Source organism: Mus caroli, unplaced genomic scaffold (assembly GCF_978045245.1).
Source record: "Mus caroli unplaced genomic scaffold, Mus_caroli_1 scaffold_14, whole genome shotgun sequence".
NCBI classification, from domain to species: domain Eukaryota; kingdom Metazoa; phylum Chordata; class Mammalia; order Rodentia; family Muridae; genus Mus; species Mus caroli.
Window position 1 is genome coordinate 107179042 of NW_028227269.1, and position 144179 is coordinate 107323220.

The window sequence follows — 144179 nt, forward strand, 5'->3', positions numbered from 1 at the left end:
TACCTTACACCAATAAGAATGGCTGAGATCAAAATCTCAAGTGATAGCATATGCTGGCAAGGATTTGGAGAAAGGGGAACACTCCTTCATTGCTGGTAACAATAACTCTGGAAATCAACCTGGCAGCTCCTCAGAACAATTATTGGAAATAATTGTACCTGAAGACCCAACTATACTGCTCCTGGGCATATACCCAAAAGATGCTCCACCATACCACAAGGGCATGTGCTCCACTATGTTCATAGCAGCCTTATTTATAACAGCCAGAAACTGGAAGCATCCCAGATGTCTGTCAACTGAAGAATGGATATAGGAAATGTGGTTCATTTGCATAGTGCAATACTATTCAACTATTAAAAATAGGACATCATTCATTTTACAGGCAGATGAATGGAACTGGAAAATATCATCCTGAGTGAGATAACCCAGATCCAAAAGGTCATGCTTGGTCTGTACTCACTGGTAAGTGGATATTAGCCAAAAAGTACAAAATACTCATGATATACCCCATATACCCTAAGAGGTTAAACAAGAAGGAAGGCCCAAGTGAGGATGCCTAAATTCTATATTGAAGGGGGAACAAGAACAAAATGTTCATGGGAGGCAGAGGGAGGAGAAATGGGGGTGGTGGTGCAGGATCAGAGCAGAGACAGAAGAGAGGCCCAGAGGGCCAGGAGTGAATGGAAATATGCAGCTGCCAGGGGTGAGGGTGAGAGAACCTCTAGAAAGTCCCAGAGACCTGGGATGGGGGAGGCTCCCAGGACTCAGTGTTGAAGACTTTAGCTGAAAAGCCCAACAGTGGGGATATGGAACCTGAAAAGACCACCTCCAGTAGACAGGACCCCAGTGGAGGAATCCCACCCACAAAACTCTTGACCCAAAATTGTTCCAGTTGAAAAGAAATACAGGGACAAAAATGGAACAGAGACTGAAGAAATGGCCAACCAGTGACCAGCCCAACTTGGGATCCATTGCATGGGTGGGCATTCCTGACACTATTACTGATACTTTGTTGTGTTTGCAGACAGGAGCCTAGCATAGCTGTCCTCTGAGAGACTCTACCAGCAGCTGACTGAGACTGAGGTAGCTATTCATAACTAAGTATTAGACAGAGGTCATGAACCCCTATGGAGTTAGGTGAAGGATGTAATAGAGGGCTGGCATGCCTGGTCTTAGTGGGAGGCGATGTGCCTAATCCTGTAGAGACTACATGCCCCAGAGTGGGGGAATACCTGTGGAGGGGCACCTTCGCAGAGGTGAAGAGGAGGGGAAGAACTGTGCAAGGGGGAATCTTTGAGGAGAGGCAACATTTGGAATGTAAATAAATAAAATTTAAAAATCATACTTTCTTTTCAGCAGCTCATAGAACGTTCTCCAAAGTTACCCTGTACTCAGACACAAAGCAAGTCTCAACAGATATGAAAAAAGTGGAATAACATTCTGCATCCTATCTGAACACACTGTGAATTAAAACTGGATAGCAACAACAGGGGCAACAGAAAGTTTATAAACTCATGGAAACTCAACAATCTATTACTAAATGAAAAGTGCAATTAGCTGGAGAGTGCAGGGGTAGCAGAAGCAACATAGCTTCTGAGACAGGGTCCCTTTCGGGCCTTCATCTTCAGCCAGGAGGCAGAGCTGAGCTCCAGTCCTCTGCACACTTGCCTGCAGAGAGTACTCTGACCACTGAAACTAAGGAGAGAGTTGGACTCCCAGGAGTGCTGACAGAGGCTAACAGAATCACAGGAGGAACAAGCTCCAGCCAGGGACAGCTATAACAATTAATGCCAGAGATTACCAGATGGCAAAAGACAAACGTAACAATCTTACTAACAGAAACCAAGACCACTCAGCATCATCAGAACCCAGCACTCCCACCACAGTGAGTCCTGGATACCCCAATACATCTGAAGAGCAAGATTCAGATTTAAAATCATATCTCATGATGCTGGTAGAGGATTTTAAGAAGGACATTAATAACTCACTTAAAGAAATACAGGAGAACAGCGCTAGACAGGTAGAAGGCCTTAAAGAGGAAGCACAAAAATCCCTCAAAGAATTACAGGAAAATACAACCAAACAGGTGATGGAATTGAACAAAACCATCCAAGATCTAAAAACAGAAGTAAAAACAATAAAGAAAACCCAAAAGGGAGACAACTCTGCGTATAGAAACCCTAGGAAAGAAATCAGTAACCATAGAGGCAAGCATCAGCAACAGAATACAAGAGATGGAAGAGAGAATCTCAGATGCAGAAGATGCCATAGAGAACATGGACACAACAATTAAAGAAATTGCAAAATGCAAAAAGATCCTAACTCAAAAGACCCAGGAAATCCAGGACACAATGAGAAGACCAAACCTACGGATAATAGGAGTAGATGAGAATGAAGATTTTCAACTTAAAGAGCCAGTAAATATCTTCAACAAAATTATAAAAGAAGAATTCCCTAACCTAAAGAAAGAGATGCCCATGAATATACAAGAAGCCTACAGAACTCCAAATAGACTGGACCAGAAAAGAAATTCCTTAAGACACATAATAATCAGAACAACAAATACACCAAATAAAGATAGAATATTAAAAGCAGTAAGGGAAAAAGGTCAAGTGACATATAAAGGCAGACCTATTAGAATTACACCAAACTTCTCACCAGAGACTATGAAAGCCAGAAGATCCTGGAAAGATGTTCTACAGACACTAAGAGAACACAAACGCCAGCTCAGGCTATTATACCCAGCAAGACTCTCAATTACCATTGAGGGAGAAACCAAAGTATTCCATGACAAAGCCAAATTCACACAGTATCTTTCCACGAATCCAGCCCTTCAAAGGATAATAAAGGGAAAACACCAACACACGGATGGAAATTACACCCTAGAAAAAGCAAGAAAGTAATCCTTCAACAAACCCGAAAGAAGAAAGCCGCAAAAACAGAATCCCAACTCTAACAACAAAAATAACAGGAAGCAACAATTACTTTTCTTTAATTTCTCTTTAACATCAATGAACTCAATTCCTCAACAAAAAGACATAGACTAATAGACTGGCTACACAAACAGGACCCAACATTTTGCTGCTTACAGGAAACCCACCTCAGGGAAAAAGACAGACACTACCTCAGAGTGAAAGGCTGGAAAACAATTTTCCAAGCAAATAGTCTGAAGAAACAAGCTGGAGTAACCATTCTAATATCGAATAAAATTGACTTCCAACCCAAAGTTATCAAAAAAGACAAGGAGGGGCACTTCATACTCATCACAGGTAAAATCTTCCAAGATGAACTCTCAATTCTGAATATCTATGCTCCAAATGCAAGGGCAGCCACATTCATTAAAGAAACTTTAGTAAAGCTCAAAGCACACACATTGTACCTCACACAATAATAGTGGGAGAATTCAACATCCCACTCTCATCAATGGACAGATCCTGGAAACAGAAAATAAACAGAGACACATGGACACTAACAGAAGTTATGAAACAAATGGATTTAATAGATATCTACAGAACATTTTATCCTAAAACAAAAGGATATACCTTCTTCTCAGCACCTCATGGTACCTTCTCCAAAACTGACTATATAATTGGTCACAAAACAGGCCTCAACAGATACAAAAATATTGAAATTAACCCATGCATCCTATCAGATCACCACAGACTGAGGCTAATCTTCAATAATAACATAAATAATAGAAAGCCAACATTCACATGGAACTTGAATAAACCCTCTACTCAATGATACCTTGGTCAAGGAAGAAATAACAAAAGAAATTAAAGACTCTTTAGAGTTTAATGAAAATGAAGCCACAACATACCCAAACTTTTGGAACACAATGAAAGCAGTCCTAAGAAGAAAACTCATAGCTCTGATTACCTCCAAAAAGAAACTAGAGAGAGCATACACTAGCAGCTTGACAGCACACCTAAAAGCTCTAGAACAAAACGAAGCAAATGCACCCAAGAGGAGAAGAGGACAGGAAGTAATCAAACTCAGGGCTGAAATCAACCAAGTGAAAACAAAAAGAACTATTCAAAGAATCAACCAAACCAGGAGCTGGTTCTTTGAGAAAATCAACAAGATAGATAAACCCTTAGCCAGACTAACTAGAGGGCACAGGGACAGTATCCTGGAGCTGTGATGAAAGGATGGACCATCTAGAGACTGCCATATCCAGGGATCCATCCCATAATCAGCTTCCAAACGCTGACACCATTGCATACACTAGCAAGATTTTGCTGAAAGGACCCAAATATAGCTGTCTCTTGTGAGACTATGCTGGGGCCTAGCAAACACAGAAGTAGATGCTCACAGTCAGCTATTGGATGTATCATAGGGCTCCCAATGGAGAAGCTAGAGAAAGTACCCAAGGAGCTAAAGGGATCTGCAACCCTATAGTTGGAACAACATGATGAACTAACCAGTACCCCAGAGCTCTTGTCTCTAGCTGCATATGTATCGAAAGATGGCCTAGTCGGCCATCACTGGAAAGAGAGGCCCATTGGACTTGCAAACTTTATATGCCCCAATATAGGGGAATGCCAGGGCCAAAAGAATGGGAATGGGTGGGTAGGGAAGTGGGGGGGGGCTATGGGGGACTTTTGGGATTGCATTGGAAATGTAATTGAGGAAAATATGTAATAAAAAATATTAAAAATTTAAAAAAAGGAAAAAAAAACAAAAATGAAAAAGGAGACATAACAACAGAACCTGAAGAAATCTAAAACATCATCAGATCCTACTACAAAAGGCTATACTCAACAAAACTGGAAAAACTGGATGAAATGGAAAACTTCCTAGACAGATACCAGGTACCAAAGTTAAATCAGGATCAGATTAACGATCCAAACAGTCCCATTTCCCCTAAAGAAATAGAAGCAGTCATCCAGTCTCCCAACCAAAAAAAGCCCAGGACCAGATGGGTTTAGTGCAGAGTTCTATCAGACCTTCAAAGAAAACCTAATTCCAACTCTTCCCAAACTATTCCACAAAATAGAAACAGAAGGTACTCTACCCAATTCATTCTATGAAGTCACAATTATGTTCATACCTAAACCACAAAAAGACCCAACAAAGAAAGAGTACTTCAGACCAATTTCCCTTATGAATATCGATGCAAAAATACTCAATAAAATTCTCGCTAACCGAATCCAAGAACACATCAAAACGATCATCCATCATGATCAAGTAGGCTTCATCCCAGGGATGCAGAGATGGCTTAATATATGGAAATCCATCAACGTAACCCACTATATAAAAAAACTCAAAGACAAAAATCACACGATCATCTCATTAGATGTTAAAAAAGCATTTTACAAAATCCAACACCCATTCATGATAAAAGTCTTGGAAAGATCAGAAATTCAAGGCCCATACCTAAACATAATAAAAGCAATATACAGCAAACCAGTAGCCAACATCAAACTAAATGGAGAGAAACTTGAAGCAATCCCACTAAAATCAGGGACTAGACAAGGCTGCCCACTTTCTCCCTCCCTATTCAATATAGTACTTGAAGTCCTAGCCAGAGCAATTAGACAACAAAAGGAGATTAAGGGAACGCAAATTGGAAGGGAAGAAGTCAAAATTTGCAGATGATATGATAATATATATAAGTGCCCCTAAAAGTTCCACCAGGGAACTCTTAAACCTGATAAACAGCTTCACTGTATTAGCTGGATATAAAATTAACTCAAACAAATCCATGGCCTTTCTTTACACAAAGGATAAACAGGCTGAGAAAGAATTTAGGGAAACAACCCCTTTCACAATAGTCACAAATAATATAAAATACCTTGGTGTGACTCTAACTAAGGAAGTGAAAGATCTGTATTACAAGGACTTCAAGTCTCCAAAGAAAGAAATTGAAGAAGATCCCAGAAGATGGAAAGATCTCCCATGCTCATGGATTAGCAGGATTAACATAGTCAAAATGGCTATCTTGCTGAAAGCAGTACACAGATTCAATGCAATCCCTATCAAAATTTCAACTCAATTCTTCACTGAGTCAGAAAGGGCAATTTGCAAATTCATCTGGAATAACAAAAAACCTAGGATAGTAAAAACTATTTTCAACAATAAAAGAACCTCTGGGGGGGGGGGATCACCATGCCTGACCTTAAGCTGTACTACAGAGCAATTGTGATAAAAACTGCATGTACTGGTACAGAGACAGACAGGTAGATCAATGGAATAGAATTGAAGGCCCAGAAATGAACCCACACGCCTATGGTCACTTGATCTTTGACAAAGGAGCTAAAACCACCCAGTGGAAAAAAGAGAGCATTTTCAACAAATGGTGCTGACACAACTGGCCGTTATCATGTAGAAGAATTTGAATTGATCCATTTTTATCTCCTTGTACAAATCTAAAGTCTAAGTGGATCAAGGAACTCCACCTAAAACCAGACACACTGAAACTTATAGAGGAGAAAGTGGGGAAAAGCCTCGAAGATCTGGGCACAAGGGAAAAATTCCTGAACAGAACAGCAATGGCTTGTGCTGTGAGATCAAGAATCAACAAATGGGACCTCATAAAACTGCAAAGCTTCTGTAAGGCAAAAGACACTGTCAATAAGACAAAAAGGCCACCAACAGATAGGGAGAGGATCTTTACCAATCCTAAATCAGATAGGGGACTAATTTCCAATATATATAATATATATATAAAGAACTCAAGAAGATGGACTTCAGAAAATCAAATAACCCTATTAAGAAATGGGGTACAGAGCCAAACAAAAAATTCTCAACCAAGGAATACTGAATGGCCGAGAAACACCTGAAAAAATGTTCAACACCCTTAGTCATCAGGGAAATGCAAATCAAAACAACCGTGAGATTCCACCTCACACCAGTCAGAATGGCTAAGATCAAAAATTCAGGTGACAGCAGATGCTGGCAAGGATGTGGAGAAAGAGGAACACTCCTCCATTGTTGGTCGGATTGCATGCTGGTACAACCACTCTGGAAATCAGTCTGGTGGTTCCTCAGAAAATTGGACATAGTACTACCAGAAGATCCAGCAATACTTCTCCTGAGCATATATCCAGAAGATGTTCCAACTGGTAAGATAGACACATGCTCCACTATGTTCATAGCAGCCTTATTTGTAATAGTCAGAAGCTGGAAAGAACCCAGATGTCCTTTGACAGAGGAATGGGTACAGAAAATGTGGTACATTTACACAATGGAGTACTACTCAGCAATTAAAAACAATGAATTTATGAAATTCTTAGGCAAATGGATGGATCTGGATGACATCATCCTGAGTGAGGTAACCCAATCACAAAAGAACACACATGATATGTACTTATTGATAAGTGGATATTAACCCAGAAACTTAGACTACCCAAGATTCAATTTGCAAAACACATGAAACTCAAGAAGAAGGAAGACCAAAGTGTGGATACTTTGTTCCTTCTTAGAATGGGGAACAAAATACCCATGGAAGGATTTACAGAGACAAGGTTTGGAGGTGAGATGGAAGAAAAGACCATCCAGAGACTGCCCCACCTGGGGATCCATCCCATATACAACCACCAAATCCAGACACTATTGCATAAGCCAGCAAGATTTTGCTGACAGGACCCTGATATAGCTATCTCTTGTGAGGCTATGCCCGTGCCTGGCAAATACAGAAGTAGATGTTCACAGTCATCTATTGGATGGAGCATAGGGCCCCTAAAGAAGGAGCTAAAGGGCTTGGCAACCCTATAGGAGGAACAGCATTATGAACTAACCAGTACCCCTCAGAACTCTGTCTCTAGTTGCATATGTAGCAGAGGATGGCCTAGTCGGCCATCAGTGGGAGGAGTGGCCCTTGGTCTTGAGAAGATTATATGCCCCAGTACAGGGGAATGCCAGGACCAGGAAGCGGGAGTGGGTAGATTGGGGAGCATGGTGGGGGGAGGGAATAGGGAACTTTCAGGATAGCATTTGAAATGTAAATGAAGAAAATATCTAAGAAAAATGCAATTAGCAAGGACATTTTTTAAAAGATTTAGAATTTGATGCAAATGTAAACACAACATACCCAAATTTATGGGACTCACAGAAGGAGATTCACAGAGAAGATTCATAGCACTAAGCCAGCAGTTCTCAACCTGTGAGACTGATCTATTTGGGGGGGGGGGAGAGGTTGTCAAATGACCCTAACACAGCTGTCTACAAAGACCATCAGAAAATACAGAAATAGCAAGGAAAATAACTTTCTGGTTGGGGATCACCACAACATGAGCTCTGTATTAAAGGGTCACAGCCTTAGGAAGGCTGAGAACTACTGCACTAAGTGCTACACGAAAACCATCAGAGATATCTCATATTGGAAACTTATGGTACATCTGAAATCTCTAGAAGAAAAAATAATAACACCCTGTGGAATCCCATAGGAATTGGTAGTAATTAGGAGGTGTGGCCTTGTTGGAGAAAGTGTGTCACTGTGGGTTTGAGGATTCCCATGCTTAAGTTCCACCCAGTGCTGAAGAGAGCCTCCTCCTGTCTGCCTGTAGATGTCTGCCTTCAGATCAAGATGTAGAATTCTCAGCTTCTCCTCCAGCACCATGTCTGCCTGTGTACTGTCATGGTCCCCACCATGATGATAAGGGACAAGACCTCTGAAACTGTAAGCCAGCCTCAATTAAATGTTTGCTTTTATAAGAGTGGCCTTGGCCATGGTGTCTCTTCAAAGCAATAGAACTCAGACTAAAGAAGTAGATGGTGAGAAATAATCAAACTCATGACTGAAATCAATAAAATAGAAACAAAATAATACAAAGAGTCGGTGAAACAAAGAGTTGGATTTTTTGGTTTTAAAGAAAATTAGTAAGAATGACAAACCCTGAGTCAAATTAAAGATAGAGAGAAAGGTCTGCAACAGTAAAATTGAATTCCAAATGAGGACCATAACAACAGAAACCAAGGAGAGCCAGAGAAGTTTAAGGACACACTTTAAAATCTGTGCTCCACAAAACTGGAAAATATATGAATTTCTTGATATGTATGACCTGCCAATGTTAAATCAAGACCAGAAAAGCAATATAAATAGACCTGTAACTCCTAGTAAAATAGAAACATTATATTAAAAGTCTCCCTGTTACTTAAATAACACTCATAGTCCTAACAAAGAAAGAAAATTACAGGCTAATTTTCCTCATTGTAAATGTTGCTTTTACAAAACATCTAGGAAATCTGGGACACTATGAAAAGACCAAACCCAAGAATAATAGGAATAGCAGGAGGAGAAGATTCACAGTTCAAAGGTCCAGAAATATTTTCCACAAAACCATAGAGGGAAATTTTCCTAACTTCAAGAAACAGATCCCTATAAACATACAAGAAGCTGCTTATAGAACACCAAATAGATTTGATCAGAAAAGAAAATCCTCCCACCACATAATAATCAAACTGCAAATGCACAGAACAAAGAATGAACTTTAAAAGCTGCAAGGGAAAAGGCCAAGTAACATGGAAAGGCAGACCTATCAGAATTACACTTGACTTCTCAACAGAGACTCTAAAAGCCAGAAGGGCCTGGGCAGATGTCTTGCAGTCTCTAAGAGACTACAGATGTCAGCCCAGACTACTATACTCAGCAAAACTTTCAATCACCATGAGTGGAGAAGGCAAGATATTCCATAACAAGGCCAAACTTAAACAATATCTATCCACAAACCAAGTCCTACAGAAGATACTAGAAGGAAAACTCGGACCCAAGGAGATTAACTGCACCCAGAAAAACACAGAAAATAAATAATTCCACACCAGTAAAACCACACACACACACACACACAGACACAGAGGAATTAACAATCATTGGTCATTAATGTCTCTCAATGAACTCAATCCCCAATAAAATTACACAGGGTAACAGAAAGGATGTATAAACACAACCCATCATTCTGCTGTATACAAGAAGCACATCTCAGAAGCAAAGATATACATTACCTCAGAGTAAAAGGCTGCAAAAGATTTCCCAAGCAAACATGACCAAGAAGCAAGGTGGAGTAGCCATTCTAATACCTATCAAACTAGACTTTCAACAAAAATTAATCAAAAGAGATGGGGAAGAACCCTTCATACTCAAAGGAAAAAATCCATCAAGTTGATATCTCAATTCTGAACATGAATGCCCCCAATGCAAGGGCACCTGCATTTGTAAAAGAAAACACTAAAGAAAGCTTAAATCACATATTTAATCCCACACATTAACTGCGAGACACTTCAACACCCTACTCTCACCAAATGGACAGGACATTGAGACAGAAACTAAACAGAGAAATAACGAATTTAGCAGTTGTTATCAATCAAATGACCCGAACAGATAACTATAGAACATTTCACCTAAATATGAAAGAATATACTTTCTTCTCAGCACCGCATGGAACCTTTTCCAAAACTGACCATATACTTGGACACAAAGCAAGTCTCAACAGATACAGAAAAATTGAAATAACACTCCGTAAATTATCAGACCACCATGGATTAAAGCTGGACTTTAACAACAACAGAAACAACAGAAAGCTTATAAACTCATGGTAACTGAACAAATCCCTACTTAATGACTCCTGGATCAAGGAAGAAATAAATAAATCAAAGACTTTCTAGAATTCAATGAAAATGAAGGAATATATTCAATCTTATGGGACACAATGAAAGCAGTGTTAAGAGGAAAATTCATAGCAGTAGGTGCTTTTATAAAGAAATTAGTGAGATCTCATACTAGTAACTTAACAGCACTCCTGAAAGAGCTAGAACAAAAAGAAGCAAACACACCCAAGAGAAGCAGATGGCAGGAAATAATCCAACTCAGGGCTGAAATCAATAAAATAGAAACAAAGAGAACAACACAAAGAATCAACAAAATCAAGAGCTGGTTCTTTAAGAAAATCAACAAATAGACAAACCCTTAAGCAAATTAACTAAAAGGCAGCGAGATAGTATCCAAGTCAACAAAATCACAGAGTTAATACCAATACTCCTCAAATTATTCCACAAAATATAAACAGAAGGAACACTGCCAAATTCATTTTATGAAGCCACAGGTGACCTTGCCACTCTAATGAATGCCTAAACCACAGAAAGACTCAACCAATAGAGAATCTCAGATGAATTTCCCTTATGAACATTGATGCAAAATACTCAATAAAATATTCACAAACTGAATTCAAGAACACATCAAAAATGCCATCCACCATAATCAAGTAGGCTTCATACTGGAAATTCAGGGATGGTTCAATATATGAAAATCCACCAATGTAATCCACCAAAAAACAAACTGAAAGAAAAAAAGCCCACATGATCATCTCATTAGATGCTGAAAAACCCTGTCTTAGTCAGGATTTCTATTCCTGCACAAACATCATGACCAAGAAGCAAGTTGGGGAGGAAAGGGTTTATTCAGCTTACACTTCCATACTGCTGTTCATCACCAAAGGAAGTCAGGACTGGAACTCAAGCAGGTCAGAAAGCAGGAGCTGAAGCAGAGCCCATGGAGGGATGTTCTTTACTGGCTTGCCTCCCCTGGCTTGCTCAGCCTGCTCTCTTATAGAACCAAGACTACCAGCCCAGAGATGGTCCCACCCACAAGGGGCCTTTCCCCCTTGATCACTAATTGAGAAAATGCCTTACAGTTGGATCTCATGGAGGCATTTCCTCAACTGAAGCTCCTTTCTCTGTGATAACTCCAGCTGTGTCAAGTTGACACACAAAACCAGCCAGTACAAACCCTTTGATAAAATCTAACACTTTATGACAAACGTCTTGGAGAAATCAGCAATAAAGGCAAATTTCAGCAATCTGATAGCCAACATCACATTAAAGGGAGGGAAACTTAATTTTCAACTGTCAAAAGCTTATTACAGAATGGGAAAAGATCTTCACCAACCTATATCCTACAGAGGGCTGATATCCAAAATATATAAAGAACTCACAAAACTAGACACCAACACACCAAATAATCTAAATCTAACTTAAAAATGGAATACTGATCTAAACGGAGAATTCTGAACAGAAGAATCTCTAATGTCTGAGAAACATAAAAAGAAATGTTCAACATCCTTAGTCATCAGGGAAATGCAAATCAAAACAACCCTGAGATTCTCCCTTACACCCATCGGAATGGCTAAGATAAAAAACTAAAGGTACAGTACATGCTGGCAAGGATTTAGAGCAAGGGCAACACTCCTCCGTTGCTGGTGTGAGTGCAAACTTGTATAACCACATTGGAAATCAATTTGGCAGTTTCTCAGAAAATTGGGAATAGTTGTACCCCAAGACCTTGCTATAACACTCCTGAGCATATATTCAAAAGACACTTCATCACACTACCAGGACACTTGTTCAACTATGTTCATAGCAACTTTTCATGTTTTTATTTAATAACCAGAAAGCAGAAACAACCCAGATGTTTCTTAACTGAAAAATGGATAAGGAAAATATGGTTCATTACACAACAGAATACTACTCAGCTATTAAAAACAACAACGTCATGAAACTTGCAAGCACATGGATGGAACGAGAAAAGATCACCCTGAGTGAGGTAACCCAGACCCAGAAGGACAAACATGGTATGTCTGCACTTCTAAGTGAATACTAGTCATAAAGTATAGGATAACCTAGCTACAATCCACAGACCCAAAGAATCTAAATAACAAAGAGGGCACAGTGGAGGTTGCTTGAATCATAGTGGGCAGGGGAGGTAGAATCGATATCTGTGGCAGATGGAGGAAGTTAGCTTGGTCTGGAAGAGGATGGAGAGAGGAGCAGGAGGGATCAAATAGGGAAGCTTAGATGGAGAGAGAACTAGAATCAGTGGCATATCTGGGATGAGCTAGAAACCTAGAACAATGAAAACTCCTAGGAACCTGTGTGGGTGATGCTAGCTAAGATTCCTATCAGTGGAGAAAATGGAGCCTGAGTTGGCCATCTTCTGCAACCAGAAGACTTCCAGTGGAGGGACTGAGACACCAACACACCTTAGACTCACAATTTATCCTACCTATACGATCTGCAGGGGTAATGATGGAGCAGAAATTGAGGGACTAGCCAACCAATGACTGACCCAGCTTGAGATTCATGCTGCAAGTGAGAGAGAGCCCACCCCTGACACTATTAATGATAGTCTGCTATACTTGTAGACTGGAGCCTAGCATAACTGCCAACTTCACCCAGAAACTGATGGAAACAGATGTAGAGACCCACAGCCAAATGTTGGGTTGAGCTTGGGGAATCCTATCTCATAGAGGGGAAGGAAGGATTAAAGGAGCCAGAGAGGTCAAGGATACCACAAGAAAACATACAAAATCAACATTCTTGCTAGCTTTGGCCCCTAGGGGCCCACAGCAACTGAACCACCAAACAGAGCTTTCATGAGATGAACCTAGGACCTTGACACATATATAACAGTTCTGAGGTTCCATCTTCATGTGGGACTCCTAATAGTAGGACAAGAGTTTGTATCTGACTCTGTTGCTTGCCTTTAGACCATTTCCCCTAACTGGACTGCCTTGCCTAGCCACAGTAGGAAAAGATGCACCTAGTCCTACTGCAACTTGATATGCCAAAGCTGCTTGATATCCACGGGAAGCCTCCCCTTTACTGAGGAGAAAGGAAGGATGGCAGGATGGGGGTGGGGTGAGGAGATGAGAGGGAGGGACTGGGACAAGAGGAGGGAGGGGAATACAATCTGGATGTAAAGTGAATTTGAAAGTTTGAATAAAAATAAAGTGGAATCATGAAATAAAAGGGAAAGTTGGACCAGAGAGTCATTTGCAGAGGAAATGACAAAACTATAAATGCAGGAACGAAGAGTATGTAAGCAGTGTATGAGCACAGTCACAGATGACAAAGATCAAGGCATTAATGAATAGAGCTGGACCTTGCCTGAGGGCCAGCCTGCAGCATGGAGCTACCATTGCTGCTCACCCTGCTGTGCAGGAAGGAGAGGGCAGGGCCACCCGCACACAGGCTATAAGCACAAAGGTTGTGCCTGGTGAGCCTTGGAGTGGAATGGGGGAGGATGGTTATTAAAAAAGGGAGATGTGTGGTAGTCTGGAGCTAAAAGGGATCTAGCCCCAGATGCCCTGCCTAGCTACAAGATCACCCTGACTTGGTCATAGCAGAGTATCTGAGATGAATCTCAGTGATGGTCCAGGGTTTTTGGTGCTTCAGAAATCAGAAACCTTGAACCAGACCAATGACTTGTTATAATGAGTATTTTTGCATGTAAAGCTGTTTGAGATAGTGTGTATAGTGTGTGTGTGTGGGGTGTGGGGAGAGAGAGAGAGAGAGACAGAGAGAGAGAGAGAGAGAGAGAGAGAGAGAGAACTTGAGACACTATGATGACAGGTATTTGTATCAAGAATCTCTTATAAGCAACACTGTCAATAAGAAAGTCAATGGCCTTGGGTACTTTCTCTAGCTCCTCCATTGGGGGCCCTGTGTTCCATCCTATAGATGACTGTCTGCAACCCTATAGGTAGAACAACAATATGAACTAACCAGTACCCCCAGAGCTCGTGTCTCTAGCTGTATATGTAGCAGAAAATGGCCTAGTCGGCCATCATTGGGAAGAGGCCCAAACTTTATATGTCTTGCAAAGTCTTGCAAACTTTATATGCCCCAGTACAGGGGAATGCCAGGGCCAAGAAGTGGTAGTGGGTGGGTAGGTGAGCAGGGCAGGGAGGGGGGGGGATATAGGGAACATTTGGGATAGCATTTGAAATGTAAATAAAGAAAATATCTAATTAAAAAATACAAAAAAGAAAGAAAGAAAGAAGGAAAGAAAGGAAGAAAGAAAGAAAGAAAGAAAGAAAGAAAGAAAGAAAGCCAATGGCCAATGAGCTGATGCAGAAAATAGGAGGTGGGACACTGACAGGAAGTGAGAGGATTCTGGGACATAGTAAGAGAATAAAAGGGACACTGAGAGAGACCCTAAGAGATATAAAAGGGACACTGAGAGAGACCCTAAGAGATGCTGGGGGAGATGCTGAGAGAGATGCTGAAGAAAATGCAAAAGAAGTGGGTCAGGACTAAAGGAGCAGTAAATAGCCATGTAGAGGACATACAATAGTTTAAATGGGTTAAGTAAGTTATAACCTAGTTGGGGAATGAGCCAAAGCTTATGGTCTAGATATTTATAGATAAGAGAACTTCAGACCAATTTCCCTTATGAATATTGATGCAAAAATCCTCAATAAAGTTCTCGCTAACTGAATCCAAGAACACATCAAAACTATCATCCATCCTGACCAAGTAGGTTTCATCCCAGGGATGCAGGGATGGTTCAATATATGGAAATCCATCAACGTAATCCAGTATATAAACAAACTCAAAGACAAAAACCACACGATCATCTCGTTAGATGCAGAGAAAGCATTTGACAAAATCTAACACCCATTCATGATAAAAGTTTTGGAAAGATCAGGAATTCAAGACCCATACCTAACCATGATAAAAGCAATCTACAGCAAACCAGTAGCCAACATCAAAGTAAATGGTGAGAAGCTGGAAGAAATCCCTCTAAAATCAGGGACTAGACAAGGCTGTCCACTCTCTCCCTACCTATTCAACATTGTACTTGAAGTCCTAGCCAGAGCAATTAGACAACAAAAGGACATCAAGGGGATACAAATAGGAAAGGAAGAAGTCAAAATATCACTTTTTGCAGATGATATGATAGTATATATAAGTGACCCTAAAAATTCCACCAGAGAACTCCTAAACCTGATAAACAGCTTCAATGAAGTAGCTGGATATAAAATTAACTCAAACAAGTCAATGGCCTTTCTCTACACAAAGGATAAACAGGCTGAGAAAGAAATTAAGGAAACAACACCCTTCTCAATAGTCACAAATAATATAAAATACCTTGGCGTGACTCTAACTAAGGAAGTGAAGATCTGTATCATAAGAACTTCAAGTCTCTGAAGAAAGAAATTAAAGAAGATCTCAGAAGATGGAAGGATCTCCCATGCTCATGGATTGGCAGGATCAATATAGTAAAAATGGCTATCTTGCCAAAAGTAATCTACAGATTCAATGCAATCCCCATCAAAATTCCAACTCAATTCTTCAACAAATTAGAAAGGGAAATCAGCAGATTCATCTGGAATAACAAAAAACCTAGGATAGCAAAAACTCTTCTCAAGGATAAAAGAACTTCTGGTGGAATCACCATGCCCGACCTAAAGCTGTACTACAGAGCAATTGTGATAAAAACTGCATGGTACTGGTATAGTGACAGACAAGAAGACCAATAGAACAGAATTGAAGACCCAGAGATGAACCCACACACCTATGGTCACTTGATCTTCGACAAGGGAGCTAAAACCATCCAGTGGAAGAAAGACAGCATTTTCAACAAATGGTGCTGGCACAACTGGCAGTTATCATGTAGAAGATTGCAAATTGATCTATTTCTATCTCCTTGTACTAAGGTCAAATCTAAGTGGATTAAGGAACTCCACATAAAACCAGAGACACTGAAACTTATAGAGGAGAAAGTAGGGAAAAGCTTCGAAGATATGGGTACAGGGGAAAAATTCCTAAATAGAACAGCAATGGCTTGTGCTGTAAGATTGAGAATCAATAAATGGGACCTCATAAAGTTGCAAAGCTTCTGCAAGGCAAAAGACACCATTAATAAGACAAAAAGGCCACCAACAGATTGGGAACGGATCTTTACCTATCCCAAATTGGTCACTTGATCTTTGACAAGGGAGCTAAAACCATCCAGTGGAAAAAAGACAGCATTTTCAACAAATGGTGCTGGCACAACTGGTGGTTATCATGTAGAAGAATGCGAATTGATCCATTCTTATCTCCTTGTACTAAGGCCAAATCTAAGTGGATTAAGGAACTCCACATAAAACCAGAGACACTGAAACTTATAGAGGAGAAAGTAGGGAAAAGCCTCAAAGATATGGGTACAGGGGGAAAGTTCCTTAATAGAACAGCAATGGCTTGTGCTGTAAGATCGAGAATCAATAAATGGGACCTGATAAAGTTGCAAAGCTTCTGCAAGGCAAAAGACACCGCCAACAAGACAAAAAGACCACCAACAGATTGGGAAAGGATCTTTACCTATCCTAAATCAGATAGGGGACTAATATCCAATATATATAAAGAACTCAAGAAGGTGGACTCCAGAAAATCAAATAACCCCATTAAAAAATGGGGCTCAGAACTGAACAAAGAATTCTCACCTGAGGAATACCAAATGGCTGAGAAGCACCTGAAAAATGTTCAACATCCTTAATCATCAGGGAAATGCAACTCAAAACAACCCTGAGATTCCACCTCACCTCATTCTTAGTCAGAATGGCTAAGATGAAAAATTCAGGTGACAGCAGATGCTGGCAAGGTTGTGGAGAAAGAGGAACACTCCTCCATTGTTGGTGGGATTGCAAGCTTGTACAACCACTCTGGAAATCAGTCTGGTGGTTCCTCAGAAAACTGAACATAGTACTACCTGAGGACCCAGCAATACCTCTCCTGGACATATACCCAAAAGATGCTCCAACAACTAACAAGGACACATGCTCCACTATGTTCATAGCAGCCTTAATTGTAATAGCCAGAAGCTGGAAAGAACCCAGATGCCCCTCAACAGAGGAATGGATACAGAAAATGTGGTACATTTTCACAATGGAATACTACTCAGCTATTAAAAAGAATGAATTTATGAAATTCCTAGGCAAATGGATGGACCTGAAGGGCATCATCCTGAGTGAGGTAACCCAATCACAAAGGAACTCACACAATATTTACTCACTGTCTTAGTCAGGGTTTCTATTCCTGCACAAACATCATGACCAAGAAGCAAGTTGGGGAGGAAAGGGTTTATTCGGCTTACACTTCCATACTGCTGTTCATCACCAAAGGAAGTCAGGACTGGAACTCAAGCAGGTCAGAAAGCAGGAGCTGATGCAGAGGCCATGGAGGAATGTTCTTTACTGGCTTGCCTCCCCTGGCTTGCTCAGCCTACTCTCTTATAGAACCCAAGACTACCAGCCCAGGGATGGTCCCACCCACAAGGGGCCTTTCCCCCTTGATCACTAATTGAGAAAATGCCTTACAGTTGGATCTCATGGAGGCATTTCCTCAACTGAAGCTCCTTTCTCTGTGATAACTCCAGCTGTGTCAAGTTGACACAAAAATAGCCAGTACAATTGACCCCTTGTCAACTTGACACACAAACACATCACTAGTAAGCCTCAACCCTTACATTCTTATTCATCCCCAAGATCTAAATAACTTTAAAAGTCCCACAGTCTTTACATATTCTTAAAATTTCAATCTCTTTAAAATATCCATCTCTTTTAAAATCCAAAGTCTTTTTACAATTAAAAGTCTCTTAACTGTGGGCTCCACTAAAACAGTTTCTTCCTTCAAGAGGGAAAATATCAGGGCACAGTCACAATCAAAGCAAAAATCAATCTCCAACCGTCCAACGTCTGGGATCCAACTCACGATCTTCTGGGCTCCTCCAAGGGCTTGGGTCACTTCTCCAGCCACGCCCTTTGTAGCACACACGTCGTCCTCTGGGCTCCAGATGCCTGTACTCCACTGCTGCTGCTGCTCTTGGTGGTCATCTTGTGGTACTGGCATCTCCAAAACACTGCATGACCCCTTCAGTCCTGGGCCTTCAATTACAACTGAGGCTGCACCTTCACCAATGGCCTTCCATGGCCTCTTACAGTGCCAAGCCTCAGCTGCTCTGCATGACCCCTTCATGCCTTTAAAACCAGTACCACCTGGGTGACCCTTACACATTACCAAGTCCCGCTGCAGAAGGAGTACAACCTTGCCTATCTCTGGAACACAGCCTCTTTGTGCTTTCAGAAAACACTTCCCAGAAGATGTCACCTTAACGATGCTGGTCTCTTCTTAATCACCGCTAATTTCTTAGCTCCAGCTAACCAGCATCAATAGTCCCAGTAATGCAAAGTTTTTGCTTTAGTAGTTCTGGTATCTTGTTAATCACAGCTGATTCTTCAGCCCCAGCTAACCAGAACCACAGAATCTTCACAACCAAAGTAACAATGGCCCTGAAAAGAGTCTTTAATTTTCCCTCTGAAATTTCACAAACCAGGCCTCCATCTTCTGCACTGTTCTCAACATAATCTTCCAAGCTCCTACACAAATTCTGACAGAGCTCTTAACAACAAATGGATCTTCAAGCCCAAAGTTCCAAAGTCCTTCCACAGTCCTCCCCAAAACATGGTCAGGTTGTCACAGGAATACCCCACTCTGCTGGTACCAATTTGTCTTAGTCAGGGTTTCTATTCCTGCACAAACATCATGACCAAGAAGCAAGTTGGGGAGGAAAGGGTTTATTCGGCTTACACTTCCATACTGCTGTTCATCACCAAAGGAAGTCAGGACTGGAACTCAAGCAGGTCAGAAAGCAGGAGCTGATGCAGAGGCCATGGAGGAATGTTCTTTACTGGCTTGCCTCCCCTGGCTTGCTCAGCCTACTCTCTTATAGAACCCAAGACTACCAGCCCAGGGATGGTCCCACCCACAAGGGGCCTTTCCCCCTTGATCACTAATTGAGAAAATGCCTTACAGTTGGATCTCATGGAGGCATTTCCTCAACTGAAGCTCCTTTCTCTGTGATAACTCCAGCTGTGTCAAGTTGACACAAAAATAGCCAGTACACTCACTGATAAGTGGATATTAGCCCAGAAACTTAGGATACCCAAGATATAAGATACAATTTGCTAAACGCATGAAACTCAAGAAGAATGAAGACCAAAGTGTGGACACTTTGCCCCTTCTTAGAATTGGAAACAAAACACTCCTGGAAGGAGTTATAGAGACAAAGTTTGGAGCTGTGACGAAAGGATGGACTATCTAGAGACTGCCATATCCGGGGATCCATCCCATAATCAGCTTCCAAATGCTGACATCATTGCATACACTAGCAAGATTTTGCTGAAAGAACCCAGATATAGCTGTCTCTTGTGAGACTATGCCGGGCCTAGCAAACACAGAAGTGGATCTCACAGTCAGCTATTGGATGGATCACAGGGCCCCCAATGGAGGAGCTAGAGAAAGTACCCAAGGACCTAAAGGGATCTGCAACCCTATAGGTGGAACAACATGATGAACTAACCAGTACCCCGGAGCTCTTGACTCTAGCTGCATATGTGTCAAAAGATGGCCTAGTCGGCCATCACTGGAAAGAGAGGCCCATTGGACTTGCAAACTTTATATGCCCCAGTACAGGGGAACGCCAGGGCCAAAAAGTGGGAGTGGGTGGGTAGGGGAGTGGTGGGGAGGGTATGGGGGACTTTTGGTATAGCATTGGAAATGTAAATGAGGAAAATACCTAATAAAAATATTTTTAAAAAACCAAATAATTAGCCTCAAAGTCATCCTTTTGGGAGTTGGGGCCCAGAGGAAAATGGACTCTTTAACAGGTGTTTGAGAGGGATGAGACGAATGGTTGAAGAAGCTGATGCTGAGTAGGGCCAGGAGGAGGGTGTGCAGCAACCTGGGGCTAGCACAGGCTCTACCACTTAACACTTCTCCCAGTTGTAAGTTTGCCCTGGCTCAGAATAGCTACAGAATGTCCAAGATGGAGAACTGTCCATTTTCTGAGTTGGGCCTCCTTGGAAACCCTCCATGGTCCATGATGCTCCTGCAGTTCATGTTGATATCTGTGATCCAAACTATACCTGGGAGACATGCTAACCATCCATGGTTCTTACTGCTGCCTCAGTCTTTGCTGATGCTCAAGGTCCATATGGATGTCTATGCCCTGTGCCATCTCTGAGGTCCATGTTGGCATCCCTAGTCCTGCTGTGGCTGGAGGACATGAGGATGGTCAAGGCCCACATTGCCACCAAAGGGTATGGGGATGTCCATCTGTGATCTGTGCTGCCACCTGAAGCCATGTTGATATTCATGATCTGTACTGTGGGCAGAGGTGGTGTCTATTGTCTGGGCTCCAACTAGAGACCATGTTGAATTCTGTGGCTCATGCTACCACTGAAGGCCATGGGGATGCCTGTGGCTCTTGCTGCCACCTAAATTCATGTTACTATCCATGGGCCAGGATGTCTGTGGCCTGAGCTATGGCCGAGAGTCATGATGGTGTCTGTGGTCTGTGTTACCATCAAAGGCCATGGGGATTCCCAGGGTTTGTGAAGCTGCCTGAGACCATGTTGGTGTCTGTGGCCCATTCTGTAGGTAGAAACCATGTGGAAGCCCACGATTCATGCTACTGCTGACTACAAAGGACAATGAAGATTCTTTTGCAGTGGTATGAATGAATGTAGACTTTCAGCTGAGAACGAAAAGACATAGAAAGCTTCTGCAGCAGTCTTTCTTTCCTGACCTCCACCTCCCTTGAAAAAACAAACAGTTGAGACAGGAAGCCATCAAAGAGAACACTTAACATTTTTGATCCCCCAGCAAGTCAGGAGCCTTTCAGTCTGCTTGTCCCCTCTGTGTTCTATCTTCTAGTCCATACTTCCATTCACCAGAGGCCTGCAGGCATCAGTGAGACCCCTACCCCAATTCTCTGCCTCGTGCCCCTCTGGGCAACACAGTGGCAGTCAGTTCTACCCTGTCCTCTCTATACTCCATTTTGGGGCCATAGCTTCACCTGTACCCCGGGAGTCCTAGTGCCACCTGGGACAACCAGTGAGATCTCCAAATTCCAAGCCCCTGTGGCAAGTCCAGCAGCTCAGATGTCTGCCCTGTCCCCACTGTGCTTCATATTCTGGTCCACACCTCTACCTGCAATCTGAGATGGTTGTAGCCATCAGGGACCACCAGCTGTGCCTGTATCTCTGGAAACTTGCTGCTACCCAAGACAACCAGAGGCCTGCTGCTTTCAGAGGTTACCAAGAATGCCATCAGGAATGACTAGTTGGCTAAAGGCCAGTGTAAGAACACAATCAACAAAAACCAGGGCAATGTGGAACCACCAGAACCCAGCAAGTCCTGGATACCCTAACACACATGAAACACAAGAAAATGACCTTAAATCTAATCTTATGAAGATGATAGAGACCTTTAAAGAGGAGATGAATAAATCCCTTAAAGAAATATAGGAAAATACGATCAAATGGGTAGAGACCCTTAAAGAGGGAATGAATAAATATAAAGAAATACAGGAAAATACAATCAACCAGGGGAAGGAAATGAATAAAACTGTTCAATACCTGAAAACAGAAATAGAAGCAATAAAGAAAACACAAACTGAGGTAATCATGGTGATGGAAAACCTAGGAAAGAGAACAGAAACTACAGATGTAAGTAAGCATCACCAACAATACATGAGATGGAAGAGAGAATCTCAGGCATAGAAGATGATAGAAGAAATTGGTACATTAGTTAAAGAAAATATAAATATAAAATTTTCTAACACAAAACAACCAGGAAATCTGGGATATTATGAAAAGATCAAATGTAAGAATCATAAGAATGGAAGAGGAGAAGATTCCCAACTCAAAGGCTCAGAAAATATCTTCAACAAAATCATAGAAGAAAATGTCCCTAACCTAAAGAAAGAGATGGCTATAAACATACCAAAAGCTTTCAGATTATTAAATATATTGGACTTAAAAATAAGGAAAATCTTCTCACCACATAAGAATCAAAACAAAGAATAAACAAAACAAATAATCGGAACAAAGAAAGAATATTAAAAGCTGCAAGGAAAAAAAGGCCAAATAACATATAAAGAAAGACCTATTAGAAGTACACCAGACTTGCTGAGGTAGAAATATGATTGTTGATTCACTTTGTATCAAATGAATCAACATTTTGAGCCATCTTGATGATATCAGCTACTGAAAATAAAATGTATATTAAGTGGAAATAATAAATAATGTTTTCTAATTTTGATTATAGTCCCCTTTCACCTGTACTCTATGAGAAATGACTTAACTAAAAGGTAAAAAATGGGCACAACTTTTTAAAAATATAAACCATGATGTTAGTCTTTTAGACAGTTAATTCACTGTGTATTCAAGGTAAATAAGCCTGTGTCATTAAAAGAAGAGCTCCTTGACCCTAAGAAGACTGGAAGAATCTATTTTTACACTTCCTTTGCCTGTAACAGCATCACCTGTTTGCACTCATAAACAAATGCAACCATATCTATTATGGTAGCATAGGGGCTAGAGATATAGATCAGTAGTAGATTGCTTAACTCACCTTTGTTTCAATTCAGAAGTTGACTTAATAATTAACTGAACTGAGGGAACTTGCCTAAAATAAGTGGATGCAAATATGACTACCAGAAAAGGTCAATTTAAGTTAATGAAAGTAGAATTTTATTTTATTTTATTTTTTTCAAACTTTGACATTTTATTCATAAGTTTTTTTTTTAAAGTCCAAAAGAATAATATTGAATTTAAAAGGCATGTTCAAAAAAAAAGAGAGGGAAATAGTAAACAAAGTAATTATTGGGATCTATGTTCTTTACAATGCAAAATTCACAAATTTCTGTTGCTTTAAAATATATGTACTTGCAACAGATTTAGGTCTTTTTTTTTTTAGTGGCTTTTTTAAAAATATTTTTTATTACGTATTTTCCTCAATTACATTTCCAATGCTATCCCAAAAGTCCCCCATACCCCCCCCCACTTCCCTACCCACCCATTCCCATTCTTTTGGCCCTGGCATTCCCCTGTATTGGGGCATATAAAGTTTGCAAGTCCAATGGGCCTCTCTTTCCAGTGATGGCTGACTAGGCCATGAAAGTAGAATTTTAATTTCCGTTAAAAATGCCCTGTAAACTCAAAAAAAAAAAAAAAAGGAAAAGAAAAAGAAAAAAGAAAAAAGAAAAAAGAAAAAGAAAAAGAAAAAGAAAGAAAGGAGGGAAGGAAGGAAGGAAGGAAGAAAGAAAGAAAGAAAGAAAGAGAGAGAGAGAGAAAGAGAGAGAGAGAGAAAAAAGGAAGGAAGGAAGGAAGGAAGGAAGGAAGGAAGGAAGGAAGGAAGGAAGACATCAGACATTTTAACAGAGACTTTAAAAGCCAAAGGCCCTGGACAGATGTCTTATAGTCTCTAAGAGATCATAGATGCCGGCCTAGACTACTGTATTAAGAAAAACTTTCTATCCATAGATGGAGAAACCAAGATATTTCATGACAAAACCAAATTTAAATGATACCTTTCTACTAATCCAGTCATACAGAGGATACAAGAAAAAAAAAAAACTCCAACACAAGGAGGTTAACCACACCCAAGAAAACACAAGAAAAAATAATTCCATAACAGAAAACCAAAAGAAGAGAAGCACACACACACACACCACCACCACCACCACCACCATAAAAATAACAGAAAAAAACAATCTTTGGTTATTAATATCTCTCAAAATCAATGAACTCAATTCCCTACTAAAAAGACACAGGCTAACAGAGTAGACACAAAACTGGGATCCATCATTCTGCAGTATAAAAGAAACACACCTCAGTAACAAAAAAATAGACATTGCCTCAGAGTAAAAGACTCAATAAGGTTTTCCAAGCAAACAGACCCAAGAAACAAGCTGGAATAGCCATTGTAACATCTAATAAAATAGACTTTCAGCCAAAATTAATCCAAAGAGATGGGAAAGGACAATTCATACTCACCAAAGGAAAAATCCACCAATATGACTTCTCTATACCCCAAATGCAAAGGCATGCACATTCATAAAAGAAACATTATTAAAGCTCAAACTCCACACAGTAATAGTGGGAGACGTCAACATCACATTCTCACCAATGGATAGGCCATCAAGACAAAACCTAAACAGATAAATAATGAAACTAACAGTTGTTATGAATCAAATGGACCTAACATATCTACAAAACATTTTACCCAAACACAAAAGAATGTATCTTTTTCTCAGCACTTCATAGAACTGTCTCCAAAGTTGTTCATATAATCAGACTCAAAGCAAGCCTTAAGAGAAACGAGAAACTGAAACAACTCCTTGTATCCTATCAGACCACCACAGATTAAAGCTGGACTTCAACAACAACAGAAATATCAGAAAGTCTACAAACTTATGGAAACTGAACAACTCTCTACTCAATTGTCACTGGGTTAGGGAAGAAATAAAGAAATTAAAGACTCTCTAGAATTCAGTGAAAGTTAAGGAAAACATACCCAAACTTATGGGCACAATGAAAAGCCCTGCTAGAAGGAAATTTCATTAAGCACCTTCATAAAGCAATTGTAGAGTTCTCACACTAACAATTTAAAAGTATACCTGAAGGCTATAGAACAAAAAGAAGCAAACACACCCAAGAGGAATAGACGGCAGGAAATAATCAAACTCAGGACTGAAATCAACCAAGTAGAAACAAAGAAAACCATACAAAAAAAATCAACGAAACCAAGAGCTGGTTCTTTCAGAAAATCAACAAGATAGACAAAGCCTTAGCCAAACTAACTAAAAGGCTTAGAGACAGTATCTAAATTACCAACATCAGAACTGAAAAGGGAGATGTGACAACAGACACTGACAAAAGACTGTACTCCATGAAAATAGAAAATTTAAACTATATGGATGATTTTAAAGACAGATATCATTTGCCAAAGTTAAATTAAGATCAGGTCTTTTAACCCATAAGGAAACAGAAATGCTTAAAAATTCTCCCAACCAAAAAAAAAAAAAAAAAAAAAAAAGCTTAGGGGCAGATGGTTTTAGTGCAGATTTCTACCAGACTTTCAAAGAAGAGCTAATACCAAAACTCCTGAAACTATTCACAAATTAGAAATAAGAGGGATATTCAAACTCATTCTATGAGGCTACAGTCATCCTGATACCTACACCACACAAAGACTCAATAAAAGAATAGAAATTCAGATCGATTTCCCTTATAAATATTGATGCAAAAATACTCAATAAAACACTTGAAAACCAAATCCAAGAACACATCAATGACATCAGTGACCATGATCAAGTTAGCTACACCCCAGGGATGCGGGGATGGATATGAAAATCCATCAATGTAATCCACCATATTAATAAACTTAAAGGAAAACCACCACATGACCATCCCATTAGATCCTGAAAAATCCTTTGGCAAGATCCAAAACCCCTTAGTATAAATATATAGGGACATAAAGGATACAAGATATCTAAACACAATAAAGACAGTGTATACCAGTCCAATAGAAAACATCCAATTAAATGGAGAGAAACTTAAAGCACTTCCACTAAAAGCAGGGATGAGACAAAGCTGCCTACCTTCTTAATATCCAATATAGCACTTGAAGTCATACCTAGAACAATAAGACAACTAAAGGAGATCAAGGGAATACAAACTGAAAGGCAGAAGAGTTAAAGTATCACCATATGTAGATATGATAATATAGATAAGTGACCCCAAAAATTCTACCAGAGAACTCCTATAGCTGAAAAACATCTTCAGCAAAGCTGCTAGATACAATTTTTAAAATTATCCTTTATACAACGATAATTGGGCTGAGAAGAAATTAGGAAACCAATACCCTTTGCAATAGCCACAAATAATATAAAATATCTTCTTCTAGCTGTAAAAGACCTGTATGACAAGAACTTCAATCTTTGAAGAAAGGAATTTTAGAGGATAGCAGAAGATGGAAAGATCTCCTACACTCATGGATCTGTAGGATTAACATGGTAAAAATGGCCATCTTACCAAAGCAATCTACATATTCAACAAAATTCCCATAGAAATTCCAACACAATGCCTTACAGACCTTGAAAGAAAAATTCTCAACTTCATATAAAAAAAAAAAAACCCAGGATAGCTAAAATAATCCTGTATTAAAAAAATTCTAAAGATATCATCATCCCTGACTTCAAGATATACTACAGAGCAATAGTAATAAAAACTGCAAGGTATTGGTATAGAAACAGACAGGTCGATCAATGGAATCAAACTGAAGACCCAGAAATAAACCCACATACCTATGGACACTTGATTTTTGACAAAGAATTCAGTCATACAATGGAAAAAAGGAAGCATCTTCATCAAATAGTGCTAGTCTAACTGGATGTTTACATGTACAAGATGAAAATAGATCCATATCTATCACCCTGCACAAAGCTCAAGTTCAAATGGATCAAGAACCTCAACAAAAAACCAGATACACTAAATCTCATAGAAGAGAAATTGGGGAATAGCCTTGAATTCATTGATACAGGAGACAACTTCCTGAACAGAATACCAGTGGCTCAGGCTCCAAGATCAACAATTGACAAATGGGACCTCATGAAACAGAAACGCTTCTGTAAGGCAAAGGACACCATCAGTAGTGTAAAATACCAGCCTACAGCATTGGAAAAGATCTTTACCGACCCTACATCTGAAGAGGGCTAATATTTAAAACATATAAGGAACTCAAGGAGTTAGACACCAACAAACCAAATAATCCAATTAAAAATGGGATATAGAGCTAAACAAAATTCTCAAAAAAGGAATCTCTAAAAGAATTTCTAAGAGAAACACTTAAAGAAATGTTCAACGTCCTTAGTCATCAGGATAATGCAAATCAAAACAACTCTGAGATTCCACCTTACACCCATCAGAATGGCTAAGATAAAAAACTCAAATGACATCAAGTGTTGACAAGGATGTGGAGCAAGGGGAACACTTCTCCATTGCTGGTGGAAGTGCAAATTTGTACAATCACACTGGAAATCAATTTGGCAGTTTCTCAGAAAGTTGTGAATATACCCAGAAGATGCTCCACCATACTACAAGGACACTTGCTCAACTATGTTCACAGCAGCTTTTTTGTAGTAAACAGAAATTGGGAAGAACTGAGATATTCCTCAACTGAAGAACGGACAAGGAAAATGTGATTCATTTACGCAATGGAGTACCACTCAGCTACTAAAAACAGTGACATCATGAAATTTGGAGGTAAATGGATGGAACTAGAAAATATCCTGAATGTGGTAACCCAGACCCTAAAGAACATGCATGGTATGTACTCACTTATTAGTAGATATTAGCCATAAAGTACAGTATCACCATGCTACAATCCACAGACACAAAGAATCTAAATAATAAGGAGGGCCCAAAGGATGCTTGAATCTCACTCAGAAGGGGAAATAAAATAGTCATCTGAGGTAGATGAAGGGAGGGAACTGAGTGTAAGAGCAGATGGTGAGGGAAATGAGGCAGGGGTGGAATCATGTGTAGGGTGAATGATGGAGTGAACAGAAATTGGAGGTGGGGGATCTCTAGGAAGTTCCAGGGAGTCTTTGGGAATAACTCTAGCTGACACTCTTAGCACTGGGAGGTATAGAGCCTGAAGTGGTCACCTCCTGTAGCCAGGCTAGACTCTAGTGGAGTGATAGGGATACCCCCTGTGATGGTTTGTATATTCCTGGACCAGGGAGTGGCACCATTTAGAGGTGTGGCCTTTTTGCAATAGGTGTGACCTGGTTGGAGTAGGTGTGTCACTGTGGGTGTAGGCTTAATACTCTCACCCTAAGTGCCTGGAAGTCAGTCTTCCACTAGCTACCTTTGGATGAAGACATAGAACTCTCAGCTCTGCCTACATCATGCCTGCCTGGATGCTGCCATGCTCCCACCTTGATGATAATAGACTGAACCTCTGAACCTGTAAGCCAGCCCCAATTAAATGTTGTTTTGACTTGCTTTGGTCATGGTGTCTATTCACAGCAGTAAAACCCTGACTAATACAAAACTTGGTACCAGGAGTGGGCTTTTGCTGTGATAGGCCTGACTATGCTTTTATTTGAAAGAATGTGGATTTGGGGACTTTGGATTTGGAAAGCAGTGGAATGCTTTAAATGGGGCTTAATGGGTCATTCTAGTAGGAATATGGAAGACTTTGTTGCTGGGAGTAATTTGAACTGTGTTGACCTGGCCCAAGATATTTCAAAGGAGAAGAATTTCAGAATGTGGCATAAAGACTGGTTTTGTGGTATTTTGGTGAAGAATGTGACTACTTTTTGCCCTTGTCTGAAAAGTCTGCCTGAGGCTAAGGTGAAGAGACTCAGATTAATTGCATTGTCAAAGGAAGTTTCAAAAAAGCCCAGCAGAGACTTTGTTCTCTGGTTAAGTCTTATGAAGAGAAGTTTGAACAAGCATAGCAAGCTTAGAAAGGAAGAATATAAAATATATAGTTCGAGTATTAAAGGGGTACCAGGAAGTGAAATGAAGCAAAATCCTGTGTTCTAAGAGATAACAGATTAAGGGAGTGGGACCTTCGGGCAAGATCTTACCCAGCTAAATTTAGATCCAGGCATGGTGGTACATACCTTTAATCTCAGGAGACAGGCATGGTGATCTCTGTATTCAAGGTCAATCTATAGAGCAAGATCCAGGCTAGCCAATCTTAGGCAGTGAAGGATTTGGAAAACATGAAGCCAGTAATAATGTAATAGGACAAGGGGGTCATATTCTAGTTCCTGCAAGCAGCAGAACTTGGCAGCTTCAGCCATGTGGCTCTGGCTCTAGAGTTAAGAATGGAAGGAACTACTGGGAAAATTGATGCTGGTTAGCTGGAGCTAAGAAATTAGCAATGATTAAGAAGAGATCAGCATCACTGAAGTGAAATCTTCTAGGAATTGTTTTCTGAGTGCACAAAGAAGCGGTGCTACAGAGATAGCCAAGATTGTACCTTGGGCTTCGGCTGGACTTGGTGTAAGAGTCACCCAGGTGGTACTGGTTTTGAAGGCATGAAGGTGTCATGAAGAACAGCTGAGGCTTGGTACTGTTAGAGGTCATGGAAAGCCATTGGAGAAGGTGTAACCTCAGCTGTAGTTGATTGCCCAGGACTGAAGAGGTCATGCAAAGGAGTTGAGGCTTGGCACCATGAAGAGAGCCTATGAAAGGCTATTGGTGAAGCCTAGTTGGAGTGGAACAACCCAGTGTATTGGAGATGTCAGTACCATGGGATGATCACCAAGAACAGCAGCTGTAGTGGAGTGGATCAACCTGAGCTTAGAGTGCTACAGAGGGCAGAGCTGGAGAACTGATGCCAGCCCTTAGGAGGAGCCCAAAAGATCAAGTGGAATCCCAGACACTGAAACAAGAAGCATAACATTGAAATTGCCGTGAAGACTCAAAGATGTTAAAGATGCCAGAGCCATGGGATACATGCTGAGGAAAGCTGCTAACAGGGAGTGGAACCAGCCCAGGAGAAAGCAGTTTGTTGCAGTCAACAAAGATGAAAAAGGAGTGGAGATTTGAAGACCGCTTTGACATCAGCCATGGAGATGCAGGGTTTGGAGTTTGTCCAGCTGGTTTCCTGTCTTTCTTTGGGGATTACAGTTAAGTGATTGAATGAATCTCAGAAGAGACCTTGAACTTGTGACTTTTAACATTGTTGAGACTGCTATAGACTATGAGGACTTTGAAAATTGGACTAAATGCATTTTGCATTATGCTATGTTTAATATGGCCCCCCATAGACCCATGTGTTTGAGTAAGTCTATTGGGGCCAAGGAGTGGAATGTGACAGTTTGTATATTCTTGGACCAGGGAGTGGCACCATTTGGAGGTGTGGCCTTTTTGCAATAGGTGTGATCTGGTTGGAGTAGGTGTGTCACTGTGGGTGTAGGCTTAATACTCTCACCCTAAGTGCCTAGAAGACAGTCTTCCACTAGCCACCTTTGGATGAAGACATAGAACTCTCAGCTCTGCCTACATCATGCCTACCTGGATGCTGCCATGCTCCCACCTTGATGATAATGGACTGAACCTCTGAACCTGTAAGCCAGTCCCAATTAAATATTGTTTTTTTTAAGACTTGCCTTGGTCATGGTGTCTGTTCACAGCAGTAAAACTCTGACTAATACCCCCCCCCCCCCCCACGCACACACACAGATCTTTCAATCCAAAATATATACTACCTACAAAATATTCAGGGACAAAGATGGAGCAGAGACTGAGAGGATGCCCAGCCAATGACTGGCCCAACTTAAGACCCATCCCATGGGCAAGAGTTAATCCCTGACACTATTAATGATACTCTGTTATGCTTCTAGACAGGAGCCTAGCATAACTGTCCTCTGAGAGGCCTCACCCAACAATGGTTGATGGAAACAGATGTAGAGACCCATGGCCAAACATTTTAAAGCAGAGTTCAGAGAGATTTGTGGAAGTGTTGGAGGAAGGATTGAGAGACCAGAACAGGATAGGGACTCTACAGGAAGATCAAAAGAGTCAACTAACCTGGACCCTTTGAGGCTCCCAGAGACTGAACCACCAACCAAAGAGCAAGCATAGACGGGAACTAGGCCCTGAGTAGATATGTAGCAGATGATTAGCTTCTTCATTATGTGTATACCCCAACAACTGGAAAGGGGTCTGCCCTTGACTCTGTTGCCTGCTTCTGGATTCTGTCCCCCCAACTGGGTCACTTGTCCGGCCTCAGTGGAAGAGGATGCACCAATTCTGCAGTGACTTGATGTGTCAGGGTGGGTTGATACCCAGTGGAGGCCTTCTCCTTCTCAGAAAAGAAAGGGAGGGGTAAGAAGGAAAGGAGTGGGGGGGGGTGTGAGCAGGGGGGCCTGAGATTGATTAGGATATAAAAGGAATATATAAAAGTTGTGACAAAGATGCTGAAATGTAGATTTTCATAGTTGACGTTTCTGGTGGGGCTGGGGTGGGGAAGGTCTCAGTTTTCGTTAACAGGCTGGCCACTGGGACTTGGACCATGATCATGCTGAGTATATGAGCAATACAAAGTAGACTGGGTATTTTCCTTCCTCCTTTCTTTTTTTTTTTCCTTTTTCTTTTGTTTTGGAGGAGGCTATAAGGATAGGGGGTAAACCTGGGAAGACTGGGAAGTGGATGTGATCGTGGTCCATTATGTAAAATTTTCAAATAATCAATAAAATGTTATGTTGGCTTTTTATACTAAAAATAGACCTACATCAACATAATAAAGCTTATTTACTGCAAACCCACAGACAATATCAACCTAAATGTAGAGAAACTCAAGAGTATTTCCACTAAAACCAGGAAGACGTCAAGGTTGTCCATTGTCTCCGTTTTGTTTTGTTTTGTTTCAATATAGCACATGAAGTCTGAGTTAGCATGATAAGACAGCTGAAGGCGGAAACAGAGGAGAGGAAGAAGTCAGAGGATCTTTGCTTACAGATAATATGCTTATGTATGCACATGAACCTAAAATCTCTACCAGGCAACTTCTCTAGCCTATAAACTCTTCTAGCAAAGGAGAGGCTATAAAACTAACAACATTCAGTAGCTTCTGTATACCAATGACGAATGGACTGAGAAAAACATCAGAGAAACAAAACCTTTTACAATAGTCAAAAAAAAAAAAAGTGGGGGTAACTCTAAGCAAGCAAATGAGAGAATTGTATGAAAACCTCTAAGACACTGAAGAAAGATTTCAGAAGATGTGAGGCTCTCCTGTGCTCATAGGTCGGTAATATAGTAAAAATGGCTGTCCTACCAAAAGCAAAAGCAACCTACAGATTTGATGCAATCTCCATTAAAATTCCAACACAACTCTTTGCAGAAATTGCAAGGATAATATCCAGCTTTATAGGGAAACACACACACACACACACAGAGAGAGAGAGAGAGAGAGAGAGAGAGAGAGAGAGAGAGAGAGAGAGAACCAAAAAATAAAACCAAAGCAGGGTAGCTAAAACACCCCTACATAATAATAAAAGAACTGCTGGAAGGACCCACCATCCCAATCTCAGATTGTATTACAGAACAATTGTACTACAATACAATTAGGGCTATAGTAATACAAACAGTATGGTACTGATACAAAAGCAGAAACAATCAATGGATTCTAATTAAAGACCCATATATAAGTCCATACACCTATGGATGCCTGATTTGTTGTGACAAAGAAGCCAGAGACACACACTGGAAAACTGTAGGCATACTTTTTAGACTACTTTATTGGTTTCTTATATCTACCTCCCTTCCAACCCTTATTCTAGCCTAATCCCTTCCAAACCTCCAACACAAGGTGGGAGAGAAAGGTTATTTGAGAAAGGGAAGGTAGACCTCTGCAGACTACTTCCTGCTGATTAGGGGCATCGTGTTCTTTGGACCAGTCACTCAGCAACCTGAAATCCAGTAATAGCAAAAGCACAAACATACCAGCGGGAACCAGTGGCATCAGGGGCAGTATCATGGGGAGCAGCAGCCACTACAGGCCCTCTCAGGGCTCTCAGCTTTATACCTTCTCAAGAGTCCCCAGAATTCCAAACATGGACTATCTGCAGCTCAGGAGTGGTATAGCTGGGTCTTAAGGTAGAACTATTTCCAGCTTTCTGAGAAAATGCCAAATTGATTTACAAAGTGGTTGTACAAGTTTGCACTCCCGCCGGCAATGGAGGAGTGTTCCCCTTGCTCCACATCCTTGCCAGCATGTGCTATCTCTTGAATATTTTTTTATCTTAACCATTCTGATGGGTGTAAAATGGAACCTCAGAGTTGTTTTGATTTGCATTTCTCTGATAACTAATGACTTTGAACATTTAAGTACTTCTTGACCATTCAAGATTCTCTGTTGAGAATTTTCTGTTTAGCTCTGTGTCACATTTTTAATTGGATTATTTGGGTTGTTGGTGTCTAACTTCTTGAGTTCTTTGTAAATTTTGGATATTAGCCCTATGTCAGATGTAGGGTTGGTGAAGATCCTTTCCCAATCTATGGGGTGCCACTTTGTCCTATTGACAGTGTCCCTGGCCTTTCAGAGCTTTTCAGTTTCATGAGGTCCCATTTATCAATTGTTGATCTTGGAGCCTGAGCCATTGTGTTCTGTTCAGGAATGTGTCTCCTGTACCAAGTAATTCAAGGGCATATCCAACTTTCTCTTCTATGAGATTTAGTGTATCTGCTTTTATGTGGAGGTCTTTGGTCCACTTTGGACTTGAGGGTGATAACTATGGATCTATTTGGATTCTTTTACATGCAGATATCTGATTAGTCCAGCACCATTTTTTGAAGATGCTTTCATTTTTCCATTGTGTAGTTTTGGCATCATTAAAAAAATCCATTGTCCATAGGTATATGGGTATATTTCTGAGTCTTTGATTTGATTCCACTGATGAATGTTTCTCTTTCTGTACCAATACCATGACATTTTTATCAGTATTGCTCTGTAATGCAGTTTAAGTTCACTTATAAGTGGATATTAGCCATTAAAGACAGGCACCAGTCCACAGACCTAAAGAAGCTAAACAAGAAAAAAGGCCCACATGAGGAAACTTGAATCTCAGTTAGAAGCAGGAATAAATAGCCATAAGAGGCAGATAGAGGAGAGAACTAGAAGGGAGGGAGATAGGGAGGGAATAGGGGATTCAGGATCACGTGTGAGGAAGGACAGGAGAGATGGTTAGATGGCCATGAAAATGAATGTAAATCTGCAACTGATGGGAGTAAGGAGGTGGGGGCATCTCCAAGACAAGGCATGGACTGGGGCAAAGGAGGTGCCCAAGATTCAAGGTGGGTGACCTGAGCTGTGACTCACTACATTGGAGATATGGGACCTAAAGAGGCCACCTCCTGTATCTAGATAGAAACCCCAGTGGAGTGATCGAGATACCAACCTAACTTCAAAACTTTCAACCCCAAATTTATCCTGTCTACAAGTAATGCAGGCACAGAGGGTATAGTAGAAACTGAGGGAATGGCCAAGTAATCACCAGCCCAACTTGAGACCCATTCCATGGGCAAGCACCAATCCCTAACACTATTAATGATACTCTGTTATGCTTGCAGACAAGAGCATGTTGTCCTCTGAGATGATACACCCAGTCCTGACCCAGACAGATACAGACACCCACAGACAAACAGTGGCTGGAGCTTGGAGATTCTTAAGGAAGGGTAAGAGGAAGGATCGTGGGTCCCAAAGGGGTAGGAACTCCATGGCAAGACCAACAGAGTCAGCTAACTTGAACCCTTGGGGCTCTCAGAGTCTGAACCACCAACCAAAGAATATACATGGGATGGACCTAGGCTTCCTCACTCATATGTAGCTGATGTGCAGCTTGGTCTTCATGTGAGTCTTGAACAACTGGAACAGGGGCTATCCCAAAAGCTATTGCCTGGACCTGAGATATGTTCTACTAGCTGGGGTGCTTTGTCTGGCCTGAGTGGGAGAGTTGCAGAGACTTGAAGTGCCAGGGTGGAAGGGATACCTGGAGGGTCCCTATCCACCCAGAGGAAAAAGGGAGGGGAAGGAGGGAGGACTCTGAGAAGGGGTAACGGGGGGGGCAATGAGTGGGATGTAAAGTGAATAATTAAAGAACTAAATTATTTGAGTTAATTTTATATCCAGCCACTGGAATAAAAAAAATATCTGCTGAAGTTGTAGAAGTTCTCTGGTAGCCTTCCTTTATACAAATGATAAACAGGCTGAGAAAGAAATTAGGGAAACGACTCCCTTCATAATAGCCACAAATAATATAAAATATTTTGGGGTAACTCTAACCAAACAAGTGAAAGATCTGTATGACAATAACTTGCAAATATCTTAAGAGAGAAATCTAAGAAGATCTCAGAAAATGGAGAGATCTCTCATGTTCATGGATTGGCAGAATTAACACAGTAAAAATGGCTATCCAACCAAAGGCAATTTTCAGATTCAACACAATCCTCATCAAAATTCTAACACAATTCTTCAAAGACATGGAAAGAGCAATTCTCAAATTCATCTGGAAAAGCAAAAAACCCAGAATAGCAAAAACAATTCTTAACAATAAAAGAACTTCTGGGGGAATCACCATCCTTACAGAGCAATTGTGATAAAAACTGCATGGTATTGGTACAGAGACACTTTGATCAATGGAATAGAATTGAAGACCCAGAAATAAAACCACATACTTTCGAATTCTTTGACAAAAAAAAGAAAAAAAAACCCAAAAAACCAAAAACCAAAAAACAACAAAACAAAACAAAACAAGACAAAAAAACAATGGAAAATAGAAAGCATCTTTAATAAATGGTGCTTGTCTAACTAGCAGTCTGTATGTAGAAAAATGAAAATAGATCTATATTTGTCACCTTGTACAAAGCTCAAGTCCAAGTGGATCAAGGACCTCAACATAAAACCAGAGACACTGAAATCTAATAGAAGAGAAAGTGGGAAAGAGCCTTGAACTCATTGACACAGGGGGAAATTTCCTAAACAGAACTCCAATGGCTCATGCTCTAAGATCAAGAATTGATAAATGGGACCTCATGAAACTGGAAAGTTTCCGTAAGGCAAAGGTCATAGTCTATAGGACAAATTTGCAACCTATGGATTGGGAAAAAAATCTTCACTAACCCCACATCTGATAGAGGGCTAATATCCAAAATATATAAAGAACTCAAGAAGCTAACCACCAAGAAACCAAACAACCCAATCAAAAACTGAGGTATAGAACTAAACAGAGGATTCACAACAGAAGAATCTTGAAAAGTGCCACACCCACTCCAGTGAAAACTGCTTAACAGGCCCAAAAGCTTGGATGCAGTTCTGAGGCAAAAAATTTCACGGGAACTTAGTCTCCAGGAGTCTTGGCATCCTGTAGCACGAATTGTCCATACTTGTCCCTATGTCAGTTGGTGAACGAATCTGTGTGCTTTCCTTCAATATTGTTTTATTATAAGTGCCTCCAATGAACATATAGCTAAGTTAGATTAGCCTCTACCAGTGTTCCAATATCCTAGGAAATCATTGAGTCAACCTTAGGCTTTGTAAGAATGCTACTCATTCAGATGAAAAGCCTCCAGTGTTGAACGAGAGATAGTGAAAGAAATCAGGCATTACATTTTACTGGGAAAGAGCTAGAAATCTCAGGGCTAGTTTTACAAAGGAAACTTAGAATAACAGCAAAGTCACTCTCATGTGCAGGAACTTATAATGTCCTAGGAAGAAGGAAGGTTGTGGTCTAAGAAGGAACTTGAGTAAATACTTAGAATAACAGCCGAGTCACTCACATACACAGGAATTTACAATGGCCTAGGGGGTAGGTGGATTATACAATGGACTAGAATTGGAACTATGATAAGGGCATAAAGCTCTTGCCCCTGGCTTCTAAGAATAAGCTGACCTTAGGTGGGGCTGCTTTTGATCCCAGTTGCAAACACTGATTTTTATTCCAATTGTTAACACTGCCTGGCTCCTGTCAGCTTTTATGTAATACTGTTCTGTTTTGTGTAAAGAGTCATTTTGCATTGGGTAACCTCAGTGAACCTTGGATGACCTTATTGTATCACTTAACTTCCTTGTTTTCTTCTGTAATATAAGTCTGATGCTCGCTTTGAGAAATTACATTTAGATCAACACTCCCTTGTGTTCGTGTCTGTTTGTCACCCTGCTGACACCTTGCCCACCTGAATACTGAGACCCTGATTCTCCTGCGGGTTGATGAGCCAACTGAGTCAAGTCTGCAGCAGAAAGGCTGAAAGGCACTTAAAGTAATTTTCAAAGTCATTAGTGATCAGGGAAATGCAAATCAAAATGACCCTGAGATTCCACCTTACACCAATCAGAATGGCTAAGAAAACCTCAGGTGACAGCACATGTTGGCAAGGATGTGGAGAAAGAGGAACACTCCTCCATTGCTGGTGGGATTGCAAACTGGTACAACCACTATGGAAATCAGTCTGGAGATTCCTCAGAAAACTGGAAATAGATCTACCTAAAGATCCAGCTATACCACACTTGAGCATATATGCAAGAGATGCCTCACCATGCCACAGGGCACATGTTCCACTATGTTCATAGGGGCCTTGTTTGTGATATCCAGAAGCTGGAAACAACCCAGATGTACCACAAGAGATGAATGAATACAGAAAATGTGGTCCATTTCCCCATTAGCATACTACTCAGCTGTTAAGAAAGAGGACATCTTGAGTTTTGCAGGCAAATAGATGGAACTAGAAAATTATCATCTTGAGTGAGGTAACTCAGACCCAAAAGGACATGCATGGTATGTACTCACTAATAAGTATATATTGGCCCAAAAAGTTCAGAATACCCAGGATAAAATCCACAGAACTCAAAAAAGTTAACAATCCGGAGAGCCCAAGTAAGGATGCCTCAATCCCACTTGGGAGGGAGAAGAAAGCAATCACAGGAGGGGGAGAGAGGGAGGGAAGTGGGTGGAAAGGGTACAGGGAAAGGAACAGGGAAACAAGATCAGGTATTGGGGGTGGGGGGACAGGACTGAAGCCCTGAGGGCCAGCAGAAAGAATGGAAACAGGCAACCTTGGGAGGTAGGAAGTTGGAGGGACCCTCCAGAATGTACCAGAGACCTGGGAGATGGAAGACTCCTTAGATGAAGTGCCCTACAGTGGGGAGAGGGAACTTGTAGAGCCCACCTCCAGCAGAAAGACAGGGCATCAAGTGAGGGATGGAGTTGCCATACCACAGTCAAAAACTCTGACCCGTAATTGTTCTTGTCTGAAAGAACTGCAGGGACAAAAATGGAGAAGAGCCTGAGGAAAAGGAGTTCCAGAGACAGGCCCAAAGTGGAATCCAGCTCAGGGGGAGGCCACAAGGCCTGACACTGTTACTGAGGCTATGGTGTGCTCACAAAAAGGGACCTATTATGACTGCCCTCCAAAAGACCCAATAAGCAGCTGAGTTAGGAGCAGATATTTACACTCAGCCAATGGACAGAAGCTGCTGTCCCCTGTGGTTGAATTAGGGAAAAGCTGGAAGAAGCTGAGGAGGAGGGAGATCCTTTAGGAGGACCAACAGTCTCAATTAACCTGAACCCAAGAGATCTCTCAGATACTGGATCACCAACCAGGCAGCATACATCAGCTGATATGAGGCCCCCAACATATATACAGCAGAGAGCTTCCTGGTCTGGACTCAGTCAGAAAAGATACACCTACCCTCAAGAGAGTGGTAACCCCAGAGAGTGGGGAGGTCTGGTGGGCTGGGGTGTGGGGGCGGTGGGGACATCCTTGTGGAGACGGAGGGAGGAGGTATGAGATGTGGAACAGTAAGAGGGTGGACTGGGAGGGGGATAAAATCTGGGCTGTAAAAAAAGATTAAATAAAATAAAACATATATTAAAAATAAAGAAATATCTGTAGCTAGCAAAAATCATACCCATCCTAGAGCACAAGAAAAATCATAATTGTTGCGGCTGTGGAAAATCTGAAGTAGCCCTATATCCCACACCTGGGATTAAAACAAAACAAAAAAAAAAAATCACAGAACATAACTGGGTTTTACAGAAACCAAAATTCTCACTATATTTCCCCCTTTTAGTCCATCAAATCTCTTTTTCTCTTAATGTCCATCACCTATATACAATAAGGGTGATTATGAAAACTATAAGGTAAAAATTATATTTGCAATATTCAGTCCATTTGCATTTGGGAACCTGGAGAAAGTACTCCGCTATCTGTCCCATCTTGGCAAGTCCAAAGTTCCCTAACCAAATAACTTTCCTATCATAACTTGCATTTATCAACCTAAAAACACCTTTTTAGACCCTAAAACATTTTTTTTACATCCTAAACAACTTAAGCTTTTATGTCTTTAGTCTTTAGTAAGGAAAACTGTAAGACTATAACTATCTAGTCTTCAACCTCATCAGAGACCTGAGAAGGACAACTATTACCACAGTAAACAGGAAGCGCAGACTGGCCTACTTTGTCTTGGCAAAGTTGGTCATCAACTTCCCAGTGTACCGTATGTTCATGGTTTGGACAGCCTGCTGTCAGCAGTCAAAGTCAGGGACAGGTTTTTGTTTGTTTATTTTGTCTTTTGTTTTCTAGTTATTTTATTTTGTTGTGCCACAAACAAAGCAAGCTCATTGCAGAAGCTCTTCAATGAATGCCCACCATGTTTTTTGAAGTAGGTTGGAGTGCTGCCAGGAGCTGATGTGTTTCTCTGTCAGCAAAGTAATTTATTATTAAAACATTAAATGCCATATTCTGCAGATCTCCAGTGTGCTTGAGAGCCATCTATCTATCCAAAGTATATCTGAGTGCACAAACGTTGCTTGTCTCCAGCTTAATTTATTTTCTACTTAATTTTGAAAACATACACAAGAGACTAAATAAAGCTTATTTCTGTAATTAAATAAACTAGTACCTAACAAGACTACAACTTTGATTATTTATAGGTGGTTAACTAGTAACTTGTATCTGTTTTTCTTTAAATAATAAATTTTTTATTATTTAAATGTATTTATTCATCAAACATATTAATAATACTGAGTATTTTGAGAAACAAATAATACATAAAACATTTGTTCAACTTTTATATTCATATCCTTTCATACTCTAAAATATCATTAATGAATATTTAATACTATCCATAGCTGAGGATTCTAATCTAATGTTGAATACTAAATTGTTTCAAAACATACAAAAAAAGCCCTTATATGATACCACCTGACATAGTGAGAGAATATTTAAAACACATTATATATTTGTGTACATTGTCTAACAATCAGTTTACTTAAAAAAGATTATCAGTGTTTCTAGGAGAGAAATTATTTTATCAATAAGCATATTTAAAATTTTCAAAATAGCAAAAACTCAAGCACAGAGAGAAAAATTATCAATAATATTTCCATGATGTTTGTAGAACATGATTTTAATATTTTCAACTGTTAATCTTCAACAAACAGAATAACTATTTTAAGATATATTCTGTTTTCATTTCTGATTTTATTAATTTGGATACTGTCTCTGTGCCTTCTGGCTAGTCTGGCTAAGGGTTTATCTGTCTTGTTGATTTTTTTCAAGGAACCAACTTGTAGTTTTGTTGATTTTTTTTTCATATAGTTCTTTTTGTTTCTATTCAGTTGATTTCAACCCTGAGTTCCTGTCTACTCCTCTTGGGTGTATCTGCTTCTTTTTGTTCTAGAGCTTTCAGGTGTGCTGTCAAGCTGCTAGTGTAAGCTCTCTCCAGTTTCTTTTTGAAGGCACTTAGAGCTGTGGGTTTTCCTCTCAGCACTGCTTTCATTGTGTCCCATAAGTTTTGGTATGATGTGTCTTCACTTTCATTAAATTCTAAAAAGCCTTTAATTTCTTTCTTTATTTCTTCTTTGACCAAGTTATCACTGAGTAGAGCATTGTTCAGTTTCCGTGTGTATGTGTGGTTTCCGTTGTTTTCTTGGTATTTAAGACCAGCCTTAGTCTGTGGTGATCTGACAGGGTGCATGGGATTATTTCAATCTTGTATCTGTTGAGGCCTGTTTTGTGGCCCATTATATGGTCAGTTTAACAGAAGGTACCATGAGGTGCTGCGAAGTATATTCTTTTGCTTTAGGATGAAATATTCTATAAATATCTGTTAGATCCATTTGGTTCATAAATTCTGGTAGTTTCACTGTGTCTCTGTTTACTTTTTGTTTCAATGACCTGCCCATTGCTGAGAGTGGGATGTTGAAGTCTCCCACTATTATTGTGTGAGCTGCAATGTGTGCTTTGAGCTTTAGTAAAGTTCGTTTTATTAATGTGGGTGCCCTTGCATTTGGGGCATAGATGTTCAGAATTGAGAGTTCATCTTGGTAGATTTTTTCCCTTGGACCAGTATGAAGTGTCCTTCCTTATTATTTTTTTGATGACTTTTGGTTGAAAGTTGATTTTTATTGGATATTAGAATGGCTACCCCAGCTTGTTTCTTGGAACCATTTGCTTGGAGAATTGTTTTCCAGCCTTTTACTCTGAGGTAGTGTCTGTCTTTGTCACTGAGGTGCGTTTCCTGTATGTAGCAAACTGTTGGGTCCTGTTTACATATCCAGTCTATTAGTCTATGTCTTCTTATTAGGGAATTGAGTTCATTGATGTTCAGAGATATTGAGGAAAAGTAATTGTTTCTTCCTGTTATTTTTGTTGTTAGAGGTGGAATTATGTTTGTGTGGCTATCTTCTTTTGGGTTTGTTGAAAGATTACTTTCTTGTTTTTTCTAGGGTGTAGTTTCCCTCTTTGTATTGGTATTTTCCATGTATTATCCTTTGAAGGGCTGGATTTGTGAAAAGATATTGTGTACATTGGTTTTGTCATAGAATATCTTGGTTTTTCCATCTATGGTAATTGAAAGTTTTTCTGAGTATAGTAGCCTGAACTGGCATTTGTGTTCTCTTAGGGTCCGTATGACATCTGCCCAGAATCTTCTAGCTTTCACTGTCTTTGGGAAGAAGTCTGGTGTAATTCTGATAGGTCTACCTTTATATGTTACTTGACTGCTTTTAATATTCTTCCTGTGTTTTGATTATTATGTGATGGGAGGATTTTCTTTTCTGGTGCAGTCTACTTGGAGTTCTGTAGGTTTTTTGTATGTTCATGGGTATCTCTTTCTTTAGGTTAGGGAAGTTTTTTCTATAGTTTTGTTGAAGATATTTACTGACCCTTTACGTTGGGAATTGTCTCTCTCTTCTATACCTATTATTCTTAGGTTTCATCTTCTCACTGTGTCCTGGCTTCCTGGATGTTTTGGGTCAGGAGCTTTTTGCTTTTTGCGTTTTCTTTGACTGTTGTGCCAATGTTTCCTATGGTATCTTCTGCACCTGAGAGTCTCTCTTCTACCTCTCGTATTCTGTTGGTGATGCTTGTTGGTGGCTCCTGATTTCTTTCCTAGATTTTCTAACTCCAGGGTTGTCTCCCTTTGTGATTGCTTTATTGTTTCTATTTCAACTTTTAGATCTTGGATAATTTTGTTCGTTTTCTTTTTCTGCAATTCTTTAAGGGATTTTTATGTTTCATCTTTAAGGGCTTCTACCTGTTTACCTGTGTTCTCCTGTATTTCTATAAGGGTGTTATTTATGTCCTTCTTAAAGTCCTGTATCATAATCATGAGAAGAGATTTTAGATCCAAATTTTACTTTTCCAGTGTGATGGTCTATCCAGGACTTATTATAGTGGGAGAATTGCGTTCTGATGATGCCAAGTAACCTTGGTTTTTGTTGCTGATGTTCTTATGCTTGCCTCCCACCACCTGATTATCTCTAGTGCTACCTGCCCTCCATATATCTGACTACAGCCTATCCTTCCTGTGATCCTGGTTGTGTCAGAACTCCTCAGAGTTCATCTGTCTCTGTGATCCTGTGATTCTAGGATCCTAGGATCCTAGGATCCTGGGCTTGTTAGAGCAACTGTGAGTGGAGCTTCCTCAGTGTTGTGGGACTGGGTGCGGAGTTCATGCCTAAAGTCTGCTCGTGGTACCAGCCCAGACTAGAAGGAAACCATGCCACTAGTTGGGCGGACTTCCTGGGTGCCTGGGTCCCACTGGTCCTGGTTACTCCTGGTGTTGGGGCAGATGTTGTGTCCCCCTCACCTCTGATCCTATGATCCTGGATGTGCTCTAATTTGTATTTCTTAATTATCCTAAACTGTTTACACAGTAGCTTTCAAGGACTTGAACTTTATATCAAGACTTTAAAGGAGTTGCATATGTACAGTATTTTAAACATAAGTTGAAACATGTACTCAGTATTTTGTAGTAAATGTAACCTTAAGTTTCAATCAATATACAATAATCCATAGCCATATAAACTATCTGAGACTTGTTGATGCTCTTTTAGTCTAAAAGGAGATACTATAATCCATTCTTTTATCTTTTTATTCCTAAATTCTTCCCCTTTTCCTTTTACCCCCTTTCTCCTCCTTTCCCATTTCACTGGATAGGAGAGAAAGAAGGATAGAGGGAAGAAAATGAAAGAGAGAAAGAGATCCCTGCTTCTAACCTCTTTTTTTCATTTCCTCCATGACCATAACCATTAACAACTTGTAACCAAACACCCTAAATGACAACAAACATCCATAACCCATGAAATGACCAAAAACCACCTACCACATCTCTTGAGAACGGGGGTGTCATATTCTTTAGATTGCTCCCTGCTATCTGGGGACAAAGGCATCTTTTGGGATTCTAAAAAAAAATTATCATTTTGGTCAAGTCCTGGGAGAGATAGCTGTATCATTTGCTGTCCAGTCTCTGTGGGATATGAAAGTGCAGGGCTTAACTGAGGTCCTGGCTGAAGCAGTCTGTGAGGCTGGACCATTTGAGCTAGCCGCTTTAAGCTTGTCCTGGATGCGAATTTTTGAGGAAACAGCAACTGAAGTAGTCTGTGAGGCTGGATCACCTGAGCAACTTAGTTTGTCCTAATTGGTGTCTGGTCCTTTTGCTCTGCAAACACTAACTTTTAAAGGTGATATTGTAGATACTTTTCTACATTAACATATGTATGGAATGTACAGTGTGCACAAGTTAGTTAAGCAGTTAGTTAATGATGATTCTCTGTTTGAAGGAGTGAAAGACATCTGTTAACTTCACAAGTCCGTTTGGACTGCATAACCAAACCTAATATAAGTCTCCATTTGTGCTATATGAAAGGAAGGCATATAATAATATATCATGAGGACCAGGAAGTTAACAAGATTCATTGGCTTATTCATGTCTCAGTTAGCAGGTAGTCTTCCCCGGTCAAATCTAATCTTTGTAAATTTTAATCACAAACATATCTTTTTCTTCCATGTACAAACAAACAAAACTGTGTCCCCAATGCAAAACTGTTGTAGGCTTCCATTCTGATGTTAGCATATCTTTATAGTATACAGGCTGATTAAATGCCAGTTTTTTTTCTATAACCCAGTGTGTTTCTGCTGTTATTCCTTTTTCATTAACATTAAGAAAATTTAAGGTTAACAGGGCATTATTTAGTCTGTGCCTGGGGGTCTTTACTCTTCCTTTTTTATTTATAAGAATTTCCTTTAAAGTACAATTAGATCTTTCTATAACTGCTTGTCCTGTAGTATTGTGTGGTATACCACAATGTGCTTTACATTATCATATGCAGAGAATTGCTTCACCTTACTGAAGACATGCATGGCATTTTCAGTCTTAATTTGTGAAGGTATCCCCATAATTCTCATTATTTCCAATAAATGTGTAATTACAGAATTAACTTATTCAGAACTCAAAGCAGTTGCCATTTGGAACCCCAAATATGTTTCAATGGTATGGTATACAAACTTTAATTTCCCAAGTTTCTCAAAATGAAAGACATCCATTTGCCAGACTTCATTTCTTTTGGTACCCCTAGAGTTAATTCTGACAAATGGAATTTGTTGAGGTTTGGTCTGTTGCTATGTATTGTAATGCTAAATTCTATACTAGAAGGTCTAGGCCTATGAGTGAATTCTCAGGTTTACAAGATTTTGTTGTGAAAACTTTGTGCATTAATTTAAAACTATTGGTTAAATAATATTGGCAATTTTATTTAACAACCAATTACTAGAGAGATTAGAGGTAGGTGGGCTTTGAGTTACTTTGTTTGGGGTGGAGAAGAGAGAGGAAAATGAAGAGATTAGGGAGAGAAGGAAGAGATTGAGAGGAGAGGAGAGCTGCCATGAGGGGGGATTGACCATGAGCACACGGCCAGGAGAAACATCAATTATTTGGGGTACACTGCTGGGGAGGTAGCCAGACCAGCAGTTAGAAAAGTAGATTAGGGGTAACTCCACAGCAATTGTCAAAGCCAAATAAAATAACCTTAATCTGAGTCTCATTTATTTGGAAGCTAGTTGGGGATAAGTTTCAATTGGTTGTCTATAGGAGTTTGGTTATACAAAGAATAAGTAGGTCATTTTATATATATATATATATATATATATATATATATATATAAAATTGCCTTAGCTTGTTGCCAAGTGATAGAAATATTTTTCTTTAAATTTCTACTGTTAACATAATGTTTTTCATGAATGTTTGAGGCTTCTAACATATTTTCCAATAATAATTTCATGATTTTCTTGTGCCAGTGTACCTGGCAAACCTGTATGAGACTGAATATGAGTAACATATAATGGACAGTTTCTATTTCTGATTTTCTGTTGCAATTGCATAAATAACAAGGTTACTTCTGAACCATCAGGAACAAATTCAGCAGTTTCTATACAAACTAGGTCTTTGTGCATATCAAGAGTGAGTAATTATATTAAGAGATTCAGGAAAATCTAGTAATACCATAAGGATTGTATGCAACTTTGATTTTTGAACTGAAGAACACTGGCTTTGTATTACTTTGTTTATTTTGTCTGACTTTTAGCCTACCATTCCAATTCCCAATTAATTTTATCAGTATAGAATGTAGGTGCTTCAAAACTTAGCATTTTTTTCACAGTATGTGGGAGAATCCAATTAGTTCTTTGTATAAACTACAGATGCTTGTTTTTAGAATATTTGTTATTAATTTCTCCTAGATAGTTGCTACAAGCTCTTTGCCAATCTTAACCAGTTACCCACAGTGACATAATCTGAGCATTAGCAAAAAGGCACTACAATTTTGTAACGGTCTGTTCCTGACAATTGTTGTAGTTTTATTCCATCTTTTATGATTAATTCAGACACTGTTTCTATGTGAGTCTTTAACTTTGTATTTGTTTACATGCTAAGATGATATATTCCATAATACCATCTTCTCTTTGAATAATGAGCCCAGTAGGAGAATGAGCTGAAGGCAAAATAACCAAAATATAATCTGTGGATAAATTCTATCCACATATGCATCTTGAAGTCTCTGTTCTACCAGAGTTTACTCTCTCTGCTTTAGCTGTTGACCATCTTGGATTGGTTAGGTCTAAATATCCTTGTAACTTTTTGAAACAAATTACTTAACTCATGGGTAGTTAATCAAATTATTAGCTGTAGCCAATTAATATCTTCATTAATTTTTGAAAGTGATTAAGAGTTCACAACTGATCTCTATAGATCTGTACCTTGTGGTCAAAATTTTTTGTAGACTTATTTTATGACCCAAATAATTAATAGGATCTCCTCTCTGCACTTTTTTTCAGGAGCAATCTGTATCCCACAGCATGGCAGAATTCTTCATGTTTCCTTACACGTTTTCTCTAAAGTATCTGTTTAGAATCAGCCAGCAAAATATCATCCAGGTAATAATAAGTAGTAAATTGAGGAAATTGCCTACAAATTATTCCTTGTGGTTCTTGCACAAAATATCGACATAAAGTTGATCTATTTAACATTCCCTGAGAAAGAACTTTTCAATGATATCTCTATTGGACCAGTGTTACTTTATGTCTGTACTCAGAAAGCAAACCTTTCCCTATCATGCTCATGCAAAGGGATTGTGAAAAAGAAAATCTTTGAGTCAATTCCTATCATAGGCCATGACTTAGATAATAAAGAAGGTAAAGGAATTCTAGGTTATAAAGGACCCATTACTCTAGTTCATGACTCTTAAATCTGTTAATACTCTCAAATTTCCCGATTTCTTTTTATAACAAACACAGGAGAATTCTATGGGTCGTTAAGCTGTTCTGTATGTTGAGCCTCCAGCACCTGCAATTTTTCCTTAGTTAAGGGCCACTGATCTACCCACATGGGCATGTCAGTCAGCCATTTTAAGGGTAGACTCATTAATATTTCAGTAATGTCCCCTCTTATAAATTTGAAAGCTAAATTCCTGTGATATCCTGTGTTTGGACAATTGGCACAGCCCATGATTGTTTTTGATGACACATGTCAATACCTTCCCCAGAAGTATCTACCATTCCCTAATGGTAATGGCTAATTTCATCATGAGCTCTTTCTGGGATTGTTTCTACAATATTAATTTGTGTACCCCATTGTTGTAAAAGATATCTTTCCTATAAGTTTATGGGTCTGTCAGGTGCAAAAGATCTCAACTTCCCTTTTGTTCTTCTGATTCCACACATTTAACCCTTTGTACACTTTGCTTTATTTGAGAAAATTTATCAATTCTAACAAACTGTGTATGAACCTTCTGAACTGACCATTTTGCATTCCAGGATTTTGGGGAAATGATAGTCACATCAGCTTCTGTATCCACCAAACCTATCTCAAAATCATTCATTTGCAACTTTAATTTTGGTTTCTGATTGATAACCACTGTTGGCCAGAACACACATTTTCAGTACTCCCAAATCCTCCTTTTCTTCTACTGGAGCAGCCTTGCCCTTAATGTAGGGAAGTAGTATCAGTTTGAGCAATTCTTCCCCCTGCATTTATTTGCATCCTTATTTTTTACATATGCCATAATTTTAATTTCTTCTTTGAAATGCCTATCTATAATACCTGTATCACAATGAATCCTTGGGAAGTTAATCCACTTGTCCCCAAGATCATCCCACTGTCTCTGAAGGCAAAGGACCGAACATCAGTGGTTATTTTGTAACTTGGAATTTTGCCTTCAGTGGCATGAATGAGATAAGTAGTACTTAGTTGTGTTTTTCTGCCTGCTTGTTGTCTCATGGCTGACCAGAAGGAAAAGTCTTGTATTTTTTGCTGTGAGGCCTCGAGCTGGCAAGCTCCTCAATTTCATTTACTGATGACAAGAGATTGTGTATATCTCTCCTAGACTTGCACTCATTAGTTCTAAGGCATCCCTTGCCACAGCTCCTACACACCATGGAAAGCTTAGGCATTCTTTTTGGTTTATATATTGAGAACCCATTGTCACCAAAACCAGTTAATTTCCTTCTCTGCCAGAAAGTACTGTATTTCTCACAGTTAATGGCATCAGTCATTTTGTGCTCCGAGACAGACATTTAGCAGCTTGCTGACAGTTTCTTTGTAAATGACCGAATTCACTGCAATTAAAGCACTGCAATTACTTTGTTATCTGAGACTTCTAGCTATAGCTTGTCCTATGATATTGGTTTGATGCACCTGAGAGGCATCATCAGTCATGTCCCTTATCCACTCATCCATTGGTGTTGCGTGTGCCTTAAACAGTCTAATAGCTCTTTTATATTTGGCATTAACATTCTCAAATGCCAACGTCTCTATCAACACCTGCCTCACATCTGGGTCTGATAAGGCTTTGTTTACAGCTGAAACCAATCTTTGCAAGAAATCTGTGAAGGTTTCCAAGATCCTTCTACAATTTTAGTGAATGAGGTGGAACTATTCCCAGCATCCTCAAGCTTTTACCAAGCTCTTAAAGCTGCCAAGTGACATTAATCTATATAATGGCATCATCAAATCAAATTTGTTCTTGTAGGTCATAATACGACCCTTCACCAAGCAATTGATCTTAAACAACATTCATTCCCTTTACTCTACATTGTTGTTCAATATTCATGGCTTCCACACTCTGCCACATTAATCACTGTGACTGCTGACCAGCCTCCAGCATGGCTATTACCAAACCTTTCCAGTCATGGGGAATAACTCTATTTTTTGCTAGGACAATTACTTAATATTCATTTAACATAAGGGGAATGTATTCCATAGGAAATAATAACCTCTCTAAAATGCCTCAGATCTCTCATTTCTATAGGATGCCACATTATCTCATCAAAATCATGATTAACACCATTAGCAGGCATGTGCTACACAATTACTGGTAAAAACCAGTGGTGATTTTATAATTCCAGGCCATCCTTCTGGTGGCACACTTGGCTGAAGATTAACCCTTTCTCTTCAAATGAGCTGTTTTTCTTTAACCCTGTGACCCAGCATGGCCTCCTGCTCCTCCTGCCTTGCCAAAGGCCTTCAGGAACTTGAAACTGAGAGTGTGCTATGCAGGGTAGGCCCACTATCTGCCTTCTAGCTCAGTTTGCTTCCCTCTTTCATCCTGGAAAGAACACCCACTGTCATCAGGTCTGAAACTTTTTGTTTCCCCTTTTCCAGCACTATTCACTTCCCAAGTGCTTCCAACACTACCAGGAATCTCCCCCGGTACACAGCTAATTTTGTAACACTTTTAAAAAGAATGAGAGAACAGAATGCCCCTTCTGGGTTTCCTGTTTTATCCATTTTTTTTTTTTTTTTTGCTTTGTAGACCCTTTCATATTCACTTGCAACTTTTCAATCATTCAGTCATTCTCTCACTCTTTTTTGAAACAGAATACAGAAGAAGGAGGAGGAGGAGGAAGAAGGAGAAGGAGGAGGAGGTGAAGGTGAAGAAGGGGAAGCAGGAAGGGAAGGGGAAGGAGAAGGAGAAGAAAAAATAGAAAATCCCCACTGGGAGCATAGCTGGGGAAAACCTAGTGGTAGCAGCCCCAATAAACTTTTTGCTTGTGACCTGAAACAGAATATCCATCCTTTCCTTTCTTGCTGCTTCCTCTATGGCATTAGAAACCAAGTTTTCCATTATGCCTAGCCTCACATCTGGACACTACTCATAGGCATATGCTTTTGGGCTACTTTATTGGGTTCTATTATCTACCACGCTTACATGCCTTATTCTACCCCAACCCCTTCCAAGTCTCCAACCCTAGGTAGAAGAGAAAGAAAGTTAGAGGAAAAGTGGGTGTAGATCTCTTTAGACTACTTCCTGACGGCGAGGGGTATCAAGGTCCTTGGAGGCAGTCATCAGAGTATTTGTAACCAGCAATCTACAATCCATCAAGAAACTATCCAGCAATCCAGTAATCCAGCAATCCAGTAATCCAGCAATCCAGTGATACAGCAATCCAGCAATAGCAAAATCAGCAAATGCAACAGCAGGAACTACCAGCAGCAGGGATCAGCAACAGGGGCAGGAGCCACCTCAGCCCCTTTCTTGGCTCTCAGATTTATATACCCTCTCAAGAGTCCTCAGAATTCCAAACATAAACTATCTTCAGCTGATAAAATTATACCCCTACTAGAACATAAGAAAAATCATTGTTAATGGCTATAAACAAACTGAAGCATATTCCATACCTGGAATTAAAACAAAAACATAAGCATATAACATAACTGGATTTTTAAAGAAACCAGAAATTTAACTACAGAATAGTTTTCACTATCCTAGGTTTTTGTTATTCCAAATGAATTTGCAAACTACTCTTTCTAACTCTATGAAAAATTGAGTTGGAATTTTGATGGGGATTGCAATAAATCTGTAGATTGCTTTCAGAAAGATGGTCAATTTTTACTATATCAGTCCTGCTAATCCATAAGCATGGGAGATTTTCCATCTTCTGAGATCTTCTTCGATTTCTTTCTTCAGAGCCTTGAAGTTCTTGTCATAGAGATATTTCACTTGCTTGGTTAGAGTCACTTTAAGGTTCGTTACTATTGTAAATGGTGCCACTACCCTCATTTCTTTCTCAGCCTGTTTATCATTTGTGTAGAGGAAGGCCACTGATTTGTTAGAGTTAAATTTCTATCTAGCCACTTTGCTGAAGTTGTTTATCAGATATAGAAGTTCTCTGGTGAAACTTTTGGGGTCACATAAGTATACTATCATATCATCAGCAAATAGTGATATTTTGACTTCTTCCTTTCCAATTTGTATTCCTTTGACCTAATATTGTTGACTAGTTGCTCTAGCTAGGACTTTGAGTACTATATTGAATAGGTAGGGAGAATGAGCAACCTTGTCTAGTTCCTGATTTTAGTGGGATTTCTTCAAATTTCTCCATTTATATATATATACTTTTAAAGATTTATTTATTTATTATATGTAAGTACACTGTAGCTGTCTTCAGACACTCCAGAAGAGGGCGCCAGATCTCATTACGGATGGTTGTGAGCCACCATGTGGTTGCTGGGATTTGAACTCTGGACCTTCGGAAGAGCAGTCGGGTGCTCTTACCCACTGAGCCATCTCACCAGCCCCTCCATTTATATTTTTATATTTTATACTTTGATATTGGTTTCTGGTTTGTTGTATATTGCTTTTACTATGTTTATAAATGGACCTTGAATTCCTGATCTTTCCAATACTTTTACCATGAAGGGGTAAAGAACTTTGTCAAATGATTTCTCAGCATCTAATGAAATGACCTGTTTTTTTTTCCTTTGAGTTTGTCTATAGAGTAGATTATGTTGATGGGTTGTCTTACATTGAACCATGTCTGAATCCCTAGGATGAAGCCTACTTGATCATAATGGATGATTGTTTTGATGTGTTCTTGGATTCGGTTGGAGAGAATTTTATTGAGTATTTTTGCATCGATATTCATAAGGGAAACTGGTCTGAAGTACTCTTTCTTTGTTGGGTCTTTGTGTGGTTTAGGTATGAACATAATTGTGACTTCATAGAATGAATTGGGTAGTGTTCCTTCTTTTTCTATTTTGTGGAATAGTTTGAAGAGCATTGGTATTAGGTCTTCTTTGAAAGTCTGATAGAATTCTGCACTAAACCCATTTGGGCCTGGGCTTTTATGGTTGGGTGACTTTTAATAACTGCTTCTATTCCCTTAGGGGTTATGAGACAGTTTAGATGGTTTATCTGATCCTAATTTAAATTGGTACTTGGCATCTGTGTAGAAAATTGTACATTTCATCTAGATTTTCAAGTTTTATTGAGTATAGGCTTTTGTAGTGGGATCTGATGATTTTTTGGATTTCCTCAGTTTCTGTTGTTATGTCTCCCTTTTCATTTCTGATTTTGCTAATTTGGATACTGTCTCTGTGCCCTCTGGTTAGTCTGGCTAAGGGTTTATCTATCATGTTGATTTTCTCAAAGAACCAGCACCTGGTTTTGTTGATTCTTTGTATAGTTCTTTTTGTTTCTATTGTGTTGATTTCAATCCTGAATTTGATTATCTCCTCCTCTTGGGTGTATTCGTTTCTTTTTATCCTAGAGCTCTCAGGTGTGCTGTCAAGCTGGTAGCATATGCTCTCTCTAGTTTCTTTGTGGAGGCACCCAGAGCTATGAGTTTTCCTCTTAGCACTGCTTTCATTGCATCACATAAGTTTGGATATGTTGTGCCTTAATTTTCATCAAATTCTAAAAGTCTTTATTTATTTCTTCCTTGACCAAGTTATCACTGAGTAGAGCATTGTTCAGCTTCCATGTGTATGTAGGCTTTCTTTTGTTTTTGTTGTTATTGAAGACCAGCTTTAGTCCATGGTGACCTGATAGGATGCATGGGATTATTTCAATCTTAATGTATGTGTTGGTGCCTGTTTTGTGACTGATTATATGGTTTTGGGGAAGGTACTGTGAGGTGCTGTGAAGAAGGTATATTCTTTTGTTTTAGGGTGAAATGTTCTATAGATATATGTTAAATCCACTTGGTTCATAACTTCTATGAGTTTCACTGTGTCTCTGTTTACTTATGTTGGGTATATAAATCATGATCTGTCCATCGATGAGAGTGGGTTGTTGAAGTCTCCCACTATTACTCTGTGAGATTCAATGTGTGCTTTGAGCTTTGGTAAAGTTTCTTTTATGAATGTGGGTGCCCTTGTATTTGGAACATAGATGTTTAAAATTGAGAGTTCATCTTGGTAGATTTTTCCTTTGATAAGTATGAAGTGTCCTTCTATTTCTTTTTTGATAACTTTTGGTTGAAAGTCTATTTTATTGGACATTTGAATGGCTACTCCAGCTTGAATTTGAGACCATTTTCTTGGAAAAAAATTTTCAGCCTATTACTCTGAGGTAGTGTCTGTCTTAGTCACAGAGGTGCATTTCTTGTATGCAGCAAAATACTAGGTTCTATTTACGTATCCAGTCTGTTAGTCTATGTCTTTTTTTTTTTCTTTCTTGGAGAATTGAGTCCATTGATGTTAAGAAATATTAAGGAAAAGTGACTTTTGCTTCCTGTTATTTTTGTTGTTAGAGATGGAATTATGTTTGTGTGGTTATCTTCATTTGGGTTTGTTGAAAGATTACTTTCTTGCTTTTTCTAGGGTGTAGTTCCCCTCCTTGTGTTGTAGTTTTCCATCTATTATCCTCTGTAGGGATGTATTTGTGGTAAGATATTGTGTAAATTTGTTTTTGTCATGGAATATCTTGATTTCTCCATCTAAGGTAATTGAGAATATTGTTGGGTATAGTAGGCTAGGCTGGCATCTATATTCTCTTAGGGTCTATATAACTTCTGCCCAGGATCTTCAGGCTTTAATAGTCTGTGGTGAGATGTCTCATATAATAGTGATAAGTATGATTTTACTTCAGGGAGAATTACCATCCCTCTCATCAAGCTGTATTACAGAGCAATAGTGATAAAAACTAAATGACAATAGCAAAGAGACAGGCAGGTACATCAATGGAACAGAATTGAAGTCCCAGAAATGAACCCACATATTTATGGTCACTTGATCTTTGACAGAGGAGGTGAAATCATCCAGTGGAAAAAAGATAACATTTTCAACAAATGATGCTGGTTCAACTGGAGGTTAGCATGTATAAGAATACAAATTGATCCATTCTTATATCCTTGTACAAAGCTCAAGTCCAAGTGGATCAAGGAACTCCACATAAAACCAGATACACTGGAAATAATAGAAGAGAAAACAGGGAAGAACCTTGAATACATGGGCACAGGGTAAAATTTCCCGAACAGAACACCAATGGCTTATGCTCTAAGATCAAGAATCGACAAATGGGACCTCATAAAATTGCAAAGCTTCTGTAAGGCAAAGGACATGGTCAATAGGACAAATGGCAACCCACAGACTGGGAAAAAAAATCTTTACCCACCCTACATCTGATAGAGGGCTAATATCTAATATATACAAAGAACTCAAGAAGTTAGACTCCAGAGAACCAAATAACCCTATTTAAAAAACAGGGTACAGAGGTAAACAAAGAATTCTCAACTGAGGAATACTGAATGGCTGAGAAACACCTAAAGAAATGGTCAACATCCTTAGTCATCAGGGAAATGCAAATCAAAACAAACCTGAGATTCACTTCACACCAGTCAGAATTACTAAGATCAAAAACTCAGGTGACAGAAGATGCTGGCAAGGATGTAGAGAAAGAGGAACACTCCTCCATTGTTGGTGGGAATGCAAGCTTTTATAACCACTTTGAAAATCTGTCTGGTGGTTCCTGACAAAATTGGACACAGTACTACCTGAGGACCCAGCTATACCATTCCTGAGCTCCAACATATAACAAAGACACATGCTCCCCTATGTTTATAGCAGCATTATTCATAATAGCCAGAAGCTGGAAACAACCCAGGTGTACCCCAACAGAAGATTGGAAAAAGAAAATGTGTTACATTTACACAATGGAGAACTATTCAGCCATTAAAAATAATGACTTAATGAAATTTGCAGGCAAATGGATGGCACTACAAAAATATCATTCTGAGTGAGGTAACCCACTCACAAATGAACATATATGGTATGCAGTCACTGATAAGTAGATATTAGCCCAAAATCTCAGAATACCCAAGATATAATTCATAGCTATATGAAGCTCAAGAAGAAGGAAGACAAAAGTGTGGATGCTTTAGTCCTTTGAAGGCAGAACAAATACTCAAGGGAGGAAATTTGGAGATAAAAGTGTGGAGCAGAAACTGTAGAAAAGGCTATCCAGAGTGTCTTAGTCAGGGTTTCTATTCCTGCACAAAGATCATGACCAAGAAGCAAGTTGGGGAGAAAAGGGTTTATTTGGCTTACATTTTCATGCTGCTCTTCATCACCAAAGAAGTCAGGACTGGAACTCAAGCAGGTCAGGAAGCAGGAGCTGATGCAGAGGCCATGGAGGGATGTTCTTTATTGGCTTTCCTCCCCTGGCTTGCTCAGCCTGCTCTCTTATAGAACCCAAGACTACCAGCCCAGAGATGGCACCACCCACAAGGGGCCTCCCCCCTTGATCACTAATTAAGAAAATGCCTTACAGTTGTATCTCATGGAGGCATTTCCTCAACTGAAGCTCCTTTCTCTGTGATAACTCCAGCTGTATCAAGTTGACACAAAATTAGCCAGTACACAGAGGCTGCCCCACCTGTGGATCCATCCCATAAACAGACACCAAACCCAGACACTATTGTGGATGCCAAGAAATGCTTGCTTACAGGAGCCTGATATAGCTGTCTCCTGAAAGTCTCTGCCAGAGTCTAACAAATACAGATGCAGATGCTCACAATCAACCATTGGGCTGAGCACAGGGTCCCCAATGGAGAAGTTAGAGAAAGGACTGAAGGAGCTGAAGGGGTTTGCAACTCCATAGGAAAAAGAGCAATATCAACCAACCAGATCCCCCAGAGCTCCCAGGGACTAACCCACAAAACAAAGAGTACACATGGAGGGACCCATGACACTAGCCACATATGTAGCAGAGGATGGTCTTTTCGGAAATCAGTGTGAGGAGAGACCATTGATCTTGGGAAGGCTTGATGCCCCAGTGTAGGGGAATGCCATGGTAGGGAGGTGGGATTGGGTCGGTGGGTGAGTGGTGGAGCACCCTCACAGAATCAGGGAGAGGGAGGATATGATAAGGGTTTTCCTGAGGGGAAACTGGGAAGGCAGATAACATTTGAAATGTAAATAAATAAAATATCCAATTAAAAAAATCACTACAGAAAATAGAGAGCATCTTAAAAAAAATGGCACTTGTCAAAATGGATGGCTGCATGCAGAAAAGGGCAAATTTTCTATATTTATTACTTTGTATAAAACTCAGCTCAAAATGGATCAAGGACCTCAACATAAGCCCAGACAGTCTTAATCTGGTAAAAGAGTAAATGGAAATAGTCTTGAATGCATTGGCACAGGAAATGACTTCTGAACAGGATACCAGTAGAACAGGCACTAATAACAACAATTAGTAAATGAGACCTTATGAAACTTAATCGCTTCTGAATGGCAAAGAACAGTCATTCAGACAAATCAGCAGGCTACAGAGAGGAAAACAGATCTTTAGCAACTACTTATCCAAAAGAGGGCTAATATCTAAAACATACAAAGAACTAAAAAACAAACTGGACATCAAGAAAACAAACAGCCCAAATTAAAAAAAAATGGGGTACAGATCTAAATAGAGTTTTCAAAAAAAATGAAACAGGAATGGTTGAAAGACACTTTCAAAATATTGTGCATCTTTAGTCATCAGGTAAACGCAAGTAAAAAGTACTTTGTGATTTCATCTTACTTGTAAAAATGCCCAGGATTGATGAAGCAAATGACAGCTGATGTTGTCAAAGAAGTGGAGTAGTGAGATGCTCCTCTGTTGCTAATGGGCACACAAACTTGTCAAGCTATTATGGGCAGTTCCTCAGGAGGCTAGGAGAAGATCTACCTCAAAACCTAGTTTTACCACTCTTGGGAATACATCCAAAGAATGCAACATCAGGGACACTTGATCAACTGTGGTCATTGCTGTTCTCCTCATAATTGGAAATTGGAAATAACCTCGATGTTCATCAATAGGTAAATGAAAAATAAAAATGCTATACAGAGAAACCCTGGGGGGGGGAGGAGGAAACACGAAACACATACCTATCTATCTATCTATCTATCTATCTATCTATCTATCTATCTATCTCATGAGACAGGGTTTCTCTGTGTAGCCCTGGCTGTCCTGGAACTCACTTTGTAGACCAGGCTGGCCTCGAACTCAGAAATCTGCCTGCCTCTGCCTCCCGAGTGCTGAGATTAAAGGTGTGTGCCACCACGCCGGATACATACATCTCTTAAAGAAATACAGAACAACATAATAAAACAGGTGAAGGAATTGAACAAAACCATCCAGGACCTAAAAATGGAAACAGAAACATTAAAGAAATAACAAAGGGAGACAATCCTGGAGATGGAAAACCTAGGAAACAGAGCAGGAGTCACAGATGCAAGCAAGCATCAACAACAGTATACAAGACATAGAAGATACCGCAGAAGACATTGACATAACAGTCAATGAACATACAAAAAGCAAAAAACTCCTAACTCAAAATATTCAAGAATCCAGGATACAGGAAAAGACCAAACCTAAGAATAATAGGTATAGATGAGAGTGAAGATTCCCAGCTTAAAGGGCCAGCAAATATCTTCAACAAAATTATAGAAGAAAGCTTCCCTAACCTAAACAAAGATATGCCCATAAAAATACAAGAAACCTAAAGAACACCAAACAAATGGGACCAGAAAAGAAATTCCTCCTGTCACATAATAATTAAAATACCAAATGCATAGAAAAAAGAAAGAATATTGAAAGCAATAAGGGAAAAGGTGTTGAAGTTGGTGTCCTGAGCAGACCTTGGGTTGGAACTCTGCAGCCAGTCTCAAAACACCCAGAAGAAACTCCACTCCCAGTTGCTACAACATGCCCAGGATCCCTGGACCTCAGGATCCCAGGATCTTGGTCATACCAGGATCTCAGGGTCTCAGAGGCAGCTTGACTTCCAGGAACTCTGACACACCCAGGATTTCAGGACCCCAGGATCCCAGAGGCAGCTGAACTCTGAGGAATTCTAACTCAACCAGGATCACAGGAAGGACAGGCTCCAGTCAGATATAGCAAGGGCAGGTAGCGCTAGAGATAATCAGATGGTGGGAGGCAAGCATAAGAACAGAAACAACAGAAACCAAGGTTACCTGACATCATTAGAACCCAATTCTCCCACCATAGTAAGTCCTGGATATACCATAACACTGGAGTTGCAAGATTTGGATCTAAAATCACCTCTCATGATGATGATAGGGGACTTTAAGAAGGACATAAATAACTCCCTTAAGGAAATACAGGAGAACACAAGTAAACAGGTGGAAGCCCTTAAAGAGGAAACACAAAAATCCCTTAAAGAAGTACAGGAAAACACAATCAAACAGGAGAAGGAAATAAACAAAACCATCCAAGATCTAAAAAAATGGAAATATAAACAACAAAGAAATCACAAAGGGAGACAACCCTGGAATTAGAAAATCTAGGAAAGAAATTAAAGTAATAGATGCAAGCATCACCAACAAAATACAAGAGATAGAAGAGAGACTCTCAGGTGCAGAAGATACTATAGAAAACATTGACAAAACAGTCAAAGAAAATGAAAAAAGCAAAAAGCTCTTGACCCCAAATATCTAGGAATCCAGGACACAATGAGAAGACCAAACCTAAGGATACTAGGTATAGAAGAGGAGAAGATTTCCAACTTAAAGGGCCAGTAAATATCTTCAACAAAATTATAGAAGAAAACTTCCCTAACCTAAAGAAAGAGATGCCCATGAACATACAAGAAGCCTACAGAACTCCCAAGTAGCCTCCACCAGAAAAGAAATTCCTCCCATCACAAAATAATCAAAACACCAAATGCACTAAACAAAGAAAGAATATTAAAAGTAGTAAGGGAAAAGTGTCAATTTACATATAAAGGTAGACCTATCAGAATTACACCAGATTTCTCACCAGATAATATGAAAGCCAAAAGGTCCTGGGCAGATCTCATACAGACCCTAAGAGAATACAAATGGCAGCCTAGGCTACTATACCCAGCAAAACTCTCAATTACCATAGATGGAGAAACCAAGATATTCTATGACAAAACCAAATGTACACAATATCTCTCTACAAATCCAGCCCTACCAGTGCAAGGAGGGAAAACACCAGTGCAAGAGGGAAACTACACACTTGAAAAAACAAGAAAGTAATCTTTTAACAAACCCAAAAGAAAATAGCCACACAAACATATTTCTACCTCTAACAACAAAAATAACAGGAAGTAACAATCACTTTTCCTTAAGATTTCCTAACATCAATGGACTTCATTCCCCAATAAAAAGACATAGACCAACAGACTAGATTCGTAAACAGGACTCAACATTTTGCTACATACGGGAAATGCACCTCAGTGACAAAGACAGACACTACCTCAAAGTAAAAGGCTAGAAGAAAATTTCCAAGCAAGTACTCCCAAGAAACAAGCTGGGGTAGCCATTCTAATATCCAATAAAATAGACTTTCAACCAAATATCAAAAATGGAGAAGGATACTACATTCTCATCAAAGGAAAAACCCACCAAGATGAACTCTCAATTCTGAATATCTGTGCCCCAAATGCAACAGTACCCACATTTGAAAAACAAAAACAAAACAAAACAAAAACAAGAAAAAACAAAACAAATAAGCAAAACAAAACAAAACAAAAACCCTGAAGGTCAAAACACACATTGAACTTCACACAATAATAGTAGGAGACTTCAACACCCCACTCTAACCAATGGACAGCTCGTGGGAACAAACTACACAGAGATACAATGAAACTAATTGAAGTTATGAACCATATGGTCTTATAAGATATCTATAGAACATTTCACTCTAAAACAAAAGAATATACATTCCTTTCAGCACCTCATGGTACTGTCTCAAAAATTGACCATATAATTGAACACAAAACAAACCTCAACAGATACAAGCACATTGAATTAATCCCATCATTGAATTCTATCATACCAGGGACTAAGGCTGGCCTTTAATAACAACAACAACAACAAAAAACAACAGAAAACACATATACCCATAGAAGCTGAACAACTATCTATTCAATGATAACTTGGTCAGGGAAGAAATTAAGAAAGAAAGTAAAGACATTTCGAATTTAATGAAAATGAATGCACAACATAGCCAAACTTATTGGACACAATGAAAGCAGTCCGAAGAGGAAAACCCATAGCCCTGAGTGCCTCCATAAAGAAATTGGAGAGATCATATACTAGTAGCTTAACAGCACATCTGAAATCTCTAGAACAAAAAGAAGCAAATATACCCAAGAGGAGTAGATAGCAGGAAATAATCAAATTCAGGGCTGAAATCAACCAAGTAGAAACAAAGAGAACTATATGAAAAATCAACAAAACCAGGAGCTGGTTCTCTGAGAAAATTAACAAGATAGATAATCCCTTAGCTAACAAAGTAACAAGAGGGTACAGAGACAATTAACAAAATCAGAAATGATAAGGGGGAGATAACAACAGAAGCTGAGGAAATTAAAAAATAATCAGGTGCTACTACAAAAATCTACATTTAACAAAACTGAAAAATCTAGATGAAATGGATAATTTTCTTGACAGATACTAGGTGCCAAAGTTAAATCAGGATCAGATAAACCATCTAAAGCATCCCATAAGCCCTAAGAGAATAGAAGCAGTTATTAAAAGTCTCCTAACCAAAAAATGCTCAGGGCCAGATGGTATTAGTACAGAATTCTGTCAGACCTTTAAAGAAGACGTAATACTAATAATCTTCAAACTTTCCACAAAATAGAAAAAGAAGAAACACTACCTAATTCATTTTATGAAGGAACAGTTAGGCTGATACCTAAACCATACAAAGACCTAACAAAGAAAGAGAACTGCAGACAAATTTCCTTATGAATATCGATGCAAAAATACTCAACCAAATCCAAGAACAGATCAAAATGATCATTCATCATGATCAAGTAGGGTTCATCCCAGGGATGCAGAGATGGTTCAATATATGGAAATACATCAATGTAGTCCACTATTTAAACAAACCGAAAGAAAAAAAAAATCCCCACATGATTATCTCATTAGATGCTTAAAAAGCCTTTGACAAAACACAACACTCCTTCATGTTAAAAGTATTGGAAAGATCAACAATTCAAGGTCCATACATTAATATAATAAAAGCAATGCACAGCAAACCAATAGCCAACAGCAAACTAAAATGAGAGAAACTCAAAACAATATCATTAAAATCAGTGACAAGACAAGGCTGCCCACTCTCTCCCTACCTATTCAATATATACTCAAAATTCTAGGCAGAATAATTAGTCTACAGAAGGAGATAAAAGGGATACAAATTGGGAAGGAGGAAGTTAAGATATCATAACTTGCAGATGATATGATAGTGTACTGGCTAGTTTTGTGTCAACTTGACACAGCTGGAGTTATCACAGAGAAAGGAGCTTCAGTTGGGGAAATGCCTCCAAGAGATCCCATTGTAAGGCATTTTCTCAATTAGTGATCAAGTGAGGAGGTCCCCTTATGGGTGGTGCCATCTCTGGGCTGGTAGTCTTGGTTCTATAAGAGACCAAGCTGAGCAAGCCAGGGGAAGCAAGCCATTAAGAAACATCCCTCCATGGCCTCTGCATCAGCTCTGCTCCCTGACCTGCTTGAGTTCCAGTCCTGACTTCTTTCAGTGATGAACAGTAATGTGGAAATGTAAGCCAAATAAACCCTTTCCTTCCCAACTTGCTTCTTGGTCATGATGTTTGTGCAGGAATAGAAACTTTGACTAAGACAGTGATCAAGTGGAGAGGGTTCCTTGTGGGTGGTACCATCTCTGGTCTGGTAGTGTTGGGTTCTATAAGAGAGCAGGCTGAGCAAGCCAGTGGAGGCAAGCCAGTAAAGAACATCCCTCCATGGCCTCTGTATCAGCTCCTGCTTTTTGACCTACTCGAGTTCCAGTCCCGACTTCCTTTAGTGATGAACAGCAATGTGAAAATGTAAGCTGAATAACCCCCCCAACTGCTTCTTGGTCATGATGTTTGTGCAGGAATAGAAACCCTGACTAAGACAGATAGTACAAAACAACCCCAAAAATTCCACCAGAGAGCTCCTACAGCTGATAAACAACTTCAGCAAAGTGACTGGATATAAAATTAGCTCTAACAAATCTGTAGTCTTCATCTACTAAAAGGATAAATGGGCCGAAAAACAAATTAGGGAAATAACACCCTTATCAGTAGTCACAAATGATATAAAATATCTTGATGTTACTCTAACCAAGGAAGTGAAAGACAAGAACTTCAAGCCCTTGAAGAAAGAAATCTAAGAAGACCTCAGAATATGGAAAGATCTCCCATGCTCGTGGATTGGCAGGATTGCTTTTGGCCATCTTGCCAAAAGCAATCTACAGAGTCAATGCAATCCCCATCAAAATTCCAACTCTATTCTTCATAGCAATTATCAAATTCATTTGGAATAACAAAAAACCCAGGTTAGTGAAAACTATTCTCAACAATAAAGAACTTCTGGGGAAATCACCATCCCTGACTTTAAGCTGTACTATAGAGCAATAGTGATAAAACAGCATTGTAATGGTGGTACAAAGATAGGCAGGTAGATCAATGGATAGAACTGAAGACCCAGAAATGAACCCACACACCTATGGTCACTTGATCTTTGACAAAGGAGCTAAAATCTTCTGGTGGAAAAAAGACAGCATTTTCAACAAATGGTACTAGTTCAACTGGAGGTTAGAATGTATAAGAATACAAATTGATCCATTCTTATATCCTTGTACAAAGCTCAAGTCTAACTGCATCAAGGACCTCCACATAAAACCAGATACACTGAAAGTAATAGAAAAGAAAATGGGGAAGAACCTTGAATACATGGGCACAGGGTAAAATTTCCTGAACAGAACACCAATGGCTTATGCTCTAAGATCAAGAATCGACAAATGGGATCTCATAAAATTGCAAAACTTCTGTAAGGGAAAGGACACTGTCAATAGAACAAATGGCAACCCACAGATTGGAAAAAGATCTTTATCCACCCTACATCTGACAGAAGGCTAATATCCAATATATACAAAGAACTCAAGAAGTTAGACTCCAGAGAACCAAATAACCCTATTAGAAAAACAGGGTACAGAGGTAAACAAAGAATTCTCAACTGAGGAATACTGAATGGCTCAGAAACACCTAAAGAAATGTTCAACATCCTTAGTCATCAGGGAAATGTAAATCAAAATAACCCTGAGATTCCACCTCACAATAGTCAGAATGACTAAGATCAAAACCACAGGTGACATCATATGCTGGGGAGGAGGTGGAGAAACAAGAACACACCTCCATTGCTGGTGGGACTGCAAGCTGGTAAAAGACTTTGGAAAACAATCTGGTGGTTCCTGAGAAAATTGGTAATAGTTCTTCCTGAAGCTATACTACTCCTGGTCATATATCAAAAGATGCTCCAACATATAATAAGGACACATGCTCATCTATGTTCATCACAGCCTTATTTATAATAGCCAGAAGTTGGAAACAACCCAGATGTCCCTTAACAGAAGAATAGATATGAAAAATGTGATCCTTCATATGTATAAATATATATATATATATGTGTGTGTATGTATATGTGTGTGTGTATATATATGTATATATGTATATGTGTGTGTATATATGTATATGTATATACACACACACATACACACACACATACACACACACACATACACACACACACGGGGGAAACAAAGCCCCAACTAGGTGAAACCTTCAGTGCTAGAAATGGATTACATGTAGTTTAGCAGTTGGCTAATGGAGTCACATGGAAACTCCTTAGACAACTCAGGCTATTGTCAAGGCTGTTGCCTGCTCTCTGCAAACGGATGGTTAGGCCCTATTGCTGAGGACAACAACTACATATCTCACGGACCATGAAGTAGTTGAGCTGGTGTACAAGTAGAGCTTTCACCACTAATGACTTGTGTCCATGGTACTGGAAGATACCCTGCACACCTCCTGAGGAGATGGGTAGCCACCCCCACAACTACAAATCCCTCAGGCTACAGTGTTGAACTGCCTATGTAATATGCTGCTCCAACTATGTTGCAAAGGTTGTAGAAGGAACCAGCTGCTCTCTGATTGGAATTGAGGTTTATTCACTCCATGAGATGAAATCAATGCGTGATACTGTTTGGGTGGCCAAGAACTTGAGACTAGATAGAAGGCCATAGACCCAGTGGAAAACAAAATACTACTGTTCTGCTAAGGGAATGTAGCAATAAAATGACTTTTAACAGCATTCTGCTGTACTGTAGATCAGTGTTGCCTCGATCAGCATCAGAGAAAATTCCTCTTGCAGGAGATAAGGGCAAGTGCAGAGACCCACAACTAGAAGATGTGCAGAGAATGAGAGACCTTGGCATACTCAGTCCTAAGTTGGATGTCTTCACCAATCCCTCCCCTCTAGGCTCAAGGAATTCTGCGAAAGAGGAGTGGAAAGATTGTAAGATCCGGTGGGGATGAAAACACCAAGGAATTTGTGCCTTCCAGACACAAAAGAACAGATGCTCACATGAACTCGCAGAGACTCAGGGAGCACACACAGGACCTGCACAGATCTAAGCCAGATGGGGTCCCAGTGCTGATAGGGGAATAGACACTAGCCCCCATCTCTGTCCCAGAAGCTATCTCCAAATGTCAACCACTTGCGACGTAGAAGTTTTATCTCATGGAATCTTACTGGGTATAACAAACAAAGTATTGTTGGAGATGGTTTGTCTCATAATGCGTTGTTTGGAGATTTTTTTCCCCCTTAGTTGTTTTTTGTTTATCTATAATGGTTTCTGATTTTGTGGCTTTGTGGATGTGCGTTTATGTCTTTCTTGTAAGTTTTCTGTTTTTTGTTTGTTTATTTTTTTCTTTTCTCTGTATATCTGTTTGCTTTGTTTTATTTTGGTTTGTTTTTTTTTTAATTGGCCTGCTTGTTTGAGAGAGAGGAGAAAGAGAGAGAGAGAGAGAGAGAGAGAGAGAGAGAGAGGAATTAAATTAGGTGGGGAGAGAAATGGGGAGAAGGAATGGGGAGAATCTGGAAATAGGTAAGGAAGGGACAACGTGATCAAATATATGAAAAAATTTATTTTTAATTTTAAAAAGTTAACAGAAATAGTAGAAGTAAACAACATCATAGATCAAACCTAACAGATACCTATGAACATTCCATCTAAACACTAGAGAGTACATATTCTTCTCAGCAGCCCCTAAAATGCTGGCTAGTACATGTTGGTGCAATTTTTTAAAGCTATTTTACTGGGTTCTTATATCTACTACCCTTCCAACCCTTATCCCGCCCCAATTTCTTCCAACTCCCTAACACTAGGTAGGAGAAAAAGAAAGGGGGTATAGATCTCTTTAGACGACTTCCTGCTGGTTAGGAATGTTGGTTTCCTTGGGACAAGTCCAGTTTTTTCTTCTATCCAGTTTCTTCTTCTCATCTCTTTGCACATGACCACTTGACAAGCTGCAACAAAAGCAAGCAGGAGCAGCAACAGGGACAACAGTGGGGACAGGATAGCAGTGGGAATAGCAGCGGGGACATCAGTAGCCTTCACAGGCCTTCTTGGGACTCTTCCATTTATACCTCCAGAGTCCTCAGAATTAAACTATCCACAGCTGGCAATATCACACCCTGGCTAACGCCCGAGGCAAATCATAATCACCTGCTTTGAAGCAGTTTCTTATCTCACACCTGGGATTAAAACAAAAACATATTCACACAACATAACTGGGTTTTTACAGAAACCAAAATTCCCACTACATTTCCCCTTTTAATCCAATAAATAGCCTTTTCTCTATCAATAATAAGCTTTATATAATAAGAACAATTATGAGAACAACCAAGTGCAAGTTATATTTACAGTATTCAGCCCATATGTATTTGACAACTTCAGAGAAAGTACTCCACTATCTATCTTATCCAAAGTTTTGTACCTAAATCAGTTTCATATCATAACTTGCATTTATCAACCTAAAAACATCTTTTTAGACCCTAAAACATTTTTTACATCCTAAACAACTTAAGCTTTTATGTCTTTAGTCTTTAGTAAGGAAAACTGTAAGACTATAACTATCTAGTCTTCAACCTCATCAGAGACCTGAGAAGGACAAATATTACCACAGTAAACAGGAAGCGCAGAGCAAGCAGCTTCTAAAACTGTAGAAATGACAGACTGTTGGCTGCCTGGACAGTCACCCGAGGCTCCTCTGTATCACTGGGGCAGCCAATCTTTGGCCAACAGGCCCATAAAATCTGACAGATTTTTCTGTGAAGCAGAAAATATGATGGGCTAGCCAACCTCATCTCTGCAAATTGGACAGTCGACTTTCCAGTGTCCTGCTTGTCTACAGTTTGGACAGCTTGCTGTCAGCAGTTGGGGTAAGGGCAGGGTTTTGCCCAGTAGCTACATGTGGAGGTTCTTCGATGCCTATCATCTTCTTTGAAGTAGATTGGGGTGCTGCCAGGAGCTGATGTGTCTCTCTGTCAGAAAAGTATCTCATTATTAAAACATCTTAAATGCCATATTCATCCTTTAGATCTCTGAAGTGTTTGAAGACTATCTTTCTATCAATAGTTTATCTGAGTAGACAAACATTTCTAGCTATTTATTATCTGCTTAACTTTGAAAACATATTCAAGAAACTAAATAAAGCTTATTTGTGTAATTAACTAAGGTAGTACCTAACGAGACTACAAGTAAAATTATTTATAGGTGACTATTAAGGCGCATATCTTAATTATCCAAACAGTTTGCAATAGTAGCTTCTCTCTCTCTCTCTCTCTCTCTTTATTTCTTTCTTTTTCTTTAGATATTTTCTTTATATACATTTCAAATGCTTGAGATTCCACTTCACACCAGTCAGAATGGCTAAGATCAAAAATTCAGGTGACAGCAGATGCTGGCGAGGATGTGGAGAAAGAGGAACACTTCTCCACTGCTGGTGGGATTGCAAACTTGTACAACCACTCTGGAAGTCAGTTTGGAGGTTCCTCGGAAAACTGGACATAATACTACCCAAAGATCCAGCAATACCTCTCCTGGGCATATACCCAGAAGAAGTTCCAACTGGTAATAGTAGCTTTTCATAAGACTAGAAGTTTATATTAAATTTTAAAATGAGTTACATATACATAAAACATTAATCAAGAATTGAACATAAGAAGCCTGGTGTGGTGACTCACACCTTTAATCCTAGCACTCGGGATGCAGAAGCAGGCAGATTTCTGAGTTCGAGGCCAGCCTGGTCTACAAAGTAAGTTCCAGGACAAGGGCTATACAGAGAAACCCTGTCTTGAAAAAAAAAAAAAAAAAAAAGAATTGAAAAAAGAATCTTAAATTTCTATATATACATTAATCCATGCCAATGTAAAATATTCAAGACTTGTTGCTTTCTTAGTCTAAAAGCAGATTATCATTGTACCCAACACTTTCAGATCAGTGTTTTTTATCATTCATTTTTTGTTGTTTTAATAACTTAATAATTCTTGGGTGCTCTTGTTTGAAATGGTTAGTCCCTCACGCTAGGGCCCCAAACTGTTTCCTGACAGCAAGGGATTGTCTTCTGTGTCCCTCCTTGGCCTGCACTGGACTGTCCAATGATGCCCCTCACCACAAAGTCTGCAACCCCGGGAAGCAGGCTTTGGGCTTTCTTTAGGGGAACCCATCGCTACCAGAAGTGCTTATTTTGGGCTAGTGTCCACATATCAGTGAGTGCATACCATGTGTGTTCCTTTGCGACTGGGTTACCTCATTCAGGATGATATTTTCTAGTTCTATCCATTTGTCTTAGAATTTTACAAATTCATCATTTTTAATAGCCGAGTAGTACTCCATTGTGTAAATGTACCACATTTTCTGTACCCATTCCTCTGTCAAAGGACATCTGGGTTCTTTCCAGCTCCTGGCCTTAAAAATAGGGATGCTATGAACATAGGGGAGCCTGTGTCCTTATTACACGTTGAAGCATCTTTTGGGTATATTCCCAGGAGTGGTATAGCTGGGTCCTCAGGTAATACTATGTCTAATTTTCTGAGAAACCACCAAACTGATTTCCAGAGTGGTTGTACCAGCTTACATTCCCACCACCAGTAGAGGAGTGTTCCTCTTTCTCCACATCCTTGCCAGCATCTGCTGTCACCTGAGTTTTTGATGTTAGACATTCTGAATGGTGTGAGGTGGAATCTCAGGGTTGTTTTGATTTGCATTTCCCTGATGATTAAAAATGTTGAACATTTCTTTAAGTGCTTCTCAGCCATTTGATATTCCTCACTTGAAAATTCTTTGTTTATCTCTGTACCCCATTTTTAATAGGGTTATATGGTTTTCTAGAGTCTACCTTCTTGATTTATTTGTATATATTGTATATTAGCCCTCTATCAGATATAAAACTGGTAAAGATCTCTTCCCAATCTGTTGGTTGCCTTTTTGTCTTCTTGATAGTGTCCTTTGCTTTAGAGAAGTTTTGCAATTTTATGAGGTCCCATTTGTTGATTCTTGATCTTACAGCACAAGCCATTGAGGTTCTGTTCAGGAAGTTTTCCCCCGTGCTCATATGTTTGAGGCTCTTCCCCACTTTTTCCTCTATAAGTTTCAGTGTATCTGGTTTTATGTGGAGTTCCTTGATCCACTTGGACTTGAGCTTTGTACAAGGAGATAAGAATGGGTCAATTTGCATTCTTCTACATGCTGACTCCAGTTTAGCCAGCACCATTTGTTTAAAAATGATGTCTTCAATTTCTTTCTTCAGAGACTTGAAGTTCTTGTCATATAGATCTTTCACTTGCTTGGTTAGAGTCACACCAAGGTATGTAATATTGTTAGTGGCTATGGTGAAGGGTGTTATTTCTCTAATTTCTTTCTCAGCCAGTTTATTCTTTAAGTAGAGGAAGGCTACAGATTTGTTAGAGTTAATTTTATATCCAGTCACATTGCTGAAGTTATTTATCAGCTTTAGTAGTTCTCTGGTAGAATTTTGGGGGTCACCTAAGTATACGATCATATTATCTGCAAATAGTGATATTTTGACTTCTTCTTTTCCAAATTTTATTCCCTTAACTTCCTTTTGTTGTCTAATTGCCCTAGCTAGAACTTCAAGTACTATGTTAAATAGACAGGGAGAGAGTGGGCAGCCTTGTCTAGTCCCTGATTTTAGAGGAATTGCTTCAAGTTTTTCTTATTTACCTTGATGTTGGTTACTGGTTTAGTGTATATTGCTTTTACTATGTTTAGGTATGGGCCTTGAATTCCTGATCTTTACAAGACTTTCAACATGAAGGGATGCTGGATTTTGTCAAATCTTTTTCAGCATTTAATGTTTTTTTTTTTCTTTGAGTTTGTTTATGTAGTGGATTACGTTGATGGATTTCCGTATATTGAACCATCCCTGCATCCCTGGGATGAAGCCTACTTGATCATCGTGAATGATTGTTTTGATGTGTTCTTGGATTTGGTTGGCAAGCATTTTATTGAGTATTTTGGCATCCATGTTCTTATATAAGGGAGATTGGTCCGACATTCTTATTTCGTTTGGCCTTTGTGTGGTTTAAGTATAAGCGTAATTTTGGCTTCACAGAATGAATTGGGTAGTGCACCTTCTGTTTCTATTTTGTGGAATAGTTTGAAGAGCATTGGTATTAGGTCTTCTTTAAAGGTCTGATAGAATTCTACACTAAATCCTTCTGGTGCTGGGCTTTTTTTTTTTTTTTTGGTTGGGAGACTATCAATGACTGTTTCTATTTCTCTAGGGGTTATGGGACTATTTAGATGGTTTTTCTGAACCTGATTAAACTTTGGCAACTTGTGTCTAAAAAATTGTCCATTTCATCTAGATTTTCCAATTTAGTTGAGTATAAACTTTTGTAGAAATATCTGATGATTTTTTTAATTTCCACAGTTTCCATTGTTATGTTTCCATTTTCATTTCTGATGTTATTAATGTGCATAATGTCTCTGTGTCCTCTGATTAGTCTGGCTAAGGGAAGCTTTGCAATTTTATGATGTCCCATTTGTTGATTCTTGATCTTATAGCACAAGCCATTGGTGTTCTGTTCAGGACACAATCTATCTTGATGATTTTTCTCAAAGAACCAGCTCCTGGTTTTGTTGATTCTTTTTATAGTTCATTTTGTTTCTGCTTGGTTGATTTCAACCCTGAGTTTGATTATTTCCTGCCATCTACTCCTCTTGACTGTCTTTGCTTCTTCTTGTTCTAGAGCTTTCAGGTGTGCTGTCAAGCTGCTAGTGTAAGCTCTTTGCAGTTTCTTTTTGGAGGCACTTAGAGCTATGAGATTTCCTGTTAGCATTGCTTTCATTGTGTCCCATAAGTTTTGGTATGATGTGTCTTCATTTCATTAAATTCTAAAACGCCTTTAATTTCTTTCTTTCTTTTTCTCTTCCTTCCTTCCTTCCTTCCTTCCTTCCTTCCTTCCTTCCTTCCTTCCTTCCTTCCTTGACCAAATTATTATTGGGTAGAGTCTGCATGTCTCCATGTGTATGTGTGTTTTCTATTGTTTTTGTTGGTATTTACGACCAGCTTTATTCTGTGGTGATCTGATAGGGTGCATGGGATTATTTCAATCTTCTGGTATTTGTTGAAGCCTGTTGGTGGCCAATTATATGGTCAATTTTGGATAAAGTACCATGAGGTTCTGAGAAGAAAGTATATTCTTTTGCTTTAGGATGAAATGTTCTATAAACATCTATTAGTTACATTTGGTTCATAACTTCTGTTAGTTTCACTGTGTCTCTGTGCCCTTTCATTTGAAGCATAAATGTTCACAATTGAGAGTTCATCTTGGTAGTTTTTCCTTTGACCACTATGCAGTCTCCTTCCTCATCCTTTTTGATAACTTTTGATTGAAAGTCAATTTTATTTGATATTAGAATGGCTACTTCATTTGCTTGAAAAATTGTTTTCCAACCTTTTATTCTGAGGTACTGTATGTCTTTGTCACTGAAGTGAGTTTCCTGTATGCAGCAAAATGCTGGGTCCTGTTTACATATCCAGTCTGTTAGTCTATGTCTTTTTATCAGGAAATTGATTCCATTGATGATAAGAGATATTAAGGAAAAGGGATTGTTACTTCCTGTTATTTTTGTTATTAGAGGTGGAATTATGTTTGTGTGGCTATCTTTTTTTGGTTTTGTTGAAAGACTACTTTCTTGCTGTTTCTAGGATGTAGTTTCCCTCCTTGTGTTGGTGTTTTCCATCCATTATCCTTTGTAGGGCTGGATTTATAGAAAGGCATTGTATAAATTTGGTTTTGTCGTGGAATATCTTGTTTTCTCCATCTATGATAATTGAGAGTTTTGTTGGGTATAGTACTCTGAGCTGGCATTTATGTTTTCTTATGATCTGTATGACATCTGCCCAGGATCTTCTGGCTTTTGTAGTCTCTGGTGAGAAGTCTGGTGTAATTCTGAAAAGCCTGACTTCATATGTTCCTTGACATTTTTCCCTTACTACTTTTAATATTTTTTATTTAATGCATTTGGTGTTTTTGATTATGATGTGATGGGAGGAATTTCTTTTCTGGTCCAGTCTATTTGGAGTTCTGTAGCCTTCTTGTGTGTTCATGGGCATTTCTTTCCTTAAGTTAGGGAAGTTTTCTTCTATAATTTTGTTGAAGATATTATTTACTGGCCCTTTAAGTTGGGAATCTTCGTTCTCTTCTATACCTATTATCCTTAGGTTTGGTCTTCTCATTGTGTCCTGAATTTCCTGGATGTTTTGGTTTAGGAGCTTTTTGCATTTTGCACTTTCTTTGACTGTTGTGTCAATATTTTCTAAGGTATCTTCTGCCCCTGAGATTCTCTCTTCTATCTCTTGTATTCTGTTGGTGATGCTTGCATTTATGACTTTTAATTTCTTTCGTAGGTTTCCTAACTCCAGAGCTGTTTCCCTTTGTGACTTCTTTATTGTTTCCATTTCCATTTTTAGATCTTGGATGGATTTGTTCATTTCCTTCACCTGTTTGATTGTGTTTTTCTGTAATTTTTTAAGGGATTTTTGTGTTTCCTCTTTAAGAGCTTCTACCTGTTTACCTGTATTCTCCTGTATTTCTTTAAGAGAGTTTTTTATGTCTTTCTTAAAGTCCTCCATCATCATCATCATGAGAAGTGACTTTTGATCTGAATCTTGGTTTTCCGCTGTGATGGTGTATCTAGGACTTGCTATGGTGGTAGAATTGGGTTCTGATGATGCCAAGTAATCTTGGTTTCTGTTGCCTCCTGCCATTGATTATCTCTAGTTCTCCCTGTCTTTGCTATATCTGATTGGAGCCTGTCCTTCAGTCCTGGTTGAGTCAGAACTCCTCAGAGTTCAGCTGTCTTTGTGATCCTGTGATTCCAGGATACTGTGATACTGAGATTCTGGGTGTGTCAGAGTTCTTGGGAGTCAAGCAGCCTCTGAGACCCTGAGATCTTAGTGTGACTAAGCTCCTGGGATCCTGGGATCCTAGGATCCTGGACATGCTAGAGAGCCTGGGAGTGGAGCCTCCTCTGTGGCCTGTGGGACTGGCCACCAAGTTGGTGCCCAAGGTAGACCACTACCTACCAGAAGGAACTCAAGCCACTGGTTGGGCAGGGTTCCTGGGTTCCTGGATCCTGCTGGTCCCAGTTACTCCACTTGGTGTTCAAACAGAGGTTGTGTTCTCCTCACTCTTGATCCTAAGATCCCAGGTGTGCTAGAGCACATGGGAGTGCAGCCTTCTCTGGGGGCTGTGAGACTGGCCTCTGAGTTCATACCCAAGGTAGACCAGCACAGACAAGACACCCAAACCCAGTAAATTCATTCTTAAACTATTTCACAAACTAAAAAGAAAAGGATGCTTTAAGTCATTTTATTACATTGATACTAAAACCAGATAAAGACAAAACAGAGAGTTACAGATCAACTCACATATGGATCTAGTTACAAAAGTTTGTTATGAAGTATTTATAGTCTGAATTCGTGAACTCATAAAAAATTGCCCATCATTATCAAGTCAGTTTTATCTTGGAGATGACACAATAGTTCAACGTATAAATCAACAAATGAAATCAACTACACAAGTAGACTCAAGGGTAAAAACCACATGGTCATCTCATTAAATGCAGAAAAGGCCTTTGTGAAAATACAAAATGCCAGCAGGACAAATGTCCAAAGGAGACTAGGGATACATGAGACATATTTCAACATAAGAAGGGTAACATACAACCTGAAGGCAACATCATGCTAAATGAAGAGAAAGGAGAAGCAATTCTACTAGATGAACAAGACATGGTGCTCACTCTCTCTACACCTGTTCAATATAGCACTTGTATCTTTTCCTAGAGCAGTAAGTCAAGAGGAGATAAAGGAGAATATCCCCTGGAAAGGGAATGGTCAAAGCATCTTATTTGTAGATGGTAAGATTCCATACATTAAAATCTCTTAAGACCATACCAGAAAAACTTCAACAGCTGATAAATACTTTCACAAGAGTAGCAGGATAAGATCTTCCTTCTGAGCCCAGCAGAGGCTGCTAAGGGCTCCAGAGTGCTCACCACGCTGCAGGACCTTGGGATCACCTTAGGAACATGGATGAGTGCAACACAACATCAGCTTCAAAGAATCTCAGAGGGTCTTGTGCCTGCAGAAACAGGGACAAAGGAACCAGAGCCTGGGATCCATTCAGGTCGGGGCCAGCCCTGCCATCTTCTGTGTGAACCCAGCTGAGGGCATCTAGGGCACCAGAGGACTCTCCTTGCAACAGGACCCCTAGCACATCCAAAACCTCCTGATCACCTGAGAGCGAGTGGGTGATAGAAGCAACAGAGCTTCTTGGTCAGGGTCCCTTCAGGCCTTCATCCTCAGCCAGGAGGCGGAGCTGAGACCCAGACCCCTGGACACATTCCTTGCCAGAGGAAAGTCAGCCTACAGTGAGGGTTCTGACCACAGAACTCAGGAGGTGGATCAGAGCTCCAGACTGCTGGACACCTGCCCTGCAAGAGGAGAGATTGCCTGCAGAGAGTGCTCTGACCACTGGAACTCAGGTGAGAGTTGGATTTCAAGGAGTGCTGACAGAGGCTAACAGAATCACAGGAGGATCAGGCTCCAACCAGAGACAGCTTGATCATTAACACCAGAGAGTTCCAGATGGCGAAAGGCAAACGTAAGAATCTTACTAACAGAAACCAAGAACAGTGGGGATCATCAAAACCCAGTACGCCCACCACAATGAGTCCTGGATACCCCAGCACACCCGAAAAGCAAGACGCGGATTTAAAATCACATCTCATGATGGTGGTAGAAGATTTAAAGAGGGGCATTAATAACTCACTTAAAGAAATACAGGAGAACAGTGCTAAAGGGGTAGAAGCCCTTAAAGGGGAAGCACAAAAATCCCTCAAGGAATTACAGGAGAACACTGCTAAACAGGTAGAAGTCCTTAAAGAACTACAGGCAAACACTGCTAAACAGGTAGAAGAAACATAAAATCCCTTAAAGAATTACAGGAAAACACAACCAAACAGGCGATGGAATTGAACAAAACCATCCAAGATCTAAAAATGAAAGTGGAAACAATGAAGAAAACCCAAAGGGAGACAACTCTGGAGATAGAGACCCTAGGAGAGAAATCAGGAACCATAGATGTGAGCGTCAGAAACAGAATGCAAGAGATGAAGAGAGAATCTCAGGTGCATAAGATTCTATAGGGAACATGGACACATGTATCAAAGAAAATGCAAAATGCAAAAAGATCCTAACTCAAAACATCCAGGAAATTCAGGACACAATGAGAAGACCAAATCTACAGATAATGGGAGTAGATGAGAATGAAGATATTCAACTTAAAGGCCCAGCAAATATCTTCAACAAAATTATAGAAGAAAACTTCCCATACCTAAAGAAAGAGATGCCCATGAACATACAAGAAGCCTACAGAACTCCAAATGGACTGGACCAGAAAAGAAATTCCTCCTGACACATAATAATCAGAACAACAAATGCACTAAATAAAGATAGAATATTAAAAGCAGTAAGGGAAAACAGTCAGGTAACATATAAAGGCAGGCCTATTAGAATTACTCCAGACTTCTCACCAGAGACTATGAAAGCTAGAAGATCCTGGACAGATGTTATACAGACACTAAGAGAACACAAATGCCAGCCCAACCTACTATACCCAGTAAAACTGTCAATTACCATAGATGGAGAAACCAAAGTATTCCATGAAAAACCAAATTCACACAATATCTTTCCACGAATCCAGCCCTTCAAAGGATAATAAAGGGAAAACACCAACACAAAGATGGAAACTACACCCTAGAAAAAGCAAGAAAGTAATCCTTTGACAAAACTAAAAGAAGACAACCACAAGAACAGATTCCCAACTTTAACAACAAAAATGACAGGAAGCAACAATTACTTTTCTCTGATTTCTTTTAACATCAATGGACTCAATTCCCCCAATAAAAAGACACAGACTAACAGACTGGCTATAAAAACAGGACCTAACATTCTGCTGCTTACAGGAAACCCACCTCAGGAATAAAGACAGACACTACCTCAGAGTAAAAGGTTAGAAAAAATTTTTCCAAGCAAATGGTCTGAAGAAACAAGCTAGAGTAGCCATTCTAATATCGAATAAAATCGACTTCCAACCCAAAGTTATCAAAAAAGACGAGGGGCACTTTATACTCATCACAGGTAAAAGCTTCCAAGATGAACTCTCAATTCTAAATATCTATGCTCCAAATGCAAGGGCAGCCACATTAAAGAAACTTTAGTAAAGCTCAAAGCACACATTGCACCTCACAAAATAATAGTGGGAGACTTCAACACCCCACTCTCACCAATGGACAGATCCTGGAAACAGAAAATAAACAGAGACACATGGACACTAACAGAAGTTATGGAACAAATGGATTTAACAGATGTCTAGAGAACATTTCATCCTAAAACAAAAGTATATACCTTCTTCTCAGCACCTCATGGTACCTCCTCCAAAATTGACGATATAATTGGTCACAAACCAGGCCTCAACAGATACAAAAATATTGAAATTGTCCCATGCATCCTATCAGATTGCCATGGACTAAGGCTGATCTTCAATAACAACATAAATAATAGAAAGCCAACATTCACGTGGAAACTGAACAACCCTCTACTCAATGATACCTTGGTCAAGGAAGCAATAAAGAAAGAAATTAAAGACCTTTTAGAGTTTAATGAAAATTAAGCCACAATATACTCAAACTTATAGGACACAATGAAGGCAGTCCTAAGAGGAAAACTCATAGCCCTGAGTGCCTCCAAAAAGAAACTAGAGAGAATATACACTAACAGTCTGACAGCACACGTAGAAGCTCTAGAACAAAAGAAAGCAAATTTACACAAGAGGAATGGACAGCAGGAAATAATCAAACTAGGGCAGAAATCAACCAAGTGGTAACAAAAAGAACTATACAAAGAATCAACCAAACCAAGAGCTTGTTCTTTGAGAAAATCAACAAGATAGATAAACCCTTAGCTAGACTGACTAGAGGGCACAGGGACAGTATCCTAATTAACAAAATCAGAAATGAAAAAGGAGACATAACAAGAGATCCTGAGGAAATCCAAAACATCACCAGATCCTACTACAAAAGGCTATACTAAACAAAACTGGAAAACTTGGATAAAATGGACAACTTCCTAGACAGATACCAGGCACCAAAATTAAATCAGGATCAGATTAATGATCTAAACAGTCCCATTTTCCCTATAGAAATAGAAGCAGTCATTAATAGTCTCCCAACCAAAAAAAAGCCCAGGACCAGATGGGTTTAGTGCAGAGTTCTATCAGACCGTCAAAGAAGACCTAATTCCAACTCTCCTCAAACTATTCTACAAAATAGACAGAAGGTACTCTATCCAATTCATTCTATGAAGCCACAATTACTCTGATACCTAAACCACACAAAGATCCAATGAAGAAAGAGAACTTTAGACCAATTTCCTTTATGAATATGCATGCAAAAATACTCAATAAAATCCTCCCAAACCAAATCCAAGAACACATCAAAATGATCATCCATCATGACCAAGTAGGCTTCATCCCAGGGATGCAGGGATGGTTTAATATATGGAAATCCAGCAACATAGTCCACTATATAAACAAACTCAAAGACAAAAACCACATGATCATCTTGTTAGATGCTGAGAAAGCATTTGTCAAAATCCAACACCCCTTCATGATAAAAGTCTTGGGAAGATCAGGAATTCAAGGCCCATACCTAAACATAATAAAAGCAATCTACAGCAAACCAATAGCCAACATCAAAGTAAATGGTGAGAAACTGGAAGCAATCCCACTAAAATCAGGGACTAGACAAGGCTGCCCACTTCCTCCCTACCTATTCAATATAGTACTTGAAGTCCTAGCCAGAGCAATTTGGACAACAAAGGGAGATCAAGGTGATACAAATTGGAAAGGAAGAAGTCAAAATATCACTTTTTGCAGATGATATGATAGTATATATAAGTGACCCTAAAAATTCCATCATTGAACTCCTAAACCTGATAAACAGCTTCAGTGTAGTAGCTGGATATAAAATTAACTCAAACAAATCAGTGGCCTTTCTGTACACAAAGGATAAACAGGCTGAGAAAGAAATTAGGGAACCAACACCCTTCACAATGGTCACAAATAATATAAAATACCTTGGTGTGACTTTAACTAAGAAAGTGAAAGATCTGTATGACAAGAACTTCAAGTCTCTGAAGAAAGAAATTGAAGAAGATCTCAGAAGATGGAAAGATCTCCCATGCTCATGGATTGGCAGGATTAATATAGTAAAAATGGCTATCTTACCAAAAGCAATCTATGGATTCAATGCAATCCCCATCAAAATTCCAACTCAATTCTACACTGAGTTAGAAAGGGCAATTTGCAAATTCATCTGGAATAACAAAAAACCTAGGATAGCAAATAGTATTCTCAACAATAAAAGAACCTCTGGGGGAATCAGCATGCCTGACCTCAAGGTGTACTACAGAGCAATTGTGATAAAAACTGCATGGTACTGGTACAGCAATAGATAGGTAGATCAATGGAATAGAATTGAAGACCGAGAACCCACACACTTATGGTCAACTGATATTTGACAAGGGAACTAAAACCATCCAGTGAAAAAAAAGACAGCATTTTCAACAAATGATGCTGGCACACTGGCAGTTATCATGTAGAAGAAAGCGAATTTATCCACTCTTATCTCCTTGTACAAAGCTCAAGTCTAAGTGGATCAAAGACCTCCACATAAAACCAGAGACACTTAAACTTATAGAGGAGAAAGTGGGGAAAACTGTCGAAGATATGGGCACAGGGGAAAATTTTTTAAACAGAACAGCAATGGCCTGTGCTATAAGATCAAGAATTGACAAATGGAACCTCATAAAATTGCAAAGCTTTTGTAGGGCAAAAGATACTGTCAATAAGACAAAAATCCCACCAACAGATTGGGAAAGAATTTTTACCAATCCTAAATCTGATAGGGGACTAATATCAAATATATACAAAGGGCTCAAGAAGCTGAACTCCAGAAATTCAAATAACTCCATTAAAAATGGGTACAGAGCTAAACAAAGAATTCTCAACTGAGGAATACCGAAGGGCTGAGAAGCACTTGAAAAAAATGTTCAACATCCTTAATCATCAGGGAAATGAAAATCAAAACAACCCCGAGGTTTCACCTCACACCAGTCAGAATGGATAGGATCAAAAATTCAGGTGACAACAGATGCTGGCGAGGATGTGGAGAAAGAGGAACACTCCTCCACTGCTGGTGGGACTGCATGCTTGTACAACCACTCTGGGAATCAGTCTGGTGGTTCTTCTGAGAACTGGACATAGTACTACCTGTAGATCCAGCAATACCTCTCCTGGGCATATACCCAGACAATGTTCCAACTGGTAATAAGGAAACATGCTCCACTATGTTCATAGCAGCCCTATTTATAATAGCCAGAAGCTGGAAAGAACCAAGATGTCCCCCAACAGAGGAATGGATACAGAAATTGTGGTAAATTTACACATTAGAGTACTACTCAGCTATTAAAAACAATGAATTTATGAAATATTTGGGCAAATGGATGTATCTGGAAGATATCATCCTGAGTGAGGTAACCCAATCACAAAAGAAGTCACTTGATATGCACTCACTGATGAATGGATATTAGCCCATAAACCTAGAATACCCAAGATACAACTTCCAAAACACAAGAAAATCAAGAAGGAAGACCAACTTGTGGATACTTCATTCCTCCCTAGAATAGGGAATAAAATATCTATGGAAGGAGTTGCAGAGACAAAGTTTAGAGCTAAGACAAAAGGATGGACCATCCAGAGACTGCCCCACCTGGGGGTCCATCCCATAATCAGCCACCAAACGCAGACACTATTGCATATGCCAGCAAGATTTTGTTGAAAGGACCCTAATACAGTTGTCTCCTGTGAGGTTTTGCCAGTACCTGGCAAATACAGAAGTGGATGCTCACAGTCATCTATAGGATGGAACACAGGGCCCCCAATGTAGGAGCTAGAGAAAGTACCCAAGAGCTGAAGGGGTCTGCAACCCTATAGGTGGAACAACAATATGAACTAATCAATACCCCCCAGAACTTGTGTCTCTAGCTGCATATGAAGCAGAAGATGACATAGTTGGCCATCATTGGGAAGAGAGGACCCTTGGTCTAGCAAACTTTATATGCCCTAGTAGAGGGGAAAGCCAGGGCCAAGAAGTGGGAGTGAGTAGGGTGGGGGGCAGTATAGGGGACTTTTGGGATAGCATTTGAAGTGTAAATGAAGAAAATATGTAATAAAAAAGCAAAAAAAAAAAAAAAGAGTAGCAGGATAAAAATTAACACACGGACACTCGCCAACTGCCCACAACACCCGCCACAGGATCTTAAGACTTCTGGTGAGGGGAGCACAGCTTCTGCTCCAATCCAATTGCGCGGGACCTGAGACTGCATTAGTTAGGGAAGCAGAAACCGGCCTGAGTAGGACCACAGGCCTCATCCGGCTGGATCAGCGCCGGGGTAGCGGGAGCGCAGGGTTACCTGACACCCGCCAGCTACCCACGACCCCCGCCGCAGGATTTTGGGACTGCTGGTGAGTGGAACACAGCTTCTGCTCCAATCCAATTGCGCGGGACCTGAGACTGCATTAGTTAGGGAAGCAGAAACCGGCCTGAGTAGGGCCACAGGCCTCACCCGGCCGGATCAGCGCCAGGGTAGCGGGAGCGCAGGGTTGCCTGACACCCGCCAGCTACCCACGACCCCCGCCGCAGGATTTTGGGACTGCTGGTGAGTGGAACACAGCTTCTGCTCCAGTCCAATCACGCGGGACCTGAGACTGCTCTGGTTGGGGAGAGAGAAATCCGGCCCACACAGGGCCACAACCCTCTTCCGGTCAGAAAAGCACCTGAGCAGCTGGGGCGCAGGGTCTGCTGACACTCGCCAACTGCCCACAACACCCGCCACAGGATCTTAAGACTTCTGGTGAGGGGAGCACAGCTTCTGCTCCAATCCAATTGCGCGGGACCTGAGACTGCATTAGTTAGGGAAGCAGAAACCAGCCTGAGTAGGGCCACAGGCCTCACCCGGCCGGATCAGCGCCAGGGTAGCGGGAGTGCAGGGTTGCCTGACACCCGCCAGCTACCCACGACCCCCGCCGCAGGATTTTGGGACTGCTGGTGAGTGGAACACAGCTTCTGCTCCAATCTTTAAATAGTGACAACGATAACAACTAACCCCAGAGATTACCAGATGGCGAAAGGTAAACGTAATAATCTTACTAACAGAAACCAAGACCACTCACCATCATCAGAACCCAGCACCCCCACTTCATCCAGTCCAGGGCACCCCAACACACCGGAAAAGCTAGACACGGATTTAAAAGCATATCTCCTGATGATGATAGAGGACTTCAAGAAGGACGTTAATAACACACTTAAAGAAATGCAGGAGAACACTGCTAAAAAGGAAGAAGACAATAAAGAGGAAGCACAAAAATCCCTTAAAGAATTGCAGGAGAACACTGCTAAAGAGTTACAAATCCTTAAAGAAAAACATGATAACATAATCAAACAGGTAGAAGTCCTTACAGAAAAACAGGAAAACACATCCAAACAGATGATGGAAATGAACAAAACCATACTAGACCTAAAAAGGGAAGTAGACACAATAAAGAAAACCCAAAATGAGGCAACACTGGAGATAGAAACCCTAGGAAAGAAATCTGGAACCATAGATGCAAGCATCAGCAACAGAATACAAGAGATGGAAGAGAGAATCTCAGGTGCAGAAGATTCCATAGAGAACATCGGCACAACAATCAAGGAAAATGGAAAATGCAAAAAGATCCTAACTCAAAACATCCAAGAAATACAGGACATAATGAGAAGACCAAACCTACGGATAATAGGAGTGGATGAGAATGAAGATTTTCAACTCAAAGGACCAGCAAACATCTTCAACAAAATTATAGAAGAAAACTTCCCAAATCTAAAGAAAGAGATGCCCATGAACATACAAGAAGCCTACAGAACTCCAAATAGACTGGATCAGAAAAGAAATACCTCCCGACACATAATAATCAGAGCAACAAATGCTCTAAATAAAGATAGAATACTAAAAGCAGTAAGAGAAAAAGGCCAAGTAACATATAAAGGCAAGCCTATCAGAATTACACCAGACTTTTCACCAGAGACTATGAAAGCCAGAAGATCCTGGACAGATGTTATACAGACACTAAAAGAACACAAATTCCAGCCCAGGCTACTATACCCAGCCAAACTCTCAATTAACATAGATGGAGAAACCAAAGTATTCCACGACAAAAACAAATTCACACATTATCTCTCCACGAATCCAGCCCTTCAAAGGATAATAACAGAAAAAAACCAATACAAGGACAGGAACCACGCCCTAGAAACAACAAGAAGGTAATCCCTCAACAAACCTAAAAGAAGACAGCCACAAGAACAAAATGCCAACTTTAAGAACAAAAATAACAGGAAACACCAATTTCTTTTCCTTAATATCTCTTAATATCAATGGACTCAACTCCCCGATAAAAAGACATAGACTAACAAACTGGCTACACAAACAAGACCCAACATTTTGCTGCTTACAGGAAACTCATCTCAGAGAAAAGGATAGACACTACCTCAGAATGAAAGGCTGGAAAACAATTCTCCAAGCAAATGGCATGAAGAAACAAGCTGGAGTAGCCATTCTAATATCTGATAAGATTGACTTCCAACCCAAAGTCATTAAAAAAGACAGGGAGGGACACTTCATACTCATCAAAGGTAAAATCCTCCAAGAGGAACTATCAATCCTGAATATCTATGCTCCAAATACAAAGGCAGCCACATTCATTAAAGAAACTTTAGTAAATCTCAAAGCACACATTGCACCTCATACAATAATAGTGGGAGACTTCAACACACCACTTTCACCAATGGACAGATCATGGAAACAGAAACTAAACAGGGACACAGTGAAACTAAGAGAAATTATGAATCAAATGGATCTGGCAGATATCTACAGAACATTCTATCCTAAAACAAAAGGATATACCTTCTTCTCAGCACCTCATGGTACCTTCTCCAAAATTGACCACATAATTGGTCACAAAACAGGCATCAACAGATATAAAAATATTGAAATTGTCCCATGCATCCTATCAGATCACCATGGACTAAGGCTGATCTTCAATAACAAAATAAACAATAGAAAGCCAACCTTCACGTGGAAACTGAACAACACTCTTCTCAATGATACCTTGGTCAAGGAAGGAATAAAGAAAGAAATTAAGGACTTTTTAGAGTTCAATGAAAATGAAGCCACAACATACCCAAACTTATGGGACGCAATGAAAGCATTTTTAAGAGGAAAACTCATAGCTCTGAGTGCCTCCAAAAGGAAACTAGAGAGAGCACACATTAGCAGCTTGACAACACACCTAAAAGCATTAGAACAAAAGGAAGCAAATTCACCCAAGAGGAGTAGACGGCAGGAAATAATCAAACTCAGGGGTGAAATCAACCAAGTGGAAACAAGAAAAACTATTCAAAGAATCAACCAATCAAGGAGCTGGTTCTTTGAGAAAATCAACAAGATAGATAAACCCTTAGCCAGACTCACTAGAGGGCACAGGGAAAGCATCCTAATTAACAAAATCAGAAATGAAAAAGGAGACATAACAACAGATCCTGAAGACATCCAAAACACCATCAGATCCTTCTACCAAAGGCTATACTCAACAAAACTGGAGAACCTGGATGAAATGGACAAGTTCCTAGACAGATACCAGGTACCAAAGTTGAATCAAGATCAGGTTAATGATCTAAACAGCCCTATATCCCCCAAAGAAATAGAAGCAGTCATTAATAGTCTCCCAACTAAAAAAAGCCCAGGACCAGATGGGTTTAGTGCAGAGTTCTATCAGACCTTCAAAGAAGATCTAATCCCAGTTCTTCACAAACTATTCCACAAAATAGAAACAGAAGGTACTCTACCCAACTCATTCTATGAAGCCACAATTACTCTGATACCTAAACCACAAAAAGACCCAACAAAGATAGAAAACTTCAGACCAATATCCCTTATGAATATTGATGCAAAAATCCTCAATAAAGTTCTTGCTAACCGAATCCAAGAACACATCAAAACAATCATCCATCCTGACCAAGTAGGTTTCATCCCAGGGATGCAGGGATGGTTCAATATACGGAAATCCATCAACGTAATCCAGTATATAAACAAACTCAAAGATAAAAACCACATGGTCATCTCCTTAGATGCGGAAAAAGCATTTGACAAGATCCAACACCCATTCATGATAAAAGTCTTGGAAAGATCAGGAATTCAAGGCCCATACCTAAACATGATAAAAGCAATCTACAGCAAACCAGTAGCCAACATCAAAGTAAATGGTGAGAAGCTTGAAGCAATCCCTCTAAAATCAGGGACTAGACAAGGCTGTCCACTTTCTCCATACCTATTCAACATTGTACTTGAAGTCCTAGCCAGAGCAATTCGACAACAAAAGGAGATCAAAGGGATACAAATTGGAAAAGAGGAAGTCAAAATATCACTTTTTGCAGATGATATGATAGTATATATAAGTGACCCTAAAAATTCCACCAGAGAACTCCTAAGCCTGATAAACAGCTTCGGTGAAGTAGCTGGATATAAAATTAACTCAAACAAATCAATGGCCTTTCTCTACACAAAGAATAAACAGGCTGAGAAAGAAATTAGGGAAACAACACCCTTCTCAATAGTCACAAATAATATAAAATATCTTGGCGTGACTCTAACTAAGGAAGTGAAAGATCTGTATAATAAAAACTTCAAGTCTCTGAAGAAAGAAATTATAGAAGATCTCAGAAGATGGAAAGATCTCCCATGCTCATGGATTGGCAGGATCAACATTGTAAAAATGGCTATCTTGCCAAAAGCAATCTACAGATTCAATGCAATCCCCATCAAAATTCCAAATCAATTCTTCAACGAATTAGAAAGTGCAATCTGCAAATTCATCTGGAATAACAAAAAACCTAGGATAGCAAAAACTCTTCTCAAGGATAAAAGAACCTCTGGTGGAATCACCATGCCGGACCTAAAGCTCTACTACAGAGCAATTGTGATAAAAACTGCATGGTACTGGTATAGTGACAGACAAATAGACCAATGGAATAGAATTGAAGACCCAGAAATGAACCCACACACCTATGGTCACTTGATCTTCGACAAGGGAGCTAAAAACATCCAGTGGAAGAAAGACAGCATTTTCAACAAATGGTGCTGGCACAACTGGTTGTTAACATGTAGAAGAATGCGAATCGATCCATTCCTATCTCCTTGTACTAAGGTCAAGTCTAAGTGGATCAAGGATCTTCACATAAAACCAGAGACACTGAAACTTATAGAGGAGAAAGTGGGGAAAAGCCTTGAAGATATGGGCACAGGGGAAAAATTCCTGAATAGAACAGTAATGGCTTGTGCTGTAAGATCGAGAATTGACAAGTGGGACCTCATGAAACTACAAAGCTTCTGCAAGGCTAAAGACACCATCAATAAGACAAAAAAACCACCAACAGATTGGGAAAGGATCTTCACCTATCCTAAATCAGATAAGGGACTAATATCCAATATATATAAAGAACTCAAGAAGGTGGACTCCAGAAAGTCAAATAACCCCATTAAAAAATGGGGCTCAGAACTGAACAAAGAATTCTCACCTGAGGAATACCGAATGGCAGAGAAGCACCTGAAAAAATGTTCAACATCCTTAATCATCAGGGAAATGCAAATCAAAACAACCCTGAGATTCCACCTCACACCAGTCAGAATGGCTAAGATCAAAAATTCAGGTGACAGCAGATGCTGGCGAGGATGTGGAGAAAGAGGAACACTCCTCCATTGTTGGTGGGATTGCAAGCTTGTACAACCACTCTGGAAATCAGTCTGGCGGTTCCTCAGAAAATTGGACATAGTACTACCGGAGGATCCAGCAATACCTCTCCTGGGCATATATTCAGAAGATGTCCCAACCGGTAAAAAGGACACATGCTCCACTATGTTCATAGCAGCCCTATTTATAATAGCCAGAAGCTGGAAAGAACCCAGATGTCCCTCAACAGAGGAATGGATACAGAAATTATGGTACATTTACACAATGGAGTACTACTCAGCTATTAAAAAGAATGAATTTATGAAATTCCTAGCCAAATGGATGGACCTGGAGGGCATCATCTTGAGTGAAGTAACACAATCACAAAAGAACTCACACAATATGTATTCATTGATAAGTGGATATTAGCCCAAAACTTAGGATACCCAAGATATAAGATACAATTTGCTAAACGCATGAAACTCAAGAAGAATGAAGACCAAAGTGTGGACACTGTGCACCTTCTTAGAATTGGGAACAAAACACCCAGGGAAGGAGCTACAGAGACAAAGTTCGTAGCTGTGATGAAAGGATGGACCATATAGAGACTGCTGTATCCAGGGATCCGTCCCATAATCAGCTTCTAAACGCTGACACCATTGCATACACTAGCAAGATCTTGCTGAAAGGACCCAAATATAGCTGTCTCTTGTGAGACGATGCCGGGGCCTAGCAAACACAGGAGTGGATGTTCACAGTCAGCTATTGGATGTATCACAGGGCTCCCAATGGAGAAGCTAGAGAAAGTACCCAAGGAGCTAAAGGGATCTGCAACCCTATTGTTGGAACAACATGATGTTCTAACCGGAACCCTGGAGCTCTTGTCTCTAGCTGCATATGTATCGAAAGATGGCCTAGTCGGCCATCAATGGAAAGAGAGGCCCATTGGACTTGCAAACTTTATATGCCCCAATATAGGGGAATGCCAGGGCCAAAAGAATGGGAATGGGTGGGTAGGGAAGTGGGGGGCGCTATGGGGGACTTTTGGGATAGTATTTGAAATGTAATTGAGGAAATTATGTAATAAAAATATTAAAAAAAAAAAAATTAACACACACACACACACACACGCATCATTAGCCTTCCTATACACCAAATTCATATTGAAAAAGAAATCAGGGAAACAACTCTATTCCCGGTAAAACAAAACAAAACAAAAGAAATAAAACTGACTTCAAACTGTACTATAGAACAATAGTAATAAAAATAAATAAATAAAACCTCATGGTATTGGTACAGAGACAGACAGGTTAATCAATTGAATAGAACCAAGATCTAGAAATAATCCCACACACCTATGGACACTTGATTTTTGACAATGAATCCAAAACCACACAGTGAAAAAAAGAAAGATTTTCAAAAATGATGGTGGTTTAACTGGAGATCTGTCTGCTATTAGAAGAGTACAAGTTAATCCATATTTATCATCCTACACAAACTCAAGTCCAAGTGGATCAAGGACCTCAACATAAAACCAGGTACACGGAATCTAATAGAAGGAAAGGTGAGAACTATCGAATACATTGGGACAGAAGAAACTTTCCTGAACAGAACATCAATGGCTTGGGTTCTAAGATCAACAGTTGATAAATGGGACCTTATGAAACTGAAAAACTTCTGTAAGGCAAAGGACATTGTCAGTAGGGCAACATGGCGACCTACAGATTGGAAAAAGATTGTCATGAACCCTACATCTGATAGAGGGCTAATATCCAAAATATACAAAGAACTCAAGAAGGTAGACCTCAGAAAACCAAATATCCCAATTAAAAAATGAAGTACAGAGCTAAACAGAGTTCTCAGCAGAGGAAACTCAAATGGCCAAGAAGCACTTAAAGAAGTGCTCAACATCCTTAGTCATCAGGGAAATGTAAGTCAAAAAGACCTTGAGATTCTACCTTATACTAAGGAAAATGGCAAAGATAAAAATTTCAAGTGATAGCACATGCTGGAGAGGATGTGGAGAAAAGGGAACACTCCTTCACTGCTGGGGAGATTGCAAACTTATGCAATGACTCTGGAAACCAATCTGGCAGTTCCTCAGAAAACTGGAAATAGTTCTACCTGAAGACCCAGCTATACTGCTCCAGGCTATATACTGAATGATGATCCAAGGATACAAGCTCCACTATGTACATAGCAGCCTTATTCATAATAGCCAGAAACTAGAAGCAACCCAGATGTCCCTCAACCAAAGAATGGATATAGAAAGTGTGGTTCATTTGCACAATGTAAAAACAAAGACATCATGAATTTTGCAGGCAAATAGATATAACGAGAAAATATCATCCTGAGTGAGGTAACCCAGTCCCAAAGGACATGCATGGCATATCCTCTTTGGTAAGTGGATATTAGCCAAAGTGTGCAGAAAACCCATGATACATCTCATAGACCCTAAGATGTTAAACAAGAAGGAGGGGCTGAGTGAGGCTGGCTAAACCCCACTTTGAAAGGGGAACAAAATAATCATGAGAGGAAGAGGGAAAGAGGGACCAGGGTGGGAGATGGGAAAGGGAGGGGAAATGGAAGGCAGTATCATAATGGAGACAGGAGAGAGGCCCAGAGGGATGGAATGGAAGTTTGTAGAATGAATGGAAATATGTAGCTGTCAGGGTTGGGGGATGAGGGTAACCTTTAGAAAGTTCCAGAGACCAGAGATGGGGGAGACTCCCAGAACTCAACGTGGGTGACCTCAGCCAAAATGCCCAACAGTGGAGATATGGAACCTGCAGAGATCATCTCCAATAGTCAGATAGGACCCGCCAGTGGAGGCATGGGATGGGAATACCAAGCTATCTACAAAACTTTCCACCCCCAAATTGCTTCAAACTAAAAGAAAGGCAGGGACAAAAGTGGAGCAGAGACTGAAGGGATGGCTGATCAGTGACAGACCCAACTTAGGATCCATCCCATTGGTGGGCACTAATCCCTGACTCTATGTTGTGTTTGTAGTCAAGAGCCTAACATGGCTGTCCTCTGAGAGGCTCTACCTGCATCTGACTGAGACAGATGCAGATATTCACAGTCAAGCATTGGACAGAGATCTAGGGCCCCTATGGAAGAGTTAGGGGATGGATTGAAGGAACTGAAGGGAATGACAATCACTATTATAGGAAGATCAACAGTGTCATCTAACCTGGGAGTTTCCAGAGACTGAGCCACCAACCAAAGAGCATCCATGGACTGGTCCAAGGTCTCTGGCACATATGTAATTTCTAATCTGATAGAGACTTGATGCCCCAGGGTGAGGGTCATCCTGGGGACACCCTCTCAGAGGTGAAGGAGAAGAGGAATGAGGGGAAGATCTCTGGGACAGGTGACCAGGATAGGGATGCAACATTTAAGATATAAATAAATAAAATAATTAATTAAAAAAGAAGAAATCAAAGAAGGCTCTGGAAGAGGGAAGGACCTTCCGTGCACATTGTTTGGAAGGAGTAATATTGTAAAGATGGCCATCCTATCAAAATCAGTATACAAAGTCCATGGAATCCCTGTCAGAATTCAAATCCACAGAAATTGAAAGAAATTTAAACGCAATATGGAAACACAAAATATTCAAGGTAGCCAAACAATCTGAACAATAAATCAGAATGTATTTCCATTCCTGATTTCCAGTTATACTACAGAGCCACGGTGCTAAAAACAGCATGTCCTAAAGTAAGACACGGACACGTTGATTGATAGGATGAAATTACAGACCCAGATATAATCCCAGGTCCATATTCACACCCAACTTTTGATAATGAAGCCAAGAATACACATTGCAGAAAAGTCAGCATCCCCTTTCTCTTTCCATGTTAATTTCAATTCTTTATCACATACTTGAAGAGACTTACCCTATTGATAACTTAAGCATAGAATCACTGTATTATCAATTCTTCCAGATTTATAGGAACTGATTAAGCTGAGTTCTCCATCCTTCCCAAACACAACCCACCTTTACTTTGTAATAATGCAGTGTCTTCATTTCAATTATCTATTTACTAATTATCTTTCCCTAACTTCCTGAAAATCTATCTCAAAGTTTTATGCTCTCAATCATTGATCCTCCCAACACTTCCCAACATACTTCCACTGGTTCGTTTCTTCCTCTCAAGTTGTACCTTCTTTCTGATTTAATGTAATATATAGTCTCTTTTTCATGCTCCAAGTTCACTATATTAACATCTCTTCCTTATGTGATTGATCCTCTTAAGTGCTCTCTTCCCCTCTCTCTCTCTCTCTCTCTCTCTCTCACACACACACACACACACACTAAAAATGTTTCTACATATAATAGAAATTGTGTTGTATTTGCCCTGCTGGAAGTTTATTGAAATAGCCTTGATTAAAAATGAATTTAGGTAATTGAAAGCATTCCCTTGAAGGTGATATTGGAATCCAATCTCCATCAAAGGGCAATGCCATTTTTCATAGGTATATAAAAAATAAACATTTTCTAAATGTATTTGGAACCATAAAACCTCAAGGCAATCCTGTGAATGCTGTGCCCATTTTGCAAAACTCCAAAAGACCACCAAGGAGCCAATTCCAATACAATTACACTAGGGTCTTTTTTATTCAAGCTCCTGATTGGGCTCACCACCGACCCTGATGTAGCAGGACAGAAGGGCGAAGCCCTGAGCCCTCAGCAGAAGAAGGTTTTATAGAAAATGATGAGCAAGCAAGGGGGCTTCCAGCCTGGCAAGCATCAAATTGAATGACTATTATAAGCTGAGAAGTGGATGCTCTGAACCATGAACAATCACAAACGGTCTGAAAGTACATCTGGGACTATCAGACTCATCTTGATGAGCTATTGCTAGGGAGTGGCTAGGGAGTAACTATGGGTTATGGGTCAGAGACAAGCAATAGGGTTCTTCCTGGAACTTGGGTGCAGCTTGGGTTCAGCTTCAAGTCAAATTCTCAGGCTCTTTTTCTTTTAAAATGAAGGCCAATCCCAGGATAGAGTAGGTTTGGCCTCTCAAGAACAAAGCAGAAGGCATCATTATTATTATACTTGATCTTAGAGTATACAATAGTGTTATAATAATCCAAAATGCATGGTGTAGGCTAAGGACATAAATGCAGAGCAGAGAAGCAAACCTAAAAGTCAATTCCCAGCATGTAGAGTCTGCTTTTCAAATGTTCTTTAATGACACACATCCATAAGAGATTCATTTCTGCAAATTACTTTTGCACTCAGATAGCCATACGCAGACGGACAAAGCTTGATTTCATTACATCCTAGTTACAAAACCAAATCAAAGGGTTCAAAATCTAAAACCTATTACTGTGGAATATATTTTCAATAGAATCTCACTAACAGAAATAACTCCTCGTAATGGAAATTCACTGGACTGAGGAAGGATAATTTTGTACCAATTTCTAAAAGTACAGGAAGCAAAAGGAAAAAATAGAAAAATGAGTTTACAACAATTTAAAATCTTACGTGCGACAAAGGGGACAATTAGCAGACTGAAGAAACAATCTAGCCAATGTGAGAAATTATTTGTAATGTGTATATTGGAAAAACTGATTCTATGTTAACTATATAGAGAACCCCAAAACTCTATATTAATGAAAATATTAGGATTTAAATAGATCCAAAACAAACATTTCTTTTCTAAAGAGTGAATAAAATGCATTACAAATTAATTTTTAAAAAGTGACTCCCTTCACTAATTCCCGAGGCTTTACAAATCAAAATTCTGAGGTGTCAATTCAGCTCATTAAGCCCAGCTCCTTCCTACCAAAATTACTTATGATAAAAATGTGCTGATGAGGTCCTATAGAGAAGAGACCCTGTCTTCACCATTGATGGGAGTGTAAATTAACACACTCATTATAGAAACAGTATAGGGTTTTCTTGATCCAGTTAAAGGACAGTATGGTTGTTTAAATGAGAATGCCTTCCCCACCCCCACCCCCCCCACCCCACTCCCATCCCCACCCAGTTGGCCTATAGATTTGAATGCTTATGGATTCGGAGGTGTGGCCCTGTTGGAGGAAGTTTGCAACTGGGGTTGGGCTTTGAGGGTTCAAAAGCCCACACCAGGCCCTCTCCCTGCTGCCTGTGGATCTTAATCCAAGAGACTTCTCCAGCACCATAACTAGCTATGTGTGGCCAAGCTCCCTGCCATGCTGATAATGCACTAAACCTCTGAAACTGTAAGCAAGGCCCAATTAAATGCTTTCTTTTATAAGAGTTACCATGGTTATGGTGTCACTTCACACCAATAGATCAATGACTAAGACTACCTTAAAGCCCAGTAATCCTGTCTCTGGTTCTGCATCTGGAGGACATGAAGTGTGCGTGTGTGTGTGTGTGTGTGTGTGTGTGTGTGTGTGTGTGTAGGAGAAATCTACTCCATTTTCTACTTCCTTTTTTAAACAAAATAAAATATAATAAAGTAAAACAAAACCCATTAAGTAAAGTTGGATAACTCAAGCCAACAGAAGGAAAAGAGCCCAAGAGAAGACAGAAGAATCAAGGACCCACTTGTACTGGCTGTGTGTCCAACTTGACACAAGTTAAGAGTAATCAGAGAGGAGAGAACCTCAGTTGAGAAAATGCTCCCATGAGATCCAACCGTAGGGCATTTACTCAATTAGTGGTCAATGGGAGAGGGCCCAGTCCATGGTGGGTGGTGCCATGCCTGGGCTGGTGGTCCTGAGTTCTATAAAAAAGCAGACAGAGCAAGACATAAGGAACAAGCCTGTAAGCAACATCTCACAATGGCCCCTGATCAGCCTCCAAGTTGTAGCCCTGCTTGAGTTCCTGTCCTGACCTTTTCCAGTGATGGATTGTGATATGGAATGGTAAGCCAAATAAACCCTTTCCTACCCAACCTGCTTTTTGGTCATAGTGTTTCATCACAGCATAAAACCCTGACTAAGATGCCACTCTTTCACACACCCACAGAAGTCCCATAAAAACACTAAACTGAAACCTATAATCTATACACAGAGGATCTAGTGCAGACCTATGTTGTCCCCGTGTTTGCTGCTTCCATTTCTTTGAGCTTATGTGACCTTTGCTTAGTTAATTTATAGGGACTTGTTCACCATCCCCTCTGGCTCTTACACTCTCAGAGTTTCCTGAGTTCCGTGGACATGAATTTGATGGGCACATTCCATTTAGAGCTATATGTTCTAATCTTTCCAGAAAGAACTATCTGCATCAGATCTGATAGCCCAGGATTAGGACCAACAACTGACAAATGGGACCTTAGGAAATCAAGACTACTGCGAAGGACACCATTAGTCAAGTCAAGAGGTAGCTAAGAAAAAAGGAAAGTACTTGTCAGTTATCCGTGTGACAGAGGGTCAGTGTCAGAATCTACAAAGAGCTAAAAGCTAAACACCAAGGAAACCACAGCTCTACAGCTCGTTTAAAATGAACTCAACAGCAGGTTTTCAAAAGAGATACAAATAATTTTTAAGGGTCCGCCGTCTTGGGCCATCATGGAAATGCAAATTAAACTGCTTTAAGCCGGGGCGTGGTGGCGCACGCCTTTAATCCCAGCACTCGGGAGGCAGAGGCAGGCGGATTTCTGAGTTCGAGGCCAGCCTGGTCTACAAAGTGAGTTCCAGGACAGCCAGGGCTACACGGAGAAACCCTGTCTCGAAAAACAAAACAAACAAACAAACAAACAAAAAAAAAAGAGTGCTTCTCATGGAAACCAAACTGGCAAAGACCAGGAAATGACAAGTGCTGGGGGTGGGGCTGAGGCGTGTCTGGGAAGGGAACGTTCATTTAGTGTTTTGTGGGAGTGAAAGCTGGTGCCTTTGGAAGTCAGTGTGGAAGTTCCTCAAATCGCTAGCATTATGCCTTCACTATTGTTAGCTATTCTGCTTTGTGACAGATCCCGGAAGGATCCCATGTCCTACTGTAGAGATACTAATTCCTCTATGTGCATCGCTGCTCTATGGACAGTAGCTAGGAAGGGGAAACAGCCTGGATGGTGACAGTGACTGAAGAACAAAGATGTGGTGCTAACACACAGTGGAATTTTATTCAGTTGCAAAGAAAACTGAAATTATGAAAATTTCAGGTAAACCGATGAAAATACTCATTCCGAGTAAGGTGACTCGGACCCAGAAAAACAACACTGCGCGTCTTCTCATATACGGACCTTACTTCTTTAGATATTCGTGTTTAAATGGAATGTGTAAAGAAGTCGCAGAAGCCAGAAAGAGCAAAGAAGAGACTTCAAGGCAGAGAGGAGAGGAGAGCACAGGTGATTTGAAGAGAGAAGAGGGAATTACAGGTCAAAAAGGGTAAAGGGGGTTGGGTTAGGAGCGCAGAGAAGAAGGAGATATAGGGAGGGCTAATTAATTAAAGACCTTTTAAAAAGCCATATGGAAAGCTATTATTTCAGAAGCTTATATATATATATATATATATATATATATATATATATATATATATACATATATTACACACACACACACCTATACAGATACAGAGAGTTTAAATGGAGTTTTCCTATATGGGGGGGGGGGCAGGCAGATAATGTCTTTTCCAGATATCATAGGTTATCAAGCAAAAGATCAGAGCCAGCTGTGTGTTATTCAGTTGGGTTCCATAGGCCCACATAACATTACAGGATGTTGCCATTTCATTTGGTTAATCTCTAGAACTTGATGGTAAGATCCTATTGCCAAAGATACTGCACAATTGGGACATAGGACACCGATAAATCAAGCAAGTACTAACGTGGAGGCGTCATCACTACTGGCTAGCACTCATAGTGGTAGAAAGTTCTAGGATACCAAGAGAAGAGAAAAAACAAAACCAAAAACATTGATAACCTGGTGTGAACTATGAGCTACTGTAGGAGGAACTTAGCCAAGCGGGCCCAGTCGCGAAGTTGGCGCATGCGCTACAGATACTTCCTCTCTGAGGCAACCCAGAATCTGTTTGTAGAGCTAGAGACCACTGATGCTGGATCAAGAAAAAGACAGTGTCACACATGGCTACTTGAGATCCAGTGAAATGCAGGAAGGCATGGAGGGGGGCGGTGTAAGAAGGTTTGCCCAGTTCCTGCAACAAACGTTGTCACTTGCCCAACTCTCAGTCTGGGTCGTTGACTCTACACCTTCCTACTCCTGCACCCAAGAATCTTGGTTGGGATTGCAAGCAACAGGCTACAATAAAAAACAGCCTGGAAAGACATGCTCATTGGTTCGATGGTGGCACAAATGCTACTGGAGTAAACATACATGTTATCTTTGGATCGAAGACTCATTTCACTCTGTACTGCTAAGTAGTCCCAGAGCCAGCATCTGTGTTGTCAGGCCCTAGGGGAGAACCTATACTGTTATTCTACTGAATAGACATAGTATCAAACTGCCCAATCCTCACCTGGGAAGCTGCCTTCTGCAATAGAAAACAACACAGAGACTGACAACTGTTCAACGTGCAGAAATAAAAGACCATGAAGTGCTCAGCCCTAAATGGGATATCCTATAACACAGCCTCTCTGAAAAATTCAGGATCATCAGAGGAGGCAGAAATATTGTATGAACCAGAAGCAGACAGCTACTGTAAAATAATGTTTCCTGACATGACAGGGTTGTTGCACAGATGTGCAGTAGCTGTGACTGCATCCATATGACCTGCCCAAGACCAAGATGTCAACGTTACCTCATAGATGGATAGGGGCTTACAAAGTCCTAACCTAGATGAAGAGCTTTGGGCAATTGACCCCTACTAGGGAAGGGATAATTGGTTTGTTTTTTTAGATGCAACCCCTGAAAAGCTGCTCACATTCCAGTGGATGATCAGTGGGCTTGACAAGAGTACATAAAGTCAGGAGGTAAATGTAGTGGCATGGGTGAAGAAGTTAGGGATTTAAAAACACATTATGTATATGTCCGAATTCTTTGACAGTTTCATATAAGTATGCAGTGTATCTTGATCTTATCCACTCAGTTCCTCTCCTTAATTCCTTCAAGATCCATGATCCACTCCCTTCATTCCCTCCCAAATTCATGTCCCCTTATTCTTTATAACCCACCATGTCCTATTTTAATTAATCATATACTCAACAGTATGGGGCCATTCACTGAACTTCGGTCCATCTACCAGGGCCACACCCTTAAAGAAAGCTGATCTTCATTCCCTAAGTCGAGGTCAACTGTCAATAGCTCGGGGTGGAGGAGTCTGAGCCCCTTCCCTCTCCTTGCTGGATTGTTAACTTGCTTGAACATGGGCCGGCAGAGCACACATGTTCTGAGTTTGTGAGTGTTTCTGTCCTGTCCGGTCTGGAAGATACTCTAACTCCTGGCTTTTGTAGCCTTTCAGCCCCCTCTTCTGGAAGGCCCCTCTTCTGGGTTTTTATTCACAAAGAGATGTTGGATTTTTGTCAAAGGCCTTTCTTTATCAACTGAAGTGATCTGATGACTTCTGACCTCGGGGCCCTTTGTGTGGTGATTCGGATTTACTGGATTCACTTATGCCGAACTCCCTGGTGTCCCTAGAGTGACGTCAACTTCATCGTGGTGAATGGTCTTCTGGGTGTGTCCTTAAATTCTGTTTGAAAGTATTTCATGTTTATCAGGGACACTGATATATAATTCTCTGGAGCGGGGTTGTTGTTAATGTGTCTTTATCTGGTTTTGCTGCTGTCATTATCCTGATTTTGTAAAGAAGAGATTAGAAGCCACTATTTTTTTCTGTTTTGCAGAGAAATTTGCATAGTAGTAGGACTAGCTCTTCTTTGAAGGTCTGGTTGAATTTAGCAGTGACTCCACTTGGCCCTGGGCTTTTGTTAGTTAGGGGATTTCCCAATTACAGTTCTATCTCATTGGTCGTCAAGGATAGGTTTAAGTTCCTTACATCATCGTGGTTCAGCCTTGGTAGGATGAACACATCTAGAGATTTATCTATTTCTATAAGATTTTCTGATTTAGTAGAAAATCAATTTTTAAAGCCAGTCCTCATGATTGTCCAAGCAGGGAGATGCTTTATTTATTACTTCAATTTCATTGTTTGCTTTTCTTAATCTGCTTATGTTGAACGTATCCTCTTTGTTCAATTTAAACATATATGTATTATAAAATGTATCCATTTCTCCTGAACTTTGCAATTTGGGAGGCTGTAGGTTTTTAAATATTTTGTAATGGTTGTCTGGTTTATGGTGATATTTGCCGTAATAGCACTTTTAACCTCTAATTTTATTAATTTTTTCTTTCTCTTTTGGTAGCTTGGCTAAGGATTTGTCCATCTAAATTATCCTTTAAAGAACAAGCTTTCAGTTTCATTGGTTCCTCATATCAATTAGTCTCCATTTCATTGATCTCACACCAGTCTCCATTTCATTGATTTCTGTTCCTGGCTTTACTCCATCCACGAATTTTGGACTCATCTTGGTTTGGATTTTTAAACTTCAAGTGCAACACTGGGTTATTTATTTGAGATATTTCTGACTTTTTTTTTAATATAGCCCCTCTTATCTAGAACTGTCTTTGTTTTATTCCAGGGGTAGTGGAAAGCTGAGTTTTCATTTTCATCTGATTTCCAAATTTTTAATTTCTTTGTCATTTCTTCTTTATTTTCAGTTTCCTTACATTTTTAAAAATTAAAAGTAATTTCATCTTTTATTCCTCTTTCCTCCATCCAAACTCTTCCATCCCCCCTCTGTCCAACTTCTCCCATGCTCCCCTAACTCCCTCTCAACTCATAGCTTCTTTATTTTTATTATTGTTGCCACATGCGGTCCCACTAGTCAGTTGTTAGCCTTAGTTCCTGTGCAAATGAAGTCCTGTTCTGGAAATTCTTACTTAGTATCATAGTAGGAGTCCTTGAAAATGCCGCCCCTGGCAGAGTAATGATCTGTGTGAGGCAAGGAGAAAACCTGGTTCGGTGCAACTTAATAACAGGTACTGGTTCAAACCTTTAGTCTGATCCCAGGGAAGTTTAGTTCTTAGGCATTTAACTAAAGTAGAATTTTTGGAAGAAAAAAAGGTTCTTGGAAACATTTGTCTCAAACCCATGTGGTACAATGAAGTTTTAAGAATGAATACATAGAAACTCTTTGTGATGTCCTTGTGACCTCTTCCATAAAGATGAGTTTTATAGTTTAAGGGCCTCAGAGAGGATAAGGTATGATCTTGGTCAAACAGATATCATAGAGGCCACCAAGCTACCAAGTATATGTGACAGCTTCCCTAAAGATAGGTTCTATGGCCTGAGAAACAAAGCTAAAAATAAATTTCTTGGGAGGAAAGGTCTGGATAAACATCCTGGGGGGATTCTGGTGAGGCCTGGCCCTATAGATAGCAAAGGTTACCATCCACTCCCAGCCTTCTGGGTGGGCAATAAGTAGAGACATCCCTTCCGTTGAAGAGACAAGGCTGCGTGTTTAACATTCTTGGGTTCCCTAGTATGTATCTATGGTCTAGGGCGGAAGGATCTGGATAAACATTCTGGGCCTGGCCTACCGATAGCAAAGGTTACCATCCACTCCCAGCCTTCTGGGTGGAAAACGAGTGTAGAGACCCCTTCTGCTGAAGATATAAGGCTGTGTGTTTAACATTCTTGTGTTCCCTAGTGCTTATTTGTGAACACAGAGACCTCAGTACCCTATACAGATGCTCATTTCTAAGTTTTTAAAAAAACATAGTGGCTGTAATAGAGGCTGCTGTTTAATGCATCTCCTCCATGGCTAGTTGAATTGATATAAGCAAGCATAAGAGAATTATGATGGATAATAGAGGATCAAGGAAGGGGGGAAACCATTTTAACCACAATGGCCTTTCCCAGGTCGCTTTTGAGATTTTGTTTTTCTTTTTTTTTTTTTTTTTTTTGCAAATCATAAATTTGACCACCAATTAAAGCAATTCATGCCAAGTAGTTGCTGACATAAGGTATGTCAGCATTATGCTTGAGTAATATAACTTTAATTTTTTTTCAAACCTCATTTTTAATTATGGCTCTTAAATGCTTTAAACTCCCTTGTAGCCCACTAGCCTCCAGAGGTAGTAGAAAAGAAAGGATACAGGGGAAGTGAACCTGTTTAGAAAGATTCTTTGGAGCAACTCCCTTCTGTGTTGTCTGGAAATCGGCAGTTCAGTTCACAGGTCAGCAGCAGAGGCTTGATTCACTCACAGACACTTCATGGCTACACCAGCAGTGCAGTTTGGTAGAGTTGGGATAGCAAACACAAATCAGTGGTGGTGGCACAACCTAGCAGAGACAGGCAGGCCTCAGCCTCTGCACAAGTCAGTAGGAGGGACCAGCAGGAACACCAGGAGGAGTTCTCAGCTGCACCTCTATCAGGGAAGAGAAGATCAGCACAGATATGAGACCCACAGGTGTTGCACAGCTAGCTCTGTAAGCAAGCCAAGGGCACCAAGGTTAATAACTCTTGCTTAGTTAACTCTTTTAGAGAAGAGATAACTACATTTCAGGAATTTAGGAGATGGTTTAAGAGATGGTATTAAAAACTTATAGGAACATATAAGGAAAAGATACAGGGCATGAAAGGTCATGGCTCAAAAAAAAAAAAACAAAAAAACAAAAAAACAAAAAAACAACATAGAAATCTAAATCTCCCCTTGGAGGAGAAAGTAAAAGTAGAAACTGCCGGGAAGAATAGAAACTTCTTCCCAACAATTATGAGTCAGGTATAAATCATTACCATTCTGAGGACATACTAAAAAAAGAACAGAGAGAGGAAGCTTGTCCCCCAAGTTCACAGGTAAGACTACCACTACCTGGCCCAAGTGGGACCCACCTGGGGCCAGGTGAACACAGGAACTGCTGTGCAGCAGGGGACAGGACCCTTCTAGTTTCTATCTGTGCCCGGAAGCTGACCCTGTCCTACAGCCCTCCACACCCCAATACCACCCAGAGAAATCTTGACCCCCAGGAGTGTTAACACACCAAGGCTCACAGGCACACAGAAAGGAACAAGTTCTAGTCAAAGACAGTAAGGCCAGCTAACACCAGAGATAACCAGATGGCAAGAGGAAAAAAATAAGGAGAGAAATGAAAGCCTTTTAGAATTTGATGAAAATGAAGGCACAGCATACCCAAACTTATGGGACACAATGAAAGCAGTGCTAAGAGGAAAACTCATATCTCTGAGTGCATCCATAAAGACACCGGAGAAAGCATACACTAGCAATTTAACAGCACACCTAAAAGATCTAGAACAAAAAGAAGTGAATACACCCAAGAGGAGTAGATGGCAGAAAATAATCAAATTCAGGGCTGAAATCAACCAAGTAGGAACAGAGAGAACTATACAAACAATCAACACAAGAACATAAGCAACAAAAATCAATGCTACTTGGCATCATCAGAACCTAGTTCTCCACCAGAGCAAGCCCTGGATACCCCAAAACACCTGAAAAAGCAAGATTTGGATTTAAAAATCACTTTGCATGATGATGATAGAGGACGTTAAGAAGGACATAAATAACTCCCTTAAACTTACAGGAGAACACAGGTAAACAGGTAGAAACCCATAAAGAGTAAAAACAAAAATCCCTTAAAGAATTACAGAAAAATACAACCAAACAGGTGAAGCAATTGAACAAAGCCATCCAGGATCTAAACATGGAAATAGAAACAATAAAGAAATCACAAAGGGAGACAACCCAGGAGATAGAAAACCTAGGAAAGAGATCAGGAGTCATAGGTGCAAGCATCACCAATAGAATACAAGAGACAGAAGAGAGAATCTCAGGGGCAGAAGATACCATAGAAAACATTGGCACAACCGTCAAAGAAAATGGAAAATGCAAAATGCTACAAACCCAAACATACAGGAAATCCAGGACACAATGAGAAGACCAAATCTAAGAAAAATAGGTATAGAAGAGAACAAAGATTTCCAACTCAAAGGGCATAAACATCTTCAACAAAATTATAGAAGAAAACTTCACTAACCTAAAGAAGAGATGTCCATAAACATACAAGAAGCTTACAGAATGCCAAATAGATTGGACCAGAAAAGAAATTCCTCCCATCACATAATAATCAAAACACCAAATGCACATAACAAAGAAAGAATATTAAAAGCTGTAAGGGAAGAATGTCAAGTAATATATAAGGGCAGACATACCAAAATTACACCAGACTTCTCAACAGAGACCCTAAAAGCCAGAAGATCCTGAGCAGATGTCATATAGACCCTAAGGGAACATAAATGCCAGCCCAGGCTACTATACCCACCAAAACTCTCAATTACCATAGGTGGAAAAAAGAAGATATTCCATGACAAAATCAAATTTAAACAATATCTTTCCACAAATCCAGCCCTACAAAGGATAATAGATGGAAAACTCCAATACAAAGAGAGAAACTACACCCAAGAAAAAGCAAGAAATTAATCTTCTTACAACAAATCCAAAAGAAGAGAGCCACACGAAGCTAATTCCACCTCTAAAATCAAAAGTAACAGGAAGCAACAATCATTGGTTCTTAATATCTCTTAACATCAATGGACTCAATTCCCCAATAAAAAGACATAAACTAAAAGACTGGATACATAAACAGGACTCATCATTTTGCTGCATATAGAAAACACACCTCAGTGACAAACACAGATGCTACCTCAAAGTACAAGGCAGAAAAACAATTTTCCAAACAAATGGTCCCAAGAAAAAAAGCTGGAGTAGCCATTCTACTAACAAATGAAATCAATTTTCAACCAAAATTTATCAAAAAAGATGAGGAAGGATACTGGTAAAAGGAAAAATCTACCAAGATGAACTCTCAATTCTGAACATCTATGCTCCAAATGCAAGGAAACCCACATTCATGAAAGAAATGTTACTAAAGCTCAACCCACACATTGCCGCTCACACAATAATAAGGAGAGACTTCAACACCCCACTCAATGGACAGATCATGGAAACAGAGACACAGTGAAACTCACAGAAGTTATGAGCCAAATGGATCTAACAGATGTTTATAGAACATTTCATCCTAAAGCAAAAGAATATACCTTCTTCTCAGCACCTCATGGTACCTTCTCCAAAACTGACCATATATTCGGTCACAAAACAGGTCTCAACAGATACAAGAAGATTGAAATAATCCCATGCACTCTATCAGATCACCATGGACTAAAGCTGGTCTTCAATAACAACAAAAACAACAGAAAGCCTACATACACATGGAAGGTGAACAACTCTTTACTCAGTGATAACTTGCTCAGGAAAAAAATAAGGAAAGAAATGAAAGCCTTTTAGAATTTGATGAAAATGAAGGCACAGCATACCCAAACTTATGGGACACAATGAAAGCAGTGCTAAGAGGAAAACTCATATCTCTGAGTGCATCCATAAAGACACCGGAGAAAGCATACACTAGCAATTTAACAGCACACCTAAAAGATCTAGAACAAAAAGAAGTGAATACACCCAAGAGGAGTAGATGGCAGAAAATAATCAAATTCAGGGCTGAAATCAACCAAGTAGGAACAGAGAGAACTATACAAACAATCAACAAAACCAGGATCTGGTTCTTTGAGAAAATCAATAAGAGAGACAAACCCTTAGCCAGACTGATCAGAAGGCACAGAGATAGTATCCATATTAACAAAATCAGAAATGAAAAAGGAGGCATAACAACAGAAACTGAAGAAATTTTTTTTAAAAAAATCATCAGATCCTACTACAAAAGTCTATATTTAACAAAACTGGAAAAATCTCAATGAAATGGATGGTTTTCTAGACAGATACCAGGTACCAAAATTAAATCAGGATCAGACAAACCTTCTAAACTGTACCATAACTCCTAAGGAAATAGAAGCATTCATTAAAGGTCTCCTAACAAACATACAAACAAACAACAAACAACCAAAGCCTAGGACCAGATGGTTTTAGTGTAGAATTCTATCAGACCTTCAAAGAAGACCCAATACCAATAAACTGCAAACTATCTAATTCTTTCTATGAAGAGACAGTCACGCTTATACCTAAACCACATAACATTAGAAAGAGATGTTAAATTAGTGGACTTGGAGCATGAAAAAGAGACTATATATTACATTAAATCAGAAAGAAGGTACAACATGAGAAGAAGAAATGAACCAGCAGAAGTATGTTGGGAAGGGTTAGGAGGAGCAATGATTGAGAACATCATTAAATGGCACATAACTGGGAAAAAAACATAATTACATTCGTTATGGTGTTTTTCACTTTAGAAATAAGAATGTCAAAGCCTTTGAGATAGATCTTCAGGAAGTTAGGGAAAGATAATTAGTAAATAGATAATTGAAATGAAGACACTGCTTTATTACAAAGTAAAGGTGGATTGTGTTTGGGAAGGATGTAGAACTCAGCTTAATCAATTCTTATAAATCTGGAAGAATTGATAATAAGTGATTCTATGCTTAAGTTACCAATAGGGTAAGTCTCTTTAAGTATGTGATAAAGAATTGAAATTAACATGGAAAGAGAAAGGGGATGCTGACTTTTCTGCAATGTGTATTCTTGGCTTCATTATCAAAAGTTGGGTGTGAATATGGACCTGGGATTATATCTGGGTCTGTAATTTCATCCTATCAATCAACGTGTCCGTGTCTTACTTTAGGACATGCTGTTTTTAGCACCGTGGCTCTGTAGTATAACTGAACATCAGGAATGGAAATACATTCTGATTTATTGTTCAGATTGTTTGGCTACCTTGAATATTTTGTGTTTCCATGTTGCGTTTAAATTTCTTTCAATTTCTGTGGATTTTAATTTTGAGAGAGATTCTATGGACTTTGTATACTGATTTTGGTAGATTGGCCATCTTTACAATATTATTCCTTCCAAACAATGTGCATGGAAGGTCCTTCCATCTTCCAGAGCCTTCTTTGATTTCTTCATTTTTAATTATTTATTTATTTACATCTTAAATGTTGAACCCCCATCCTGGTCACCTTCCCAGAGATCTTCCCCCCATTCCTCTTCCCCTTCACCTCTGAGAGGGTGCCCCCAGGATGACCCTCACCCTGGGGCATCAAGTCTCTATCAGATTAGAAATTACATATGTTCCAGAGACCTTGGACCAGTCCATGGATGCTCTTTGGTTGGTGGCTCAGTCTCTAGAAACTCCCAGGTTAAATGACACTGTTGATCTTCCTATAATAGTGATTGCCATTCCCTTCAGTTCCTTCAATCCATCCCCTAACTCTTCCATAGGGGCCCTAGATCTCTGTCCAATGCTTGACTGTGAATATCTGCAGCTGTCTCAGTCAGATGCAGGTAGAGCCTCTCAGAGGACAGCCATGTTAGGCTCCTGACTACAAACACAACATAGCATTAGTAATACAGTCATGGATTGGTGCCCACCAATGGGATGGATCCTAAGTTGGGTCTGTCACTGATCAGCCATCCCTTTAGACTCTGTTCCACTTTTGTCCCTGCGTTTCTTTTAGTTTGAAGAAATTTTGGGGTGGAAAGTTTTGTAGATGGGTTGGTATTCCCATCTCATCCCTCCACTGGCGGGTCCTATCTGACTATTGGAGATGATCTCTGCAGGTTCCATATCTCCACTGTTGGGCATTTTGACTAAGGTCACCCACATTGAGTTCTGGGATCCTCCCCCATCCCAAGTCTCTGGGACTTTCTAAAGATTACCCGATCCCCCAACCCTGACAGCTACATATTTCCATTCATTCTCCTGATCCCCTGGACTTTTCTCCTGCCTCCCATTTCCCCTCCCTTTCCCATCTCCCACCCTGGTCCCTCTCTCCCTCTTCCTCTCATGATTATTTTGTTCCCCCTTCAAAGTAGGGTTTAGCCAGCCTCACTCAGCCCTTCCTTCTTGTTTAACTTCTTAGGGTTTATGGGGTATATCATAGGTATTCTGTACATTTTGGCTAATATCCACTTATCAAAGAGGATATACCATGCATGTCCTTTGGGACTGGGTTACCTCACTCAGGATGATATTTTCTAGTTCCATCTATTTACCTGCAAAATTCATGATGTCTTTGTTTTTCCATTGTGTAAATGAGCCACATTTTCTATATCCATTCTTTGGTTGAGGGACATCTGGGTTGCTTCTAGTTTCTGGCTATTATGAATAAGGCTGCTACAAACATAGTGGAGCATGTATCCTTGGATCATCATTCAGTATATAGCCTGGAGCAGTGTAGCTGGGTCTTCAGGTAGAACTATTTCCAATTTTCTGAGGAACTGCCAGATCAATTTCCAGAGTCATTGCATAAGTTTGCAAACTCCCCAGCAGTGGAGGAGTGTTCCTTTTTCTCTACATCCTCTCCAGCATGTGCTAGAGAATCACCTTACCTGACTTCAAACTGTACTATAGAACAATAGTGATAAAAATAAATAAATAAAACCTCATGGTATTGGTACAGAGACAGACAGGTTAATCAATTGAATAGAATCAAGATCTAGAAATAAACCCACACACTCGAATTTTTTTATCTTTGTCATTTTCCCTAGTATACTGTAGAATCTCAAGGTCTTTTTGATTTGCATTTCCTTGATGACTAAGGATGCTGACCATTTCTTTAAGTGCTTCTTGGCCATTTGAGTTTCCTCTGTTGAGAACTCTGTTTAGCTCGGTACTTCATTTTTTAATTGGGATATTTGGTTTTCTGAGGTCTACCTTCTTGAGTTCTTTGTATATTTTGGATATTAGCCCTCTATCAGATGACTATCTGATATCATGATATCATGACTATCTTTTTCCAATCTGTAGGTTGCCATGTTGTCTTATTTACAATGGCTTTTGCCTTACAGAAGTTTTTCAGTTTCATAAGGTCTCATTTATCAACTGTTGATCTTAGAACCCAATCCATTGATGTTCTGTTCAGGAAAGTTTCTTCTGTCCCAATGTATTCGATAGTTCTCACCTTTCCTTCTATTAGATTCAGTGTATCTGGTTTTATGTTGAGGTACTTGATCCACTTGGACTTGAGTTTGTGTAGGATGATAAATATGGATTAACTTGCACTCCTCTAATAGCAGACAGATCTCCAGTTAAACCACCATCATTTTTGAAAGTCTTTCTTTTTTCACTGTGTGGTTTTGGATTCATTGTCAAAAATCAAGTGTCCATAGGTGTGTGGGTTTATTTCTAGATCTTGATTCTATTCAATTGATTAACCTGTCTGTCTCTGTACCAATACCATGAGGTTTTATTTATTTATTTTTATCACTATTGTTCTATAGTACAGTTTGAAGTCAGGTAAGGTGATTCTTCCAGAAGTTCTTTTATTGTTCAGAACTGTTTTTGCTATATTGGGTTTTTTGATTTTCCATATGAAGTTGAGGATTCTCTTTCAATGTCTATAAAATGTTGTGTTGGGATTTTGATGGGGATTGCATTGAATCTTCAGGTTGCTTTTGCCCAAATGGCCATTTTCACTATACTCATCCTTGATTTCTTTCCTCAGTGCTTTACTTTTCATTGTGTGGGGCTTTCACTTCTGCTCTGGTTAACTTTTTTTTGTCAACTTGACACAAGCTAGAGTCACATAGAAGAAAGGATCCTCAACTGTGGAATTGTGTCCCTCAGTTGCCCTTTAGACATTTCTATGGGGTGTTTTCTTGATTGTTGGTTGATGTGGGAGTGTAGGAGGGTCCACCCATCATGGATGGTGCCACTCCTCGTAATCCTGTGGGTATATGAAAGGTAGATAGGCATGAGCCTGGGGACAAACAGGAGTTAGCAGCTTTCCTCCATGGTTCCTATCTCTGTTCAAGCTTGAGCTTCTGCCCTGACTTTCCTTAAGATCAGGTGTGGTGAGCATAGGAAAGCCAATAAACCATTTCCTCCACAGGTTGGTTCTGGTTAGTGTTTTATCCTAGCAACGGAAACTTTTTAACAGGCGCCTGAATAGAACAACTTCCTTGGTTATGTTCATTCCCAGGCTTTTGTTTCTTTTGTCTCTCTGATTTTGTTTTATCCTGTTCTGTTTTGTTTTGTTTTACTGTGAATAGAGTTGTTTCCCTGATTTCTTTCTCAGTATGTCAGAAGGCTAATGATGTATGTGTGTGTGTGTGTGTGTGTGTGTGTGTGTGTGTGTGTGTTAACTTTTATCCTGCTACTCTTGTGAAAGTATTTATCAGCTGTTGAGGTTTTCTGGTATGGTCTTAGGAGATTTTATTGTATGGAATCTTACCATCTACAAATAAGATACTTTGACCATTCCCTTTCCAGTCTGTTTTCCTTTATCTCCTCTTGTCTTACTGCTCTAGCTAAAGATACAAGTGCAATACTGAACAGGCATGGAGAGAGTGAGCATTCATCTAGTAGAATTGCTTCTCCTTTCTCTCCATTTAGCATGATGTTGCCTTCAGGTTGTATGTTACCCTTCTTATGTTGAAATATGTCTCATGTATCCCTAGTCTCCTCTGGACATTTGTCCTGCAGGAATTTTGTATTTTGGCAAAGACATTTTCTGCATTTAATTACATGACCATGTGGTTTTTACCCTTGAGTCTAGTTGTGTAGTTGATTGCATTTGTTGATTTATATGTTGAACTATTGTGTCATATCTGAGTTAAAACTGATTTGCTCATGATGGGTGATTTTTATGTTTTCATGAATTCAGATTGTAAATACTTTATTACAAACTTTTGTAACTTTGTCCTCATTGGGAATTGATCTGTAACTTTCTGTTGTATCTTTATCTGGTTTTTGTATCAATGTAATAAAATAACTTAAAGCATCCTTTTCTTTTTAGTTTGTGAAATAGTTTAAGAATGAGTTTACTGGGTGTAGTTTCTCTCTGGTCTGTGCTCTTTTACCTTTGGTGGGAACTGGCCAGCCCACCCCACAGACCACAGCTGAGGCTCCACTCCCAGGTGCTGTAGCACACCCAGGAACTTAGGATCAGTGGTGAGTAGAAGACAACATCTGATCCAACACCACTGGGAATAACTGGGACCAGCAGGATCCAGGAACCCAGGAACCCTGCCCATCCAGTGGCTTGGGTTCCTTCTGGTCTGCACAGGTCTACCTTAGGCACAAAATCAGTGGCTAGTCCCACAGCCCCCAGAGAAGGCCCCACTCCAAGGCATTCTAGCATGCCCAGGATGTTAGGATCCCAGGATCCCAGAAGCTTGTTCACATCAGGATCTCAGGTTCTCTGCGGCAGCTTGACTCCCAGGAACTCTGACACACCCAGAATCTCAGGATCACAGCATCCTGGAATCACAGGATCACAGAGACAGCTGAACTCTGAGGAGTTCTGACTCAATCAGGATCACAGAAAGGAAAGGCACAGATATAGCAAGGGCAGGGAGCACTACAGATAATCCGATGGTGAGAGGCAAGGGAAAGAACATAAGCAACAGAAACCAAGGTTACTTAGCATCATCAGAACCCAATTCTCCCACCATAGCAAGTCTTAGATACACTATCACACAGGAAAACCAAGATTCAAATCTAAAGTCACTTTTCATGATGATGATGGAGGTCTTAAGAAGGACATAAATAACTCCCTTAAAGGAATACAGGAGAACACATGTAAACAGGTAGGGAAACAATTTTCCAAGCAAATGGTCCCAAAAAACAAGCTGGAGTAGATATTCTAATATCTAATAAAATCGACTTTCAAGCAAAATTATCAAAAAGTATAAGGAAGGACACTTCATATTGGTCAAAGGAAAAATCTACCAAGATGAACTCTCAATTCTGCACATCTATGCTCCAAATGCAAGGGTACCCACATTCATAAAACAAACTTTACTAAAGCTCAAAGCACACTTTGCAGCTCACACAATAATAGTGGGAGACTTCAACACCTCACTTTCAGCAATGGATGGATCATGGGAACAGAAAGTAAACAGAGACACAGTGAAACTCACAGAAGTTATGAACCAAATGGATCTAACAGATATTTATAGAATATTTCATCCTAAAGCAAAAGAATATACCTTCTTCTCAGCACCTCATGATACCTTCTCCAAAACTGACCATATATTCGATAATAAAACATGCCTCCACAGATACCAGAGTAATGAAATAATGCCATGAACCCTATTAGATCGCCACGGACTAAAGTTGGTCTTTTTTTTTTTTATTACGTATTTTCCTCAATTACATTTCCAATGCTATCCCAAAAGTCCCCCATACCCCCCCCACTTCCCTACCCACCCATTCCCATTCTTTTGGCCCTGGCATTCCCCTGTATTGGGGCATATAAAGTTTGCAAGTCCAATGGGCCTCTCTTTCCAGTGATGGCCGACTAGGCCATCTTTCAATACATATGCAGCTAGAGACAAGAGCTCCAGGGTACTGGTTAGTTCATCATGTTGTCCCAACTATAGGGTTGCAGATCCCTTTAGCTCCTTGGGTACTTTCTCTAGCTTCTCCATTGGGAGCCCTGTGATCCATCCAATAGCTGACAGTGAGCATCCACTTCTGTGTTTGTTTGGCCCCGGCATAGTTTCACAAGAGAGAGCTATATCTGGGTCTTTTCAGCAAAATCTTGCTAGTGTATGCAATGGTGTCAGCGTTTGGAAGCTGATTATGGGATGGATCCCTGGATATTAAAGTTGGTCTTAAATTACAACAAAAACAACGAAAAACACACATGCACACGGAAACTGAACAACATTCTACTCAATGATAACTTGCTCAAGAAAGAATTAAAGAAAGAAATTAAAGGCTTTAGAGTTTAATGAAAATGAAGACACATCATACCAAAACTTATGAGACACAGTGAAAGCAATGCTAAGAGGAACACTCATAGCTCTGAGTGCCTCCAAAAAGTAACTGGAGAAACCATACACTAGCAGCTTAACAGTACACCTGAAAGCTCTAGAACAAAAAGAAGCAAATAAAGCCAAGAAGAGTAGATGGCAGGGAATAATCAAATTCAGGGCTGAAATCAACAAAGTTGAAACAAAGAGAACTTTACAAAGAATCAACAAAACCAGGAGCTGGTTCTTTGAGAAAATCAACAAGATAGATAAACCCTTAGCCAGACTAACCAGAGGGAACAGAGACAGTATCCACATTAATAAAATCAGAAATGAAAAGGGAGACATAACAACAGAAACCCTGGAAATTAAAAAAACTCATCAGATACTACTACAAAAGTTTATACTCAACTAAACTGGAAAATCTGGATCAAATGGACAATGTTCTCAACACATACCAGGTGCTAAAGTCCAAACAGAATTCTATCAGACCTTTAAAGAAGACCTAATACTAATACTCTTCAAACTATTCCACAAAATAGAAACAGAAGGTACACTACCCAATTCATCCTATGAAGCCACAATTATACTTATACCTAAACCACACAAAGACCAAACGAAGAAAAGGACTGTCAGACCAATCTCCCTTATGAACATTGATGCATAAATACTCAATAAAATTCCTCCAAACCGAATCTAAGAACACATCAAAACGACCATTCATGATGATCAAGTAGGCTTAATCCCAGGAATGCAGAAATGGTTCAATATACAGAAATCCATCAATATACTCCACTACATAAACTCAAAGAAAAAGACCACATAATCATTTCATTAGATGCTGAAAAAGCATTTGGCAAAATTCAGGATCCCTTTATGTTAAAAGTCTTGGAAAGATCAGGAATTCAAGGCCCATACCTAAACATAGTAAAAGCAATATATAGCAAACCAGTAGCCAACATCAAACTGAATGGAGAGAAACTTGAAGCAATCCCATTAAAATCAGGGACTAGACCAAACTGCCCTCTCTCTCTCTCTATCTATTCAACCGAGTACTTGAAGTTCTATCTAGGGCAACTAGACAACAATATTAAGTCAAACGGATACAAATTGGAAAGGAAGAAGTCAAGATATCACTATTTGCAGATGATATGATTGTATACTTAAGTGACTCCAAAAATTCAACCAGTGAACTCCTACAGCTGATCAACAACTTCAGCAAAGTGGCTGGACATAAAATTAACTCAAATCTTAGTCTTCCTCTACTCAAAGGATAAACAGGCTGAGAAAGAATTTAGGGAAATGATACCCTTCAAAATAGTCACAAATAATATAAAATATATTGGTATGACTCTAACCAAGCAAGTAAAAGATGTGTATGACAAGAACTTCAAGTCTCTGTAGAAAGAAATTGAAGAAGACCTCAGAAGATGGAAAGATCTTCCATGCTCATGATCAGCAGGATTAACATAGTAAAAATGGACATCTTACCAAAAGCAATCTACAGATTCAATGCAATCCCCATCAAAGTTCCAACTTAATTCTTCACAGAGATAAAAAGAGCAATTCTCACATTCATCTGAAGTAACAAAAACTCCAGGATAGCAGTATTAGTCAAGGTTCTCTAGAACCACAGAACTTATGGATAGTGTCTATATAGTAAGGAAATTTGTTATGATGACTTGTAGTTTGTAGTCCAACTTCCAACAATGCTCAGCTGTGAATGGGAAGTCTAAGAATCGAGTAGTTTCTCAGTCCAACAAAGCTAGGAGAGTACAGCATATGTGCTCACAAGTAAATGCAAGCAGGCAAAGAAGAGTGAATCTTCCTTCTTCCAGTGTCCCTACTTAGGCAGAAGGTGTGGCCCAGTCTAAAGTTGTGTTGTACCACCATGCCTAGATCTGAAACTTGTTTTGTCCCAGGCTGATCTTGAACTCCAAGATCTCCTTGCCTTAGTTTCCTGGAATTCATAGCCACTATGCCTCAAGATCTCCATGCCAAGATCCAGGTCAGAAACTTGTTATCTCGCAGCCTCAAGGTCTGGATCACAGGTGAGCCTCCTAATTCTGGATTGTAGTTCATTCCAGATATACTCAAGTTGACAACCAGGAACAGCCGTTACAACAGGGAAAACTATTCTCAGCAATAAGAGAACTTCTAGGGGAATCACCATCCCTGACCTCAAGTATTGCAGAGCAACAGTGATAAAAACTGCATGGTATTGGTACAGTGACAGGCAAATAGATCAATGGAATAGAACAGAAGACCCAGAATTAAACTCACACACCTATGTCATCTGATCTTTGACATAGAAGCCAAAACCATCCAGTGGAAAAAAGACGGAATATTCAACAAATGGTGCTGGTTCAAGTGGCAGTCAGCATGTAGAAGAATGCAACCTGATCTATTCTTATCTCCTTGAACAAAGCTCAACTCCAAGTGGATCAAGGACCTCCACATAAAACCAGAGACACTGAATCTAATAGAAGAATAAGTGGGAAAGAGCCTCAAATACATGGACACAGGAGAAAAGTTCCTGAATAGAACACCAATGGCTTATGCTCTAAGATTAACTATAAACCAACTGGATCTCATAAAGTTGAAAAGCTTCTGTAAGTCAAAGGACACTGTCAATAGAACAAAATGACAACCTACAGATTAGGAAAGGATCTTTACCAACCCTGCATCCAATAGAGGGCTAATATCCTATATATATGTTAGACTCCAGAAAACCAAATAACACTATTAAAAATGGGGTACAGTGCAAAGCAAAGAATTCTCATCTGAGGAATACCAAATGGCTGAGAAGCACCTAAAGAAATGTTCAACGTCCTTCATCAGCAGGGAAATGCAAATCAAAATGACCCTGAGATTCCACCTCACACCAGTCAGAATGGCTAAGATCAAATACTCAGGTGACAGCACATGTTGGCGAGAGTGTGAAGAAGGAGGTATACTCCATTGCTGGTGGGACTGCAAGATAGAAAATCTACTTTGAAAATCAGTCTGACAGTTCAGGAGTAAATTGGAAATAGTTCTACCTGATGACCCAGCTATACCACTCCTGGGCATATACCCGAAAGATGCTCCAACATACAACAAGGGCATATATTCCACCATATTCATAGAAGCCTTATTTATAATAGCCAGAAGATGGAAAGAACCCAGATGTCCCTCAACAGAGGAATGGATACAGAAAATGTGGTACATATACACAATGGAGTACTACTCAGTTATTGAAAACAATGACTTCATGAAATTTCCAGGTAAATGCATGGAACTAGAAAATATTATCCTGAGTGAGGTAGCCCTGACATAAAAAAATAACACACATGGTGTGTACTCACTGATAAGTGGATATAAGGGAAAAAGTTCAGAATACCTACGATACAATTCACAGACCCTATGAAGCTCAAGAAAAAGGAAGACCAAAATGTGGCTATGTTTTAGTCCTATTCAGAAGGGAGAACAAAATAATCACAGGGGGTAGAGGGAAGGAGGGACTTTGGAGGTAGAGTTGTAGGGAGGGAAAAAGCAAGGCAAGATCACGTATGGGAGAAGACAAAGAAGGGTCAGGAAACTGAACAGAGGTGTGTAGCAGTAGAGGATGGGGAACTGGGGGAAGTCACTAGAAAGTCTCAGATACCAGGAAAGCAGGAGGCTCCCAGGACCCAACGGTGATGACATTAGCTGAAATACCCAACAAAGGAGATAGAGAACTTATAGAGCCCATATACAGATGTTAGGCATGGCCCCTGGTTGAGAGATGGGGCCACTTACCCATTTCAAAAATATTAACTCAGAATTGGTCCTGTGAAAAGGTAATGCAGGGCTTTGCTGGAGCATCTAGGGGAACCATCTTGGTTCCCGGATCCCGCCGAGACTAGTCTACGCAGGTGAGAGTGTGGACGACAGAAGCTAACAGACTCTGGGACAGGCAGAAAACACAGAACTTCTGAGGCAGACCCCATTTAGGGCTCCAGACATCTGGGCACCTTCCCTGCCAGAGGAGAGGTGTCCACTCTGCCCGGGAGGGCTTTGCCAGAGCATCTGGTGGAGCCATCTTGGCTCCCAGATCCCACTGAGACTAGTCTGCACAGGTGAGAGTGTAGACTACAGAAGCTAACTGCTTCTGGGACAGGCCCTGTTTCGGGTCTTCATTTTCTGCCAGGAGGCAGGTTCGAACACCAGATATCTGTGCACTTTCCCTGCAAGAGGAGAGCTTGACTGCAGAGAGTACTCAGACCACTGAAACTCAGGAGAGAGCTAGTCTCCCAGGTCTGCTGAGAGACGCTAACAGAATCACGAGAGAAACAAGGTCTAACCAGAAACAACTATAACAACTAACTCCAGAGATTACCAGATGGCAAAAGGCAAATGTAAGAATCTTACTAACAGAAACCAAGACCACTCACCATCATCAGAACCCAGCACTCCCACCTCAGCGAGTCCTGGGTACCCCAACATACCTGAGAAACTAGACCTAGATTTAAAAGCATATCTCATGATGATGGTAGAGGACATCATTGACCACATAATTGGTCACAAAACAAGCCTCAACATATACAAAATATTGAAATTGTCCCATGCATTCTATCAGACCACCATAGACTAAGGCTGATCTTCAACAACAAAATATATAATAGAAAGCCAACATTCACGTGGAAACTGAACAACACTCTTCTCAATGATACCTTGGTCAAGGAAGGAATAAAGAAAGAAATTAAGGACTTTTTGGAGTTTAATGAAAATGAAGCCACAACATACCCAAACTTATGGGACACAATGAAAGCATTTCTAAGAGGAAAACTCATAGCTCTGAGGGCCTCCAAAAAGAAACTAGAGAGAGCACACATTAGCAGCTTGACAACACACCTAAAAGCCCTAGAAAAAAAAAGGAAGCAAATTCACCCAAGAGGAAATAATCAAACTCAGGGGTGAAATTAACCAAGTGGAAACAAGAACTAGTCAAAGAATCAACCAAAGGAGGAGCTGGTTCTTTGAGAAAATCAACAAGATAGATAAACCCTTATCCAGACTCATTAGAGGGCACAGGGAAAGCATCCTAATTAACAAAATCAGAAATGAAAAGGGAGACATAACAACAGATCCTGAAGAAATCCAAAACACCATCAGATCCTTCTACAAAAGGCTATACTCAACAAAACTGGAGAACCTGGATGAAATGGACAAGTTTCTAGACAGGTACCAGGTACCAAAGTTAAATCAAGGTCAGGTTAATGATCTAAACAGTCCTATATCCCCTAAAGAAATAGAAGCAGTCATTAATAGTCTCCCAACCAAAAAAAGCCCAGGACCAGATGGGTTTAGTGCAGAGTTCTATCAGACCTTCAAAGAAGATCTAATCCCAGTACTTCACAAATTATTCCACAAAATAGAAACAGAAGGTACTCTACCCAACTCATTCTATGAAGCCACAATTACTCTGATACCTAAACCACAAAAAGACCCAACAAAGATAGAGAACTTCAGACCAATTTCACTTATGAATATCGATGCAAAAATCCTCAATAAAGTTCTCGCTAACCGAATCCAAGAATACATCAAAACAATCATCCATCCTGACCAAGTAGGCTTCATTCCAGGGATGCAGGGATGGTTTAATATATGGAAATCCATCAACGTAATCCATTATATAAACAAACTCAAAGACAAAAAACACATGATCATCTCGTTAGATGCGGAGAAAGAATTTGACAAAATCCAACACCCATTCATGATAAAAGTCTTCGAAAGATCAGGAATTCAAGGCTCATACCTTGAATAAAAGCAATCTACAGCAAACCAGTAGCCAACATCAAAGTAAATGGTGAGAAGCTTGAAGCAATCCCACTAAAATCAGGGACTAGACAAGGCTGTCCACTCTCTCCCTACCTACTCAACATTGTACTTGAAGTCCTAGCCAGAGCAATTAGACAACAAAAGGAGATCAAGGGGATACAAATAGGAAAGGAAGAAGTCAAAATATCACTTTTTGCAGATGATATGATAGTATATATAAGTGACCCAAAAAATTCCACCAGAGAACTCCTAAGCCTGATAAACAGCTTCAATGAAGTAGCTGGATATAAAATTAACTCAAACAAGTCAATGGCCTTTCTGTACACAAAGGATAAACATGCTGAGAAAGAAATTAGGGAAACAACACCCTTCTCAATAGTCACAAATAATATAAAATACCTTGGCATGACTCTAACTAAGGAAGTGAAAGATCTGTATGATAAGAACTTCATGTCTCCAAAGAAAGAAATTAAAGAAGTTCTCAGAAGATGGAAAGATTCCCCATGCTCATGGATTGGCAGGATCAATATAGTAAAAATGGCTATCTTGCCAAAAGCAATCTACAGATTCAATGCAATCCCCATCAAAATTCCAACTCAATTCTTCAACGAATTAGAAAGGGCAATCGGCAGATTCATCTGGAATAACAAAAAACCTAGGATAGCAAAAACTCTTCTCAAGGATAAAAGAACCTCTGGTGGAATCACCATGCCTGACCTAAAGCTGTACTACAGAGCAATTGTGATAAAAACTGCATTGTACTGGTATAGCGACAGACAAGTAGACCACTGGAACAGAATTGAAGACCTAGAGATGAACCCACACACCTATGGTCACTTGATCTTTGACAAGGGAGCTAAACCATCCAGTAGAAGAAAGACAGCATTTTCAACAAATGATGCTGGCACAACTGGCGGTTATCATGTAGAAGAATGGGAATTGATCCATTCCCATCTCCTTGTACTAAGGTCAAATCTAAGTGGATTAAGGAACTCCACATAAAACCAGAGACACTGAAACTTATAGAGGAGAAAGTAGGGAAAAGCCTCGAAGATATGGGTACAGGGGAAAAATTCCTAAATAGAAGAGCAATGGCTTGTGCTGTAAGATCGAGAATCGATAAATGGCACCTCATAAAGTTGCAAAGCTTCTGCAAAGCAAAAGACACCATCAATAAGACAAAAAGACCACCAACAGATTGGGAAAGGATCTTTACCTATCCTAAATCAGATAGGAGACTAATATCCAACATATATAAAGAACTCAAGAAGGTGGACTCCAGAAAATCAAATAACCCCATTAAAAAATGGGGCTCAGAACTGAACAAAGAATTCTCACCTGAGGAATACCGAATGGCAGAGAAGCACCTGAAAAAATGTTCAACATCCTTAATCATCAGGGAAATGCAAATCAAAACAACCCTGAGATTCCACCTCACACCAGTCAGAATGGCTAAGATCAAAAATTCAGGTGACAGCAGATGCTGGCGAGGATGTGGAGAAAGAGGAACACTCCTCCATTGTTGGTGGGATTGCAAGCTTGTACAACCACTCTCGAAATCAGTCTGGGGTTCCTCAGAAAATTGGACATAGTACTACAGAAGGATCCCGCAATACCTCTTCTGGGCATATATCCAGAAGATGTTCCAACTGGTAAGAAGGACACATGCTCCACTATGTTCATAGCAGCCTTATTTATAATAGCCAGAAGCTGGAAAGAACCCAGATGCCCCTCAACAGAGGAATGGATACAGAAAATGTGGTACATTTACACAATGGAGTACTACTCAGCTATTTAAAAGAATGCATTTATGAAATTTCTAGGCAAATGGATGGACCTGGAGGTCATCATTCTGTGTGAGGTAACCCAATCACAAAGGAACTCACACAATATTTACTCACTGATAAGTGGATATTGGCCCAAAACTTAGGATACCCAAGATATAAGATACAATTTGCTAAATGCATGAAACTCAAGAAGAATGAAGACCAAAGTGGGGACACTGTGCCCCTTCTTAGAATTGGGAACAAAACACCCATAAAAGGAGTTACAGAGACCAAGTCTGGAGCTGAGAAGAAAGGATGGACCATCTAGAGACTGCCATATCCAGGGATCCATCTCATAATCAGCTTCCAAACACTGACACCATTGTATACACTAGCAAGATTTTGCTGAAAGGACCCAGATATAGCTGTCTCTTGTGAGACTATGCCAGGGCCTAGCAAACACAGAAGTGGATGCTCACAGTCAGCTATTGGATGGATCACAGGGCCCCCAATGGAGGAGCTAGAGAAAGTACCCAAGGAGCTAAAGGGATCTGCAACCCTATAGGTGGAACAACAATATGAACTAACCAGTATCCTGGAACTCTTGACTCTAGTTGTATATGTATCAAAAGATGGCCTAGTCGGCCATCACTGTAAAGAGAGGCCCATTGGACTTGCAAACTTTATATGCCCCAGTACAGGGGAAAGCCATGGCCAAAAATTGGGAGTGGGTGGGTAGGGGAGTGGGGGGCAGGGTATGGGGGACTTTTGGGATAGCATTGGAAATTTAAATGAGGAAAATACCTAATAAAAATATTAAAAAAAGAAAGAAATTAGGGAATCAACACCCTTTTCAATAGTCACAAATAATATAAAATACCTTGGCATGACTCTAACTAAGAAAGTGAAAGATCTGTATGATAAGAACTTCAAGTCTCTGAAGAAAGAAATTAAAGAAAGATCTCCCATGCTCATGGATTGGCAGGATCAATATAGTAAAAATGGCTATCTTGCCAAAAGCAATCTACAGATTCAATGCAATCCCCATCAAAATCCAACTCAATTCTTCAACGATTTAGAAAGGGGGAGGATATGGGGGACTTTTGGGATAGCATTGGAAATGTAAATGAAGAAAATACCTAATTAAAAAAAGAAAAGAAAAGGAAATGCAGGGACAAAGAGTGAAGCAGAGACTGAAGGAAAGGCCATTCAGAGACTGCCCCACCTATGGATCCATCCCATCTGTAGACACCAAACTCAGATACTATTGATGATGCTAAGAAGTGCTTCCTGACAGCAGCCTGGTATAGCTGTCCCCTGAGAGGCTCTTCCAGAACCTGACCAATACAAATGAGCATGCTCACAGCCAACCATCAGACTGAGCACGGGAACTCCAATGGAGGAGTTAGAGGAAGAACTGAAGGAGCTGAAGGTGTTTGTAACCCCATAGGAAGAACAACAATATCAACCAACCAGACTCTCCAGAGCTCCCATGGACTAAACCACCAACCAAATAGTATACATGGAGGGACCCATGGCTCCAGCTGCATCTGTAGCAGAGGATGACCTTGTCAGACATCAGTGGGAGGGGAGACCCATGATATTGTGGAGGTTGGATGCCCCAGCATAGGGGAATGCCAGGGTGGTGAGCTGGGAGTGGTTGGGGGGGCACCCTCATAGAGGCAGGAGGAGGAGGAATGGGATGGGTGTTTCTGGAGGGGGAACTAGGAAGAGGGGTAACATTTGAAATGTAAATAAATAGAATAACCACTCAATAATAGAATAACCACTAAATTAAAAGAGAATTATAACTGGGGGTCGGGGCGGGGAGGGGGGGGGGAAACAGGACCATATCATAAAATGGCAGTGTCAAGCGTCTTGAAGGTGCTGTTTTGCAAAGTTCCAGGGCTTGGATGACCTGGACTGGCCATTTGCTGCCCTTGGTGGAAATTGGCTCCACACCTTTTGTTTATATTCACATTTCCCACTGTTAAAGGCCTCTCTCTGAAAGCTAGAGCTGGGATAACAAAACACTGGTGCAAACAAGGATGAAATTAGTGGATGTTCCTTAGGAAAAGCAGTTATGCAGGAAACTGAGTCTTTCTTAGGACGCATTACTTTGAGGTACATTTAGATCATTAATGGGGTGTTAGTAGTAAATACGAAGACAGAGGCTTTCAGAAAAAATATGAAAGAAGAAACACTTAAGGAAACTCTACAAGCTGATAAACTGTAGTTAAATCACTAGGTTTTTATGTTCCGCCTCGGAAATAAGGAAGAAGTATGAATAGGAAGAGATTTTGATCATACCGTTAATGTCAAGCCTTCCTGAAAGCAAAAGCAAACAGTTCTAGGTATCCTGATGTTCTATTCTTTACAGAATTATCATAAAGATAGGAATCATATTGAAACAAGGGTTCAAGATAGACACAGAGGAAAACATTTTGGTTCACTGAATTGCCTGCCTTCCTGAACAGAATTGCCAGACCAGAACTTTTCTGATATTATAGAAAAACAAAAAACAGATCACCTTTGCTTAAGCAAGGAGCTGTACAATACTTGAAGAATCAAAAAAAAAATGGTGGTCTTATGTCAGATATAAAAGTAATAGAGTGTATGGAAAGGACGAGTTAGACAGGGGTCAGAGGGATTGAACTTTTGTAGAAAGCCAAGTTTGATATAACAGGTAGTAGAAAAATAACTTTTTTTTTTTTCGAGACAGGGTTTCCTGGAACTCACTCTGTAGACCAGCTGGCCTCGAACTCAGAAATCCGCCTGCCTCTGCCTTCCAAGTGCTGGAATTAAAGGTGTGTGCCACCATTGCCTGGCAGAGAAAAATAACTTTTGATTTATTAATTCTGTGCCAAACTGAAACAGAATCAAATTCAAATAGAGCCTCCTGTCTGGTCGTTCTGTAACTACAAGGCTTTACGACACCAATGTTAAGGAAGAAAATATTGAATTAGAAGAAAATTAATGTTATCATAACATTAATTTTTAGTTCTCATAAAATTGCAGTTTGCTTGCTTTGTTCCTCTTTCAATATTCTTAAGTAATAAAAAAAAGACTTTAGAAGAAAATGTATTTTGAAAAGCTGTGTAATCAATGAATAAAGCTTCTGAGGAAGTGAATTTATATGTACATAGAGCCTGAGGGAGACACAGGTTGTCAGAGTAGGCCAGGCCATACAGAGATGGGCTTCTTCTCCTGAAATGAAACTGAGCGATGTTCTGTGTCTGATTCTTCCCCCACCACTTGCATCTGCCCACTCCAAGTCCTGCCCCCAGCAATAAAACTGCTGCTCACATAAACGTAATACGTAGAGTATTTAGAAATTACTAGACTTACACCTGAGAAATACTATGTTAGCTATGGTATCACGCGTTCCGCTGACTGCAAAAGTAGAAAGCATCTTACTGTTAAAGACATAGGGCTTGGATAGCCTTCATTTTCATAACCATGTGTCTGCTGCTGGCCTGGGCACTGTACAGACAGGATGTGCCTGGTTAGATATAATCATTTGGCTTACAATACAGAATTCATGCTTAGATACCAAGTAAAGGTTAATTAATGCTTAGATATGGGGCAAGGGGCAATTAAGGAAGACACGGGAGTAGGGAAGAGGAAAAGAAACGAAATAGGTAAATGTTAATGATTCTTAGAGAGTGATTAAAGAGACAGGAATGAAACTGCACGAGCCTGATTGCCCTTGTAACTTGTATAAATAAAGAAGGCACGAGCTATCGGGGCCACTTGCTTGAACAACAACTGATGGTCAATGCCTTCATTCTTGTAGCTGCCATACCTCCACCTCCACCCTGAGTCCCATAGCCCGAGTGGAGCTGGATTCCAGGACAGGTTGTTCTTGCTGCCTGTCATGTGACCAATGATATCAGAGCTTATCTTCTAAACCATTGGCAGCAGATAGCACTATTCTAGGTACAAGGATGTCAAGGTCTGGTAAGAAATACATCGGGCATTTCCTTTCTCAAGTTCATACAACTACTGTTTCCACTATCAGAGCTTTTAAAGAGTATTTAATTATGCTAAATCCATAGTATTGCATTTTTGTCTGATCAGTTAGATTAGTTCAACCAAAATATTCCCCATTCATCTGACTAAATTTTTATATACCATTTTTCATCCAGACCACTGGTCCTAAAAGATAAAACAATCCCTAGCATGGCAAAAACAACATTGTCCTGCCCTCTGTCACGGGCATGCCGTTATCTGGTCTAACAAGAGGCATTTGAAGTCTGCACTGAAGAGCTGGGAATTAACAGTAGTAAATATAACAGCATCATTTCTTGGGCCAGCAGTACTGTATTCTTGCTGATGAGTTAGAGCCTTGAAGTCTTCCCAGGTCATGGGTTTGCCCTTCCTCCTGGGCTCTCTTCACTTGATGGGTTTGTAGTCTATCCTCAGATCTTTCATTGGTCCAGTGGTCTCTGGGATGCTGTCCTGGTTGGATGCATCAGACCAAGAACCACCTTGGACTTTGTTCATTTTCTAAAAAGACAGAAGCATAATTTCCATGCCCTGGTGTTAACATAGAGTCTTTTTCATGGATTAGTTTATATATATATAGTTAATATATATATTAGCATACACTTTAGGCTGTGTTTCCTTTAGGGAAAGAGGCTTCTGGGCAGTGAAAGAAGCATTATCCTTAAAAGTGAAAAACTTAAAATCTAATTAGAGTTAGCATAGCCAACTGTGGTATAGTACATGGGGAACTGGGTGAGTGTATAGATCCACTTTTTTTTTAGATCCACTTTTTATTATTAAAATTTGCCAATTAAGTATTTGATGGTGTTGTTTCATAATAGCTTGGTCCCGTGGATGGTAAAGAATTTTAGTAACATGATTAATATTCCATAAATTGCAAGGTATTTTAAAGTGTTCATTAACTTAAGCAGGGACATTTCAAGTTTTTAGTTGTAATAGTAGTCCTAAAAAGAAAATATATTAAGAGTTATTTGACAAAGACAATAAGATTTTGTTTGTTTTTGAGTCAGAGTTTATATGTATAGCCGTATCTGTTCTGAAACTTGCTTTAGACCAGGCTGGCCTCAAACCCACAGAGATCCACCTGTCTCTGCCTCCCAAGTGCTGGGGTTAAAGGCATGCACCACCACCTGGCTGACAAAGTCTGTTTGTTTTACTGGAGCACCCAGTCTTGGGCCACCCCTGGGCTGTCCTCTGACTATCGAGGAAGAAGCATTGCTCAAACCTGTAGTTCACTTTTGAGCTCAGGTCTCTGCATATCTAATAGCATAGAAGGCTCCAGACACAGGCAGCTGTAGTTTCAGATGTCAAGCTGATGTCCACTTACAACAAGGAACCTTGGAATGCTTTATAAAAAATGCTTTCATAGAGCTAGGCTATCATGGACATCTTCTAACTTCCTCCCTTGCCAAAATCTAATCGTTTATCAGAACAAGGGCAAGCACAAAACTTAAAGAACAAAAACCAAAAAGCAACAACAACAAGAACAAAACCCAAATCCACTAAATTAACAAAGGTCATTAACTTTTAAAGATTTAAACCTGAGGCTTTTTACTTAAAAGTTTGGATCTTCAAAATGTATGGCAACTTTAATTTTGAATTTATGAAGACTCTCTCCTACTAGGTAACAGGGTATTTAGATAGACCTGAGAAATAATCACAGAAAATCCTGAAGGAAAAGACAATTGGGTTTTCCCATACAAGCATGAGAGCTCGTATCCAGCTGATAATGTACAGGAAACAACACTTGGAACAGCAATGAAGGATAAAGTCTCGTGGAGGAAGAGCTCACCCGAGGACTCTAGCTTTCAGTACATTTTTCAGACAGTCTGATGCAGCAGATTCTCAGGCTGTGCCAAAATTAATTTTATGTCAAAATTTCAAATTAATCTAACTCCTACTAATTGTGCTTCTGTTTTAAGCCCTTCTGGCTTCCAAGGAAAACTGAGAAACATCCAGTTATGTTTGCATTCCTTGACCACTGTATTATCCAGAAGAAATATTTTTTCAAAACTATGCCATTTTCAATTTTCTCTACTTTCATTCTTAAATTCATGCCCAAGCTTGTTTATATTTGTAGTGGTTTGAATAGGTTTGGCCATCATGGACTCGTGTATTTGAATACTTGGCCCATAGGGAGTGGCACTATTGGGAGGTGTGGCCTTTTGGAGTGGGCATGGCCTTGTTGGAGAAAGTTTGTCACTGTGGGGGTGAGCTTTGAGGTATCCTATGCTTAAGCTCCACCCAGTGTGAATCAATCCCCTCTTTGCTGCCCACAAGAGCGATAATTCAGATGGACTGAACCTCTGAAACCAAAATTGCCTTGGTCATGGTGTTTCTTCATAGCAATAAACCCTCACTAAGACAGAAGTTGGTACCAGGAGTGGGGTCTTGTTGTAATAAGCCTGACCATGCTTCTGTGTAGAGGAATGTGGGTTTAGGAACTTGGAAAGCAGTGCAATGCTTTAAGTGGGGATTAATGAGGTACACTAGTAGAAGCATGAGAGACAGCAGTGCTGAGGGTGATTTGAACTGTGGGGGCCTGCCTCAAGAGGTTTCAGAGAAGAAGAATTTTAGTATGATGCCTGGAAATCATTCTTCTGATATTTTGGTGGAAAATCTGACTGCTTTTTGCCCTTGTCTGAAAAGTCTGCCTCAGGTTAAGGTGAAGAAATTAAGTTTAATTGCATTGACAAAGAAAAACTCAAAATAGACTAGAATAGACTCTGCCTTATGGTTCATTCTTATGAAAAACATTTTGATCAAATGTAGCAAGCTGAGAAAAGAAAAATACGAAATGTGTGGTTCAAGGATTAGAGGGATACCAGGAAGTGAAATGAGCTAAATCCTATGTGTTCAAGAAGATAAACAGATTAAAGATATTAAATGCAATTAAGGGAGTAGTGACTTTGAGGCAAGATCTCATCCAGCTAAGCTTCCATCTTGTGAATAAGACATTCCATGAGGAATATTGCCACCTATTTTAAATTTACTACGCATTTGCATGTACTAGGGAAAGGTATATCATTTTAGGCATTACTATGACCTGGTTATTGTTTCCATTTGGACATAAGGAGATATCGTTGTGTCAAGTTAACAAGGGGTGAATCGTGATGGCTATTCTCTATTGTCAGTTTGACTATATGTAGAATGAACTACAATTCAGAAAGGGATGGCACACCTGTGATCTGGATCTTGAGACAGGAAGACAACATGACTTTGATCCAAATCTTGAGGTGGAATGACACATGCTTTTGATATAGATTGATACAAGCCTTTAATCCAGATCTAGAAGCATAGTGTCCATGCTTATAAAAAAATTCTATAATGATAAGGAATTAAAGAAATGCTTATGTCCAGGCATGGTGGTACACTCCTTTAATCCTATCACTCAGGAGACAGAGGCATGAAGATCTTTGAGTTCAAGGCCAGCATCATCTACAGAGTAAGTTCCAGAACAGCAAAGCTTAGGTAGTGAAGGAAACCATTGAAAACAGAAAGCTGGTAAAGATGTAATTGGACAAGAGGGGCATGTTTCAACCCAGCAAGCTGCAGAACTTAGTGGCTTTGACCATGTGGTTATGGGTTTAGAATCAAGAATGGAACTTTCCTCTGCAACTAAGGAAAGCCTCTAAGGCCAGATATATATCAGGGGTATCGCTGCATGGAGGCTGAGAGAGGCCATTCTGTGAAAGCTGTGAACGTGAACCCTAGATTTTTCTTGGAGATCTCATGAGGGTAGAGATGCCAGAGACATGGGATACTTGCCTAGAAATGCTGTTAAAAGGAAGTGGATCCAGCCCAAGAGAAAGAAAGGAATTGGAAATCTGAAGAGCATTTTGACATCAGACAGAGATGCAGAGTTTGGAATTTGCCCAGCTGGTTTCCAGTCTTGCTTTGGACCAGAATTTCCTCTACATTTCTCTACACTTTTGAATGGTTATGTATATCCTGGGCCATGATATGTTGGAAGTATGTGATCTGCTTTTTTAAATTTTGATTTTATAAGGGATTGCACCTAAGAAACTTCATGAATGTCAGAAGAAACTTTGGTCTTTTAAACATTGTTGAGACCATGGTAGACTCTAGGGACTAAATGCATTTTGTACTACGTTATGGCTACAAGCCTACAGAGGACAGCAAGAGGAATGTGGTGTGTTGAATAAGTTTGGCCCCCATGTATTTGAATGTTTAGTCCATAGATAGTGACACTACTAGGAGGTGTGGCCTTGTTGGAGTGCGTGTAGGCCTTGTTGCAGGAAGGGTGCCACTGTGGGGTGGGCTTTGAGGTCTTCGATGCTTCAGGTCCACCCAGTGTGAGTCAATCCCCTTTTTGCTGCCTTTGGATCAAGATGTAGAACTCAAAGCCACTCCAGCAGAAGATCTGCCAGCATGCTGCCATGATGATACTGAACTGAATCTCTAAAACTGTAAGACATCCCCAATGAAATGTTTTTGTTTATAAGAGTTGCCATTCCAATTTGTATTCCTTTGATCTCCTTTTGCTGTCTAATTGCTCTGGCTAGGACATTGAGTACTATATTGAATATGTAGGGAGAGAATGGGCAGCCTTGTCTAGTCCCTGATTTTAGTGGGATTGCTTCAAGTTTAGCTCCATTTAGTTTGACGTTGGTTACTGGTTTGGTGTATATTGCTTTTACTATGTTGATAAGTGAATATTAGCCCAAAAGCTTGAAATACCCTGTATTGGCTGGGTTTATGTGTCAACTTGACACAGGCTGGAGTTATCACAGAGAAAGGAGCTTCAGTTGGGGAAATGCTTCCATGAGATCCAGCTGTAAGGCATTTTCTCAATTAGTGATCAAGGGGGGAAGTCCCCTTGTAGATGATGCCATCTCTGGGCTCTATAAGAGAGTCCTGGGTTCTATAAGAGAGCAGGCTAAGCAAGCCAGGGGAAGCAAGCCAGTAAGGAACATTACTCAATGGCCTCTGCATCAGCTCCTGCTTCCTGACCTGCTTGAGTTCCAGTCCTGACTTCCTTTGGTGATGAACAGCAATGTGGAAGTGTAAGCTGAATAAACCCTTTCATCCCCAACTTGTCTCTTGGTCATGATGTTTGTGCAATAATAGAAACCCTGACTAAGACATACCCACAATACAATTCACAGACCACATGAAGCTCAAGAAGATGGAAGACCAAAGAGTGGATGCTTCAGTCCTTCTTAGAAGAGGGAACAAAATACTTACAGGAGGAAATTTGGAGACAAAGTGTGGAGCAGAGACTGAAGGAAAGGCCATCCAGAGACTGCCCCACCTGGGGATCCAGCCCATATACAGTCACCAAACCCAGACACTATTGTGGATGTCAAGAAGTGCTTGTTATAGCTGCCTCCTGAGAGGCTCTGCCAGTGCCTGACAAGTACAAAGGCAGATGCTTGCAGCCAACCATTGGAGTGAGCATGGGGTCCCCAGTGGAGGAGTTAGAGAAAGGAGTGAAGGGTCTGAAGGGGTTTGCAACCCCATAGGAAGAACAACAATACCAACCAACCAGACACCCCCAGAGCTCTCAGGGACTAAACCACCACCAAAGAGTACACAAGGAGCGACCCAATGCTCCAGCCACATATGTAACAGAGGATGGCATTATTGAGCATCAGTGGAAGGAGAAATCCTTGGTCCTATGAAGGCTCAATGCCCCAGTATATGGGAACACCAGGGCGGGGAGGAGGGTGTGGGTTGGTAGGGGAACACCCTCATAGAATTAGGGTGGGGGATGGGATAGGAGGTTTCCAGAGGGGAAACCAAGAAAGGGGATAGCATTTAAAATGTAAATAAAGAAAATATTCAATAATAATAATAATAATAATAATGATGATGCATACAAAGTCTCAAGAAGGACCACCAAAAAAAAAAAAAAAAGAGTTGCCATGGTAATAGTTATCTTCACAGCAATAAACACTAAGACAGCATTATTATTTTTAATTTTTTGTATGTTGTAAAAAATAAAAGATAAAGTTTTGGTCACTATAAATACAAGGACTCTGGGTGGCTCTCAGTGCCTTAAATGAGAAAATCTTCACTTGTCATGAAAAGAGCAAGATAAAATTCCTTATTTTGCTAATACTCTGAGTGTATCATTGGATGGATGCATAATTTGACCGAGTACCAGCAGGGAAAGCTTTTATAGTCTCAGTGACAGACAGTGCATTGAACCAACCCAGTGGGGCAGCCTCCCACAGCTGTTCCAGGCCTTCCCCCTAGGCAGGTCCTTACTACTCACCAAAGGTCTCTGTAGGCAGAGGTGCCAGTGATTCACGTCATTGTCATGGCTCCACAGGACTGCATTTAGTTTTCTCTTTGCCTTTTTATTTCAATGGAAGGAAACTTGGCTGAAGGAATGCACCTAGCTTTTCGTCCATTTCTGTCACCTCCAGGTTTACTCAGGTGCCATCCGTTCCACCTCTCAGTTTGCTGCACAAGTCCTCCTTCCAGCTCTTCCGGCTGGACCAGCACCGGGGTAGCTAGAGCGCAGGATCGGCTGACACCCGCCAGCTACCTATGACCCCGCCACAGGATTTTGAGACTGCTGGTGAGTGGAACACAGCTTCTGCTCCAGTCCAATCACGCGGGACCTGAGACTGCTTTGGTTGGGGAGGCAGAAATCCGGCCTGAGTAGGGCCACAAGCCTCTTCCGGTCAGAAAAGCACCGGGGTAGCTAGGGCACAGGGTCGGCTGACACTCGCCAGCTACCCACAACACCCACCACAGGATCTTAAGACTTCTGGTAAGTGGAACACAGCTTCTGCTCCAATCTAATTGTGCGCGGGACCTGAGACTGCATTAGTTAGGGAAACAGAAAACCGGCCTGAGTAGGGCCACAGGCCTCTTCCGGCCTGAACAGCACCAGGGTAGCTAGGGCACAGGGTCGGCTGACACCCACCAGCTACCCACGACACCCGCCACAGGATTTTGAGACTTCTGGTGAGTGGAACACAGCTTCTGCTCCAATCTTTAAACAGTGACAAGGACAACAACTAACCCCAGAGATTACCAGATGGCGAAAGGTAAACGTAATAATCTTACTAACAGAAACCAAGACCACTCACTATCATCAGAACCCAGCACTCCCACTTCGCCCAGTCCAGGGCACCCCAACACACCGGAAAAGCTAGACACGGATCTAAAAGCATATCTCATGATGATGGTAGAGGACATCAAGAAGGACTTTAATAACACACTTAAAGAAATACAAAGGAACACTGGAAAACAGGTAGAAGACATTAAAGAGGAAGCACAAAAATCCCTTAAAGAATTGCAGGAGAACACTGCTAAAGAGTTACAAATCCTTAAAGAAAAACAGGATAACACAACCAAACTGGTAGAAGTCCTTAAAGAAAAACAGGAAAACACATCCAAACAGATGATGGAAATGAACAAAACCATACTAGACCTAAAAAGGGAAGTAGACACAATAAAGAAAACCCAAAATGAGGCAACACTGGAGATAGAAACCCTAGGAAAGAAATCTGGAACCATAGATACGAGCATCAGCAACAGATTACAAGAGATGGAAGAGAGAATCTCAGGTGCAGAAGATTCCATAGAGAACATTGGCACAACAATCAAGGAAAATGTAAAACGCAAAAAGATCCTAACTCAAAACATCCAAGAAATACAGGACACAATGAGAAGACCAAACCTACGGATAATAGGAGTGGATGAGAATGAAGATTTTCAACTCAAAGGACCAGCAAACATCTTCAACAAAATTATAGAAGAAAACTTCCCAAATCTAAAGAAAGAGATGCCCATGAACATACAAGAAGCCTACAGAACTCCAAATAGACTGGACCAGAAAAGAAATACCTTCCGACACATAATAATCAGAACAACAAATGCTCTAAATAAAGATAGAATACTAAAAGCAGTAAGAGAAAAAGGCCAAGTAACATATAAAGGCAAGCCTATCAGAATTATACCAGATTTTTCACCAGAGACTATGAAAGCCAGAAGATCCTGGACAGATGTTATACAGACACTAAAAGAACACAAATTCCAGCCCAGGCCACTATACCCCAGCCAAACTCTCAATTAACATAGATGGAGAAACCAAAGTATTCCACGACAAAACCAAATTCACATATTATCACTCCACGAATCCAGCCCTTCAAAGGATAATAACAGAAAAAAACCAATACAAGGACAGGAACCACGCCCTAGAAACAACAAGAAGGTAATCCCTCAACAAACCTAAAAGAAGACAGCCACAAGAACAGAATGCCAACTTTAACAACAAAAATAACAGGAAACAACAATTACTTTTCCTTAATATCTCTTAATATCAATGGACTCAACTCCCCGATAAAAAGACATAGACTAACAAACTGGCTACACAAACAAGACCCAACATTTTGCTGCTTACAGGAAACTCATCTCAGAGAAAAAGATAGACACTACCTCAGAATGAAAGGCTGGAAAACAATTTTCCAAGCAAATGGTATGAAGAAACAAGCTGGAGTAGCCATTCTAATATCTGATAAGATTGACTTCCAACCCAAAGTCATTAAAAAAGACAGGGAGGGACACTTCATACTCAAAAAAGGTAAAATCCTCCAAGAGGAACTATCAATCCTGAATATCTATGCTCCAAATAAAAGGCAGCCACATTCATTAAAGAAACTTTAGTAAATCTCAAAGCACACATTGCACCTCATACAATAATAGTGGGAGACTTCAACACACCACTTTCACCAATGGACAGATCATGGAAACAGAAACTAAACAGGGACACAGTGAAACTAACAGAAGTTATGAATCAAATGGATCTGGCAGATATCTACAGAACATTCTATCCTAAAACAAAAGGATATACCTTCTTCTCAGCACCTCATGGTACCTTCTCCAAAATTGACCACATAATTGGTCACAAAACAGGCCTCAACAGATACAAAAATATTGAAATTGTCCCATGCATCCTATCAGATCACTATGGACTAAGGCTGATCTTCAATAACAAAATAAATAATAGAAAGCCAACATTCAGGTGGAAACTAAACAACACTCTTCTCAATGATACCTTGGTCAAGGAAGGAATAAAGAAAGAAATTAGGACTTTTTAGAGTTCAATGAAAATGAAGCCACAACATACCCAAACTTATGGGACGCAATGAAAGCATTTCTAAGAGGAAAACTCATAGCTCTGAGTGCCTCCAAAAGGAAACTAGAGAGAGCACACATTAGCAGCTTGACAACATACCTAAAAGCACTAGAACAAAAGGAAGCAAATTCACCCAAGAGTAGTAGACAGCAGGAAATAATCAAACTCAGGGGCAAAATCAACCAAGTGTAAACAAGAAGAACTATTCAACGAATCAACCAATCAAGGAGCTGCTTCTTTGAGAAAATCAACAAGATAGATAAACCCTTAGCCAGACTCACTAGAGGGCACAGGGAAAGGATCCTAATTAACAAAATCAGAAATGAAAAAGGAGATATAACAACAGATCCTGAAGACATCCAAAACTCCATCAGATCCTTCTACCAAAGGCTATACTCAACAAAACTGGAGAACCTGGATGAAATGGAGAAGTTCCTAGACAGATACCAGGTACCAAAGGTGAATCAAGATCAGGTTAATGATCTAAACAGCCCTATATCCCCCAAAGAAATAGAAGCAGTCATTAATAGTCTCCCAACTAAAAAAAGCCCAGGACCAGATGGGTTTAGTGCAGAGTTCTATCAGACCTTCAAAGAAGATCTAATCCCAGTTCTTCACAAACTATTCCACAAAATAGAAACAGAAGGTACTCTACCCAACTCATTCTATGAAGCCATAATTACTCTGATACCTAAACCACAAAAAGACCCAACAAAGATAGAAAACTTCAGACCAATATCCCTTATGAATATTGATGCAAAAATCCTCAATAAAGTTCTTGCTAACCGAATCCAAGAACACATCAAAACAATCATCCATCCTGACCAAGTAGGTTTCAAACCAGGGATGCAGGGATGGTTCAATATACGGAAATCCATCAACGTAATCCAGTATATAAACAAACTCAAAGACAAAAACCACATGGTCATCTAGTTAGATGCGGAAAAAGCATTTGACAAGATCCAACACCCATTCATGATAAAAGTCTTGGAAAGATCAGGAATTCAAGGCCCATACCTAAACATGATAAAAGCAATCTACAGCAAACCAGTAGCCAACATCAAAGTAAATGGTGAGAAGCTTGAAGCAATCCCTCTAAAATCAGGGAATAGACAAGGCTGTCCACTTTCTCCATACCTATTCAACATTGTACTTGAAGTCCTAGCCAGAGCAATTCGACAACAAAAGGAGATCAAAGGGATACAAATTGGAAAAGATGAAGTCAAAATATCACTTTTTGCAGATGATATGATAGTATATATAAGTGACCCTAAAAATTCCACCAGAGAACTCCTAAGCCTGATAAACAGCTTCGGTGAAGTAGCTGGATATAAAATTAACTCAAACAAATCAATGGCCTTTCTCTACACAAAGAATAAACAGGCTGAGAAAGAAATTAGGGAAACAGCACCCTTCTCAATAGTCACAAATATTATAAAATATCTTGGCGTGACTCTAACTAAGGAAGTGAAAGATCTGTATAATAAAAACTTCAAGTCTCTGAAGAAAGAAATTAAAGAAGATCTCAGAAGATGGAAAGATCTCCCATGCTCATGGATTGGCAGGATCAACATTGTAAAAATGGCTATCTTGCCAAAAGCAATCTACAGATTCAATGCAATCCCCATCAAAATTCCAACTCAATTCTTCAACGAATTAGAAAGTGCAATCTGCAAATTCATCTGGAATAACAAAAAACCTAGGATAGCAAAAACTCTTCTCAAGGATAAAAGAACCTCTGGTGGAATCACCATGCCGGACCTAAAGCTTTACTACAGAGCAATTGTAATAAAAACTGCATGGTACTGGTATAGTGACAGACAAATAGACCAATGGAATAGAATTGAAGACCCAGAAATGAACCCACACACCTATGGTCACTTGATCTTCGACAAGGGAGCTAAAAACATCCAGTGGAAGAAAGACAGCATTTTCAACAAATGGTGCTGGCACAACTGGTTGTTAACATGTAGAAGAATGCGAATCGATCCATTCCTATCTCCTTGTACTAAGGTCAAGTCTAAGTGGATCAAGGAACTTCACATAAAACCAGAGACACTGAAACTTATAGAAGAGAAAGTGGGGAAAAGCCTTGAAGATATGGGCACAGTGGAAAAATCCTTGAATAGAACAGCAATGGCTTGTGCTGTAAGATCGAGAATTGACAAGTGGGACCTCATGAAACTGCAAAGCTTCTGCAAGGCAAAAGACACCATCAATAAGACAAAAAAACCACCAACAGATTGGAAAAGGATCTTCACCTATCCTAAATCAGAGAAGGGACTAATATCCAATATATATAAAGAACTCAAGAAGGTGGACTCCAGAAAGTCAAATAATCCCATTAAAAAATGGGGCTCAGAACTGAACAAAGAATTCTCACCTGAGGAATACCGAATGGCAGAGAAGCACCTGAAAAAATGTTCAACATCCTTAATCATCAGGGAAATGCAAATCAAAACAACCCTGAGATTCCACCTCACACCAGTCAGAATGGCTAAGATCAAAAATTCAGGTGACAGCAGATGCTGGCGAGGATGTGGAGAAAGAGGAACACTCCTCCATTGTTGGTGGGATTGCAAGCTTGTACAACCACTCTGGAAATCAGTCTGGCGGTTCCTCAGAAAATTGGACATAGTACTACCGGAAGATCCAGCAATACCTCTCCTGGGCATATATCCAGAAGATGTCCCAACCGGTAAAAAGGACACATGCTCCACTATGTTCATAGCAGCCCTATTTATAATAGCCAGAAGCTGGAAAGAACCCAGATGCCCCTCAACAGAGGAATGGATACAAAAATTATGGTACATTTACACAATGGAGTACTACTCAGCTATTAAAAAGAATGAATTTATGAAATTCCTAGCCAAATGAATGGACCTGGAGGGCATCATCTTGAGTGAGGTAACACAATCACAAAAGAACTCACACAATATGTATTCACTGATAAGTGGATATTAGCCCAAAACTTAGGATACCCAAGATATAAGATACAATTTGCTAAACGCATGAAACTCAAGAAGAATGAAGACCAAAGTGTGGACACTGTGCACCTTCTTAGAATTGGGAACAAAACACCCAGGGAAGGAGTTACAGAGACAAAGTTCGGAGCTGTAATGAAAGGATGGACCATTTAGAGACTGCCGTATCCAGGGATCCATCCCATAATCAGCTTCTAAACGCTGACACCATTGCATACACTAGCAAGATTTTGCTGAAAGGACCCAAATATAGCTGTCTCTTGTGAGACGATGCCGGGGCCTAGCAAACACAGGAGTGGATGCTCACAGTCAGCTATTGGATGTATCACAGGGCTCCCAATGGAGAAGCTAGAGAAAGTACCCAAGGAGCTAAAGGGATCTGCAACCCTATTGTTGGAACAACATGATGTACTAACCAGTACCCCGGAGCTCTTGTCTCTAGCTGCATATGTATTGAAAGATGGCCTAGTCGGCCATCACTGGAAAGAGAGGCCCATTGGACTTGCAAACTTTATATGCCCCAATATAGGGGAATGCCAGGGCCAAAAGAATGGGAATGGGTGGGTAGGGAAGTGGGGGGCGCTATGGGGGACTTTTGGGATAGCATTGGAAATGTAATTGAGGAAAATATGTAATAAAAATATTAAAAAAAAAAACTAGTCCTCCTTCCAAATGTCTCTGTCCTTTCAAGACTTTATCTACATTCAAGACCTTTCCACAACATCCCTTATCTCTCAAGTTAGGTTGGTTTTCATTTTTAGTTCCTCTCTATCCTTCATGTGATAATTTATATAAGAATGTTAATGTTGAGCCTCTGTCTTCCTGCAAAAACCCATTTGGGTGAGTTTGTGAAACCTGGGAGGCTCCAAGGTATCCATCATGATTGGGAGACTGTGATTCTTCCTTAGTCCACCAAAAAAAAAAAAAAAAAAAAAAAGCAAAGCCTGTCATCTGAGGTTAAATAACAAGATGAGTTAGAATATTCAACGGCTGAGAAACACCTAGTAAAAAGCTGATTAAATATATTCAGTTTAGACTGTTGATCTGTGCAACCTGGGCTGGTTATAATCTTTTTCATGAGGAGCATTTGGAATTTGTATATAAAACACATGCTTATTGTCCTTTTGAAGAGTCATCTGTAACCACATTAAAAGCAATCTCTATAGGATTTTTGTACATAATTTTGGGCAATTCTTATGTGGTATCTTCAGAAATATCTTTAAATGGTTATCTTTTGGGTAATGATTATCCATAGATCTTGAATAAAATGCCAACCCTACCTGCCAATTTTTCTCAGTGTGGAACAATTCACCTGCATTTTATTTAGTGGCACAATTATTTCTGTAGGCTCTTTACCGGTGATGGATTAATTCTATGAGCTATCGCTTTAGCAGCAGCATTATTGAATAAGCTAATAATCCACTTTGCTTCAGGTGTTACGTTTCTTAGAGAAATTAACCGAGACTCTCCAGAAAGCAACTTAGACAGTAGAGCCAAATCCTTGGTAGTGATAGTCAAAGGAGCACATAATCATTGACATGACCCTAAATTAAAAACATTCTCTTTTGCTTCCCATTTCCTTCTACATTTGGAACTGATGCTGTGCCACAGCACTCAGAGCTGATTTTCTGCCACAGCTCTCCATACCTAAATACCACTAGAAGAGAGCTGGTCTCCCAGGAGTGCTGACACTCCTCTGAGCACAGGGAAGACCACCACTTCTGTTCAAATTCCTGGCCCAAGAGGGACTGCCCAGAGCCATCAGGACACAGGAACCAAGGAGCAGCCAGGGACAGGATCCTTCAGGTTTCTGTCTGCACCCCAGAGCTGACCCTGTGACACAGCTCTCCATGCCCAAATTCCTCCAGAAGAGAATGAGTCTCCAAGGAGTACTGACACACATGCTTGCAGGAGGGACAAGGCACAGACAACAAGACCAGCTAAACCCAGAGATAACCAGATGATTAGAGGCAAGGGCAAGAACATAAGCAACAGAAACCAAGGCTATTTGGCATCATCAGAACCCAGTTCTCACACCACAGCAAGTCCTGGATACTCCAACACACCAGAAAAGCAAGACTCTGATATCAAATCACATCTCATGATGGTGATAGAGGACATTAAGAAGGACATAAATAACTCCCTTAAAGAAATACAGGAGAACACAGATAAACAGGTAGAAGCCCATAAAGAGGAAACACAAAAATCCCTTAAAGAATTATAGGATAACACAACCAAACAGGTGAAGGAACTGAACAAAACTATCCAGGATCTAAAAATGGAAATAGAAACACTAAGAAAATTACAAAGGGAGACACCTTGGAGATAGAAAACTTAGGAAAAAGATCAGAAGTCATAGATGCAAACATCACCAACAGAGTACAAGAGACAGAAGAAAGAATCTCAGTTGTAGAAAATATCATAGAAAACACTGACACAACAGTCAAAGGAAATGCAAAAGGCTCCTAACCCAAAACATCCAGGAAATCCAGGACACAATGAGAAGACCAAACCTAAGGATAATAGGTATAGAAGAGAGCAAAGATTTCCAACTCAAAGGGCCATAAACATCTTCAACAAAATTATAGAAGAAAACTTCACTAACCTAAAGAAAGAGATGCCCATAAACATACAAGAAGCTTACAGAATTCCAAATAGGTTGACCAGAAAAGAAAATCCTCCCTTCACATAGTAGTCAAAACATCAAATACACAAAACAAAGAAAGAATATTAAAAGCAGTAAAGGGAAAAGGTCAAGTAACATATAAAGGCAGACCCATCAAAATTACACCAGAATTCTCACCAGAGACTATGAAAACTAGAAGATCCTGGGCAGATGTCATGCAGACCCTAAGATAACACAAATGCCAGCCCAGGCTACTATACCCAGCAAAACTCTCAATTACCATAGATGGAGAAACCAAGATATTACATGACAAAACCAAATTTATACAATATCTTTCCCCAAGTCCAGCCCTACAAAGGAAAACACCAACATAAGGAAGGAAACTATACACTAGAAGAAGCAAGAAAGAAATCTTCTTTCAACAAACCCAAAAGAAGAGAGCCACACAAACATATTTCCACCTCTAACAACCAAAATAATAGGAAGCAACAATCATTGGTCCTTAATATCTTTTATCATCATCAATGGACTCAATTCCCCCAGTAAAAAGACATAGACTAACAGACTGGATATGTAAACAGGACCTAGCATTTTGCTGTGTACAGGAAATATACCTCAGTGACAAAGACAAACCCTACCTCAGAATGAAGAGCTGGAAAACAATTTTCCAAGCAAATGGTTCCAAGAAACAAGCTGGAGTAGCCATACTAATATCGAATAAAATCATCTTTCCACCAAAAGTTATCAAACAAGATGAGGAAGGACACTTCATACTCATCAAAGGAAAAATCTACCAAGATGAACTCTCAATTCTGAACATCTATGCTCCAAATACAAGGGCACCCACATTCATAAAAGAAACTTTACTAAAGCTCAATGCACACATTGCAACTCACACAATAATAGGGGGAGACTTCAACACCGCATCCATCAATGGACGGATCATGGAAATACAAACTAAACAGAGACACAGTGGAACTAACATAAGTTATGAACCAAATGGATTTAACAGATATCTAAAGAACATTTCATTAAAAAAAAAAAAGAATACACCTTCTTCTCAGCACCTCATGGTAACTTTTCCAAAATTGATCACATAATTTGTAACAAAACAGACCTTAACAAATACAAGACGATTGAAATAATCCCATGCATCCTATCAGATCACCACAGATTAAGGCTGGTCTTCAATAACAACAAAAATAACTGAAAATCCAGGTATACATGCAAGCTGAACAACACTGTACTCAGTGATAACTTGGTCAAGGGAGAAATACAGAAAGAGATTAAAGACTTTTTAGAATTTAATGAACGTGAAGGCACAAGATACAAAAACTTATGAGACACAATGAAAGCGATGCTAAGAGGAAAACTCATAGCTCTAAGTGGCTCCAAAAAGAAAATGAGAGAGCATACACTAGCAGCTTGACAGCATACCTGAAAGCTCTAGAACAAAAACAAGCAAATGCACCCAAGAGGAGTAGGTGGCAGGAAATAATCAAACTCAGGGCTGAAATCAACCAAGTAGAAATAAAGATAACTGTACAAAGAATCAACAAAATCAGGAACTGGTTCTTTGAGAAAATCAACAAGATAGATAAACCCTTAGCCAGACTAGCCAGAGGGCACAGAGACAGTATCCAAATCAACAAAATCAGGAATGAAAAGGGAGATATACCAACTGAAACTGAGGACATTCAAAAAAATCATCAGATACTACTACAATAGTCTATACTCAACAAAACTGGAAAATCTAGATGGAATAGATGATTTTCTAGACAGATATGAAATACCAAAGTTAAATCAGGATCAGATAAATCATCTAAACAGTCCCATGACCCCTAAAGATAGAAGGGGTCATTAAAAATCTCCGCAAGATTTTGCTGAAAGGACCCAGATATAGCTGTCTCTTGTGAGGCTATGGCGGGGCCTAGCAAACACAGAAGTGGATGCTCACAGTCAGCTATTGGATGGATCACAGGGACCCCAATGGAGGAGCTAGAGAAAGTACCCAAGGAGCTAAAGGGATCTGCAACCCTATAGGTGGAACAACAATATGAACTAACCAGTTCAACGCCCTCCCTCCGCCCCCCCACCCCGGAGCTCGTGTCTCTAGCTGCATATGAATCAGAAGATGGCCTAGTTGGCCATCAGTGGAAAGAGAGGCCCATTGGTCGTGCAAACTTTATATGCCTCAGTACAGGGGAACGACAGGGCCAAGAAGTGGCAGTGGGTGGGTGGGGGAGTGGGTGGGGGAGCGTGTGGGGGACTTTTGGGATAGCATTGGAAATGTAAATGAAATAAATACCCAATAAAAAAAATACACACACACACACACACACAAATCTCCCAACCAAAAAAAGCCCAGGACTAGGTGTGTTTAGTGCAGAATTCTATCAGACCTTCAAAGAAGACCAAATACCCAAACTCTTCAAATGATTCCACAAAATATAAACAGAAGGAACACTATCCAATTTGTTCTACGAAGCAACTGATATGCTGATACGCTGATACCATAGTGTGCATAGTAAAAGACTCAACAAAGAAAGAACTTCAGACCAATTTCTCTTATGAATATCAATGAAAAAATATTCAGTAAAATTCTCACAAACTGAATCCAAGAACGTATCAAAATGATCATTCACCATAACCAAGTAGGATTAATCCCAGGGATGCATGGATGGTTCAATGTCTGGAAGTCCATCACTGTAATCCACTACATAAACAAACTCAAAGAAGAAAAACCACATAATCATTTCATTAGATGTTGAAAAAGCATTTGACAAAATTCAACATCTCTTTATGTTAAAAGTCTTAGAAAGATCAGGAATTCAAGGCCCATACCTAAACATAATAAAAGCAATATACACCAAACTGGTAGCCAACATCAAACTAAATGGAGCTAAACTTGAAGCAATCCCATTAAAATCAGGGACTAGACAAGGCTGCCCACTCTCTCTCTCTCTACCTATTCAATATAATACCAGAAGTTCTAGCTAGAGCAATTAGACAACTAAAGGAGGTCAAAGGAATACAAATCAGAAAGGAAAAAGTCAAAATATCACTCTGTGCAGATGATGTGATAGTATATTTAAGTGATCCCAAAAACTCCACCAGAGAACTCCAAGAGCTGATAAACAACTTCAGCAAAGTGGCTGGATACAAAATTAACATAAAGAAATCAGTAGCCTTGCTATACTCACAGGGTAAACCGGCTGAGAAAAAAATTAGGGAAAAGACAGCCTTCACAATAGTCACAAATAATATTGAATATCTTGGTGTCATTCTAAGCAAACAAGTGAAAGATCTCTATGACAAGAACTTCAAGTCTCTGAAGGAAGAAATCAAAGAAGACCTCAGAAGATGGAAAGATCTCCCATGCTTTTGAATTGGCAGGATTAACATATAATAAAAATGGTCATCTTGCCAAAAGCAATCTACAGATTCACTGTAATCCATATCAAAGTTCCAACTTAATTATTCATAGAGTTAGATAGAGCAATTCTCAAATTCATTTGAAATAACAACAACAACAACAAAAAAGAAAACCCAAACAAACAAACAAAAAACAAGATAGCCAAAGATAGTCTTAACAGTAAAAGGACTTCTGGGGAAATCACCATCCCTGACCTCAAACTGTTTTACAGACCACTGATAAAACCTACATGGTACTGGTACAGTGACAGGCAGATAGATCAATGGGATAGAATTGAAGACCCAGAAAGAAACCATACACCTATGGTCAGCTGATCTTTGACAAAGGAGGTAAAACTATCCAGTGGAAAAAGACAGTATTTTCAACAAATGGTGCTGGTTCAACTGGAGGTCAACATGTAGAAGAATGCAAACTTATCCATTCTTATCTCCTTGTACAAAGCTCAAGTCCATGTGGATCAAGGAACTCCACATAAAACCAGATATGCTGAATCTAATAGAAGAGAAAGTGGGGAAAAGCCTCAAACTCATGGGCACAGAGGAAAATTTCCTGATCAAAACACCAATGGCTTATGCACTAAGATCAAGAATCAACAAATGGAACCTCATAAAATTGCAAAGGTTCTGAAAGGCAAAGAACACTGTCCATAGGACAAAACAGCAACCAACAGATTGGGAAAAGATATTTATCAACTCTACATCTGATAGAGGACTAATATCGAAAATATACAATGAACTCAAGAAGTTAGACTCCAGAGAACCTAATAACCCTATTAAAAAAATGAGGAACAGAGCTAAACAGAATTTTTAACTAAGGAAACTAGAATGGCCAAGAAGCTCCTAAAGAAATGTTCAACATCCTTAATCATCAGGGAAATGCAAATCAAAATGACCCTGGGATCAAAAATTCAGGTGACAGTAGATGCTTGCGAGGATGTGGAGAAAGAGGAACATACCTCCATTGCTGGTGGGATTGCAAGCTGGTACAACTACTATGGAAATCAGTCTGGTGGTTCCTAGAAAATTGGACATAATAGTACCTGAGGACCCAGCTATACTACTCCTGGGCATATACCCAGAAGATGCTCCAACATGCAATTAGGACACATGTTCCACTATGTTCATAGCAGCCTTATTTGTAATAGCCAGAAGCCAGAAAGAGCCCAGATGTTCCTGAAAAAATGAATGGATACAGAAAATTTGGTACATTTGCACAATGAAGTACTACGCAGCTATTAAAAACAATGACTTCATGAAATTCTCAGGCAAATTGATGGAACTTGGAAATATAATCCTGAGTGAGATAACCCAATCACAAAAGAGCACACATGGTGTGCACTCAGTGATAAGAGGGTATCAGCCCAAAAGTTTAGAATTCCCCAGATACAATTCACAGACCCTATGAAGCCCAAGAAGAAGGAAGACTAAAGTGTGGATGCTTCTTAGAAGGGGGCACAAAATACTCACAATAGGAAATAGGGAGACAAAGTGTGGAGTAGAGACTGTAGGAAAGGCCATCCAGGGACTGTTCCACCTGGGGATCCATCCCATATACAGTCACCAAACCCGGAAGCCATTGGAGATGTCAAGAAGTGCTTGATACGTTTGTCTCCTAAGGGGCTGTGCCAGAGCCTGACAAATACAGAGGAGGATGCTCACAGCCAACCGTTGGACTGAGGCAGGGTCACTGATGGAGGAGTTGGAGAAGGGACTGAAGGAGCTGAGGGAGTTTGCAGCCCATTGGGGGAGCAACAGTGTCAATGGGCCAGACCCCTGCCCCTGGAGCTCCCGGGCACTGGACCACCAACCAAAGAGCACACATGAGGGACCCATGGCTCCGGCCGAATATGTGGCAGAGGATGGCCTTGTTGGACATCAGGGGGAGGAGTGGCCTTTGGGTCTGAGGGGGATTGATGCCCCAGTGTAGGGTAATGCCAGGACTGGAAGGCAGGAGTGGGTGGGTGGGTTGGGGAGCACCTTCATAGAGGCGGGGGAGGGAGGATGGGATAGGGGGTTTCCAGAGGGAAGACCTGGAAAGGGGATAACATTTGAAGTGTAAATAAAGAAAATATCCAATAAAGGGAAAGTATTCTCTTTCGATTTATTTACCTGGAAAGTTAAGCACTCATTTAAGTATTGATAAGCTGAGCAGGGGAGACTATCATCTGTGTGCTGAATGATCAGTACCTCAGGAAATTGGTCCGTACTGACTTACATGTTTTCTATCCTAGCTGCAATTGCTCCTGTATGGCCGTTTCAATTTTCCCCATGAAGGCACCTTTGATCAATCTATATCGAGTTATCCCCGCTGTGATGGAAAACAATCAAAAAACAAAGAAGCAAACAGATGAGCAAACAAAAAACTAGCTCATGCCGCAGATGGTGGGGTCCTACCTGCCAGTCCTTGGAATGCAGGTGATATTGGGACTGTTTTCTATCCCCCCCCCCAGTGGTGGGAAAGGCTTCAGGGCAAGGGTTTAAGTTCCTGACAGATTACTTAGAAGGGTGAGCCCCAACTGCAGAAGCTGGAAGCTGACCAGCTTCGGAGTCCATTCGGCTCACATTGCCAACACTTGGCAAGACATGTCCTACAGAATTTTTTTTTCTCTCTGCCTTTTTTTTTCTTTCTCTTTTGCTCCTCCTGAGAGAGGCTAAGCAGTATATTACTGTATTCCAGCTTGTAAAATAATTGATAGAAATTTTAACTCCCTTCCCATGGGCTCTCTTTATGTTGGTTCCTGTGCCCTTCCAATTTTTTAACATTAATAGTCACTTGGTCAGGGAACCAAGATTCAATTTTACAGTTACTTGTGTAAAATTGAAGAGCTGTTGTTCTAATGATTTCACTCCTTTGTGCCTTAACAAATATCTCAATAACTGTATCAAATGCCTATCTTACAGGACTGAGGAGAACCCATGTTAAGTCCACGCTCTCACTTAAGTGCAACTCCTTGGGTTAACAGTTTGAATTTCCTAATCCCTTGCTTCTATTCAGAGAAAAGTTTTCTTTCTGGGGTTGTGTCCTCCACACTGAGGACCAGCTGTGAGGGTCCCTGCAAATACCAGAGTGTCAGGGTAATCTGCACAAGGCAAGAAGAAAATTCAGTTCAACACAACTTCAGAGCATGATCTGGTTCAAACTTCTAGAGTCTGATGCTAATAAAGTTATAGTTTTTACACACTTAAGTACAGTACAATTTTGGGGAAAGAAAAGGTTCCTGATGACAATTATCTCAATACCATGTGCACAGTAAACATAAGATATAACTACATCAAAACTCCTTTGCAGCCAGGCAGTGGTGGTGCATACATTTAATCCCAGAATTCAAGAGGCAGAGAGGCAGGCAGATCTCTGAATTTGAGGCTAGCCTGGCCTATAGAGCTACAGAGCTTGCCCAAGAGGTAGCCTTTTCCTACGAGACCAGTTGCATCAGCCTCTGTGTGTCTACATGGTGTTTTTAAAACAGAGGATCCCACCAGTGGCATTCCCATTTAAAGTTTTCTCCTGAAAAAGGAACTTATACTTTCACAATAGACCTCAGATAGCCAAAGCAATCCGGAGCAAAAAGAACAACACTAGAAAAATTAACATTCCAAATTTGGGGATATATTATAGAGCTGTAGTAATAAAAACAGTCTTATAGTGGTGCCAAAACAGTCTTGTAGACCAGTGGAACAAAACAGAAGTCCCAAATTTCAATACACATAATAACAGCCACAGGAGGCAAAAATAAGAGCATATTTGATAGTGTTTTCCACACTGTACTGATTTTTTTTTTTAAAGCATTGAAAGGTTATGGAGTATTGTGACAAGTTTCCAGAGAGCTATTGAGGCCAGAAACTGTGTGGTAGGGTCAGAATAATTTAAAAGAGGTCCCACAAGAACACTGAATGAAACTGTGAAGGTGAAGTATAAGTTGAAACGGAGGCTTCAAAAGATTAGAGGTACCAAAATCATAAGATGTCTACCAAGGGAAGCTTCAGATACAGACTAGAGTTGGCCCAAGGGAAGCTATGTGTATTAGAGGTACATCAGAGCGCTCTCTCTCTGTCTCTCTGTCTCTGTCTCTCTCTCTGTCTCTGTCTCTCTCTTTCTCTCTCTCTCTCTCTCTCTCTCTCTCTCTCTCTCTCTCTCTCTCTCTCTGTGTGTGTGTGTGTGTGTGTGTGTGTGTGTGTGTGTGTGTGTGTGTGTGTGTGTGTGTTTATATGTGCATGTGTTTCTGCTCAAGCTCTTTGGAGCTGAAGGGATTCCATCATGGGCCCCAGATCCGCCTGCCAGACATGGAACCAGAGAAATTGGTGTTTGTCCTGCTGTTTCAATCTTTTTTTTTTTTCTATGTGCCCATTTCTCACTATTGAAATGGGGAGTGTTTACTTTGAGCCACTGTATGTGGGAAGTATGTAATTAAAAAAATAGATTGTAACAGTTAATAGTTTTGCTTGAGTTTCAGAAAAATTCTTTGGACTTTTGAACAGTATGGGGCTGACTGTAAATGGCCATGGGAACAATTGAAGTTTGGGTTTAATTTTATTTTCCATTTATGAGATAGGCATGAGCCTTTAGGAGCCAGAAGTAGAATGTTATATTTTAAATGTGAGCTGTTCCCATAGGCTCATATATTTGAATACTTGGTCCTCAGGTGGGGTAGGATTGAAGTGGAGCCTGGATGAAAGATATGATAGGCTTTGAGGTTTCTTATCTTTGTGACACTTTCTACCCTTCCTGTTTGCAACATATGATCAGCCACTGTTGCCACTAGATCATTCCCACCACGATGGACTGTATTCCTGTAAACCACAAAAATCACTTCCCCTCGGGTGCCTTCTTGTCAGGTATCTGATCATTACAAAGGGGAAAGTAAATAATACATGATCTGATGAGATCAGGAGATTTTTAAAAATGTGGTCATGTTTGCTTATGGCACAGGGTGTAATCTGTTTTAGAAAAGTTTTTATGGACTGCTGACTAGGTGGTGAATTCCTCAGCTGTTTGGTCAACTACTCTGTAGATTCTATAGATATCTGTTAAATTCGTTAAGTTGATGACACAGTTTAACCCTAAGGTTTTAGTTGATGCTCATCTGGTCTGGGTTATCTATTTATTAATGAGAGCATTAAAGTCACTTGATATTACTGTATCTTGGTGTATCTTTCCCTTTATGTCTCAGTGTTTCTTTTATTAAATAGGATGGACCAATATTTGGTCCACATATGCACTTAAAATTGTTACATCCTTTTCAGGTTGCTCCTTCTATGGATAAGAAGTGACCTTTTAAAGATTCTTT